The 138,547-nt window shown below is 31.2% G+C and overlaps 9 protein-coding genes, 2 long non-coding RNA genes and 3 pseudogenes across 19 annotated transcripts; 8 read left to right on the forward strand and 6 right to left on the reverse strand.

Annotated features, from left to right (window-relative positions):
* The first annotated feature begins 6,486 nt into the window (after positions 1-6,486).
* LOC140674224 (uncharacterized) lies at positions 6,487-15,791 on the forward strand (annotated as a pseudogene).
* LOC140673938 (uncharacterized) lies at positions 7,737-12,875 on the forward strand. 4 transcript variants are annotated; one of them, XM_072907198.1, is made up of 5 exons: positions 7,737-8,295; positions 8,573-10,809; positions 10,952-11,170; positions 11,768-12,205; positions 12,666-12,875. In XM_072907198.1, exon 2 carries the CDS (start codon positions 8,671-8,673, stop codon positions 10,534-10,536), a length of 1,866 nt encoding a protein of 621 aa, XP_072763299.1. In that variant the 5' UTR covers positions 7,737-8,295; positions 8,573-8,670; the 3' UTR covers positions 10,537-10,809; positions 10,952-11,170; positions 11,768-12,205; positions 12,666-12,875. The 4 variants fall into 4 exon arrangements, 3 of the variants coding, with proteins under 3 accessions (XP_072763299.1, XP_072763301.1, XP_072763300.1); XM_072907200.1 differs by having other exon boundaries at positions 11,825-12,205; XM_072907199.1 differs by having other exon boundaries at positions 12,750-12,874.
* A 3,591-nt stretch (positions 15,792-19,382) lies between the features above and the next one.
* LOC140673909 (uncharacterized) lies at positions 19,383-25,933 on the reverse strand (annotated as a pseudogene).
* A 1,861-nt stretch (positions 25,934-27,794) lies between these two features.
* On the reverse strand, positions 27,795-29,774 carry LOC140673861 (uncharacterized). The gene is made up of 2 exons (XR_012048115.1): positions 29,496-29,774; positions 27,795-29,409 (listed from the first exon to the last, which is right to left on the reverse strand). It is a non-coding gene; the product is annotated as an uncharacterized lncRNA (long non-coding RNA).
* Positions 29,775-29,952: 178 nt separating this feature from the next.
* Positions 29,953-31,407, forward strand: LOC140673876 (uncharacterized). Its single transcript, XR_012048116.1, has 3 exons — positions 29,953-30,416; positions 30,525-30,710; positions 31,223-31,407. It is a non-coding gene; the product is annotated as an uncharacterized lncRNA (long non-coding RNA).
* A 548-nt stretch (positions 31,408-31,955) lies between these two features.
* LOC140673826 (uncharacterized) lies at positions 31,956-35,345 on the forward strand (annotated as a pseudogene).
* A 12,113-nt stretch (positions 35,346-47,458) lies between these two features.
* On the forward strand, positions 47,459-52,318 carry LOC140673954 (uncharacterized). The gene is made up of 6 exons (XM_072907217.1): positions 47,459-48,027; positions 48,560-48,677; positions 48,801-49,154; positions 49,725-49,988; positions 50,212-50,456; positions 50,603-52,318. The coding sequence occupies exons 1-6, from the start codon at positions 47,924-47,926 to the stop codon at positions 51,315-51,317; spliced, it is 1,800 nt and encodes a 599-aa protein (XP_072763318.1). The 5' UTR covers positions 47,459-47,923; the 3' UTR covers positions 51,318-52,318.
* A 1,514-nt stretch (positions 52,319-53,832) lies between these two features.
* LOC140674134 (serine/threonine-protein kinase 11-interacting protein) lies at positions 53,833-65,424 on the forward strand. 2 transcript variants are annotated; one of them, XM_072907512.1, is made up of 19 exons: positions 53,833-53,955; positions 54,605-55,191; positions 55,731-56,027; positions 56,316-56,509; positions 56,620-56,920; positions 57,197-57,562; positions 57,640-57,718; positions 58,367-58,541; positions 59,349-59,481; positions 59,551-59,700; positions 60,711-60,788; positions 62,322-62,457; positions 62,654-62,772; positions 63,068-63,193; positions 63,415-63,599; positions 63,723-63,820; positions 64,436-64,638; positions 64,776-65,080; positions 65,181-65,424. In XM_072907512.1, exons 2-19 carry the CDS (start codon positions 54,714-54,716, stop codon positions 65,364-65,366), a joined length of 3,609 nt encoding a protein of 1,202 aa, XP_072763613.1. In that variant the 5' UTR covers positions 53,833-53,955; positions 54,605-54,713; the 3' UTR covers positions 65,367-65,424. The 2 variants fall into 2 exon arrangements, with proteins under 2 accessions (XP_072763613.1, XP_072763614.1); XM_072907513.1 differs by lacking the exon at positions 60,711-60,788.
* Positions 65,425-66,449: 1,025 nt separating this feature from the next.
* Positions 66,450-70,233, forward strand: LOC140674137 (carbonic anhydrase 2). 3 transcript variants are annotated; one of them, XM_072907517.1, is made up of 7 exons: positions 66,450-66,751; positions 67,584-67,678; positions 68,298-68,465; positions 68,531-68,687; positions 69,066-69,171; positions 69,396-69,623; positions 70,056-70,233. In XM_072907517.1, exons 2-7 carry the CDS (start codon positions 67,600-67,602, stop codon positions 70,227-70,229), a joined length of 912 nt encoding a protein of 303 aa, XP_072763618.1. In that variant the 5' UTR covers positions 66,450-66,751; positions 67,584-67,599; the 3' UTR covers positions 70,230-70,233. The 3 variants fall into 3 exon arrangements, with proteins under 3 accessions (XP_072763618.1, XP_072763620.1, XP_072763619.1); XM_072907519.1 differs by having other exon boundaries at positions 69,396-69,584; XM_072907518.1 differs by lacking the exon at positions 66,450-66,751 and adding an exon at positions 66,889-66,908.
* LOC140674139 (guided entry of tail-anchored proteins factor 1) lies at positions 70,224-72,447 on the reverse strand. Its single transcript, XM_072907521.1, has 4 exons — positions 72,016-72,447; positions 71,597-71,762; positions 71,235-71,302; positions 70,224-70,664 (listed from the first exon to the last, which is right to left on the reverse strand). The coding sequence occupies exons 1-4, from the start codon at positions 72,082-72,084 to the stop codon at positions 70,476-70,478; spliced, it is 492 nt and encodes a 163-aa protein (XP_072763622.1). The 5' UTR covers positions 72,085-72,447; the 3' UTR covers positions 70,224-70,475.
* Positions 72,448-80,892: 8,445 nt separating this feature from the next.
* Khc (kinesin heavy chain) lies at positions 80,893-91,560 on the reverse strand. Of its 3 annotated transcripts, none has more exons than XM_072907765.1 (14): positions 90,754-91,560; positions 89,681-89,822; positions 89,434-89,607; positions 89,089-89,357; positions 88,765-89,011; positions 88,436-88,672; positions 88,004-88,350; positions 87,707-87,916; positions 87,479-87,622; positions 87,111-87,395; positions 86,839-87,024; positions 86,570-86,773; positions 86,204-86,498; positions 80,893-85,120 (listed from the first exon to the last, which is right to left on the reverse strand). In XM_072907765.1, the coding sequence occupies exons 1-14, from the start codon at positions 90,910-90,912 to the stop codon at positions 85,044-85,046; spliced, it is 2,976 nt and encodes a 991-aa protein (XP_072763866.1). In that variant the 5' UTR covers positions 90,913-91,560; the 3' UTR covers positions 80,893-85,043. The 3 variants fall into 3 exon arrangements, with proteins under 3 accessions (XP_072763866.1, XP_072763867.1, XP_072763868.1); XM_072907766.1 differs by having other exon boundaries at positions 80,893-85,186; XM_072907767.1 differs by lacking the exon at positions 80,893-85,120 and adding an exon at positions 85,803-86,067.
* A 1,349-nt stretch (positions 91,561-92,909) lies between these two features.
* Tefu (Serine/threonine-protein kinase tefu) lies at positions 92,910-108,462 on the reverse strand. The gene is made up of 19 exons (XM_072907763.1): positions 108,162-108,462; positions 107,592-107,729; positions 107,053-107,458; positions 105,955-106,308; positions 105,162-105,552; positions 103,894-104,709; positions 103,472-103,667; positions 102,116-102,882; positions 100,826-101,127; positions 99,340-100,537; positions 99,056-99,266; positions 98,425-98,864; positions 97,752-98,348; positions 96,819-97,683; positions 95,960-96,721; positions 95,417-95,899; positions 95,025-95,308; positions 94,683-94,909; positions 92,910-94,172 (listed from the first exon to the last, which is right to left on the reverse strand). The coding sequence occupies exons 1-19, from the start codon at positions 108,231-108,233 to the stop codon at positions 93,994-93,996; spliced, it is 8,688 nt and encodes a 2,895-aa protein (XP_072763864.1). The 5' UTR covers positions 108,234-108,462; the 3' UTR covers positions 92,910-93,993.
* An 11,959-nt stretch (positions 108,463-120,421) lies between these two features.
* Tcs1 (Threonyl-carbamoyl synthesis 1) lies at positions 120,422-123,030 on the forward strand. The gene is made up of 2 exons (XM_072907520.1): positions 120,422-120,618; positions 121,820-123,030. The coding sequence occupies exons 1-2, from the start codon at positions 120,565-120,567 to the stop codon at positions 122,597-122,599; spliced, it is 834 nt and encodes a 277-aa protein (XP_072763621.1). The 5' UTR covers positions 120,422-120,564; the 3' UTR covers positions 122,600-123,030.
* A 376-nt stretch (positions 123,031-123,406) lies between these two features.
* Lili (LMBR1-like protein lilipod) lies at positions 123,407-135,892 on the reverse strand. Its single transcript, XM_072907514.1, has 9 exons — positions 135,592-135,892; positions 128,535-128,799; positions 127,138-127,241; positions 126,938-127,064; positions 126,771-126,839; positions 126,165-126,294; positions 125,717-126,080; positions 125,348-125,579; positions 123,407-124,678 (listed from the first exon to the last, which is right to left on the reverse strand). The coding sequence occupies exons 1-9, from the start codon at positions 135,649-135,651 to the stop codon at positions 124,419-124,421; spliced, it is 1,611 nt and encodes a 536-aa protein (XP_072763615.1). The 5' UTR covers positions 135,652-135,892; the 3' UTR covers positions 123,407-124,418.
* Between the last annotated feature and the right edge of the window lie 2,655 nt (positions 135,893-138,547).

A 138,547-nucleotide genomic window follows, 5' to 3' on the forward strand; every position in this document is an offset into this window, starting at 1 on the left:
AATACTAAACTAATCTGTAGATAATGTACTATCGAAAGATATAAGAGATTAAATTTGTTGCTTGATTTAAAATGTTGTGAATCGACAATACTTTGTTGCCGCGATTCTATATGATGCGCATTATTATTAAGTAAAAACTTTATCACTAGCATGACAGACAGTTTAATTTGCATATGTTTTATCACGAAATAATGAAAAAAATATTATTTAATATAACAGGAAACTGTTGGGAATGTTAATAATATTAATATTATATTCAAGTGCAAAGTACTCAATTCATTAATATTAATAGCCACTAATATTAATATTCAAGTGCAAAGTACAAAATGTAGCAATCATTTTATCAATAAAATGATTATAAAAACGATATAATCAATTTAGTGTTTATAAGAAATAGAAGTAATTGTAAAAACCTTTGACGTTTATAGCTAAATAAGCACATCCTGCATACTACATACTTTTTTTTATTATGAAAGAAATTTATAATTTTTTATTTATAAAACTCTTTAGTATGTAATTTTATTTTTATAATCAGATTAAAACCGTTCTTTATAATGCTGGAAAAGGATGATGAGTATTTTTTATAAATAAATGATTTCTATGAATATTAATAAAAGTTTGTATTGCTTTATACAATTTCCAAGTAAAAGTTAAATTGATATTATATTTTTAGTATTTAATAAAAAATTTATCAATATATATTATAATACTTATTAATATATTTTATTCATATATTTTATCAATATATTTATTAGTATAATTTATCGATATATTTTATAATATCAATATATGTATTACACGACACATGCAAAATCTTAATGATACACTTACATTTAAACAACAATGATTCAAAAATCAAAAAAAAACGTGACATGAAAAATATGATAGAAAATTTGAATTGTTACGCTGCATTTTTACATGAAAATATTAAAAAAACAGATTGTTTTTTTTAAAAATATCAGGTTTCCAATTTGTACGTGAACCATCATGTATATATTTTTCAGGCTTTTTTAAAAATATTTTTTTACTAAGATCGTGTCATTTAATTCCTTGCTTCATTGTGCCGTGCACGTAATCATGTATGTGCTTTATTATTTTATCTCCGCATATAGTCCGATATATCAACAACTATCTCTTTTTAAACATTTTTTAACTGGAATACAAATGATAAGTTAGCATTATAATATTTTATAATAAAACGTTGCGCACACGTGCGTTCGCATGCATGCACTCACGCACAGATATATACAGGGTGTCCTATTTCAATCAATTCACTGAAATATTTCAAAATCCGTAAGTTTAAATAAAAAATTTTTTGAATAAAAATTATATGGTTTCGAGGGGGCCATAAGATGATATCATTTGTTTGATCTTGGAAAGTTATTTGAAGGCCACGTGAAGGTCACCTGTAATAAAATGTAGTGAGTTCCATTAAAAAATTGAAGGTGATCTTCACGTGACCTCCAACTAACTCTTTAAGGCCAAACAAATGGTACCATCTTATGGCCCCTTCAAAACCATATAATTTTAATTTAAAAAAATTTTTTATTTAAACTTACGAATTTTGAGATATTTCAGTGGATTGATTGAAATGGGACACCCTATATATAATGTGCGTGCACACGTGCTTAACGTTTTATTATAAAATATTATATATACATATACATATATACAGAGTATTTCAAAAATTTTGAAACAGTCGAATATTTAAACAATGGATTTTAGAAATAAAATATTTCATATAAAATTTAAAAAAATGCATTTAATGATGACATGAGTTTTACCGTAGATGACGTTGCCAAGTTCAAGTAAAGGTCAACTTTATTTTTTTAAATAGAAACTTCTATTTTTTTTATCATACAGTTTTGTAGCTAACACTAAGATGTTTACAAAATAGTACAATATAGCTCAAACCTATTATTCTTTGAGTTATCAATTGACAAATTCCAAGTATCGCCAGCATTAACGTTATTCGTTAGCAAGATGTATTACGTGGAGGTTACACGGTCAAATTTACATTTTTGTTCTGTTTGCGTGTCTGTGTATGTTTGCAACTAATAGAAAAAAGAAAAAAATACATATGTAGGTGCAAAATCAATTATTGGACTTACCTAATGTACGATCGAAGTTTGAGATGTTGATACACGAAACTGCCTCAGTTGTATTCTAATTGAAAGAAAGTACCAAAAAAAATGTCTTTTAAATCTTATCGAAAAAAGAATGCATATTGATAAACATGTTATAAGTCAATTATATAGGATCTTTATTATCCATGGCTAAATTTTATCATATGTTTTTAATAATAGACGCATTTTCAAAGTTTGTTTAGTTGTGTGCCACGAAATTAACGCATACGATCGAAATTTTGACGTATAGAATACCTGTAGAAGCAAGCAATGATATTTTGTAATGCAAGATGGATCATTTGATTTAAGGGATTTCACCTAAAAAAATTTTAAGAAATATTGCAAAGAGGAAATTATAGAAAATTTATTAATTACAAGTCATGCGTGAGTCATATGTTTATTCCTTTACTGACAAAGTTGGTCTTTCCAAAACCTAATGATATAAATATCAGCAAAAGCTTGATGGCTCAGTAAATTTTAAGAAACTTTAAGATAACCCATCGAAATAATAGCACATTACTGTATTTTATTTATGTTTATAACATTTAGAAACATCCTGACATTACGGAAATGCTGAAAAAAATAGCTCTCATCAAGTTTCTCGTGACGAATTGACAGTTCAAGAAAACATTGTAAAAATATTAGGTTGATGTAAAAATAATTGCGGTATTTGTTATTTTAAACTTTGATGATTCTTTTGGAATATATTTTCATTTAACTATGTTCATGTAATATACCACTTAAAAACACGAAATTCATTCCATTGATTTATGTTGGTGAAGAAAACTCTTCTGTTTATTCTTGTTTATTTTAAATTGTCAAATTAAAAATGTAAAAAATACATTCAAACGATTTTATTGTATGAGTTCAAAATAACATAAAGCAAACGTATCTTTTTTCGCGTTGTATTAGGTGCAAAAATAATTTTGGTTTTTGATTTTCTAATTTAATGCAAATGTCAAACAAACGTTGAATGATCAACGTTTAGGCATTTTGCAATCTCTTAAGTTGTTTTGCATAGTTTTGGAATAGCATTAATAATAGCGATCAATTGGTTGCACATGAGTTTTCAAGATACATAATATGAAAAAAATCACGTATAATAAATAAAACTTTTTCTGTTTATAACTTTTTAACAAAGAACGAGCGACGCTTAAAATTCTTTGAAGAATACTTGGGACAGTTATATTACTTTTTACCTAATAATATGTATTATAATTATTTTGATATCTTGCTGATATAATGAACACTTGTATTGCACATTTTTTGTTTATCTGTCTGCAAAATTAGGTATAGTTTCTTATGATAATAATATTCTTGCTGCAGATTTGAAATCCAGATTGTTTAATGCGATTTCATTTCGTTACTCCGCTATTTCTTGCCTTCATTGAAAGTTTACTAATATTTCTTTATTTATTTTATGATTTCTATAAGAAAAGTTGATAAAAATTCAGAATAACAGAACTAGCTGCAATCATGTTGACTTTGACATATGTTATCAAAATCACTGTCCTAAGTATCCTCCAAAAAGTTTTAAGCTTGTTCTTTGTTATAAAGTTATAAACAAAAAAAAGTTTCATTTATTATACGCGATTTTCTCACATCATATACATATATTGAAAACTCATGTGCAACTTTATAACGATTTGAGAGAATACGAATAGGGAAGCAGCTTCGCCGGTGCATTTAAAAAACTAATTTAAATGAATTTTAATACTTAATATATCATAAATCTAACAAGTTTAAGCCATAAGTAACTCTTTATTCGATTTAGTACAATACATGTACACGGTGGTACTTATGTACGTCATTTCTTCCACTATGTTTGCGTGCTGTTTACCTTTTCATCCTTCTATCTCTGATCCTAACCTGAATAATTATCTTTGTCACTTTAAATACATGTTGGTACTTATCAATTTAATATAAAATAGGATCTATAGTGGAATAAATCAACCGAGTAATATGTAAATCAACTTTGGCTTGCAGTGGAGAATGTAATCGGTAATGCTAATCTACAGCCTAAGTTTATTAGAAAAATGTTTTAGGATCAAAATTTGAATAACCGCAATCACATGATTTTAGTTCATTTTGCTTATAACTCATGCCGAGATATCTGACATTCTTCTCCTACGAAGTCCCACCTATTCATTATATTAAATTAGTTCTAAATTATTATATTATATTATATTAGAATGTTTATGTTACCGCTATAAAATAAAAAAGAAAAATAATAATAAAAGAAAAATAAAAACAGAAAAAATAACAGCAGATTTATTTTACTGTAAGATAATAAGAATTTTTTTATAGAAATTTACTATAAAGCAAAATATTAATTAAATATGTTTGCAATAGAGAACATAGCTTAACGGTAGAAAATGAATATAAATATTAACAAGAGAAAAACTACGTGACGAGTGTGCGCGCCTAGTTCACAGACATCATTATATCTCGTTATTTTCTAATAAATTTGAAAAAAATTTTTCATTTTCATAGAATATTCATGACATAAAAAATTTATGCTAAACAAAAATTAAAAGCTAATTTTATGAATACTTTTAAATATAACTTTTTTTTTTAAATATGTATTTCATGCCAGGGGCATGTGTAACAAAAGGCAAGCAATTTCATTAAAATTCGTAACTGGAAGGATTCCTCACAAGTATTATCTGAGAGACTCGAGAAAAGTTCTCCTATTGTGCAAATAATCACGTTGCAATTGTATAGTGGGAGAACTTTTAGGTTTACAGAAAATTCCAGAATAAGAATGGGCAGAGAGTGTAGAAAACTGTAGTGTATATGACACGTGCTCCTGGTAATTGGAAAATACATAAGAATATAAGAGTCGCAGTAGATTTCGTCCGACTACAAACAGGGAATTAGTGCGACGCGAATAGCTTGATCTCATCTTCTTAAATTAAATTACTTTTTGTATTACTAAATTTTTAACTAATTTTTTTTAATAATGTGCTTACCTGAAGAAGTGATAGATATTATACTTGGCTACAATGATATCACCATTGAGGATATCATTAATTTCAGATGTGTGTGCAAGAAATTTCGACACGTAGCCAAATACAACAAGTTTATGGGAAAAAAGTTTCTTCAGAGGTAATTACTTGTTAATTAGTTAATTTTTGCAATTTGATTTTACTAATATATTAATTATACAATTAACTCTGCAAAATATATAATTTATGAAAATGAAATATATGAAAAGTGTAAAAACAAAACAAACAATATAAAAACATTAAGAAATGGATCAATAACAGTTAAATCACATAACGAGCGTGAGCAATTATTTTAAATAATTTTTTTATCAATTAATTTTAGTCTTCAAATAATTAAAAGAATAGTTAAAATTTGTATTTCCTGTGTAACAAGCAAAAAATTTTTAGAGATAACTCATAATCACTTTTCTGTTTCTTGACTTTTATTAGCCAGATTTAATAATAAAATTATTTAAATTTATTTATTATGTTGTAAAATAATTCAATAAATTAATGTTTTAGTAATACATAGAATAAAAAAGTTAATTTGTTATGTTTATAAAATACGGCTATAATGCTGTCTATTGTTTATAATTATATATTGTTATTGTGTAAATTTTAATTACAATTTAAATTGAACATTATATACCGCACATCTTATTTTGTATTAAAATAAAACAAGAAAGTCTATATTCTGATTAATTTTTTTCTGATTAATTTTATAACACAATTTGAACAATATAATTTTTTGAAAACTTACTACTAATACAATAGTTCAGTGTTTTTCTAAAACATACGATAATATTATTTATATCAATTTTAGATGGCCGACAGCGAGAAAATACTATAACAAGAAGCTTAAGGAAAATGAACAGACTTTCTGTTCTGACACTTTGTCTGAAGGAAATAAATGGAAAAACAAAAAAAGCTTAAACTTTATAGAAATAGGCATTAATTGTACGTTACGTCTCAAGACTAAAAAAATTAAAGGATATTATCCTAATGATATATCAAACGATTATACAACATATTGCGGTGTATTTTATGAGTTAGATAACGATATAGTGTCAAAAGTTTCGATATTGAAAGATAATAGAACTTTCTTTCTATATAGATGAGATTAAAAATTTACTCAATCAATTTTCACGGTAGGATTATAAAAAATAAAATACTATTAACTTTATTGGACTAACGTACATATTGCATAGTTAATATGTAAATTTTTCAGAAAACCTGTTTGCGAACAGCTAACAGAAAGATATATCAATATGCAATTCTTTGACCGTCTGAGGCAATATAAGCTGATGAAAAAAAGGATAAAATTAGAAATGCAACCTCACAAAGTGCAACTTTTAGAACGAATTGCTACTATTATGACGCAAAATTTCCAGTCTGAAAAGGATGTATTTTATTCGACCGTAACATCGTCCCTAGATAATATAACGTTAGAGGTACTGAAAAGTCTCAGAAACATCCTGACCATTTGATATTCTCGACGTCTACAGAAAAGTTTTCCTATTGGCAAAACAACAATATTGACGATAATCATTGGAACGAAGCGGAAGGAACACAGATTATGGATACACCCGAGGAATGTATATTTGGCAAATTAAACTTTCGTCTAAACAAATCGGAAAACACAGAGTGGAACACACAATTAAAGTACAAATGCATTGATAATGTAAGTAATATTGATTAGGATGTATCATAAAAATATTTCAAATTATCCTGTAAACATGTCCGTTGTAATCTTAAAAATACTTTTCCTTTAATTAATTTTTCACATTAGGTCTTAGAACATAAATATGGTCAAGAAATAATAATATATACAATATATCATAGCGTTGCCAGAAGACTTGGTCTACGTTGCGATATAATAATCGGATATCCCGATGAACGTATCTGTCTACTTTGGAAACCAAGATAGTAAGTATAATATTAAATATAAAATTTTTCGAATCTTTGTACATTTTTATTCTTATCATATACACACACGCACACATATATTATTTTTTATTGTTTGCAGTTTCACGAATAGTTCAGAAAATGTAAGATGTTTTAAAATAAATTCTAACAAATTTCCAGATTGTTTTATCAAGCAGCAACAATTTGTAGAATTTGAATGTAATAACAGTTACGAAGGTTGGCAATTACTCATGTATAATTTTTCATATTAATAATCATATTTTTTTCATATTAACTTTAATATTAATTAATAAATTGTAATATTTAGCAGAAAGACGCCCAGGTAGCACAGGTTCGTTTTATAAACGTTTTCTAAACGTATCCAATATTTTTTAACCGTCAAACACCAATAAGAAACGTTTCAACAGAAACATTTTTAAAACCATAGTTTAAGAAACGTATTTTTTACGTTTCTATAAGGCCTGATTGCATCAACATTATTTTGGCTTTAAACGAGACTTAAATATATATATATATATATATCTGTTTTTATTAATTTAGAAAGAAAAATAAAGATAGATACATGTTTAAGTCGCACTTAAATCCAAAATAATGTTGGTACAATATCGGGCCTAAATAGAATAAAAATTAATGTTTTAATTCAAAATTATATATATATATATATATATATATATATATATATGTGTGTGTGTGTATATATATACATATAATTTTGAATTAAAAAAATTAATGTATTTTTAATTTTAGATATTCATATTCATAGTCCGATTTTATATTGAAGACCGTCTTAATAATAATGTGTTGTAATTCAATCACAGAATCGTAATAACATATCTTAAGATATTATACTTAAAACGATCTTGAAATAAAAATAATGGACTATGAATATCGGAATGAATAGCGGGGTGATTCTCTCTCTCTCTTTCTCTCTCTCTCTTTCTCTCTTTCTCTTCCTCTTTCCATTGTCTTACTAACAAAAAGTATTAAGGTTATATTCCATTTATTTGGAATGATCGCAGAGTTATTGCATATATTTGCTGTTCAAACAAGAAAACTTTTATTGTGAATATTATACAAACGACTTGTGAATATTGCAAAAGTGAAACTAGTAGTGAAAGGATAGAAAAATACTAGTAATGTGTACTATAAAGTTAATCAATTCTCGTGCATAGATCATAACAAAGGTTAGGTTGATCAAAACGCCGGTCCGGCGAAAATATTGATATAAAGAATATCTCTTTTTTACGACGAATAAGGTAAGTTGTATATTGGTTTAATAATTTTATAGTTTACTGTTCTGTATATATGTATATATATGTATATTTATAACACAATATTAATACTAAAAAAAGATATGAGATTAGACGTCAAATATCACATCTACAAATAATATTTTACAATTAATAAGAAGATATCAATTTGTGTGAAATCATAATCTGATTAATCTAACATTTTTTATTGTATCAGTATATATTAAGAATCAAATTATATTGTGTTTTTCATTTCTTAATTAAATAGTTGTCATTTTTTCAGGAAAATATATATGTAAATATATCTTTGTCGCACATATAATACTTACATAAAATACTTGTTAAAAAACAAAAGAACAGAAAAAATATTCTTGTTTAAATATGGATAAAGAAAAAGAAGTTAAATTTCTTGGCAAAAAACAAACTAAAAGGAATATACAAAAACAAGTACATGAGTTATTAAATGAACTCAATTGGAATGAAACAAAATCGACAACACATTCAGTCATTGACTCACACTTAGAACTAAACTTAAATATAGATGAAGATTTAGGTTTTAGTTTAAATTTTAGAAATAATGAGACAAAATCATCAATGTCACATTCAATCATTGATTCGCATTTAGAACTAGGTTCAGATCAAGATTTAGATTTTGAAATATTTCCAGAATTATATATCACTGAAAAACATGATTTTTCAGAAAACGAAACATTATCTGATGATTTTCTGAATAAATTGAGAAACTGGGCCCTAACACATAATATTACATTATCAGCATTAGATGAATTATTGTCATTACTAAGACAATTTCATTATGATATATCTGTACCATTATCTGGAAGGTCTTTGTTATACACTCCAAAAACTACAAATTCAATTGATTTGCAAAGTGGAAAATTTACTTATTTTGGTATGCGTAAGCAGTTATATCTCCTATTAAAGGAAGAATCATGCTCAAAAATTATTGATTTAGATTTTAATATTGATGGGTTACCCTTGTTTAAAAGTAACAACATAGTTGTCTGGCCAATTCTTTGTAGATCATTAAGTTTAACTTCATTAAATAAACCATTTATTGTAGGTTTATTTACTGGCAAAGGAAAGCCAGAACCTCTTGATTGTTATTTACAAGATCTAATACACGAGCTTAATGATGATATATTAAAGAATAGTATTGAAATAGATCATAAATTATTTCAAATTAGAATCAGGTCTCTGATATGTGATGCTCCTGCACGAGCTTTTCTAAAATGTTGTGTAGGTCATAATTCTAGGCATGGGTGTGAAAAATGCGATATTGAAGGGAAATACATTAATAAAATGATTTTTCCATGTAAAAGTGGACAACTTAGAACAAAAGAAACTTTTACTAAACAAGTACAAGAGGAACATCATAAAGGAAGGTCTCCATTATTGAATTTAAACTTAGATTTAGTGAATCAATTTCCATTAGATCCCATGCATTTGGTATATTTAGGTATAATGAAAAAGTTGTTAATATTATGGGTATCAAAGGGAAAACCTTCATTTAAATTATCTGGAAAAGCTATTAATAATTTATCAGATAGATTAATTTTGTTGTCTTCTTATATAGTACATGAATTTCCTAGAAAATGTAGAGCTATATCGGACTTAAATCGTTGGAAAGCAAATGAGTTTAGATTATTCTTGTTATACGTGGGTCCAGTTTCTTTAATAAATATTTTGCCTAAACAACTTTACAATCATTTTTTAATGTTTCATGTTGGTATTACAATTCTGTGTAACGATAATCATATTTTTGAACATATTGACTTTGCAAAAGAAGTTTTGTATAATTTTGTAAAGTATTTTGAAAAATCCTATGGGAAAGAAGAAGTGACATATAATCTTCACAGTTTAATTCATTTAGTAACAGATGTAAGGAATCTTGGTAATTTAAACACAATTAATTGTTTTCCCTTTGAAAATTATTTGGGAAAATTAAAAAAACTTGTAAGATCATCTGCAAATCCTCATGCACAACTTTGTAGACGTATATCTGAATTATTTAATTATTCAAAGACTGAATTACCAATAACTAAATTAGAACCTAAGCAAAAACATTTTGAAGGACCTACACTTAGAGATAAAACTGACTTGATTTTACAATACAAGAAATTGAAAACACCGACATGCGTTTTGACGATTTTTTCACCTGACAATTGTGTTTCAATACAAGGAGATATTATTGTTCAGATTGTAAATATTCTGTGTTTGAAAGATTAATTTTATTCTATAATTTGTCGTCGATTCTTGAAAGTTTCTGAATTTTATGATTATCCATGTTCGTCCAAATTATTGAATATTTTTAAGGTGTCTCACATATCACCTGATATAGAAGAATTCCCTTTTATATCAGTAAAATATAAAAACATATTATTACCCGCATATGAAAAAGGAACTTACATTGTGTTTCCTCTTCTTCATGAATTGTAGTTAATGTATTCCTTTTATTTTATTGTATATAATTTTATATACGTATATTATTTATAGGTTTATGTGAGTATATATTATTTTATTTTGTAAAATTTAAAGTTAATTTTAAATGTCTGCAATATTAATTTTATATTGAAGAAAAAATTGTTGATGAAATGCAATAAGCACTTTCTGCTTATTCTGTTTAATGTTTTGTTTATTTCAGATTATAAAATGTATTCATTAATAGAATTTGCGATGAATTATGGACAAAAACCTGAAGTTGAAGTAGTCCCTAATATTTGGTTAGAAAAAGAGGAAGAAATATGGTATTGTTTGTAGCCTCAAAAAATTTCCACAAAACAAATCCGTAAGGCTATCGAAAAATGCTCTTTACCGGAAAAAAACTGGAAAAAATATAAATGTAGAATCTTGCATACATATGGTAAATTTTTGGTTTATGTTTTATAAAAGTTGTTTTGTTTTATAAAAAAGTAAAAATATTTATACACTTGCTTTATTTACAGTTATTTCCAAGATTTAACATATATTAGAAACTTAATTTATTATTTATTAGAGTATTTCTTATCTTTATAGTTTTCTTTTTTCACAATATATACCACATATCATTTTATTTATGTTTATAGTATAATTTTGTTATATACTGTCAGAGATTATTATATATTTAGCAATTACATATATATATATATATTGTTGCATCCGCGGAACGATTTTGAACGTTCCGTTCGTGCGCGACAACCGTTCCTCGTTCACATATCGTCAATCAATATATTTCTTCAAAAACGGATGTCACAACAATATACATATATTTATCTCAAATCTTTCTTAAAATATTTATAAATATAATTTTTATTTCAAATTAAGATAAATAATTTTTATTTGTTTTGTATTATAAACGCTTTCAATTTTTGAATTAATAATATTTAATTTTAAACTTTTTTAAAAATCTATAGTTGATTTTATTATTAGTTTCTTAATTTATTTTATTATTATTTTATAGTTTATTTTACTATTATTTTAGCTTCTTACAATGATGCGAGGAAAAGATTAATAGATGCTGAATTCACGTCTACTCTAGAAACTGATGTAGAATTGCATGAAGACCAACGGCCAAAAAGAAGATTAAAAAGACCTCAAATTTATTCAGATTCTTCAGAATCTGATAACAATGAAGAGGTATTATGCAATAAAATCCCATCTCTTCCTGCATTAAAAATAACATCAAAAAATAGTAATTTATCAAGATCTATGATCACTTCCTGCCAACCATCAACATCAACAGCTGACAGTTTTTCAAAACGTATATCTAATGGAATTAGTTTTTCAACGTCTTCAGTAAGAGCAATTAGTCCTCCGCAGAAAACATTGAGAACTACATTGACCAGTTCAGATGAAAGAGCAATTAGTCCGCAAAATACATTCAGAACTACATTGACCAGTTCAGAATTTCACAAATCAGGTAAAATGTTAATAAACTTTTCTGTGTACAAGACTATTACTCTAACATATTAATAATTTTTATAAGAAACGTATAACTTAATAATAATTTTGCTTTTGAAATATACTGCACAGAATATTCTGAATAATCTGCACTATCTATATAAAAATTACTTTTTAGAATAATTGTGCTTTAATTAATTATTATTTTGAACATTTGACTTATTATTTATTATGTTGCTTTCTATATATTGTTTAGTTCAGCATTTACTATTTACTATTTAACTTTTCTATATTCTATTACTTTTGTGTTTAAATCTTATATAGTTAAGAGTTACTCTTGTGGAATAAAAAACTAATTCAAGATTACACTTTTTCGTAATTATTTTGATGATGATGTACATCAACATCAATATAATTAGATATATATATATATATTTTTTAAAAGAAAAAATTTCTCTAACATAGCATGTTATTTTTAGATTTTTCTTACGTTGTTCTAACAAAATTAGTGAACTTAGAAACTTCTATGAACTTGCTTCTTCCAATGGTCAAACAACTTACAGCACATTTTCGACCATCGAGAATACCCCATGTGGAGGATGTTCCTGAAATACCAGTTGACACTGATGAAAGTTTGGAAAATATTGAAAGATTTTTAAAAACAAAACAAAATTTTGAATATTTACATGGTAAATATAACTCATTAAATCTCTTTTTATATTTTTGCATTCTGTTTATTTTCCTTTCTTTTTTTTAATCCATATTTTTTTTATTATATTAATGTGTTATTATTCTTTTAAAGGTACAGATTTTAGCTATATCAGGTGGTACAACGATTGCACAGATAACAAGAAGAACATTGGAAAAAATAATAACAAATAATTACGCTAAAAACTTTAATTGGGCAGGAAGAGTACCTAAAAAAGCCTTCAAAGTTTTAAAAGCGAAAGATTTAATCATAGGTTTGTCTTTTATCTTTGAAGCCAGCATTGATAACATTTAGCAAATATGTTTAATTATTACACACACACACACACACACACGCACACACACGCGCACGCACGCACGCACGCACGCACGCACGCACGCACGCACACACACACACACACACACACACACACACACACACACACGCGCGCGCGCGCGCGCGCACGCACGCACGCACGCACGCACGCACGCATGCACATAAATATATGTACATATATATACATATGTATGTGTGTGTGTGTGTGTGTGTGTGTGTATGTGTGTGTGATATTGTACAGTTATTATAAAACTATTATGTTTAATAATTATATATAAAATAATAATGTATAATAATTTATAAATTTTTTACAGCTACTGTCAGAAACATTGAACCAAACGCTGCAGTCAACAAAATTGAAAATTGTATCAAAGATTGGTTGAAGCTATCCTCTATGCGTATTACTTTAGCCGAAATTAAAGCAAGAAGAACTTTTCAACAAGAATAAAAATTTTAAGTTAAGATTTATTAGATTTTAAGATAACACAGTTCTGTGATTGAAACATAAGTACAAGAAAATAATTATATTCTTGGAATAATTAAAAAAAGTTAATTTTTTTTAAATTTTAATTTTGTTGTAATTTTTTTTATTTTTTAAGTTAAAATTAGGTTAACATTTATTAAATTTTAAAATAATTTTAAGATAAAATTGTTCTATGTTGAGATTTAAACATAATAAGTATACAAGACAAAAAAGTTATATTCCTGGAAAAATGTGTCAATTTTTTTTCATTTTATGTATGTGTTAATTTTTTTTTCATTCTTTGGTATAATTATTATATGTTTAAATGTTTTTTTTTTAAATAAGAACTTTATTTTAAAATACTTTATTATGATTTGTACTTTATATATTTTTGATTATAATCTTATTATAATATACAGGCAATATAAACTACTATATATGAACATATTGTATACATATATTTATTTTATAAAAGAAAAAAACAGTTTTTATGCGTGAAAAAGATTTGTTTTCTTATAAAATAATAATAAAATAATGCGTTCATACCCATACACACACACACACACACATATATATATATATATATACACATTATTTATATATATATATATATATTTTAATAAAATTGAACTAAATTTAATATATATATATATATAATAAATATGATTGTTTATTCACAGATTCAATAAAATAATGCATATATATATATATATATATATATATATATATATATATATATATATATGCATTATTTTATTGAATCCGTGAATAAACAAATTTTTTACAAATAAAGGAAAGAAAACGGTATTTTGACCGTTTCTTAAACGTTTTTTTTTGTTAGAAAATAACGTTTCCCTTAACGTTTCTTAAGTGGACATTTATACCAATTAAAAACGTTTTCGAAAGCCGGTTTTAAAACGTTTCGCAGAAACATTTGTGAAACGTTTTTAAAACGAACCTGTGCTACCTGGGACTGCACAATGCATAATTTTTTCATTTATAATTGAAACTTTATTTACATTTAAACTATTTTTTATTATATACATATAGATGGGTATAATACTCCAGCCATTGGTCCAATTGAATAATAAATATTAATGGGACTCATATTTTCCGATGGCGGAGCGCACACATTTTTTCAACTGGAATCTGAATTTAAAAGATTGGAGTACGAGCTTAAAAGAAGTTGGAGCACACTATACTGTACGTAAACACTACACACATGTCGCATATTAATAATAATAATAAGCAATCTTTCTGCTAATAATAAGGTTTTTCTCTTATACCACACACCATTATATAAAAATTATAATTATCTTTAATTTAAGTAGCTGTAATTTAACTTTCTACAAACATTTATTCAAGAATTACTTAACAAAATATCAATTAAAGCTTGAATTTACACTTTTTAGTTCACCGTAAAGATAAGAGAATTTAAAATGCCAAATACAAGGCCAAAAGAAATAAAATTTGCGGTTGGAATGATTGTAAAGCATAGTGATGAATCTACTGACTGTTCTGCAGGCGTGATTATTGGTTGGCACCGATATGAAGACAGAGATTCGGTTCAATTCTGCAGAGCAGATAAACGATTTCGTTCTAATATTTTACCATTAAAAATTTGCAGCAATACAATGGACAACAAACAAACACATTACTTAATTTTTACAGAAAATAATGAAATGTGTTACGTAAGAGAAGGTATGGATATTAGAAAGATGCGTTTTTATTTTAAGTTACATTTTCTTCACTTATCTCATCTTTTTGTATATACTGCAAAATAATATTTTATTTTAATTCACTTTGTTTTCTACTTTTTTAATTTAGACATTTTATTTATTTGAAGTATTATTGTTATTTATATTTAGTATTAATTATAATCGCATTTTTTATTATTTAATTTTATTTATCATTAATTGATTTTTTTTCTGCTTTTTATTTATTTCTATAGACGCTATAACTTTAACAACACCAAAATGAATAGAAAATAGGGAGGTAAGTCGTTATTTTGACAAATTTGGAGGCACTCATTACGTTCCAAACAAAATGCTGGAAAAACATTACCCGCATGATGCCGCTGTAACTGCCGTTGTATCTGGCACTGACTTTGGACTATAAATATATATATATAAATTATATGATGTAATAATTAAAATATGCAATGCTTTGATTAAAATCATTATAAATATATTATACAATCTTTTTAAATATTATATTATAAACTTTCATGTATTGGATAGTTCTTAAAAATAATTAAATTAAGAAAAATTTAAAAAGAGAGAAAATGAAATTTGGGATAAAAGAACATGTACAAATAAAAGAACGTGGTTACCATATACATATATACATTGTATCTGATCGTACATATATGCCTCTCGTATTATATTGTATATTTAATGCGTAATTATGTATATCGAGCAAGAAAAAATAAAATAAAAGAAAAAAAAAGGATATAATAGTACTTTATATAATAGTATTCTGAATTTATCATGAAATAATCGTTTCACAATTTTATTTATTGAATTGGTATTTGCAATCTAATTATGATTTTTTTTTCATATAAAAATTAACAATTCTTATTATTCTGAAGGGATAATATAATCAAAGCTTAAGCGACAGTTTGCGAAATTTCTTTGCCTTGGAAATAAAGTTTTTCTTTTACCCGTAATTACTCGTAATTATTCGTAAAGGATTAAGATTTTTATATAAAAATGTTCAATCACATAAAAAAAATATTTATTTTTATATTATATTTTAATGTAATATTATATAATATTACATATTTACCTTCCATACTAATCGAAAGTCATTTTCTAATTAATAGTATTTACCAAGTTATACTAAAATGTATAGATCTAATAAATAGAAAATGTGCTTTAACAGCTTTTTAGCGAAACTCCTCGATGTAAATTAAAACAAGTACCTCGTGTATAATGTGCTAAAAAGAATATTTTCCATAAGTTTGATTTGCATAAATTTTTGCAGAGATTTGAGCGCGAATTAAAAGTTTGGTATCATAAAAAGGTTTATGAATTATGATTTAAAAGCCTCTTTAGAATTGTTTAAAATTCCTGCATTTACATTTTTTTCTATATAACTAGTGTGAACACTATACATATAAGAAATATATACCATTTACCTAAAATAATATAAATTAAACAGAATTTTTTTTGTATGAGTTAAGAGACCAAGAAAGATATAAATACAAAGCACACTCGGAGAGATTTTCCTTCACGTAAAAGTCTTTTTTCTTGCCTCGATATAAATAATTGCAATAGGCGCTTTCGTTACTATCCCGGGTTCCAATTACACATGCGTCTAATTCATAATACTTTCGAAAATGATTTAATGATTTTGGACAGTAGAGTACTTTGTAATAATTAATATAATAATGATAATAATAATGAATACCATTTTTATCATATAACATATCGTGACAGACTCACACTCAGGCGTCACATGATAATTTACCATGATCCAAGAGTCTTTGCTAGACCACCAAATTTTCAATGTAGTCGTTGTGGACAACATTTTTTTTGTACTTTTCAGCTTATTCAAATCACACCCCGACTTGTCCGATATTGATTGAGAGAAGAGATGAATGAGAAATGAAGATAATGACGACTCACATTGTCATACAGACAAGAGTGCTTATATGAATGGAGACGAACAGGGAATGATAATCCCGCAAACATACAGATGTGACACATGTAACATAAATTATCCAAATTTTTCATACGCAAGACGTTCATAAAAAAAGCGTCGCAATTACGAACCGTATTAAATTAGCAAATCATTAATAATAGACGAATCATCTTCCCGAGATCAAATCAAAGTGATGATGACACAACGATGCGCGAAAACAGCCTTTTTTATGTCTCTTTCGTATCTTTTTTTTTCTCTATCCAAATAGTTAAAGAAACTTTATTTTTAAAAACATATTAATATTTTTAAAAATATTTCTATATTGTCAGAAAACACGGATATATAACTATTATATAACATGTAACTAATATGTAACTTCTTTTAATTTACATCGAATCGAGGGATAGCACTAATTGTAAAAAGCATTTGAAATACATTCCTTATTTATCAGATATATCTCAGTATTACTTGGTAAATACTACATGTCAGGTACTACATGAAGTAACTCTCGACTAGTATCAGAAGTAAATATATAATTTTTATACGATAATCTGGAAACTATATCTGAAAAATTTTCTTATGATCAGTTTTTGAACAGAACAAGTTCGATAATTACTATTTAAAATAATTAAATCTAATATACATAGTTAACTTGAATAACGCAATTTGGTTATATTACATTAGTTATATATATATATATATGTCCAGGGGCAGTTTTGACGACACTTTTTTTATTCAATATAAAAATATGCGCAACTGTCCAGAGAGTACCATGCAACAAGTCATTTTAAAATATTCGGTTTAATTTTCAAATAATATGAAAAAAAGTATAAAATGGCAGTTTTGACTACTTCTTTTATAGTTGGGTAGTTTCAATGACAATGTATATGAAATATATACTTTTTAGTGTTACAGAGGCAGTTTTGACGACTAAATATATAAATTGTAGCTATGTAAAGGCTGTTTTGACGACTGGTCGTTAAAAGTGCCTTATTATTGCTATAAACTATATATTTGTCCAGACGGTATAAAGTTGTTTTAACGACATTATATATATAAATATACAATGTCGTCAAAACAACCTTTTTACCATTGATATATAGTTTACATTAAAGGTTGCATTAAATCATTTTTATGGCTACATTAAATCATTTTTGACAACTGTATATATTTAGTGTTTTCTTTATTTAATATTATGAATTTCTGTTTTTAGATTTTGTTACATTCTAATTATCTTAATCTTAATGTAGAATCTTAATATAGAATAAGAAAAAAATTTGGGTATAAAATAAAATCCAATTACATTAAATGTTATTTATATGTTGTTTTTATTAAATAAAATTCTTTTTTCTTTCTTTTGTTAATCTAAGTAATACACGAATATTTTTACACGTTAACAAAAATTTATAATTATTGTGTAAATAAGTATGAATAAACATATAATTTACATGTTATTGGATTAAATTTGTTTATTTGTATTTGAAACTTTATCTGTATTTCAAAACTACCTTAATTACATATACGTATTTATTACACATCATTATATTACTTTAAAATTTTTTTAGATCACTATGAAATGTATATTTATATAAATCATATATATCGTATATAAATATCGTAAAATTGCTTTATCAGACTCAATTAGGTTTTATTCGCTTTAACATGCTTTAAAAAAGTGATATATATTCTGTTGTTCATATCATATACATTTAGAAATAATATAATATATATAATGAAAGAGATATACATATATATATGATATATACAATATATATATATATATATATATATATATATATATATATATATATATATATATATATATGTACAATATATATTTATAATATAAACAATATATAAAACTTAAAACGAAATAAAATAAAATGACTCAAGTTTATCTTCGATATATAAAATCTATTTAAAATAAAAAATAATAAATCAGCTCTATTTAACAAAAATAATACTTTTTCTTGTCTATAAAATACTTTTAAATACTTATAATCATAAATCTATGTGATTATTATAATTAAAGAAATATTTAAAAAATATTAAATTTGTACTGTTGAATCTTAATAAAATTATATCGCATTAATAATATAAAAAAATGGAATCCTTTCATCATAGCATATAATATTAGTATTGGAAGCAATACTTGTATTTCGTGAAAATAACATCGCACAATTTTAAATGATTACTTTTCTTAAATAAAAAATACTTTTGTTATAGTTAGAGAATAGCCAGAAAAGAGATATATAATTTTAAAACATATTTAATAAATTTATCACAAACCATAAAACATCATTTCTTAAGCAAAACGATAATAGTAAAATTTTTATACATATATTTATATATATATATATATATATATATATATATATATGTATATATGTATATGACAATAGCAGAATATACAACAAGAGCAATTTTTACGACAATAGTTTTAAAGATAATAGTTAAGTGGTTGTTCTTATTTGGTTATGTAACCAAGTTTTTATCTGGGCACTTGTACGAGTCTTTTAATACGGGATATTTGATTTTTATTTTGTTAATTTCACGTAAAGATGGCAATTTTTTATTTTTTATGAAAGTTTGGAATGAAGATAAAACTATTGTGCGCTCATCATTCGTCCATCTGACCTTATGAGTACTTTTTCTTGTAGAACCAAAAGGAGATACTAAAATAAAATGTTACATATGTTAGTTTAGTATATTTATTATAAAATATATTATTTAATAAAAAGTAACGTGTATACTTAAAATGATTTAAACTTACTTTTCCTTCTCTGTGTATTATTTACGTCATTCTTTCTTCTAGACATCTGTTTAGATCGCTTTATTTTTTTTGATGATAAAATATTTAAATCTGTATCATATTCATCATGTGATTCGGTCACATTTTCAATATCATAATTAATTTTCCTCTTAGAAGCCAAACGGTTTACTGAAATAATGATAAAATTCACATTATGTATAAAATGCTTATACATATAGAATATATCTCTAAATGAATGCGGGTTAAGATAATCACTAAATGATAGAAGAAAGAATTAAAAAAATATGACTTTAAAAAACGCTTAAAAAAAGTAACATTGGAAAATAAAAAAATATTTTTCTTTTGTATAATTGTAATATATATAGAAAACAATAGAAGTTTCTTTTTCTTATATTATATAATATCTGCTATTTAATAATTACTTTAAACAGTATAAAATCAGGTTATTTAAAGTCTTGTATATTTATTGTAAAACCTATTAAGGAATAATATATATTTGATATAGAAATTATTCAAACGTACCTTTCGTTTTTTCTATATTATCATTTATATGATTATCGATATCATTTTCTTTGTTAGACAGTTGTTTAGATTGTTTTGTTTTTGTTAATGATGAAGTATCAGAAGTATTTAAACTTAAATCTGAGATAATAGTCATGGTATCCTTATTTTCATTCTCACTCTCATCAACATCATCGCTTTCTGTTGTATCTTCTCCTTGTGCGTATTTGAGTAAACGTGATATAGCCAAATCTTTTGTTACAATTGACTGTCTATAGTGTGATTATTTATGTATCTTTTTGTGATGTCCCATGAAATCAGCTAGATCATTCACTTCATGTTCAGGCATATCTAATGAAATGCATACCGTAGCAATATGTTTCCGTAACATTGTACCTCGTAACGAAGTTGGCATTTTCGCGCCAGAAATTATAGAATATTTTCGCATTAATACACATGCTCTCAAATATTTGTATCTTCTTTTGTCATGTGAATATATACCAAAAATATAAGGATTATTTTCAGGAACGCCAGCATGTTTACGATACTTTACAATCATTTGCATACATTTTAAGACTTCTTCATGGAGTAACACAGGAACCGTTCTTCCTAATTTACCGCGTATTGTCATTCGTACATATTTAGATAAAGATTTATATAATTCAGGTGCTTCTTCTTTTGAAACTACCGCACAATTTTCCAAATTTTCAATTAAAACATGCTCTAGTTCACCAGCACGTCTTCTATTAAATATCATAATGGATAATAATGTTGTTTCAGTTAGCAAACGCCATGCTTGAATTGAGAAATCATTTGTTTGTAAAAATTCTAAAGCTTTTGTGCGTTCAATTTTGAGATAAGCATTAAATATCTTAATATCATTTATAGATGGTAATACAATATTTTTTTGCCTTTTTCGATGCCCTTGAGTTTCAAACACAATTTTATTTACAGTGACAGGATAATCCTCTTCAAATAATTTCAAAAAATTTTCTACTGCAGTTTGTTTGTTAAAATCTTGTTTCTTAATGCACATACTTCTTAAAATTTGTCCAACTTGTTTTATAAGTGTTCCCAAAGATGATGCAATGGATGGTATTTTATATGTCCAAGTTTTTTCGTCAAATTGTGCGAGTTTGTTGACTGCTTTAATGCATTGTTCATATTTTATTGAATCATATATTGAAGAGAAATCTATTATACTATTATCGAGAGCTCTCAAAACAATTAAAAATCGTCCAAGTAATCTCAATCGCGCTCTGATCATATCGTGCTGATGTTGGAGACGATACTTGTGACACATTTTATTACCATAACCAATTAATAGTTCATCATATCTAATAATTTGAGTTATACTGTCTTCCCTCATCACTGGAAATACTAATCTTCTTAATGGTGTATTTGCACTATAATGTATACGACAAGCCACAGTACGTCCCAATATTTTTACATTTCTTTGAAGATAATCTCTTTTTTGTGTACATGACGCAAAATGATGTCTTATATTATTTTCAGAAAAAAAATTTTTTTTTCTTTGCATTTTGCACAGGGAATAAAATTGCTCGCCTGTCTATTTAAATTTTTTCTCGGACGCCGGCATACAATTAAGTCTCCTTTATTTAAATAAAAATTTGTATTATATATGAAATTTCCTTTTCGTCTAAATAAATTAAAAATCTTTTTTCGTTCTGAAGTTACCTTAATAAATGATAAATACAAAATATATAATAAATTATGATTAAATTAAAAATAAATTATTCAAAATTTTATATATACTATATACAATATGTATATTAATATAATGTAATTACTAACATTTGAAAAGCATAAAAAATGATTTCGAATGTTATAGTTAGCAAATTTTTTATATATAACATTAGTATAAGGCTTTTATAGGATAAGATAGTTTATAAGGACATAATGTATTAGGAAAAAGAAATAAAGTCCCTTAGGAAGCTGGGGACTATAATAAGCATTTTTTTTAATATATAGAATTAGAGGAGAAATTTATTTATGTTTATCATATATATAATCATATAAAAATAATAATATAATATCTATCAGCTTTATAACAAACTTTCATTGAATTTAGTGTGAAAAACATTTTCAGATAAATATTAGTTTATAAAAATTAAATATAATATGCTTTGATTTGGGCAAATGCAAAAATTCCAATAATACTTTAATAGTATGTTTTCAAGTTAGACATGAAAATCTTAATGTAAAGAAATAATGCATTAATTGTTTAATAGTTTCATTTTTTATAAAATTTCGAATAATTCAATTAGAAATTTACTTTAAAGCATAATTTTAAAAATATAAAGTATTAAAATTTCGAAAGTAATGATAAATTATGAGAAAAAAATGTCTATCATTTCTACATTGAAATTTTCAATTTCATTTTACTTTTAAAAGATTCTAAATGTTGGTAACTTTGTATATAACATATAAAACTTACCCTTAGGTAAAAAACGAAATTTTTTCACATCTTCAGTTTTATGCACTGATTCCAAGTGCCTTGCAAATTGGGTTTGAAATTTTTTACAATATGGACACATATTTCGTTTTAATTTAGGATTGTCAGAAGTTTCCACATACATATTTCTATCATCACATACTTTTGATGAGAATGATGATGTTAAACTTAATGTATTGTCTACAGTTTTATTTTTACTCATATTAATCGTATATTTGTTTGTACTTTCATCTTCATCTTCATCTTTATCTGTGTTTTCAAGTATAGAACAATCTGACAAATGAAAACTATCATCGGAATTATTTTTAGATATAATAGATATATTAGATTCAGTATTATTATCATTGATTTCACACTCCAAACCTAACTGACTTTCTGTGAGTGTAGATTGCGCAATTGGAACGAATGTATTATTTGAAATATTATTGAAAATATTTGCATTTAAAGAAATATTATTATTGATGGCACCATATGTATTATTTAGCTGCAGATTGTTGTATGTAATATCAATGTTCTCTGTGCGCATTGGAAGTAATCTCTTTTTTACTAGTATATTAACATTTTGTATGTCTAAAATCCTCAGAGTTTTTTTAAGATTTTTAAATTTCTCAATATTTCCATTTTCACATATTTTAAAAGTAGAGTTAAATTCATCACAACTTTGAACGTTCTGTTTTACATCAGAAAGCTTACTGGCTAAATCAATATTTAACGCATTAGAATTGACAGTTTAGTAAAGAATCTATAAAACAAAATTTATTAAAATAAAATAGACATTTTTATTGCGAATAATTTAAGTTGCAAAAGCTGTAAATGTATTGTAATGCAAAGTAAGTGAAAAAGTTGTATAAAGAAAATTATTATATTTATTCCAGAATTTTATTGCATAATGTTATAATCTGATTATTAATTATGTGTATCATGACTTACCGCTCATCTCATTGTTGTTACTAAAAATTGATACATTAAGATTTTCATCAATAAAAGGAGCATCTTTAGGCAAATGTCTCAGTATCTTTAATATTATCTATATTATATATATTATCACAATTTGTCAAATTAAAATCAGACTTTGTATTGTACTGTTCAATATCATATTTACTGTTTGACGGAATGCAAGTGTCTTCTGCTATGTCAAATATCATATATGATGTATCAATATTTAACGCAGCATTATAATTGTCAGTTGGCGGAGAATCTGTAAAATCAAATTTAGGAAAATGAAATCAAGACATTTTATTACAATTTGTTACAAAAGCTATAAATATATTGTATGCAGCATGCAAAGTAAAAAAGCTGCATGCAGAATATTTATTTTTAAAGAATTTAAAAAATGAAATTTATAGAAATAAGGTACAGACATTTTTATTGGGTACAATTATATTACGAAAGCTATATTTATTATCATACAAGTATGTAAAAAAGCTGCATGTAGAATAGTTATTGCGTATTATAATCTGATTATAAATTATTTGTATCATAGACTTACCATTCATCTCGTTGTTATCACTCACAACTGGTGTAGTAAGATTTTTATCAACAGAATGAGCATCTTCATCAGTCAAACATGCACCGTCTCTAATATTGTCAATATTATTTGTATTATCACAATTTGTCAAATTAAAATCAGACTTTGTATTGCATTGTTCCATATCACATTTATTGCTTGACGGAATGCAAGCGCCTTCTGCCAATTCAAATATTACATTTGGTGTATCAATATTTAACGCAGCATTGTAATTGACAGTTGGTGGAGAATCTGTAAAATCAAATTTAGGAAAATGAAATCAAGACATTTTATTGCAATTTATGTTGCAAAAGCTATAAATATATTTTACACTTTTATGTTAATTTAGTATATATTATAATACCTGATGTTAACAAAGTTAATTTTACTTTCGGATTTTTCTTGTTTATCTGCAATCTGTTGCAAACTGAATTTGCTTTCTAAATAACATATAAAAAAATTTTAAATACATATTTACTTATTTAAAATTACAATATCTTGCATTTTTTTATTATAAAGATATAAGTACAAATATAAATTGTCTTACGACAATTTAAATGTTCTTAATATTTTCCTTTATTTTAAAGATTATGAATTTATTTTTTATCGTACTTACTATCAGTTGCGATAATGTATGATTTTTTAATATTTTTTTCCTTTGTCTGCCTTTTATTATAAACAATATAATATTCATTAACACATATTAGATTATACATTTTGATTAGCAGTTCAACGTCCGTTAATTCTAATATTAGTAATCTCGTCTGTCCTATTAAAACAACACTAGCAAAATTAATAACAACAGCAAAAATAACGACAACGAACAAAATAAGACATCTTTTTCTTTTCCCTTTTATAGCAATGAATTGGTTCGTGATGTCAGCGATCCCAGTTTAAAACTGATTCAGTTATTGTTTATAGATTTAGTAAGGCCACGCACGGGGGAAATTAAACGGAAATGTTATTTTTGCGGAGAAAATACGGAATAGTTATGTTAGAGCTTTAAACAGAGAAAAAAATGTTATAAGGGTGGGAGGGGGAGCATTGACTTGTACGATCTGAATAAAATCGTTATGTTTAAAGAAATCCTAAGACCGGGTCTACAATAGATGTAGTAAGCCTTAAGCCGTAAGAAATTAACCAATTACAATTGACTTTAGAGAAGAATAATGAATATGATTGGTTCATTTCTTACGGCTTAAGTCTTACTACAGCTATTGTAGACCCGAGCTAAAAGGACGGCTGAACTTTGACGGATTAGCGCCCTTAACCTTCTTCTTCTTCTTAGTTGTGTGGAATTGGCTCCAGTCGAACGGAGGATACGTGATTCGAACAGCCAATCAGCGCGGATCTCAATCGTTACTCTCGACGAAATAAACGAATCCTTTTTCGTACTGCTTACTACTTACTCTGAACTCTATACTGCTTGCTGCCATTGTAGACGACGCATAAGAGTTATTACGTACAAATTGACATAAGCTGTATATGCATAGCATAAAACCGCTGGACCAATAAGCATCGAGTATTAAATTGCCATATTGATTAATGCTTGATGCTTATTGGTCCAGCCGTCCTATGCTATGCATATGCAGCTTATGTCCATTTGTGTGTGATAGCCATAACAGTGGGCTGTCTCTTTTTGCAGAGTGAGTTGACTTTTCTCGCCACGTGTAATACTTACACGAATTAGTCGATATTTTTTAATTAATTTCTCGTTAATTATTACAAAGATCGCAAAATAGTAGAGGACTTTTCTATTCGGTTTGACTTGCTCTATCTGCCTATGAGAGGTGGGGTGATTATTACCGGACACCCTGTATATAGAAATTACTATTGATCAGTTAAGGCACAATTTCACGCAGCGAGTAAAAGCTGGCGTTTTATCCCCACTCCACCGCGTACGCAAAACAGCGTTAAAAAGCTGTTCGCTATCGCCTCTGTCCTTTTCATGGAGCGAATAAAAGCTGGCGTTTTAACAAACAATGCATAAGATTTAAATTAAATATTGATACACATTTACATATCAAATAAATGTACAAAAAGTGCTTATATTATTTTTCAAATCTTATGCATTGTCTGTAATGTATATGATAAGCTGTAGGTCGGTTATTTAGTTTCAACAAGGATATTAAAAATATCAATTTGACTTACAGTAAAGGACACATAAAAGTAAATCGATTCCTCTTGCTATTGAGCATGATTAAGGTTTTAAGAAATTGGATCAGTAACAAAAATATCACTTTTATAAGTGATATTTTTTACAGACAATGCATAAGATTTGAAATCTACGGTACACAATGCTTGTTTTCGTGCTGGAATGTATTCCAGCACTATAACTGATCAATAGTAATTTCTATATACAGTCGGACCTCTTATCCTACGACATTTTCGGTCCGGAATCTTCTCCTTAAACCTCTGATCCTACGACAAAAATTTGAGAGTGGGGGTATAATTCCCTTTTCGCGGTCGTAGCATAAAAGGATTTTTTGTCGTAGGATAACAGGTTTCGTAGCATAAGAGGGTCGTAGGATAAGAAGTTCGACTGTAAAAGAATTGTCAAATCGTCATGATGCTGGAATGTAATGAAGCATGAAAACAAGTATCGTGTGCCATAGGCTTTAAATATAAGATTGGACTATGGCCTAAGTTAGAATAGGCCTGTTCTTTTTAATGAACCAGAACTTCTTGTAACATTCAGTTTTCCTTCTTTTTTTCCCAAGGTTGAGATTTATTCCTTATGAAATATAAATACAAAAATGCCATAACATATAGAAATTACATTAAAATTGAAACACAATGTCATTCAAGTATAATCTATATTGGACAAACTGATTTCAATTTTTTTAAATTATATACATATATACATTTTTTACTTCAATATAATTAAAACAGAAATAATTTATATATAATATATTCATATTTTTGAGAAGATAATATATATATATATATTATTTACAAATGACAGGAAATACTACAGGATATTATAGAATCAAAATATGGCTTAAAACAGCAATTCTTTTTAACTTTCATGCAATCAAATGACTGATTTGTAAAATAGAAAGCTTTTTTTTACTATAAGATAATTAATAAAAAAGAATTATATAATGATAAGATTAAAAATCTAATCAAACGATAATAAAATATTTTTTCTTACAAAAAAAATTTTGATAACAAGTGACAATAGAAAAAGGACAAAATAAAACACGCCAATAAGATATTTTCCTCTAATAACTTTTTATTAAATAGTAACAGTTAATCTTTTTAAGTTCATTCAGTGACCTTCATTCATGACCTTGAAAACATATATCAAGGCCAAAATCATTATAGCCACCTTCTAAAAATGTACTAAATATAATAAACTAAATAATTATGTTTAATTCAGATATATTGTTTAATATTCATTTATAACATTAAAAACAAGAAAAAATTCTGCATAGATATGAATATTTCCTTGTAATTATTTCAGTATAATTTTATTTAAATTTAGAAAACTTAGAAAAACACTGTGACAACATTCTACAAAATTCTAATAACGAAAGCAGTAATACTAAACTCACGTTTAAAAGAATGCTATATCTTGTTAATAAAATTATATCAACTATTATAATTCGATTTTAATCAAATTAGCTAATAATAAATTAAAAAGTACTTATGAAAAAAATATTTTAAATAGTAATTATTTAATTTCAACAACAATATTAAATAAAGATATCAATTTGACTTACAGTAAAGGACACATAAATGTAAATCGATTCCTTTTGCTATTGAGCATAATTAAGCTTTTAAGAAATTGGATCAGTAACAAAAATATCACTTTTAATATTCTTATTCTCGTTGTATCTTCGACTATAATTAAAAAACTGTAATTCGTTTTTATATTTCATTTATGATACAGATATATTGTGAGCAAATGTTTAAAGAATACCAACAGTCCTGCTTGTTTTCGCAATGTTTTACAATTTAAAATATGCTATTATAAATAAACAGAATAAACAATCAGAAAAATAAATAAAGTGTAAATTAAATATTGATACACATTTACATATCAAATAAATGTACAAAAAGTGCTTATATTACTTTTACTAAAATATTTATTATTAGTACTTATCTTATAATAAAAACACATCAGAATAGTCTACGAAACTGATTTCTTTATTTAAAATTAAGTAATAATTAAGAATAATTAATAATGGTAATAATAGATGGCAATAAACAACAAAAAAGCTAAACGACAAAATGACAAAAGCTATATATATCAAGGCCAAAACGACAAGAGCAATAACAATTAATAATAATAATAAAAATAGAAAAAGTAATTCTTATTACTAAATGTTCTTACATTTACCATAGCTTTTTCTATTCGCCTATGTTTCTACATACTGGACATCGTACTTTCAATTGTTGTTCATTTTCATCATGTAAGCTTTGTAAGGCACAATCAAGGCAAAATATGTGTCCGCAATTTCCAGCACCAAAATTTTTAACAATCAAATTTTCTATACATATAATGCAGCTCATTGGTTTTAAATCCTTTCCTAATTTGATATGTAATAATTTACATTTTGACCTGTCGCAAGTATTAATTTTAAAATCGCCACATATATAAGATTGTTGCATAGTTCGACCAGCTTCTCTTTTAATATGCTCTGTCATTGTTCCTGTCATTCCATAACGAAGTTGTTCCACGCTAGTACAATGTAAAAATTGGCATCTTTCGTTGCGACATGTAGTATTTTGATATTGGAAACAATATTTATATCTATGTAAAAAACTGCAATTTAAATCAAAACAGCAATTATTTTTAAATTTTACGCAATCTTGAACGATTGGCTTCCTAAAATAAAAAGCATTTGTCACAGTGAGACATAATAATTAATTAAAAAGAATTATATAATTGTAAAGTATTTGGAAACCTCTAACCTTGCACCGTAATAAGACATATCTTCTTATGAAATATTAATAACAAATGGTAATGAATGACAATGAAGCCAAGATAATGACAAAAACAATAATATTAACATTTAGAGCAATAATGTTAATGACAATAACACTTATGTTAAGGATGATAACATTCACTGAAAGTTATACTAGATACTAGTGTGACTCGACATTGAAGGTAACGTATCGCAACGGTCTCTAGAAATTTTCTATCCTGAAGCCAATTAACACCCTAAAAAAATCGTCTGACAAATCGTCGTATGACAAATGTAATAGTAGCCTTAAGGGTGATTCCACAATAGCTATCGTAAGCCGGATGTCGGAAGAGTTGCCCAATCATATTCGATTATTCTTCTCTAAAGTCAACTGTGATTGGTCAACTCTTTCGACATCCGACTTACGACAGCTATTGTGGAATCACCCTAATGACTCATTGTAGAATCGGCATTACCGTGTTCTGCAAAAACCATAACCTGTTGTTTACTGTGTTGCTTATTTTGCTTTTGTCGTCTTTTATTTGCTTATTTTGTTTATAAATTTCGCATTCACTGTGTTTTGCTAGTATTCTTTACTTTTATATTGTTAACATGGTTTGTCGTGATTTTATGCTTCGTGTTTGTCGAAGAAATCCATGCAAAATACCACATGAAGTAGAAAAGTGTACTAACACTACTTGCAATAATAATAATTTGTGTAAAAGAGTACATCTTTCGGACGATGAAATCGTCGAAATTAATCAAAATATACGTCCGTTTCGTGAAACTATTTATCAAGAAATGAAACGATTAGCATATGTGCTAAGAGAAACTTTTCCCAAAGATTTGAGAGTCACGACCTGTACCGTAAATATGTTGGGCGAATGTCTATGGTCGTGTTTTGCCTGTCAAACAGCTTCTAGAAATAGTAAGCTTTTACATAATATTTATTTATTTTTTTATATACATATATAAATATCATTTTTTTACATACATATATAAATATCATGATAAATTAATCGAGGATGTCTTTCAGTTGCAGAAACTGCACCAGTTTGCAGTAAGTGTTATATCCTGTTAACAGAATATAACAGGAACGCCTTAAAATGTGGACATGTATATTGTTCTTATTGCATAGATCGTCTTCCAATAAATGTGGATGGACCGCTTCCTCTTTCGAAGTGTAACCAATGTTATCAGTGGGCAGTACAGTTTTGACTATGTATGTAAATAAATATTTTTAACTGCTTTTAAAAATTGAAATAAATTCAGCCAATGTAAGTTGTAAAAATGTATTTATAAAGTAATTGAGAATTGTTTTAAACTTGAAAATCTGATTGTATTAATAATTTTTTCTAATTATTTTTAGAATTCATAAAGTTATAGACAGATCCTCTTTTTTAGTTTAATCCATATCATGGAAAAAGAAATGATATTCTAAATATACTTTTATAATATATACATTTATATAATTTAACAAATGTAATGTAATATAATTTAATATATTTAATGAATATAATGTAGTTAATTCTCATCACAAAATCTACACAAATATATTAGAACAAAAATGCATTTCATTGGCATATATTCTGCATTGGCTAAATGTCAATTTTTTAAAAATTATATACATATATTTTTAATTTTATTATAATTATAGAAAGCCCAACTTATATATTATACATATGTTTAACAAAGATACATACACATATATATATACCTACATATTGTTTACAGATTAAATAAGGAAGAGGAAGAAGATTTAATGAAGGATTATTTAATTAAAAAAATTTTTAAGTTAGTTTTTTTATTTTTGTATTTTATTATTATTATATTTTGTATTGTTCAATTAATATATATTACTATATGTATTGATTACGAAGCTTATGTGATAAAAATAAACAGCAATTTTAAATACCATGTCCAATATGTAGAAGTGTAAGCGAATATAAAAAGCTATGTTAAGTGTTCTTAATATTTTTTCTGTGTTTATTATTATTATTAATTTTTATTGCTCTTGTCGTTTTGTTGTTTAGCTTTTTTGTCGTTTATTGCCATCTATTATTGCCGTTATTAATTATTCTTAATAATTATTTAATTCTAAATAAAGAAATAAGTTTGTAGATCATTGTGATATATTTTTTTGATTATAAAATAAGTACTAATAATAAATATTTTAGTAAAAGTAATGAGCATTTTTTGTACGTTTGTTTGATATGTAAATGTTTATCAATATTTAATTTACACTTTATTCAATTTTCTGATATTTTATTTTGTTCAATTTATAATTGCATGTGTAAAACATTGCGGAAGAAACAGAACTGTTGGTATTTTTTAAAGATTTGTACGTAATTGCTCCTTAAATATTAATTTGAGATCATTATTAAATTACGGTCAAACAATAAGATCATGACTGCGTTCTAATTGGTCGATTCGCTTATGACTTGCGATTAAACCTGGTTTTTACAGTAGCTGTCGTAAGTCGGATACCGGAAAAGTTTACCAATCATAGTTGATTTTAGAGAAGAATATTTGAATACGATTGTTTAAGCAACTACTGCTTAAATTCTCGACTGTGATTGGTCGATTCGGTTATGGCTTAAGGCTTATGGCCTAAATTTTTTTGTGTGTTTCCGGCTTAACACGTTCGCGACGGGATGTACCACCGGTGGTAGCAGCCATTGTAGCCATTGGCCATTCGTGCCATTGGCTGCGATTGTAGTGGCCAATTCAATTGGCTGCAGAAGCGGCAACTTTCGCTGACCCAAAACTAGCATCGAAATTTCGCTGCGCTACCGAATTATTCGCTGGAATACCGAACTTTTTCTATCAGTGTATACATTCAAAATTACGTGTCAATAATTATTCGATATTTCTCATTTTTTGTAAGTCTGTTTAATTTCGATTAATATTTCATTATCTCAGTCGTATTGAAATTAAGTAAAGTCCTAAAAATGACTGACTATACTCCCAATCAAATTGTTGATATGATAATGGTTTTAGGAGAATGTAATAACAATTATCGTGCTGCAGCAAGGCGTTATGCTGAACGCTTTCCAGATAGAAGACACCCTAGTGATATGACAATACGCAGTTTAACTGGAAAAGCTCGTGATGGACATCTTACTCGCCAACGTAGGCGCCACGAGTACAACGAAAATGATCTTCGTGTTGTAACTATTCTTGCAGCTGTTTATTTTGACCCTCATATCAATAGTCGCCAAGTTGAAAAAGAAATTGGTATACCAAGAAGAACATTTTTAAGAATCATAAAAGTTCTTAGATATCATGCTTATCACATAACGTTAGTGCAAGAATTAAAGCAACGTATTCAACTGCGTATTGAATTTTGCTAATGGGCTTTGCAGATGATAGAAAATAATTCAGGTTTTTTCAGGTTTGTGCTTTTCTCAGATGAGGCTACATTTTATAGTGACGGACAACTGAATAGGCACAATTGCCATTATTGGTCAGACGAGAATCCTCACTGGCATCGATCTGTAGACCATCAAAATCGTTGGAGCCTTATGGTATGGTGTGGGATTGTAAATGGATCCTTACTTTTTTTGAGCGAAATGTTGATAGAGAAAGCTACTTGGAGTTGATAAGAGATCGGTTGCCAGAATTATTGGAAAATGTTGATTTTGAAACAAGACGAAGAATGTGGTTTCAGCACGATGGTGCAGCACCACATTTCGCACGAATCGTACAGGACTTTTTAAATGAAAATTATAATGAGAGATGGATCGGACGAGGAGGTCCAGTTAACTGGCCTCCTTGCTCACCTGATCTCACCTCCAGATTTTTATTTGTGGGGCTATTTAAAGAATGTTATTTTTCAACAACGACCCACAACTAGAGCTGACATGCAAAACCGCATTCGTCGAACATGCGCAGCAATTCCCAGGCTGACTTTGGAAAACACCGTACGCCATTTTCAAAGGCGTTTAACTTTGTGCCTTGAAGCAAATGGAGGCAACTTCGAACATTTGCTTTGTGGTTAAAGTTATAATCGTAACGATAGTGAGAGGCAAGGAAACTCACTTTAATCAAGCACCCCAAAGAAAACAGAACTTACTACGTCCACGTCGTTGTTTCCGGGTAACGCTAAAAGTAAGGTTAACTCATTTAAAGCAACAGCTACTAAGAGCTTGTGGAATAAGAAACACTAAATGGCCTTTTTATGTTATGAAAAATCTTAAAACGTTAAATTTTTCATTTTTTCTTGATTCGATATTAAAGTTTCCCGTTAATAAAACCACTCTGTCATTTGAATGACCTTGAAAAATGACGTCAAGGTCAACATTGTTGAGGTTGTTGTCACATTCCAGTTCGATCTTTCTTATAAGGGTACCTTCACAACGTTTATTCCGCCAGAAAATTTAAATAAACAGCTACCAGGCAGTTATTTAGCATTTGACCTTAAATTGACCTTCTCAAGGTCACGAAAACAAACTTCAACATATCATTTCAGACGTAAAATTTTCCGCTCTTTTAGAATCCGGTGTCAAAAATAGGGGTTCCCATTTAAAAAAACCACTCTGACCTTCAAATAATCTTGAAAAATAGTCTCAAGGTCAAAGCTAAGGAGCCTTTTTATGCTGACGCTCGACGCTCATTTTCAGCGTCAAAAGACATCACCAAATATAAAAATATGAATTCGTCAATTTTGATCACGCGATCTGTTTTAACACCAAAAATGGGTATCGAGCGTCAACATGAAAAGGCACCTTTAGAATTCAGTGGGACCCGTATGCAGCGTTCTCGCCCCCCTTCCGTCTCTCTCTCTCTCTCTCTCTCTCTCTTATTTTCTCTCTATTCACGAACAATAATTGTAATAAAATGAGCTATTTTTACTGTACAAAAAATTTATTTACGGTTATATCAACGATTTGACAATTGGTAAGCTGTCAAACGAGTACCGTTTCGCTCGTACCGCGCACTTCACACCAGCTCGCGTTTCACGAGATGATGATCTCGCAAATCGAGACGACCAATCACGATCGAAATAAAGCGGCAACAATGCAAACGCGATTAGCGGCCAACTTTATCCTTTCATGCAAAATTTATAATAGGGATTATTATATATAGATATTTATCTTTTAATAATATATTTCTCTCTCTTTCCGTATTAATTTATCTTAATAATAGCATCTACAATATTTTATAAATGCATTTATTTCAGGACATAATATTATGCTGCTATCTTACAATATAACTTGTCATTTCTTAATTATTTTTATAATTTCTTACATAAATTTCATACTCTATTGATATTTTAAAACTTTACACTCCTACACGCTTGTTTTTCTTTTTTCATAGTGCTAAGCTACAATATTTTCAAAATTGAAGCAGAATGAAAAAGATACATGAAGAGTTAAAATGTCATGCTCATGTAATCGACATAAGGATATACAAGGATTATAAACCCCGGCTCATTATAAGGGTAAGAACATAAGTCAAATATAAGAATCTTTACATACGAATGTTAATAATTAGTATAATTTTATTATATTACCTTAATTTATATGCATTAATTCCAATATATACATATATAGAATACAGAATTTTCTTTCTCTGTAACTGTATGCCATACATCTGAAAAATTTAATTTAATTTAATATTAGATATAATATTTATTTGCACATAATACAAAATTATCACATCTGTGCATTCTCTGATAATTAAATTTTATATTTATCACATTAAATGTAAAGTGTTAACAATCTGAACAGGGTCAAATGGAACTGCAAGAAGTAGCTAATAATGTTTGGAAACCTAAAGCAGGACTTATGTATTATTGGAAGGAAACATGGGAAAAGAAACCAACTGCTTTCATCTCAAAATTTCTTAGCGGTCAAGATTAATTTATTTTGCTATTAATTCATAAAATGCATCTTTATGACTGCATTAGAGAAATATGCAATTGTAATAATTTATGTATATGTATTTAACATGCACAATTTTGTACAATTTACGATCATCAAGACGATTATGATCGCGATATCTAAAAAAATAGCGGAAATACCGATATAGCGTTACTCTAAAACTAAAAACAGCCGTATTTCCGAATCGGTTGAGGTACAAACGATTTGAAAAAAGATACAAACAGGTACAAACGATTCTCTATCGAACCCCGTTGGCCGTTTCGCGATATTTAAAAAAATAGCGGAAATACGAGTTTCGTGTTAATTTCAAAACTCGAAAATCGCTGTATTTCCGAACCGCTTGAGGTACAAACGATTTGAAAAGAGGTACAAACAGGTACCAACGATTCTCTATCGAATGGCATTAATGAAATTAAAATATTTTAAAGTCGAGCGCTGGCCATTTTTTGATTATTTTTTATTTCCGAACCGGTTGAGGTACAAACGAAATAAAGTGTGGTACAAACGACGTACAAACGAACTATATTATTAATTTTTTTTTTTCATAAAGTCGGGCGCCAGGTTCACATCGGTTATATCACATCTTGTTTAGCATAATATTCATAAGCATATATTTGCTGAAAATTAAATTATGCTGAACATTAAATTATTAATGTTTATTAATCGATCAATTTATGATCGATTTCACAAATTGTATAAAAATGCGGTTATGAGAAAAAAAAGAATAATGAAAATTATCTATGTCGTAGCGAGGCAAGCTTTTTCTGCGATTTGGCACTGTAACAGGGCTTTTTTGGTTGGCTATTCGTTAGATGCATATAATAATGCTATATGCTTTTTATTGTTGAAGATAAATTGCCAGATGGGGCTCAATGTCCTTATTCAAATTACTTTTCGTGATATGCGGATGCAAATCATTCAAGAGTTCCCACCTTCCTGTTGAGCGACGACAATGCGCGACGAAATGATTGGTTGAAAACGTCACCACTCCAGTTAATCTAAGAAAGTAATTGTAGTAATTAACAATATATATAAAGTAAATTCATTTAATTGAAACTGCTTGTAGGAGAGAAGTTATCAACATTGATGTTAATTTGATTCAATATTTTGAATATATATTATTCTTTTTAGTGGTCATAAACAGATATTTATCTAATTTTAACAATTTTTCATACTGGACTAAATCGATAAATAAAAAACATATAATCCGAATAACTTTTGTAATTTTACAATAAAATATTTTATTAAAGAAAAGATAATATGCAATAACTTATCTTATATCAATACACTTATCTAAAGCGTAGTCTATACAATGAGACTTTAAGACTTAAGAAATTAACCAATCATATTCATGATTCTTTTCTAAACTCAATTGTAATTGATTAATTTCTTAAGTCTTACATCTTAAAGTCTCATTGTAGACTACGCTTAACAAAAACAAAAAACCAACTAACCTGTATGTAACCCATGATTTTTCTTCAATTTCAAGTCTGATGGTTGCTGGTAATTGTGTCAATTTACATTGCAGTCCGTTCTTTGTGATACCCAAGAGTGTACATGGACGAATATCCAAATCAATAAAAATGTGAAAATTTAATTTTTTCTGTAATAATAATTTTCCGTTGCACTGTTGACATTTCACATTGTAGATGCATGGTCGAAATTCTAATGCTTCTTTTAAAGCCCCAAAACCTTTCATTCGAATTTTTTTATGATTTGGATTTAAACACGGTATTGAAAAAGAACGACCACTGCATCCAAAACACTTTTCAGTGACATATACACTGGGAGAGGAATCAAGAATTTTTTTCACAACATTTACAATACTGTCTAAGGCATCCATAGAATACGATAATATCCGATTGGTCGTACGTATTTCTGGAATGCAGGGATACTTCAAATGTTTCAAAAGCATTGCTCTCTTTAGATAAATCTCCTTTGTGAGTCCGGTATTAATCAGGGTCCAAGTAAATTGCAATGTAGCATTAGATGATTTTTCTAAGATGTATGTGTATTTCAGATTATCCAAAGCACTCATGATAATATGTATAAACGAATCAAAAGCACATGTGGATTTTAAAAAAACTTTAACTCCATCTATCTTTAATGGCAATTTGCAAATCCCACCATTCAATAGAAAAGGTTTTTTCATATTTACAATAAGATTCCTTTGAAGAATTTCTGGATATAGTTCTAAATAATACTTGGCTTTCTTTTTTTTTATTTTCAGATCCTTGTCGCAACTTTGTGGAATTTCTGAAAATGTCGGGACACATTCATTTGTTTCAAGTACTGATTGTACATTCAAATTTAATTCAACTTGATCCATCAGATTTATAGTGACTTGCTGTAATCTGCTGTAATGTGCTGCAATCTTGCTGTATATTCAATTCTGAATTTTTACAATACAAATGATCGGATAATGATTCTATACTGGATTGGATACCACTATTTTCCATGCAATGTATTTGTGTACTCGATAAAATTCTATCTATCTTGGAAGATTCTGTCGATTCATCTGCCGAATAAACACCATAGCCGATATCTTCATTTAATGCTTTTCCGCGCCAATTCTTTTGTGTCATCAAATCTGAATCATTCATATTAAGAACAACTTCACTCTCAACTAATGGATTTTGGTTGCAGTCAGGAATACTAAGTTCAGTCTGTTTGAAAATAGCAGTGTTAGTTGTAATGAGATTTTTTGTTTGTATATCGTTTAATGCACGAGTTTTTTGATTGAAGATAATTACTTCTGAAGAAAAAAGTTGACCAAGTATATCGCGAATATGAAGTTTAATAAACTTATCAACACGAAGTAGTGGCGGTGTATTTTTGAGAACTCTTGTTTTAAGATCATTAAAATATTCTTCTACACAGCTTGAGCTAGCATGTAGAGTGTCGTAAGGAATAGTCGCACTGGTCCAAAGATTCTTTGGCTAAATTAAAAAGTTGCTCAATGAAATCAGGCAAATAAAATGGGTTCAAATTATTTCCAATATGTAAGATCATTGTGGCTTGTTCCCTTCGTTGCTGCAACCATGCTAATAGGGAATTCACTTGGACAAATTCGTTCGAATTGGGTTCTGATTGATATGGCTCGTCTTCTTCAAATTTGTTTATGTCAAATCCATCATCATTAAATTTTTCTTTTATATCTTCAAAATTTATTTCTATATAATGATGAGAAATAAATTCTTCTAATTTCTTCCTCGCGTCTCTTGGAGTCTGTACTCCACAGATGTCTATTTGAGAATCTTCATGAGATTGAAGCCCTACTACACAAGTGAGAATAAATATTCGTTCAAATTCAGAAATTGACTGTGAATCAACCATAAGAAATACACACCGGACAAAAAACTAATACATTTTTGCTGTACTGTCTCAAAATATTTCCAGCGACAAATAATATGAGTCAAGTGTGCAATATCAATTCTTATCAACGTCTGCGGTTTGTTAATTGGCTGATGAATGTTAGCGGCAATCGCAAAACATGTCTCAATATATGATTTTATTGTACAGTTATTAAATGCAAAGCACAAACCAGAAATTAAAGCTCTTGAATCACTGACTGCCACTTTTGGTTTGGGTGCACCTGCACGAATCCATTGCCTAAGCCAGTATGTTATGAACTCAGTGCTATGAGTTTCAGACAGCATTTGATGCACAGGTAATATCGTATTCTCAAAATTAACTACAATAGAATAAAGAAATATGTGTCCACTTTTTTGACCGTTACTGCGAACTAATTTTTTCACAAGGCTACCAGTTGAACTCAAAATAATTGTAGTTTCATCCCGCATAAGTAGACAATATTCTTTATACGCGTCTATTTCAGCTGGTGAGCTATAAAAAACAAAGAACGGCATTAAACCTATTGCATGTATTAAACCTGCATATTTTTCGGTTAATGAGAAATTTTCTATTGTTTGTATGACATCTATTCCATCTTCTTGCTGAACGCTCAAATCCGCTTTGTTTCTTTCTTTTTTTGCATTTCTTAAGACTGCATCGTTGGTATAAAAGGAGGAACAATATCACCATCTTTCATGTATAGCTGTACCTGCTGCCTTTGCCAATTTTTGCAGCCTTTAGTTTTTAAATCATCTTGTACTTTTGATCGTAGTCTACCATTTAATGGTCTCTTCACTGTTTCATGGAAAATGTTTCGCACGTCACAAGTTTTAACTCGAAGATGCAAACCATTGTCATTGATATGTTTTTCGCCATACATATCGATTTTGTTACCGCATATTTTGCTTTTACATGATCCTTGTATTTTCAAACTGTATAAACTTTCATCTGGTGTCAAATGTACATCCGCTCTCTTGAATACAAAGGCACAGGGAAATTTGTGTTGTTTCCACAGAGCAATATTTATGATATTTGTCCATACACCTTTAGTTAAAATATATTTCTTTCGCCTCCCATACTGAACTGGGACATTCGGCTTTATTGCATCCCATTCCTCTTTTTCCAAATTCAAATCAAATTCCAATAATGGTGCCAAACATGTATTATTGTTGAAGTCCATTGAGTCTGTTTCATCACTGATTGCAGAATCATTGTTAGAATCATCAATGTATTTGGTATCACAAACATCCTTGCTTTTGCTATTAACAACGATTCCTAATTCATCTCTTGCTTTAGTAAGAATACCTCGTCGATCTTCTCGAACAGCTACATAGACATTATATGCAGTCCACTTGCCATTCTATACTCATATCTATCCACACTTTTAACGAATATGGTGGGAGATCATTTGTGGTGAAATGTGTAGCAAAATTTTTAATCACACGGACAGCATCATCCACAGAAACCTTTGCTACATGAGGCATATTGCAATAGCAAATGGTCCTGCAATAAATTAGTCTGTTATTAATATTACTAATATTGGCTTCATATTACTAATAATTAAGTACGAAGCGCAGATTTTATAAACAAAATAATAATGGCCTAGACTAACTACAATAGAGTAATAAATAATGACAATATACACTGTTTTTCTTGTAAATACTACAAAAAATAAAAATTAATAAATATTTATAAATATTATTTTTTCAATCCAGACACACATACCTTCATTTATTTTAACTATCCAAGTGTAATATTTCAATCACAAAGATGACACTCGAAGCTGTTCTATGAAATATGTGATGAAAGAAACAGACAGATACCACGATATTTTCTCTGTAAATATAATCAAATTCAAATATAATAGATATTGAGTACATATTACTTATTAATAATATATCGTATTGTCAAATGTATATAACTAAAACAATAATATATCAATGTAAAAATAAAATGTAAATTAAAAGAATCATTACCTTCTATATGAATCGAGTTATTGACTTCTCAAGTTATTGATAATTTTCCATTAATATGCTGTTCACTTTTATTTCACAGGTTACGAACATAGAATATCCATCTGTCCTATCTATGATAATATATGACAAAGGACACGCGAATAATGCGCACAAACACATCCGTTTCTGTCCATTCCCGTCCAAGGCCGGTAACGGACTTTTTTACAGATACACATATCACAGTATATACTGTAGTGCAACCATAGATATCGGAAGATATATCTATGAGCGCAACTCTCCCGATTTTGTGTTGGCCAAAATGGAATGCGCATGCGCGAAATAAGGGCATTAATCCAGTAACGCCATCTAAATTTCTCTCTCACTCACTCTTCATTATTTCATTCTCTCTCTCTTTTTATTCCCGACTGCTGCCAAAACCTAAATATAAAAAATAAAAGAAACATAAAAATAAAATATTAAAAAAATGTTAGTTACATTAAAAAAAAATTATATATATATTATAATACTCGTAATATTAAAAAAAAAAACAAAAAGCCAAAAGACAAAATTTTAATATTTTATTTTTATGTTTCTTCTATCTTTTATATTTAGGTTTTGGCAGCAGTCGGGAGTAAAAAGAGAGAGAGAATAAAATAATGAAGAGTGAGTGAGAAAGAAGTTTAAATGGCGTTACTGGATCAACTCCCTTATTTCGCGCATGCGCACTCCGTTTTGGCCAACACTGACATCAAAGATGCCAACAAGGAGTTGCGCTACTGTATATACTGTGATAGCGCTAAGTAGTGTCTCCCTGAACGTAATTTATATAATTATATATCTATATAATATGCATTTTTTAAAATTCTTTTATATTATTTATTATTACGCTATTATTTTACAAATTCTTTTTATTCTTTTTCAAATTCTTTAATTCAAAGCTACCCACATAGCAAAAGATAATCCGAGGTATGTCCATCGGATGTATTTCTAAGGATTTTCAGATATCCAAAGTTCATCCGTTTAAACCCGAGGATGTATTTGGGATATACTGAGGATATCAAAATATCCGCTCATTAGATATCTGTATGAAATCCAAAAATGGATATCCTTAGGATATTCTTATATAATAGATAATTATCCTAAGGATATCCTTAGGATATTCTTATATAACAGATAATTATCCTAAGGATAATTAATAATAAAATTCGATCCCAACAATGTCCACTGGATGTTTTTAAATGCCTTTTTGCTATCCTATAGGTTAATCAATATGCACTAATAATGAATTCAATTGGATACATTAGTGCGCACTGAGTGCACATAAAGGTACCCAGACAATACAGTCGACTAAAATTATTACTAAAACTGGGTATATTTTTGTCAAAAACATCTTTTAGTCGAAGCGTTTAGTCAACGGAAAATTGACTTAAAGCTGTCTTATGATCCGAATTCAGTCGCTTATAACCCATGTAGCACATGTTCGTTTTATAAACGTTTTCTAAACGTATCCAATATTTTTTAACCGTCAAGCACCAACAAGAAACGTTTCAACAGAAACATTTTTAAAATCATGCTTTAAGAAACGTATATTTTACGTTTCTATAAATAGAACAAAAATTAATGTTTTAATTCAAAATTATATATATACACATTATTAAGACTGTACTTATTAAGACGATCCCCAGATAGCACAGAAAACTAAAAGATGTCTTAAAGATGTCTTCTAAAAGTCATAATTACGTTAAGTCGACGAAAAGATGACTTTTTGATCATCTTTTCGACAAAACAAAAAAGATCTATTTTATAATATACTAATATAATATAATTTTATAATATTTTATAATATTTTATAATAGTGTTCTTTTGTTTGCCGCTACGTGGCGTGTTCAGACTTAACTCGTATTCAAGTTTTCATAACATGTATATAAAACCTAAAAAAACAGGTACTAAAAGTATAATTTAAATTATGTCTTTTTTGTCAGTTTGACTTCTGATGTAATCTCGAGAAGAGATTCAGAACATGAAAATAGATGGATTATATCCATATTTGCATTATTTTATTGAATCTGTGGATAAACAAATTTTTTACAAATAAAGGAAAAAAATCGTATTTTGACAGTTTCTTAAACGTTTTTTTTGTTAGAAAATGACGTTTCCTTAACGTTTTTTAAGTGGACATTTTAACCAATCAGAAACGTTTTTAAAAGCCGGTTTTAAAACGTTTCGCAGAAACATTTGTGAAACGTTTTTGAAACGAATATGTGCTACTTGGGAAGCCTATCCATATGTTGACTAAAAGATATGACTATTGTAGATATCTTTCAGTCATCTTTATAGCTTCTTTTTAGTCATTTCTAATGTTTTTTTACGTCTTAATTATAGGTTATTTTTATAGGTTACATTTCATATTTTATATCTCTTATTGGGATTATACCAGAAATTAAATTGATAAAAAAATATACTTTACATTTCATATTTAGTTGTACCTGTTATTCTTTGTAGTCTTTATATATTACATGTTATGAAAATTTGAATACGAGTTATAGTCTGAGCACGCCACGTAGCGGCAAACAAAGGAACGCGTATATTATAAAATAGATCTTTTTTGTCTTGTCGAAAAGATGATTAAAAAGATGATCAAAAAGACATCTTTTCGTCGACTAAAATTAATTATGACTTTTAGAAGACATCTTTTAGACATCTTTCAAAAGATGAATTTTTTGTGGGCAGAAAGATATCCTTTTAGACATTTTTAGCCTTGTCAAAAAGATGACTTAAAAAAAACATCCTCTCGTCATCTTTTAGTATTATGTGCTGTCTGGGGTATTATCACACACAATTTCACAATGATAAGTAATTATAAAAGTAAAATAATAAATAGTAAGAGAGCTATTATTTTATCATTATGTACATTCAACAACAATAATAATAGCTTTTACTAAATAATTATGTTACTTTTATATAATTGCTTTTGTGTTATTATAAAATTGTTGTGTGTAATAAACCTTTATATGTATGCATTCAGTGCACTAGTGCATCCAATCGAATTCGCTATAATTGAATATATATATGTATATGTATAATAGCGGATAAAGCATATTTTAAGTGCCTACCTAAAATATCTTGGAAAACATACACATTATTCGACAAATATATGTGATAAAAGTTAATTGTTTCATTTTAAGTGAATATATTTATTAGGCATTTAAAATGAGTCACCAGATATAAAAGAAAAATGATCAACTTAATAAAGATTCTAAAAATAAAAGTTGACAAAAAATAAAATATTAAAATAAAATATATTTTATTTTTTATTATAGATATAAAATAAAGTTGAAAAATAAATAAATAAGTAAATAAAATAAGTATATATATATATATATATGTATATATATATATATATGACAATTAGAAATATCCTCAGGTAATCCTTAGGTAAATTTAGTTTCAATTAGAGTACATATTTAAAATAATTCCGATCAAATAAGGATATTCTACAAAGATCTTATGCTATATGAGATTAGATATCCACAAAATGTCCAATACTGGACATTCTATGGATATCTAAATATTGTCCAGTGATGGATGTCTCAAATTGGATATACTATGGATGTTCATTTTATGTCCATGGATATATGGATGTAAAATGGATATAAAATGAACATCCACAGGACATTCTGTGCTATGTGGGTATATATGTACACATTACATATAATATAAATAATAATTATATAAATTCACTTATTATTATTAACGTTTATATTAATTATTAACTTTTGTAATATGATTAAAACAGCTATAACTATTATAGTAATTAATTGTAAAAGCTACATTAAACTTTTTAAAGTAATGTATATTTATGTATATTAAATTTTATATTACATACCTGAAAAAGCTTATCATCTCATCTTTTTCATGATTTTTATAACGAGTGCTATTACACAAAACAATAAACTGAAATATTTAATTTTATTCGCAATTTACTCCTTTAAATCACAAGCACAAACTATATGAATTCATTTTTATAAAAATTTTCACGAATTTACACTAGGAAAAAAGATTCATGATCAATACCTATAATCATAGACTTAGTAGAATAGAGCTCCGTAAAGTTAGCCGAACCACTTTGATTTTTTTATAATTAAAATTAACTAATTGTTTGGTCATGGTTTGTTCATGATTGGTCATCTAATTAAAACGTTTGGTCATTTATCGTTTTTTTTAAATTAAATAATTAAAATTTCGAACTAAAGTTAGCCGAACATTTTTATTTTTCGTCCAATCGAGTTAAACAAGAGCTTATTCGATGCAGAATCGTTAGGTCATCACGAATAAATTCTTTACAACGTTTGGTCATCCATAGTTTATCCGAAAAATGAAAAAAATCATGTGCGGTGAAATGACGACGGGCGACGTATAGTGACATGGACGTGCGCTACGGTCACGCGCGCATGCATTTTAGTAACTTACACAAAATTTCAAATAAATCCTTTTTAATTTTAATAAATACTTTTTATGTTGCTATGCAAGTTGCAAACCCATGTGGAATCGTATATGCATTGCAAAGTACATGCTTAGATGGGAATGCATAGGGGGACGGGGCGAAGCCCCGTTCCCATAAAAGAATATAACAAAACTTGAGAGCGAAGAAACTACCAAGGCTGACAGTACTGTGTGGAAGTTTCAATGCTATTTGACTGAAGTGCTGTTAGGCAAATGGCTCAATGAATCGTGCATCGATGCATTCAGTATTTATTTTGTAAGATTATGAATAAAAAATTATAAATATAGTATAAGAGTTCGGACATAGGTTGAATTAAAATTTTACATTGAAACTTCCCGTCGTCATTTTACCGCACATGATTTTTTTCATTTTTCGGATAAACTATGGATGACCAAACGTTGTAAAGAATTTATTCGTGATGACCTAACGATTCGCATCGAATAAGCTCTTGTTTAACTCGATTGGACGAAAAATAAAAATGTTCGACTAACTTTAGTTCGAAATTTTTATTATTTAATTTAAAAAAAAACGATAAATGACCAAACGTTTTAATTGGATGACCAATCATGAACAAACGATGACCAAACGATTAGTTAATTTTAATTATAAAAAAATCATAGTGGTTCGGCTAACTTTACGGAGCTGTAGAATAGACTGCTCATGAAGGTAGTGGGGGTATCCATCACTGAGAAAAGGACAGTTGTCATTAATACAAAGAGTAAAAAGAAACAGGAGGGAATGTATCGATGGTGGGGGCTAACCAAATCGCTAACAAAAGCCACCATCTTGAGTGTCTACTTTTTTGACGCTTATTAGCATCGTCTGCTGCTGTTGTCAGAGAGACACATGTGCGTATTATTTTGCACAATTATTAATTCTAAAAAAAATAGTGAAATAAAATTATGGTGCATTGTTAGGCCTGTGGCATAACATCAGCACGAAATTATGGGATAACATTTCATCGGTTAATAATTGTTATCAATATAATAACAATTTAATGTTTTATTTAGATATACTATTTAAAGAACAGTAAACAATGTGTTAAAATTTCAATATTATTAATATATATTATTTTATTTGTTGCATTTTAAAATTATATATTTCAATTTAATCTTATTGAGTTGATTTTATTAAAAATATTAAGTATATTTCATATTTATATTTAAAACTTTGTTTTTCCAGCATCTCCAAAAAGCCATTCAATTTTGGCGCCCATAAGCAGCCATTTTGAGTGTCCACTTTTATGCTGGTATATATAGGCATTTCCATCCATTTAGCTCGAGCCATATGCTTCTTCCTGTTTCTTTTTATTCTTTGGATATTAACGACAGTTAATGGCTGCGTTCAGCAGAGAAAGCAAATCAGTGAGCGCTTAGTGATTCTTTATTGTGATTGGTTTCTGCACTTAAATCCATCAAAGGTCTAAATGCAAGAACCAATCACAATAAAGAATCACTAAGCGCTCACTGATTTGCTTTCTCTGCTGAACGCAGCCATTCTTTTCTCAGTGATGAATACCCCCAGTACTGTTTTTCCACCTCATAAGCAGTCTATTCTATTAAGTCTATGCCTATAATGTAAGAAGAATTTTTATTGGCTGTGATCCGATATTCACTGTCAGTACAGAAATTTATGTTAAGGGTGATTCCACAATAGCTGTCGTAAGTCGGATGTCGGAAGAGTTGACCAATCACAGTTGACTTTAGAGAAGAATAACCGAATATTATTGGGCAACTCTTCCGACATCCGATTTACGACAGCTATTGTGGAACCAGCCTACGACTCCATATATGCGATAAGCTCCGGTAAACGCATGCGGCGACCAATCAGGAGCCAGGCGCTTGCCAGATTCGACTTGCGCCTAGCTCCTGATTGGTCGCCGCATGCGTTTATCGGAGCTCACCGCATACAGTCGGACCTCTTATCTTACATTTTCGGTTCGGAATCTTCCCCTTAAATTTTCTGATCCTACGACAAAAATTTGAGAATGGGGGTATAATTGCCCTTTCGCGGTCGTAACATGAGAGGATTTTTTGTCGTAGGATAAGAGGTCCGACTGTATATGGAATCTTAGCATTAGCATTATACTATAGTATACGTGACATAAACTATAGATTTTCAGGAAAGGATTCAATAGTGCACAATGCTAATTGGCCAGTGAACATTAGGATCTTCTGATTGGCTAACCGTGCTGGTTACCCTAGGCATCGGTCAATATGTATGGTTATGTGCTATCGGGATTTGTGCTAACGGAATTCTCCCGATTTTCAATACTGCAGTCAATATCGGAAATGCAGCCATTCTTATTACATCATGATAATACCTCTCTGGACATTGGCACCAACACGTGCTATACGCAGTGTGATAACTGGACGGATTAGGATAATAATAATTTGTTAGCAGAGAGATATCGATGTGTGACGATCGGTGAAACTCGCGAAGGCGGCGGAGGAGGAGGAGGCAGAGGCGGTGGTCTCGCGTCGACGTTCGATTTGAACCAAGTATAAATGATAGGGACGGGGGTTGTCTTTCAGGTTATGACGTACTTGCATTTCGTAAGTTTGGGCGGGAGACGCGGCATACAGTTAATGGCAGTAATAAAATATATATACATACATATATATATGTGTATGGCTTGTCCATCCACGGATTTTTAGAAGAGCGTCAACGCCGCGTCGTATTCGTTTTGTCGTATTTTTTTTTTAACCTTAGCAGTCTCTTATCGACGGATACTGATATGACGGGACCTGATCCTGAACCCTTTGCGTTCGATAGCGTATCTGTGCTTACTCCGGCGCTTTTAATCCTCGTTACGTGTCTCACAGTCTTCCACAGGCTAAAGTGAGTTGTCAAGATACTTGTATATATTTTTACGTACAGGGTGTTCCTAAATCCTAAAGTCCTCTATTTTGCGAAACAATTATAAGGAAACACATTTAAGACATAAAACATATATTTTATTTTATATATATATATATATATATATATATATATATATATATATAAGTAAAAATATGTAGAATAATTAAATTAGGTTTATCAAATAAGTATTTTAATATATATTTTTTTTAATACATATACATATATAAAAATATATATATTTTTTAAATATGTTTATAAAATATATATATATATATGTATATATACATAATGTTAAATCAGGTATTACTCATGTTTAACAATGCTTGATATCTTCTACAGTATAAAGCAATTAAATTTTGATAAATATATATGAATTTGTAACAATAAAATATACTATTATACTGGTATAACAATTTTTAAAAATATTCTATTTTATCAAAATAGGAATGTCCTGTATGTATTTATATCGTTTTTCAAGATATGCCTAATATTTCAATTGTATATCTTGTAGAGCAAGATGGCCTGTAATTGTGAACTGCTGGTTCTGCAACGAGAACTCAAAGATTTGGAGGCAGCAGCTGAATTGGTGGTTATGCCCTTGGTGCGAACAATACAATGGTTTTTCCAAGGTAAAAGAAAAAAAAAGTTTTAAACCTGTACCTCCAATTTCCATCTTATTCACATATTCGTGTAGTAGAAAATTTTCTTATTTCTTCTTTACAATATTGCTATGTAAAATGTACTTATTTCAGAATGGTGATTATATGTACAATATCCCAGAACAATATGCAACACTGAAGATGTCTCAAAGGTACTGCAAACTGGTTGAACAGAATGATTTGCGCGATATTTCCAAGGGACATCTCTGCACAAATTGTAACAAACAAGAAAGTCTGAAATTGTTGGAATTATCCAATTTTGAAGCAAAGAGTGAGAAACGCTACAATGACGAGCTGAAAAGCTTTAAAGAATATCTAGAGAAGAGACATCCACTGTGCGATAATTGTAAATTGACAGTACAAAATGTATTGAGTAAGCAGACACTATGGCTCACTCGTTACAAAATGTTATTCTTCAGGCGAAAACCAATCGCGATGCTTGTCAGTGTAAGTATAGATTTTTATAAAGTACCTTTAAAAACTGCAATATTTGTAAAATCTACATCAAAAATATTTATAATAATTATTTGAATATTGTATAACTATTTATCAAAATAATTTATAAATATTTTTGTAATCTTAAATTGAACAGATCATAAAGATTTAAATATCCCAACAAATATTTGAGAAATATTTAGAAAAATATTACAAATATTTATTTTTTTATTTATTATAGTATTACGAGTATTATATGAAAAATATATTGTAAATATAATCTATATTTTAATAATATATTGAATATAGATTTTTTTCTCTTAACGTGTATAAATATATATACATATATATATATATATATATATATATATATATATATATATATATATATATATATATCAATGTATATAATGTATAAAATATTTTTATATTTCAAAAAAATATAATAAAAATATTTATGAATATTTATCATAAATATGTACTGCCTGGGTACCTTAATTACAAAAGTTGTACACATAATTAGACACTATTATAGACACGTGCAATCGTTGCAATGAATAATCTTTGTTAGTTCTTTTGCAGAATGCGAGAAAATCGGAGGCAATTTTCCGAATTATCTCTATGATCCTGATTCCGATTATTGTGTTCAATCATGACTCTGTATGGTTGCCAATTGGTGGATTATTTTTTCATTTATGTGCTTGTTGGGCAAGTTCAACAAAGAAAAAGAGAATTGACATATTAATGATATTTTTATGGTTCTGCATTGTTATTCTTGTGCATGTCAAAAATTCAATTTTCCAAAATGTTTGGCTTACGACAGAGCACACTGTACAGTATTACATGGTGAGCTAAATGTCTTAAAATCTTAAAATATCTTTTGGCATTTATTAAATACTTTTACACGAATATTTCGAATATTTTATATATATATATATATATATATATATACATATATATATATATATGTATATATTTATATATTATTTTATTAGATTTTATATTTTTTTATTAGACTAGATATTTTTCTTTAAAATATTTTTTATACGAATATTGTTCTTTTTTTCAGGTAAAAGTATGCGCGTTTATTATAGGTTTCTTGAGTCTAAAACCTATTTCGAATAAAAATACATTAATTGGTTCAGTTGCGTTGAAGAAGCTGCGTTCGCAGGCCGTTGTCGCGTCTCAGTCTACATTACAGAATTACAGTGAAAGCAAAAATAACATTTCTAACGGAACGAGCAACACTGTTGAATCATTTGTCTATGCAACAGACGAAGTATCTTCTACTGAAATCAAATCGCATTCAGCAATGCAAGTATTTTATGTTGACTCTTTTTTTTTTTTTTAACGAAACACTTCTGGTCATCTTATATCTCATAATATTTATTATTAATGCACAATATTAATTATTTTACACTTTATTTTATTATTATATATGTATTTTTATTTATCTTTAGATTGAGACAAAAGTTATCTACTGTTATAAACAGCAGCAACCTAGATAATCACCTAAACTTCATCTCTCAAAATAAGAGTAGTCCGCTGGATGGCTGTTGCTTGAACAACAGTTTAAGCACCCTCTTCCTAAGTGAAGGATCAACAAGGTACAGCAGGAGTACTGCGAAAGCGATGCCGGCGATCTTTGAGCGGAGAGTATACAACGGGATGAGCTCTGAGAATCTGTTCAGAAAGTCCGGGTCCAACAGGAGGTACGTTCTGTCACCGCCGAAGCTCAGGTCGGTGACACAGACCTCGTGGGTGGCCGGTGGTTACTGGCAGGTGGATGCCAGTATGATGACCGCGACGCCGCCGACGCTCTCGCGATCGTCCAGTCAGAGCTCAGGCTTCGGTTCGGCCGGTTCCTCCAACTTCGCCCCCTCCCGCGAGCCGTCAGTACACGAGCTCGATCGCTGCTCTGTCGTGTCAGACGCCACTCGATGGTCGTATCAGCTCCCATCACGTGCGAATCAGTCGTCGCGAGCCGAGGAACAGGAAAGTTGCGTTCGCGAGACAAATGTTGGCAGTCGGAGCGACTTGACGTCGGCATTTGCAGGTCATCAAATAACGTCGACGACGACGACGGTCGTCGCGAACTCCGGCTGGTTCTCCGCGCTGCTCTGCGGCTCGCTGATATTGAACATGATAGTGTTGTGCGCTACGTTATTACGTTAAGGAGTCGCCGGGTTGGTTGTGTGTTCACCGTAATTTTACGATTGCTATATAACTATTAATTGTGATTTCTGGCGTTGATTTAACGCCTCAAGTACTCGCCAAATCGAATCATCCGGTCAGTCTGACTTGAGAGATGTCTTCCTTTCATTTCTCTTTTCGAAGATTCAATCTCTCTAATCTGATACTAGATCAGTTTAATGATCACAAGTATTTTAAGATGAAATACAATTACACTACTGCTAATTAGAAGAGAACGAGCGCAATTTTTTGCGCGTAAAGTTACACTGTTACACTGACGTCATACACTGCCGATGTACTTGCTACAGATACTTGCTCCAACATATCCGCCAGTCTTCACTCGATCCTGCAAATACATGTGTATAAATATCTGAATATTCTTGTTAAGGTTGAAATATGCAGGAGATATTGCTCATCTCATTTTTTTCAATATTTTTATTCTTTCTCATTCCAAGACGAAATATATTCAAAATATATTTTTCTCATTTATATATTGATGTATATATTTTAAATAGAGTACGTATGTAGCAACGTTTTTTTCTCATCATAAATATATTTGTATAAATATAATTGTAAAAAAAATTAGTGAAGGAAAAGATGCGATGTGTAAATATTTTCTCTTGTGAGCTGTAATTACTACTTTAGTGAGAGATGTACCTAAATATTGATCTTTAAAGGTAAAGAAGTAAGGATATTTGTTTAAGCGTTAAAGATTTCCTGTTTTCTATACGTACTTGTTATTTATCGACAAAACTGATCGTGCATGCACTGCCAAAAAAAAAAAAAACATCGTACACAAAAAGAGAAAAAAAAAGAAAACGCGCTCCACCGACAGGCACATGTGAAACATCTGTCTGTCTTTCTTAGCCAATGAAAAATTGTTGTAACAATGTTACTTATATTCCGATTATTGTACGTTTTGATATGTACGATATTGTACAATTGTATCGAGACGAAAATAAAGCAGTAAATCTTTTATAATAGTTTTTGTGGAAGATTTGTCTTTAGAAAATAATTCTGTCAGAATCCCTGACAAGATATCCTTATAAGCGCATAATATATAATATTTAAGGTATATTCTTAGAATATTATATCTTCTAAAAATATACCTTGAATATATCTTAAATATTATGTAATATTATGTGCTTATAGGGATGCAGAAGAAAAAAAAGAGACGATTTTACCAAAGAAAATATAATATGTGCTTAAGATATTTCTATTTCTCGTAAAAAGTTAGCACTTTTTTGGCTAATTCAAATATTACCAATATTGATATTTTGTTTTCAAATATATACTTAAATTATTGTAGAAATAAAAACTCATAGCTCATGACACTCTGCAGTTGGAGAAAAATATATACATAAAAATTTAAAAAATGAAAAAGTATAAAATAAGAAAAAATATTTCGCTATTACAGTAATTTTTTAAATAATTTCCAATACGTTAATTGAATATTATTTCTAAATGCAGAATTTGCGAAATATACCGATCACATTATAAATTGTTATAATTTATATTTCAAAACTATAAGAAAATTACAGCATTTGGATTAAAAATTCATAAAAAAAATACGTAAGTAATATGGAATACTAAATCTATAGAAATGCATGTTCAATTTTCTTAATATTTAGTATGATACATACACTATTTTAATTTGTGATACATAAAGTATTTTTATTTATGATACACATTTGTGATATTAAAGCATTTTAATTTGTAATACACTTGGGATATATACAGTATTCTAATTTGTTTTCTAGTAAAAAAAAAGTATTTTCATTATTATTAATTTTAATTTAATATTTTGTATATTTATTATTTTCATATTTATTTGATTTTGTCAATCTTTATATATGAATATTAAAGATTAAAGAAAACGTAAGCAATTTCTTTATATATATATATATTATTTTAATGTTTTATTTAAAAAGATTATAAATTTTTAGTTTTTCTAAAACGTTTACTTTTTGTGTTGCTGAAATATAACGGCCTTGTTTACATCGACATACTTTGATACGCGTACTAAATATTACTGGTCAATCATAGCCATTCCATTCTTTAGAAGACTGGCTATAATTGGCTAATATAGTACTTAGTACGCGTATCAAGTGCTCGGTGTAAACTAAGCTAATGTTTATATCAATGGTCAGGTTAATGTGATTCAAATATGAGCGGGAGTTGCCCAGATCTAGAGGACTAATGAAAAGTGGATCATATCATATGGCGTGACTTTTATTGGAGGGTTTCTAGAATTTCTAGAAAACAAGCTTTGTTATTGGCTTAGTTTACACCGATATACTTTATACGCAAACTAAATACTACTGGCCAATCACAGCCATTCCATTCTTTAAAAGACTGGCCATGATTGGCTAGTGTAGTACTTAGTACGCGTATCTAGTGCTCGGTGTAAACTAAACTATTGAATATCGGACAAAATATAAAATATTTTTATCACAGACTTCTATCTATGATTTTTATGCATACTGGCATACTGGCAACACTGCATATGGGCGAATCTCGAAAGAGAACTGGAAAGAGAGAAGAAGAATACATGAATATTTATAGATTTATTTGTTATATCGATATTTGTATTTTACTAGAAAGTTTTAATTATAACATGGTATGCATGAAAATATATTTAATTATTATTGTTATTATCGTTAAGTTGATTAAACTTTTTTTAATTTTATTAACATAGTATAAAGTGTTTAATTTTATCCGTTCAATTTAGATTATTTTGATAAAGATACACTTTTTTTATGTCTTTTTAAATTAAATTTAAAGTTTGACAAATAAATATCTTTCGATACGAGAATAAATAGAAAGTAATTCTGAAGATTTTATTTTTAAGGTTAGGAAATCTCATATAAATATCATATAATAAACATATACTTATGTCACTTCAATTTATATATAAATTTATTTACACACGCACACACATATATATATATATATATATATAATATGTAAAATTATCTTAGTTAATCAATTACACAGATATGTGTCTTTGCAACTGTAACTTTAATTCTAATTGAAATATAACTAATTTAAAATTTTTATTTTTTCTGATTTTGAAATTTTATTTTTTATATGAAAAAAATGCTATTAATTAAGTATATTTTTATCAAAATATAAAAGTAGTGTTGGTTAAAAACTAAACGCTTTTCTACATTTTTTTTCTGGAAATTTTTTTTTCCTTTAAATTCATATACTAGATACCAAAACCGATGAATATTTTATACTAATTTGACATATTATTTCTATTTCAGTTTAACATAAAATATTATTAGAAAATATTAGAAAAGTATATATTTTAATATGTGATTGTGACAAATAATACAATCTATTTAAAATAATAAAAAAATCTATTTAATAATAATGGACAAGAGCAATACAATGTTAAACCAGCCACAGGATACAGTTAATATGCAGGAGATCATGGAATTGGTGAAACTTCTTCGCCAGAATGGCGACGAGATCTTGAGTGCCTCGAGCAAGCTTTCGCTATCGACAAAACTATTGCATAGTCTCAATGAAGCGTTTTCATTAATTGCATTAGAATCTGAAGATCTGGATTCTTCATTTCAAGTGTGCAACAGTTCTAAAGTAGATATATTTCGTGATATAAAATTTCTACATGATTTTGTGCAAAAAACCATAAGTTTGAAAGTGACACATTGTTCTCCTGACGACGTCAAAATTATTATTGACATCTCCAAGTTTAGACATCTAAAGTATTTGGAGCTCAGAAAGGTATCCATTGAATTACTGAAAGGTTTACAAAGTGTCAGGGGCCAGTTGGAAAGCATAGTGTGCGCTGGTAGAAAAGGAGTATCTACAATCTATCAATTATTAGGTTTGTTTAAGTATATAAAGTAAAATATTTGAAAAAAAAATCAAGTAACAGTAAATAGACAATTATTCGGTTTCACGGGACAAATCAATATTAGTTGAAGATAAATAGATTGGTTTTGAAGATACATGATTAACATCAATAAGCTAATGCTTGTTGGTACAGTATCTTTTTAAATCAATCATGATATAAAAACAACATGTTACATAAACAGCAATGCTGTACGAATTTATAAAGTAATACATAATATAGAGTTAGACTGTGGAACCAGTGCTTATCTGTATATTTATATATTATATACTTGTGTGTGTATACATATATACACGATTATTATATAATATGTTCTTATATAATATTAGTATATAATATATAATTATATAATATTACTATACAATATATATTATATATTATTACATAATAGATATAATATATAGATCATATAATAGATTATTATACAATATATTATATATATATATATATATACACATGATTATTTTTAAATATTATCTAGGATATCCTATCTCTATATTTTTTTATTACAGCCGCATGTGGAGGTGATGCTGGTATTGGGTTTGTATGGGCATCTTTAAGACATTTAATACTGCCTCATAATGCTCTTAAATGCTTGGATGAATCATTAGAATTGGCTCCTTGGCTTCAAATATTGGACTTAAATCATAATATAATAACTAATGCAAAAGAAATATCCTGCTTATCAGACTTGAAATATGTTAATCTGGGCTATAATAAACTGGAAGAAGTACCTGTATTTAATAAAGCAGCTTTACATTCATTACAAATATTAGTATTGAAGAATAACTACATAGACAATCTTAATGGTTAGTTATTATTACATTAATGACATAATACTTAAAAATTTTATTTTTCAATAATCATTTGTGATACTTTATTAATAAAATATAATAATTTAAATATAATTCTTTCTGAATATATACATGTATTTTCTATACATTTGTGAATTAAAATATTACAGCAAAGAAATTGAAATAGTTTTCCGAAAAATTAATTTATAAAAATATATGACTTTATCTGGAGCAGTAATTTACACATAATATTATCTATGAATTTAATGAATTATTTATTGTTAATATCAATTTGTATAACAGGTCTTCAAGGTTTAGAATGTTTGACAGAATTAGATTTATCATTTAATTGTTTAACGGAACATTCGGTCCTTTGGCCGCTCCAAAAGATGCCTACTTTGTTGTGGCTGTCTTTGGAAGGAAATCCTTTATCGTACCATCCAAAACATCGGTTACTGTCCATAAAACATTTGCATCCTAGTCTGTCAGATAGCAAGGTATTTGCATGATAATAAGTACATTGAAAATTTATAAAATACCAGAACCAGTGTACTGATACTATAATTATTAATTATAATATAACATGAGTCTGAGTAAACTCTGACAGTTTGTTTTAGATAGTCTACTGCTTTCAAAGTCGGAAAAGGCGTTTGTGGCAGAAAATCGAGTTTTTGCGATACACGCGAATCAATCCATATCTCTGACTAGCTCCATGTCTACGTGCGTCGATACATATGAATTCAATGAAAGCGGATCAAATCAGCGAATAACATCATCCGAGAACTCAGAAAGAAGCGTACTAAAAAGTAAAAAAAAACCGAATATGAGAGAAGCGATTATCGATGAAATTGATCAGGAAAAGGGAGAATTTAAGAAACTGCCCGATGTGGTTGCCTCTACTCATTTGGGTAATTGAACTAAGATATAGACATTTTTATTAATATATTATTAATAATATATTAATAAAAATATAAAATAATATATTTTTATTAATTTTCATAATTTTATATTAATATTATTTTTATTAATTTTTATTAATACAATAGAATATATAATTTTAATGATATGATAAAATTATTGTGTGATAAAGATTGAGACACTATTACAATAATTAATGGAATAAAAGAAGTTATGGATAGCATTATATTATTTGTAACACTATATTAATTTATTCATTTTTTTAGAATCATCAAAGGATCATTTAGAGACAAAAAAGCGCATCTTAGATTTGCGAGAGAAGTTTGGTGAGATCAATTGGCTGAGCAGTCACGCGGGAACTTCAGTCCAGGATATTATGGGTCTTCGTTCTGAACAATTTCCAACATCGCAAATGTTTCAGATTGTGGTTGACATTAATACAGCATCGTCTCTTCACGACAATCTAATTCACACTATATTTAATGAAAAATTTTCCACGGATCCAGAATCACAAGAAATTGCAAAATATATAGATGACAAAGACACTTCTCAGAATGAAGAAATCATAGACGAAATACACACCCTGGAAACACATACAGTTGATTCTACGAATGCATATGATCCTAATGAAGGTAAAAGTTGCACGAAATATACAAAACAGTATTTTCAATGACGCAATAAATCTTAAATTCTTTTTTTTTATCTTTAGAAGTTGGAGATTTATATACTGTTCAGAAAAGAAAAAATGATGGTGAGATGGAGACTATATTTTTAATGATAACCCCTGAGTAAGTATGTACACAGCAGAATTGTACCTATATTTTAAGGTTGCACCATTTTAATTATTTGTAAGAAAAATTGCAAATTATAGTTTCGTTATTGCAATTGAATTCTTGAATAATCAATGTTTGGTTGCGCTTTGTTTGACTTATACTTTGTAATCGTTTAATTGACCAATCAAGATGAAAGAGACCAAAAATTTCTTTGCTCTGATTAATCAAATGTTTTGAAACTTTTGTAGTAAATTACACATCATTATATATATATATAAAGATGAGGAAAGAGTATGGAAATCTAAAAAATCTCGAAAAATTTTATTAAAAAGTATCATAACAAACTTTAAAATACCTCAGGAAATTCTTAATTAAAACAAGTTTTATTATACTGTTTTGGAAAGCTCTCAAGATAAATTATAAGAATATGCAATTAAAAATCGAGTTTCTCCCCTCCCCCCATTTAAGAAATTTAAGGTAACCTTTACATGACCTTCAGGCGACTATTGAATGACATCATCTTATGTTCCTCTCTAAATCATACAACTTTTATCTAAAACATTTTTCTGTAAAACTTATATTTTTCGAGATTTTTCAGGGTTTCCATATCCTCATCCTGTATATAATATTATTATGAAATGAAATTTTATTTTGCTTTTGTAGAAATATTAAAGAAAAGGAAACAATTACTGGAAAAGTAAAGTTTCATTGGTCGATAAGTTCAGTTTTGTCTTGCGTCTTAGGCAAGAGCGATCCACCCACGATCGATATTATTTTTGATACTACTAGAAAAGATAGAGAAAATAGGCGATACTTTGCAGAATTGGAAGATGCAAAGGTATTGAAAAACATATAAATACTATTTATATTTTATAGGATGGGGCAGTTAAAGTGTTACAAGGTATTTTCTCTGAAAATATTTGACATCATACAAAAAAATGTTGTAGACAAAACTTATAGATTTTTTTAGATGTAAAAATACATTGGTAATCTTGAATTTTAACTAAAGTAATTTTTCAAGGTCATGGAGAGATCAATCTAGTTTTTCTTATTAAGTTAGTTTTATTTATAAACCAAAAAACCAAAATTAGTTTTACTTATAAACCATCTTTATTTCTTTATATAAATTTCTTTAATTTGATATAATTTTAATATATAATAAACTAAAATAGATTCAGCTGCTTATTTCAAATTCATATTGTTTATTAAAAACAACTATGCATTTTCTTTAGATCAATTGATTCCTCTCATTGTTTTATATATAAAAGTATTAAGGTAAGATAGTCGAAAAATGAATATTTTACGAGATATTTTATAATTTATGTAAATAATTATATCAAATTAAAGTATAAAATATCACGTAAACTATTCAGTTTTTGGTCATTTTACTTTTATAACTTTTTACGTCAAATATTTCGAGAAATCGATTTATATAAAAAAATTACAGTGGTTCTATTAAAAAAAAAAAAAAACTAAGTTGAAAACTTTCAACATTCAAGATTATCAATCACTTTTTTTCTCTCTCTCAAAACCCTTTAAATTTTACCTGAAACATTTTTTTGTACGACGTCAAGTTTTTGGAGGAAATGTCAAATGTTCCACTCTGTGTACAATCGACAGCTAAAAACGACATTGCTGTTTTCAGAAAATCACGGCATTCATCAATGAGCAGATTGAAATGCGGCCGATACCGCTTCAGGTTTTTAAATGTATGAAATGCTCAACACAATTCTCGCAGGATATGGAATACGTCATGCTTGCCGTTAAGTCGACGACGGGTTTGTATTATAACCAGTTAACGGTGCATCGTTGAACATCATTATCAAAGAATCATGCTTTTTTTTTAGGTACGAAACAACTCAAGTGCCCCACTTGTGACAGCAGTTTGGTCATCGAAATAGAGAATCCATCTGATATGGACAATCAGATTGTTAAAAATCAATCAGAACATTCTGCAAGAATCCACTTGCAGCATTCTGAATCATTCTCAAGTATCGGTGAGGTTCTTTATAATTATAGCATGTAGTGTCCTTTATGTAAGAATGAATTAATGAAAATCGTGCACGAGCTGTACAGTCCTTGACATCTATTATATTGAAGAAATTTGATATATATTGACGCCGTACAAAAAAATGTTTCAGGCAAAATTTATAGAGTTTTGAGGAAAAAGAAAAACTGATAATCTTAAATTTTATAATTAATGTCATTTTTCAAAGTCAACGTCAACCTAGTTTTTTTTTTCATGGACCACCCTAATTTTTATGCCTAAATCTGATTTCTCGCAATATTCGGCGTAAAAAGTTATAAGGATAGGGTGGTCAAAAATTGAATGCTTAAGAGATATTTTATTCTTTATACTTTCATTTGACATAATTTTATATAACTGAAATATCTAGTAGAATATTCATTTTTCAATGATCTTATCTTGATATAAAATAATAATAGGAATTAAGTAATGTAAAGAAAATGTATGTTTTTACGACAAAATATGTAACTGCACGTTGCAAATTGATAATTTTAATTTAATTAAACAATGATTAAAAGTATTTACAGATTGTTATATGAAAAACAATTATGAAAAAACTGATAAAATTTTAGTTAATGTATAGAGTTTTATGAATATACATTTGAATCATTTAATGAAAATCTTACAGTAATAGATTTTTGCTTTACTTCTTTTGCATTAAAAAGAACTTTGTATATTCTCATAACTCTCAGAACATATTTTGATTTTGAAATTTAATTATGAATCACACTGTATGACTCGTGCAAAGCATTTAATCTAATGTTTTGAAGTTGGCCCAATAATTAACTTGACTTTAATAAGAATTAAATATTTAAATAATCGAATGATTGCGAATGCAATGGTGATTCTAATGATAGTTTATTGTGTATGTTAATATGTGTGATACATATACATGTACGACCAACGCATATGATACACGCGCGCGCGTTTGTATCTTACTACATTTAATATGGGAACTATAACATACTAATACCGGTGCAGGTGGAATGGAGGGTGGAGCTAAATCCGTCACCACTTCTCTGGTGCACTCCGACTCTCATATCCAAGCTCAAATCTGTTGTAAGCTTCAGTCACAATAATTATGTTATAGCATTCTCTACTTCTTCTTTTTTTCTCTCTCTCTCTCTCTCTTTCTCTTTCTTTTTTTATTTTTTTACTTTCTCTTCTGCCCTGTGAGAACAATTTTGCAACTTAAAGAAAAGCCCGGCGACCTGACAAGGAAACTCCGCAAATCCGAATATTCTGATTTTGATGAAACTATATATGCAAGATGAGAGAAAAAAGTATGGGAACTATGAAAGATCTCGAAAAATATTCACGGAAAAATGTTTCAGACAAAAGTTGCATGGTTTCAAGAGGGACATAAGATGATGACATTGATTTGACCTTGAATAATCGCTTGAAGGTCACGTGAAGATCACCTTCAATTTCCTAAATGAGACACTCTATTTTTAATTGCATATTCTTGTAGCTTACCTCGAGAGCTTTCCGAAACAATATAATAAAACTTCTTTTGGTTAAGAATTTTTTGAGATATTTTAAAGTTGTCATAATACTTTTTAATATAAACTATGAAATAAATGAAAAAAAATGAATAGATCTTGTCTTAGATAGCAGGATTCTTTCAATCTTGTCTTAGATTTTTTTCTCTAAAACATATTTTTCGAGATTTTTTTAGGATTTCCATACTTTTTCCTCACCCTGTATTTACATAAGCGACGCAGAGAACGGTAAAAATAAAGGGTAAAACCTCTCATATGTAGAACAGCTTCTTGCTTTTCTCGCTATATATAGGATCTTGAGAATTATTCGAAATATCCTAAATAATGTTTTATACAAAAGTTTAATTTAACCATATTAACAAAATTTTGAAAAAATTAAATTTGAAAATCAATAGGTTTATAAACAAATAGACGAGAGAAGTATTAGTGTGGAGCTGAATATTTTTTCTCGTCTACATCTTTTTAGGAGGGTAAAGAGGGGTTATAGAATTCTCAAAAATGAGAATCTATTTCTTGGTAAAATACACCCCAAGTAAAATATGTGCCCTGCGCACGATTCAAATTTCGCGAAAGAATTAATTTCTAAAGAAATTTTCGCATCAACATCCGTATGGCTCTCATTGCCAAGTTACGTGTTTGTAAATTTGAAAAATAAAAATTGTTTTTGGGGAGCAACTTAAAATTTCTAAATTCATCTCCATTTATTCCTCCCTCCCATATGTGTGTGTGTAAAGTTTCATCAACATCAGGATTTTCTGATTTGCGAGGTTCTCTTGTGAATCAAAGCCATTTTTTTAATTAAAAAAAATTATACTTGAAAAATTTAAATTTAAAAATTTGGAAACATACAATATTATTCTTCTTTATTTTAGCATTTCTCTCTTCGATGCTACAAGCACCTAATTTCTAATCTTTACTTTTAGAAGTGTAATGTGTGATGTTTTATTTGAAGACAAACTATACATCTTTGATTTTCAAAATCTATTTAATTCATATATATCTTTGTTTTTTCTTTCTAAATTTCTAGAAGATGTAAAAACGACGTAACATTACTAATATGTTTTTATGAATTAATCTTTATTGTTGTCAGGTTCAGCGACAAGTTTAGAAGAATCAAGAGAGTCCACACCATCTGCAAATGCTTTGACGAAGAAATACGAGAGTGACATAGAGATACTGAGTAATCCGAGTCAGAGCAGCATTGAAGTTTTGGACGAAACGCTGAAGTTAGTGTAGTTGTATTAATGATACTTAACATTTATGATCATTCTTTTGTTATGTAAACATAATATAAGAAATGAGAGTTATAAATAGGACTATATAATAACATTACATAACAAAAGAACAAACAGATATGGTGTCATCGTCTACTTGTCATCGTATATTTAAATTAATATTTCATTGTGGTATTCATTGATGCAGGGCAAATGTCACACCAAGCCGGAAACAGGAAGAAAGGCGTACTGCGATCGCTCCTTCTTTAATAACAATTCCAGATGCGACACCAGTGATGGCAGGCTTGACGGAAAGCAGTTCTTCGGGTTTGTAATCTGTCCCTACACCTTTTATTACATATAATCATGTATGATTAATATGTCAATATAAAGTGTATTTTTTCATTAATATAATTAATATAATTACGACTCGTATTTAGATTTTTTTACGAAAGTTAAATAAAGTTATTTGTTGAAGAAGAAAATTAAATATATTGTTATGTATTAAAATTATAAAAAATTAAATATACTGTTTATTTTATTTTATTTAACTTTGCATCATGGCAAATAATGTTAATTTTTGTTTTAATATAGTAGTTTGTAAAGCCAGTTTTATTTACAGGTTCCTTGACAGACAGCATATGCACAGCATATGAAAATAAAATGGTCAAATTAACAACTGATACAAAATCCCATAGCAGTGAAAAGGAAATAGCTCCTGTAACAAACTTGACATCAATGCTGGGAGGTAAAATCAATGTGAATCCATAGTGTCATTGTGTAATATTATTAAATTATAATATTATTAAAAATATACTTGATCATATGAATAAAATAATCTAACAAATGTTTTGCTATTAAGTTTTAACTTGATTTTTGTCAACATAATCCTTTCGAATCATTTGTCATACTATGTTATAATGTTTAATATTAATATTTTTATAGTGTATTGTTATATATCATTTTTAGGTTTACTTCAAAGCATCAAGATTGGTAGCAATAAAATATTGAGAGGCGAAGAGGCTTCGAGCTTTTTCGGCAGCGACGTGCAATACTCGTATACTGACTTTAGTAGTATAGATCACAGAATTAAACTGCATATAATTTTAAATATATTCGAGCATGAGAACGAAGAGGTGGTGTTTCTTCTCAAGGTGTGCTTAGCTTGATATAATTTTGTTTTTAATTTAATTAATTACGTATAGCAAAAACCCAAGTCAACAAATTGAATAGAATCATATATTTAATTATATTTTATTTTTGTTTCTGACATATAGGCACAGATTTTGATGCACTCTATACAAGAAGCATTTTCTGGATGCTTAGTATTATCTACGTCTAAAGTTTATGTTCTCAGAATTGATGGACCAGAAGGGTAAGTGCTGCTTAATATAAATTTTCTCTCCAAAATTTTATGTGAATATTTTAGAGATAGGATGTTTTCAATGAAATGAATGTATAGTGTATATACAAACAGTGAGGGAAAAGTATGGAAAACTTGAAAAATTTCGAAAAATATAAGTTTTACACAAAAAGAATCTAAGGCAAGATCCATTCATTTTTTTTTTTTTTTTTTTTTATTTTTTTTTTTCTTCAATTATTTCATATTTCATATTAAAAAGTATCATGACAAACTTTAAAATATCTAAGGAAATTCTTAGATAAAAGAAGTTTTATTATAGTATTGTAGAAAACTCTTAAAGTAAGCTACAAGAATATGCAATTAAAAATAGTGTGTTCCACTCAAGAAATTGAAGGTGACCTTTACGTGACTATTCAAGCGACTATTCAAGGTCAAATCAATGACACCATCTTATATCCCTCTCGAAACCATACAACTTTTGTCTGAAATAATTTTCTGTAAAACTTATATTGTTGAGATTTTTTAGACAAACAAAATTTAGATAGGCGAGTTTTTTAATTCATCTATTGATCAATCGATGAATTAAGAAACTGGCCTAATTATGAATAAAGCAAAAAAATACGATAGGGAGGATCCACAGCGTTGGCTTCAGAAAGAAGTCAGTTGGACAACGGACAGATTAAGATCCTTTGTATCGCTGCCATTTAAGCAAGGTGTTTTGATCGAATTACAACAGCCTGGCAAAAGCAGCGAAGAGCTTTCCCCTATTACAGTGCTTTGTATTATGCAAGACTTCCAAAGAACATCAAACTTTTTATTTTATATCACAGGTATAAAATGTCTTTCAACAATGATAAATATAGCGTAACTAAATTTACTAAATTTTTACATACATCTCAGAATCAGAACGTCAAGTATGAGCGATAATAAATTTTAAATTGTACTCATGATGTTTTTCTGTTTACAGATCTGCAATTGCCTCCGAGTTGCGAAGTGGAATTTTCAGTTCCAGAGTATTTTAGCATTTTAATGCACGATTTACTAACGAGTAGTGACAACTATAAGACCGGAGACGTCGTACGATTGCTAGCGATATTTTCCTCTGCAGTTTTAAAATATCAAAATGTTATCATCAAGCTTAAACTATCCGGATTAATATTGACCAATGCAATATTAATGCTACTGGAGGACAATATTCAATGGCTTATACCAGGCAACAATCAAGCGCCTTTGATTGCTAGAGAACAAACTATGAGTAATCTGATTGCAATAGTCAGTAATTTTCGACAATTTTTATTTATTATTTAAAAAAGATGATGCCAATAAAGTATTAACAAGTATATTTGATAATGGACTAATAATATAATTTTAGGAACATTGTGACAATTCGTTGACCTTAAATTTTTTGGACGAGATCGCGGGACTCGAGGAAAGTTGGAACTTGGAATTTGTTTCTCTTAGTGCCGTTGAAGCTGTAATCAGTTCTATACAACCTTCGTGGGAAGAGTTATTCTCGATACCTCTGCAAGTAACTACTACAAGCACGAGAGTTGCTTGAGGAGTACAGGATAATGTGGAGGAAGCTTAAGTAATACAGATCAAATCTTTTATTAGCTTTTTAGTTTAGTTAATGGTTTCAATTATATTTTTGTATACAATCAAACCCTTCTCCCCCTCTAATCTTGACATATCAAAATCAAATTTTTTATTCTTATATATATTTGCCCAATTATTTTTTTGACACACATGCAAAATAAAAATGTTATTTTGATTACGTACATAATAATATTTTTGTATTATATATGTGTGAGCAAATGGCAAATATAAAGAAATAAGACAACACAGGAATAGATGTTAAAAAAAATTAATAAAAATGAGAGTTAAAAGCACTAAGGCTAAAGAATATATAATGTCTTTCTTCTAGATATTAATTTATTAAATTAAGTTGTATAATTAAAAGTAAAATTTAAAAAGTGATTATATGTACATATATATATACTTTTTAAAAAAACTTTTTTATTTTAAAAGGCTAATCTAACAGTACTCTTGTACTTATATCTGAATATTTTATATTGAATTTAGCATTTTTGATTTAATTAAAGAAATTGCAGAGATATTTTGGAGTACTGTAAAATGTAGAAAAATGATGGATAATAAGAGATTATTGACAGAATGAATTTTCAATAGTGCTACAAGAACTGCAATTATTATCTGTAAATATTTCTGATTGAATTTTATCTCTTTCCACGCTGACTTTCTAGCCAAAATTTTATTAAAATAATCACAAATTTTTGCACATAATCTTATTCGCACACATTATATGACTCTGTGTTACATATTCAGTAATTTTAATTACATCTGATTGTAAATATTCAACTACTGTGATATGTATATATTTTGAGTTCTACAATAAAAGCCAAGACTCAGGTATATTTACTATAGATATTTATATCGCGAGAATATTGTAATTTATATTTTGTAACAACATAAATATATAAATATAATCTTACAGCATAATTTTCATCTAAATTTTCTCTCTCTCTCTCTCTCTCTCTCTCTCTCTCCCGCTCTCCTTTCTTTCTCTATCTCTATGTTATTAATTCTGTCATTATCTTCTTTCCAAAAGAAGAGAATGAAATGTCCCATTTCAGCTTCTTATGTAACAAAAGAAGCATCTTGCTATTTTTGTATTATAAGCCACATCTGTAACTCGAAAGATCACATATGCAACTGATAATGATATGCACTATTGTAAATGATGGCTTGATAAATATTCATTCCCCCAAGATCCTATACAGCGCCAACAACTTTTCAGTCATCTATGTGATTCCTTCTATGTTATTATATTTTTCGTATCCATCTAAAAGTGTCAAATATAAATATATCTAAAGTATATCTTAATATTTGGAAGATATAATTTAACCCGAGAAGATTGTAAAGAAGGTAATAAATACAATAACAAAAGTAGAATTAATTAGAAAGCTGTTATTTGAGCATAAGAAAGAAGATTGTATTTATGAATCAATAATTATAATTATTGTATATCACATACAAGGTGTTCTGGTAAAGATGGGCAATCTCTCGTGGGCATGTAGAGCAGGTAAAAATAACCCCATAAATTCCTATAAAATTTTTTACTAAAATGCATCATTTCTACCGAGATATTTGTCTCTAAAGTTTAAATTTGAGAATCATTTTTCTTAACTAACTTTTACATTACTTTATAGCTCTTAATAATGTATGAGAACTTTTTTTTTATTATTAAATGGAGATCTTTAAAATAGTGTGATAGATTCTTTGACCTCTTATCATCTCTGAGAGCCAGAATTGCATCACCTGTAAGTCTTTTAACTTACAAAATTATAAAGCCGGTGAGTTTTTTATTTTTAAATTATGTTTTTAAATTCGAAAAACATAATTTAAAAATAAAAAAGTCTACCGGTTTTAAAGTTTTGTAAGTTAAAAGATCACCTTACAGGTGATCCGATTCGGTCCTCCGAGATGATATAAAAAATCATCTATCACACTATTTTAAAGATTTTCATTTAATAAAAAGTTCTTATACATTATTAAGCTCTATAAAGTAATGTAAAAGTTATTTAAGAAAAATTATTTTCAAATTTAAACTTTAGAGACAAATATCTCGGTAGAAATGTATTTTAAAAAAAATTTTATAGAAACTTATGGGGTTATTTTTATCCGCTCTACATGCCGCCGAAAGACTGTTTACCCTTAACAGGACACCCTGTGTATTGGAATATTATGATTTTTATAGAAAGAATAATTCAGGAATGTATACCCTAGTTATAATGACATGGCTCACTTTCGTCATTATACCGAATGTCAATGGTTTCGGATACAGTAAAAAAGGTAAAATTTTTAATTTTTATTATATACTTATATATTTTTGCAAATTAATCCAAGCTTATAAAAATGTTATACAAAAAATTATTTAAAAAATTTTTTCTTTTCTTTTTTCTCTCTTTCCTACTTCAGAAGATAAAAACTAATGAAATAAGAAAAAAAGATATACATAGAATTTTGAATCTTCATTGTATTTTATAAATTAAAGTTCAAACTTATTAAATATCATACAAAAGATTATAAAAATTTTTTTTTCTTTTTTCTCATTTTAAAAGACAAAATTAATAATTCTGAAACATAAAAGAATATAAGAAAACATACATGTAAAAAGTAAATATAATTTCTATTAATCTTTATTATATTTTGCAAATATTAATCCAAACTTAATATTATACCAAAAATTAGAGGAAAATTTTTTTTCACTTTAGGAGATAAAATCAATTCTAAAATAAAAAAATAACACTATTGTGATTTATTAAATAGAGCTTCGTAAATAAAAAAATCATAAATTCTCGCAAGAAATACAGGATTCAAAAATTATAATTACTCGCCAAATAATATATAACATTGAACTATAAATACCGATAAAAACAAAATTATATTATATTTATAATTGTTATTTTAGAACAACATTTATGGCCGCAAAAGTACAAATTGTGCACAGGAAAACTGCAATCACCAATAGCTATATCCACATCTAAGGCAATACCTTTACCACTTCCAGCGCTCGAAATGATCGGTTATCATGATTTTCTTCCAATGCCGCTAACACTTGTAAACAATGGACAAACAAGTAAGTATTCTTGACTTATAAAGTTTTAAAATTATCATTTTCTAAAAGTAGGTTTTTTTTTTTAGTTAAGCTTATTGTAAATAAGAATGTAACATATGGGAGATTACCATATATATTCGGTGCTATATTAAAGCAAAACCAGCAATATGAAATGGAGCAATTGCACTTTCATTGGGGCACAAAAAATAATAAAGGATCTGAACATGTGTTAAATGGCATAAGGTAATATTATCGTATATTAGTACGCTATATCTCTTGATTGTAAATATCTTAATTAAAAAAAAAAAAAATAAAATTAAAAAATTAAATATAAAAAAAGTAAAATTTAAAAAATTGGAAACATTATTTAATTAATGTTAAAAATTAAAATTAAGAAATTGATATTTTTATAAAAACAACAACGATGAAAATAGGAGTAATAATTTTTGGTAAATCGTATTCATAACCGGAAATATATTGTTGTACTTAGAAATAGAATAAATTATTAATATTGTTTATTATTCTAAATTATGTTTATTATTATATATTATATTATTATAATTTTTTTTTAAAAGCCTATATATATTTTTAAAATGTATATTAAATAATCAATATGTATAGATATCCAATGGAAATGCATATTGTGCATCGTAATATGGCATACTCGAATTTTTCGCACGCACTACAATATGAAGATGGTGTAGTCGTAATAGCTGTTTTCTTTCAGGTGAGAGATTTATAACAAAAGTTTAAAAAAAAAACTTGCTCTATAATAATATAAAGTTTGCAAAATATTCTTTTCTAATAAGTATTTATACTTTTAAGAAATTTTATATATATATATATATATATATATATATATATGTATAATCTTCATAAAAAATCTTATAAAAATTATTCTGAGATTTATCAAACAGAAAAAATGATTATATATGTAACATATACTTTCAGTTGCAAGATGAACAGAACGAACTTCTTCAATCTCTTGTAAGCAAGCTATCAGATGTGCAATGGGCACACTTAAAACTATCAGTTAACATATCTATAACTCTGGCATCCCTGATGCCATTGAATACTGATATTTATTATATATATAAAGGATCTCTTACTACACCGCCTTGCAGTGAAGCAATCACCTGGGTAATCTTTGCCACTCCAGTCCCAATATCTTTCCGTCAAGTATATATTATTTATATTGTATATTTTAATTGCTTTGATCATAAAGATATGCATTATTTTCTGTATTTATATAAAAATAATTTGCACAATCTTAAAAATTTATGAGTTTATTAATTCACAAAACTTTTCTTTACTTTTGATTATTTTAAAATTATTTTTATAATTAAGACTAAACGTAAGCAGGAACAAATATAAGTTTTATCTGTGATTACTTTTTTCAAGAATAAAACAATACACAATTAAATAACTTTAAGGATGAAATAAAAATAGTATAAAAATGTAGTATATATTATACAGTAAGAAATATAAAAAAAATATATAGCGAAATTTTTTATTGCTGAAAGTGAAATTTATACAATAATTACAACTTATGCATATCTTTAATGTATTTTTTCATTATGAAAAATTATATACAAAATCTATAAATTACAGATGAGTATGTTTCGAACACTTTCGAATGGCGAAGAAATATTGGGCGATAATTTTAGACGTCTGCAAGATATTGGTCAACGTAAGATATATGTTAGAAGATTGTACCCGTGGCTCTCGGTCAAACAGGATAATTCACGATGGAATTTCTCGAATTTAAGTTGGTTTTGGTCATAATATACAGTCGTGATAAATTAATAATTTTCTCTTATCCACTAGATTTGTGACAATAAGAATTGTAAAGTTTATTGCTACAAAGGATTTTTTTATATAGAAAAATATCTCTTTTATTCAAATTTTTAAATTATTCATCAATAATTTATAACATTATAAATATTGCTTGAGTTTTATTTTGATATTATTTATAGGCTAATAAAGATAAATATTTAACAAAATATATATAAATTATTTGCAAGGAATTCTTCACACATAGAGCTTTATACATGCAGATACTCCTAATCGGACAATCATAATCCAAGCTAACAAAGAAATAGCATTTTCATGTTGACATGGCCAGCTCAGGAAATCTTGTATTGGCCATAATATACCTTCTGATAAGATAATCACAGGTTCTTTTTTATATATATACAAAAGTAATAAGATTAATATACCCTGAAAACATTAAAACTTGATAAAAGTCATGAAAAAAGTAACTTTGAATAGAGATCCTGATCCTTTATTGTAAAAGTATTAGATTACAATATTAGATTGTAATATAAGGAATAAAAGTTAATAATCGATTAATATGTATGATCTATGGATTAACTAATTATAAGTAAATTATCAGGTTTAATTTTACCAGAATAATAGATTTTAATTAAATTATATATCGTTTATTTATTTATAATATATATATATATAAAATTAGAAACAGATATAATTTAATATAAAATGTACTTAATATGACTAATCATGTATGAAAAAAATGAATTTATTTAAAATATATATATATATTAAATAAATATTTTACTACATATACTTGCTGAAAAAAGTAATAATGAGTTATTAAATAAAATGAATGATTTGGAAAAGAAAATAAAGTCCTAATGAGTTTGCTCAGTATGCCACAATACAGTTGCAAAAATTGGTAAAGTTTCTTAGAGTTTGATGTCATAAGCTAATAAAGAATACAATGAAAGATCAGAATCTTAAGAACTTTAGGGAAGCAAATGATCTACATACATTCAGTACACGAAAACTATAAATTAACAATATTTGCAGTTTCAGTCTCCAACTCAGTCGTTGATTCACTATAAAAAAAATATATAGAAATATTGTAAATATATAAATACATATTTTTATCTATTATACTAACATTTTATGTATAGTTTATTTATATAAATGAGTTTTTTTATATATTTTTATTTTATAAACAAATATTTTAATAATTCTGCTAAGGATCTGTTTTTTTATTTTATATATTATTACATATCAAACTAATTGTTTTTATAATAAATTGAGTCTTGTAATCTAATAATTCATATAGATTAGTAAATAATTTCCTATATTTATAATAAGAAATAGAAATATAAAGAAACTCTTACCATTTTCTTTCAATATATTTTCCAATTGATTATATTTACGTTGGAGCTTGGCATACTTGACAAACTCATTCATTATGGAAAGTCCTGCCATTTCCTCTTTTAAACTGTTCAACTCATTACGCAATTCAATGTCATATCTCCTTTGTGCAAATACATGTGGAAAAATCTATATTTTATACAATAGAATTTTGAACTATATAGAGCAGCTTCATACAGTCAAATATATATATAATTAAAATACTTAGATCTATAAAAAAAAATAAATAGGAATATTTTTGTACATTTTAATATAAATATTTCAAGAATTTACATATAAAAGGTGATTAATTACTTTCTTGTTTATAAAATTTTAATAATAAAATATAAATTTATTTATATATAGATTCCAAAAATTGAACGTAGATTTCGAAAATACTTACAAATTTAATCAAAAAGGGCGCAATATTATCCAAAATGCAACTCAAAGTAGTGACCACAAGTAAATTCATGTTGAATAATTAACAGTAATAAAAGCACTGAGCTCTATAAATGAGTGAGTTTCTGCTTTCTTCTTTTATGGCATTAGTTCAAATTTGAATCATGCTCCAGAAAATTGTTTTATAATATTTCTGGAGCTTAATACTGTTTTTTTTCCTCACTCATGAATGAACTTTTTCTACAGAAAACCGGGAACAAAATTAAAAAGATCGAGAGAAGTGATAGACGACAGGCAAATTCTGGCGTCAGAACTATATAGAACTATAAGTTCTATGGAGGACGACTATAGCCAGTTAAGGCTATCACACACAAATTGCATAAGCTGCAAGAACTATCGACTATCGCACACAAAATGCATAAGCTACATGTGCATAGCGTAGATCGTATAAACCAATGAGCATTGAGCATTAAGTCGTCATATTGATTTTTATAATATTATTATTGGTCCATACAATCTTATGCTATGCATATGCAGCTTACGCAATTTGTGTGTAATGGGCCTTAAGTTCTTATCAGACTACGAATTGAAAATTACAAATTAAAATTTGACTAATCAGAATAAGAGGAACTAAAACTGCTTTGTCCTGATTGGTCAAATTTCAATTTTCAATGCGTAGTCTCAAAGGCCGATCTACAATAGTCTATAATACGTGAGAGCATAGACTTAATAGAATAGACTGTTTGTGAGGTGGAAAAACGGTAGTGGGGGGTATCCATCACTGGAAAAGGATAACTGTTGATACAGTCGGACCTCTTATCCTACGACATTTTCGGTCCAGAATCTATACATGTAATACTACTATATTGCTAACGGAAGTCGAGAAACTGTAGCCAACATTACGGTGCGGACGATACTTCGTGTCTCGCTCTAGCAAGGAATATTGTGCAATGTGCGCATGTGCTGATATATATATATATATATATATATATATATATGTGCCTATTCATATCTCTCGAACAAGCCGCATATAATAAGCCACGCCTCTATAGACGTCACACATGCGTAGCACGGCAGAAATTCCTGATATACTTGTCTCTTTTCAGCGTATCTTTTTTCTCTTTTCCTCTTATGGGTGTTAGCAATATAGTAGTATTACATATATGCCAGAATCTTCCCCTTAAACCTCTGATTCTACGACAAAAATTTGAGAGTGGGGATATAATTCCCCTTTCGCGGTTGTAGCATGAGAGAATTTTTTGTCGTAGGATAAGAGGTTTCGTAGCATAAGAAGGTCGTAGGATAAGAGGTTCGACTGTAATATGAGTTTCTATCTATTTCTAGTGGACGTGAATTACGTAGCAAAGCATGCGCACTGCATGGAACTCACTCACATCAACACACGCATACTATGAAAACACGCCCTGACACTGTTATTGGTCGCTATGCTTCTCTCACTACTCTGCGTTAGAAAGAAAGAGAGAGAGAGAGAGAGAGAGAGAGAGAGAGTGCGTGTGTGCGTGTGATTGCAAGAGAGCGAAATAGGTATATATACATAAAAAATATTGGAGGACCATCATTATCTAACCTATCGTACTGGCTGGAGTCATTTAAAAATCGTCACGATATTTAACTACACCCTGTGACAAGACGTCAGTATAAAAAAGTGGATCAACAATTGCTTGATTGGTTGCTAGAGCAGATAATAAAAAAAGATAAAATTTTACCCAAGATGCTTAGAGATAAAACCAATGAACCTCTGGACGAATTTTGTGGACCATCAATATATATTGCAAAAGCAGTCTGGCTGCATAGATTTAAGAAATGTCATGAGATTCTAACAAAACCTAATATTTTGCAAAATTTCGATAAAAAAAATGATGCGACCAATGTATCTGATTTGGATAAATAACTACCAAGGTAGCACTGTTCGTTTTATAAACGTTTTCTAAACGTATCTAATACGAAAAGATACGTTTAGAAAACGTTATGAAACGTTTATTAAACGAACATGTGCTACTTGGGTACTTCATTGGTTAATAAAACGGAAGAAGTCTAAACGGAAGGGAGCTACAATTTCACACGTAATGCTTATAGATAAAACACGAAAACTTATAGACAAGTTTAGTAGACCATTAACAAAGAAGGAAGAAGAAAGTTGGGTATGGAGAATTGGGACACCTTATCATATTGAATCAGATTTTCAAGACATGGATGAGATTTCGCAAAATGGCATTCAAAGAAATGATGAGGCCAATCAATCAGATGCCAAAAAGTTTATTCAAGAATTCAGTCAGCGATTAGAGAAGGAAAATATTAATAGAGATAATATTTATAGTATAGTCAAACCAGATCTTATATGGAAAACTCTTCTTCATCTCTTGCTAGAACATGCAGACAAAAAAAAAATTGTAGAGAAACAAATTAATGTTACAAAATTACAAGAGAACCCTTCAGTTATTATACTTTGCACAAATGTTACTGGCAGTCACAGACCACAACATTTTATCTATAATCATAAAAATGAGAATGAAAATCAAGGAGTGTCAGAACATCGTGAGACATTGCTTGTGGCCCATAAATTAAAAGAAAATATCTCAACGGAAGAATCGGAAGAAAAGGATTTCTCATATTGGTACAATAATCGGTTTAAGACAAGTGTGAGAGAACATCAATTAGAAAAAAATATAACGGGGAAAGTGCTTTTACTGTTGCCAATTGCGTGCAACATATCTTCTCGGAAAAAAATATTAATACGAAATGACGATTTCGAAATAGTATTCCTTCCGACAAACACAGCCTCATTTTTTGAACCACTGCATCCAGATATTATTGAAGAAGTCAATCGAATTTTTTATGATTATATGTTGGAACGTGTACGCAATATTTCTTATGAAGATAAAGAGTTTAACAGAGAATACAATTATCGTTATTGGGTATCTACGATCTGGAAGGCGTGGAAACTTCTTAGCTCTAAAGAAAAATTATGGAAAAGATTTTTAAAACAAGGTCATCAAACACAAGAAGATTCTTCGACATTAACCGTTAGTTCACAGGAGTTAAGTAATATAGTTTCTGACGAAATTCCTGTAATGCATACGTCCGTTGAAGGCACAGGAAATATTAAAAATAAACCAAAAATAAATGATCCAACTTAAAGCTCGAATAAATCAAACATAGTAATTGAAAGTACATTGTGCAGCAACACCAATTCAAATGAAGTTTTAGAAATGCTCAACAATTATGAAAAAGAAGAAAAATGTCAACAATAACAGAAAAATAATAGAAGCAATGAGAAGATTATAGAAAGAAAAATGTTCTTTGAAGATTTTTAAACATGATGTATGATGTAACGGAATAAAAATGTATTTATCCAGAGAATCTATCAAAATACCTCTACTTTTACGAAATAATTAATGCGGAAAAAGACGACTTGGAACAACAAGGAAGCACTAAATACGCAGGACATCAAAAGTGGTGAAGAAAAGTTCACCAGAGATTTAAACTAGAAATTGGAAACATTTAAAAATTATATTTATATTATGCGGAAAGAGACTCAAAATAAATTTGTTGTTTTGCAAATTTTTCTTTTATTAATAACAATTAAGTTTTTATTATATTATTAATTTTACACGTGTAAAATAAAATATGAATATTTTAAACGTAGAGTTTAAGAAGCTTTTATAAATACTTGTCTTTGCATTATTTAAAAATACCGGCATCAAGTAAACAATAATTTTTTATTCTACTTGTAAATAATTTTCAAATAGTAATATAATATAAAATTATTATTAGTTATATAAATTTAATAAATAGTAATATATTTTTTTTAACTAAAACTTTTTATAACTAATGATTTGAAATTTATAATAGTCTCTATCTGCTAAAAAAGATAATTCGAAAGAAAAAAGCTTTTAAAAGATATTAAACTCAAATTTTTTTTCTCTGATGTTTAAAAAATTAAATATATATTTTAATTGACAAAGTTAGAATTTGAATGTCTTTTTAATATTAACAATTTGGCTACTGTCTGAAATGAGAATATGCAGACAAGATTACATACTAGTTGTATATTTAAGCAAAAAAATTCAAATTTCTCGAGCTATTTTCAAGACGGATAAGTACTAAATTCATCAAATTGATATGCAAGCGAATGATATATTCATTTTAAAGAAAAAAATGCTTTTTATTCAAGATGATAATTTCCAATGGAAATTCTATAAAAAAAAGACGCAAGGAATGTCGATCGTGTTGCAATATAAAATTAACGATCATCTTATTAGTAAACAATAACTGTCGCACTATGAAATATTATAAAATATCGTACAAAAGCTGTATCTGTCAAACTCTCGGATAAATAAAGGATTAAATTAAGGAAAACTATCTCTCAAAATTAAAGTTAAATAATGTCATACGCGCAAGCTAAGTCTTATAAAAATTGAAATTCAAAAAATTATTTCTCTAAAAAATTAACTACACTATGTAGGAGACGTAATCGTAATGTGAAGCAAACCGTTAAAATTGATGGAGGTGACTTATATTTATAATCAAAGACCGTTGCATACTATACATATCTCGAATCTCGCAATTGCTATCTCCCAGCAACGTACACTTGGAGCACTTTTTCCCCTCTCTTTTCACCTTCCATCGTGTTGGCATCTGGCATCTTAGACTTCTATACTATAACTAGACCGTTAACTTCCTTATATATTAGACCTAAAAAGTGACCCCGAAAAATATGTACATACAACATTAGTAGGATAGAGAAAAGGAGGGGATAGATATATAATATGGCTACTATAGAAAACTCATGTGTGAGTGACATTGCTTTAAATTCAACCAATCAGCGTGACTGTCATCCTACTAATGATGACGCATACACATAAGTTTTGTACATACTTTTCGGTGTTATGTATTTTGCCGGAGTTAGCAGTCTAGTTATATATAAAAGCTATATATAAAAGTCTGTGGTTGGCATCATAAAGTATCGATGCACAATAGTTCCGTAAAGTTAGCCGAACCACTTTGATTTTTTTATAATTAAAATTAACTAATCGTTTGGTCATCCAATTAAAACGTTTGGTCATTTATCGTTTTTTTTTAATTAAATAATTAAAATTTCGAACTAAAGTTAGCCGAACATTTTTATTTTTCGTCCAATCGAGTTAAACAAGAGCTTATTCGATGCAGAATCATTAGGTCATCACGAATAAATTCTTTACAACGTTTGGTCATCCATAGTTTATCCGAAAAATGAAAAAAATCATGTGCGGTAAAATGACGATGGGAAGTTTCAATGTAAAATTTTAATTCAACCTATGTCCGAACTCTTATACTATATTTATAATTTTTTATTCATAATCTTACAAAATAAATACTGAATGCATCGATGCACGATTCATTGAGCCATTTGCCTAACAGCGCTTCAGTCAAAAGCATTTGCTTAGGAAAATAGCATTGAAACTTCCACACAGTACTGTCAGCCTTGGTAGTTTCTACGCTCTCAAGTTTTGTTATATTTTTTTATGGGGACGGGGCTCGCCCCGTCCTCCTATGCATTTCCATCTAAGCATGTACTTTGCAATGCATATACGATTCCACATGGGTTTGCAACTTGCATAGCAACATAAAAAGTATTTATTAAAATTATAAAGGATTTATTTAAAATTTTGTGTAAGTTACTAAAACGCATGCGCGCGTGACTGCAGCGCACGTCCATGTCACTATACGTCGCCCGTCGTCATTTTACCCACAGACATCTATAGATGTCTGTGATTTTATCGCACATGATTTTTTTCATTTTTCGAATAAACTATGGATGACCAAACGTTGTAAAGAATTTATTCATGATGACCTAACGATTCTGCATCGAATAAGCTCTTGTTTAACTCGATTGGACGAAAAATAAAAATGTTCGGCTAACTTTAGTTCGAAATTTTAATTATTTAATTAAAAAAAAACGATAAATGACCAAACGTTTTAATTGGATGACCAATCATAAACAAACGATGACCAAACGATTAGTTAATTTTAATTATAAAAAAATCAAAGTGGTTCGGTTAGGTTAGGTTAACCTAACCTAACCGAACCACTTTGATTTTTTTATAGGTTCGGCTAACTTTACGGAGCTATGCACAATGATGTAGTCTAGGGGAGTTGTTGCTAAAGAAAAATAAAAGAAAACGAAAGAGTATTATTTTGTTGAATACACAGTTGCTCGCACTAACAACTGCTGTTTGGCTCCGTTATTGGCCTTTATTGACTTAAAGTCTTATTTTGTGTAGATCTTAAGAATCTCTTCCTGAACTTGTAACGCAGTTATTTATTAAACTAGATACTTATATATATATATATATGTATATATATATATATATATATATATATATATATATATATATATTTAGATACTTATCTTATACGAATATATCTTTGATAAACAATTCCTTTCAAAAATTTTTACTTTAATTGTGGGCTTTAAATCTAACAAATAATTTTGTTAAAATAATTTAATATTAATATATATGTATAATTTATAATGTGTTATTATTTTTAGCCGAGTCACGCTGACGGTAAACTGACAAGACAATTCGAGAGATATCTTTCGCCGAGCTATATATAAATTAAACTCAACATGTTTCTACGTTATGAGTTAAACATAATTTTATAATTAATTCTCTCTTTATTTAATATAAAACATTTGCTTATTTCAGTTATATTCAAAATATACTATAAAACATATATTTTATTATATAGTAAATTGTTAAATATAGTATTATATAGTATATTTCGTTAAATATACTATTTTATAGTATATTTCGTAATAATTTGTAAATTTTTTTATTAAGTTAATTTGCAAATTGCGGCAAAATTGACTGTGAGTAAATACTGTTTTATGTATAAATAAAAATTATGTAAATAAGTTCGTATTTGATATTGTTTTCAATAATTTTGACGATTTAATAATTGTTTAATTGAGCGGAATTTCTGGATGATGAAATTTACTTCGAAACTGCATGTACTTCTTTGTATTTTGCGTTTTGTGAGGATTTTGGACTTTACCGTTTCGATAAATTCTGATAATATTTATTTCGAAAGCAAGCTAAAAAATATCTATTGTGTTGACGTCATCGATATAAAAAAATTTTCTATAGGTGTGACTTTATGTAATATTGCGTTTTAAATTAAGAATGCATTAAAAAATTATACTTTGAAAAAATGAAATTATGTAAGTAAAACTAGTTTTTAATGAAAAAACAAAAATTGAACTATTTATATAAAATATTAAAAAATTTTAAGTATATTATTAATTTTAACATATTGCGCCAAAATAATTAAGAAGTAATAATTAATAATTTTGTTATTACAAACTAATTATTATTATTATTATATTATTTTAATTACCCTATTAAAAAATAGATACACATATATTAGATTTATTAAAAAATTTAATTACACTAATTGTTCCTCGATTAAATTTGTATTATATTAGTATATATGTTTTCTATTACTTTTCGATTACTATTCGATTTGTGCTATAATGTTTATATTATATTATTAAAATATTTGTGCTTTTCTGTTTGTGTAAAAAACAGACATTTCGGAATGATCAAAAATTCATTAGTTTGCGTGCTAAAACACACAATAAAATACACAACTATTTTTCTTAAATATTTTTTTTTTAATTATGAATATTTATATTATATATATATATATATATATATATATATATATATATATATTTATATATATATATATTTATATATGTATATATATAAAAGATTAAATTATGTAATTGTTTATATTTTAAGACAAATTAATACTAATAATGTAATATTATTAAATATTCTACAGATTTCCTTTACGAGATAAAAAGAGACTCGCAAAATAGATGTCTATCAGACATTTAGAAAATCTAAATATAATTGTAAACATGGTTATTATATTTTAAATAAAATATGTCTTTTTATTTATGAATTATTTTCTTGATATTCTATCACATAATTATGATATTGATTACTTGTATTATACATTATTTTATTGTCATTTTAGTTCATTAAAGCGTACTCAATGAGCGTACTTTATTTCCATCATGTATAAGATGAGAAAAAAAGACAGGTCCCCGTTTCATGTTATCTTTGTCTAGACCGCACTGGCGGCCTGGTGCGCGTTCAATGGTCCTCTGATGTAGCGTAATCGATCACGTGATGGTCAGCCATGTTGTAGGGTGTATGAGCGCTTAATTTGAACAAGGTAATGTCTTGCGTAATTTTAAATCAAATAAATTACGAAAATGCAGATTTATTTCCTGTTTTCAATGTGTATTTCAGAAATGTATAAAATTATAAAACAGTATATAAAAAACATAATAGTTGGAAGTTAACAATTGATTGAATATAGGATCACAATAGACAATATAGAAAACACTGAAAAATAACTTAGAAAACTGAGCGATTAAAAACCAAACGCGAATGTTAGTGCGTTGATTTCGCAGAAAATAATTTTTCTGCGAAATTGATAAGTGCACATATTTTTCTTGGTGTATTTACCAAAATTTAAATTCTCATTTTTGAAAATCTTATAAATCCCTCCCAAGAAAAAAATGTGCCCTGTGCGCTCGCTCAGTTTTCTAGGTTGTTTGTTTGTAAACATTAAAGAGCCTTATTTTCTCAGAAATTTATTAAATAAAAATTGTCTCTTTTTCTTGATAATTTTTTTTTCAAAATCCTTGACGATATGCAGAAGGAAAAGAAGAAATGATCACAAAAGCGAAAATATAACACATAGATCGAGAAAGAGATGATATATTTCTATTTCTCTGAAAAAGTTGAATTATCCGTGTAGGATGATTAAATTTAGGAGACTTCACCCATAATGACATGTGTATGTATAATATACTTTATTGTGTTACCTTATAAATATATTTCTTTCGGAGATTACTTCGCTGAGAGACAAAGTACGACGGTGCGATAATAAATAAATAGGTGAATACAATCGTTAATGTCATTTTTTCTTCGTTCTTTTTTCTTTTCAATGTAAGCATTTTCGTCTCTCGATAATCGAATATTAATCGTATAATATCTTAAAATTACATTCTTTAATCCGAGGAGAGAATATTGTATTACAATTTATATATAGTACCTTGTAGCTACAGCCTCTCTTCTACAACCCTGCATACAAATCTACTACCATTTAGGGCCGGTTTTTCAAACGTCGATTAACTTTAATCTCGGTTCAAATTATATCTTCGTCTCTTTCTCTTGAACTTATCTGAATGAGACAAAGATATAATTTAAACAGAGGTTAAAGTTAATCGACGTTGGAAAAACGGACTCTTATTAGAGTCTAAGAAAATGTTTAGAATTGCATCTATGCATTTTTTTTGTTTTCTATCTCATTATTTGCTACTCGCTTCTGTTTCAGATGAGGTAGATCTGAACTCGATCTATTGCGATGTGGGAACAAAATAATATATCGCGTGTAACGATTTACACGAAATTCTGTCTTTTGAAAAATCTGTGCTGTTGAATCTAAAAAATCTAGTCTCTGATAAGAGGGAATCTCGCGAACCCAAAAATTCTGATTTTGACAAAACTTTACACAAATTTAAGAGGAAATGGGTAAAACGATGAGTTTAGAAATTTTCAGGTTCTGCTCAAAAATAATTCTAAGGAGTGAAACTACTTCTCACATGTAGAGTCACTTTTCACATGTAAAGAGGCTTTTTGTCTTTCTCTTATATATCAATATACAATCATACAAAAGTTTCATGATAATAAGAACACCTTTATTTAACTATAATAATAAAATGTTGAAAAAATAATTTTTCAATTTCAATTTTTTTTCAAAATTTTATGAATAGTGAAATAGAGGTAATTTTACCATAAAATTTTTGTATAAAACATTTTTTGATCTCTCAAATAATCTTCGAGATATATTGAAGAAAAAACAAAAAAAAACCTCTCTATTTATATATGAAAATGTGATTCACCTATTGACCTATTATAATGGTTTTAATAGTTTCTGGTCAGCAACTGAAAATTTCTAAATTTATTTATATGTTCCTTCCCCTACGCATTTGCAAAGTTTTATGAAAATCAAAATTTTCAACTAATCCAATTCCTCACGAGTGTAAACTTTTTCTGTTTGCGAGGCTGTAAATTGTCTCTCACAACGAAATGATAAATGCGACTATTTAGATTTCTTTTCTTTTTTTTTTTAAATTTTAATTTGTTGCGCTCACTCTTGTGGTCGAAACAGAAAGAAACAGGTTGTAGATCGACCTCCTCTTCAACAGGGGCTGACTGCGTGTGCACATAAAATTGTTACAACTCGCCTACTTGACTTTGCGGTGTAAATAAGTGCCAGTGTTTCGAACGCCCAAGATATTAGGAAAATATAATAATAACGCTAATAGCTTTTATCGTATCTTCTCCGCGCTCGTCAAATCAAGTCGGCCGATCTCCCAGTGGCTCGTACATAATCGCACATTACATTGTAATAACGGAATCGTGATTATTATCGCAAGGATCTCGACGGCGGTGATATTTATACACAAATTCTTCAGACTTATAAGCGATAGAACGAAGAAAATGAGCGACATAAGAGTGGGAGACTCGAGAAATCACGATGTGTATCAAAGCCGGACAATTTTATTATCATTAATTAATTAATTAATTAACTTTACTGATAAAGAATTGATAAAAGATTAATGTTAACGACCATTTTATTATTAATTAATTAATTAATTAATTTTAACAGCGGAGGAGAAATGAGAGATGAAAGAGACGAAGATGGGAGGCAAACAGCATGATAAGCCATTATCGTCACATTAGTTCTTTCAATTTAGGAAAATACGTTTATCAGCATCTAAAGAGGACCCGCCTTAAAGAGGAGAGATATTAACATTATAATAAATGTGTGTATTATCATATCTGTGATAAATACAACCTTATGCACGAAGAAACCCTCCTTTTCACCTCCGCTTTGTTCGTCTCGCCGCAAAAATTAACGTGAACGGCGTTACAAGAGCGCGGTTTACACATGTATTACATACACATATATATTGTATATATGTGTATGTATCAATATAATATATCGTATAATATTTACATATAGATCCGACACAAAAATATTTAATTCAACGATAATTGCACTCGCACAATTCATCACATACATACACACACTTTGTTGTCTTCTTGCTTACGTATTATAGCAAAAGAAAAAACGCAGCTCCTTTTCTCGATACAGTTACATATCACAAAAGTTAAGGAGAGATAAAAAGAAGGGGGAAGGGGGATGGGGCATGCGGAGAGGGGAGAGGAGCAGGAAGTATCGAATATATATATATATATATATAATCTCTCGTGTAAAATTAAAAAACCCATCCGTTCCTTCTCTAAAGTGAGGATTTCTTTTAAGATTTCTTAATATAATAAACGCAAGATTCTCTGTAAAATGTCGCGTAAGAGAAGAAAAAATGAACGAGTACGCGAAAGAGGTCATATTCCTCTTATGATTTTTGTATCTTATCTTGATTAAATTAACAACGATACTGTCGAGTATTCCGCGTGTGTGCGATTTTAGAAACCTTGAAAAAAAAAAAAAAACAGATTTACGAGTGACATCACAAGTTTTACGCGTAAACGGGAAACATGTACATACATAGAAGATAACACGAGAATTAAATTAAGTTTAAAAGAGGGGAAAAAAAAAAAAAAAAAAAAAACGGGTGAAATTTCGATAGAGCTATTTTTTTCTTCAGAAACGTTATAACAAAAAAATATCTTTACAGGTTTCGGTTCTCTCTCGCAATAACTGTCTCGGATAATTCGGAAATGAAGAGGAGAAAAGAACGATCTTCAAGGCTTCTCTCGACGCTATGTGCGCTTCGCTTTTAATCGTTATCGCAAGGGGTATCTTTCACGAAATTATAAAAATAGTCGGGGCAAAGTAAATGATGGTTTAGCTTCTTCCTGTCCTTCTGATAAGCTCCTTCATAAATTTCTCTCGCTCTAATAACGCATGCACACGCATCCACACTGGCTCTGAAACGGGAACGCTCTGGAGAAGCAATTCTACACTTGACACGCTTGGTCAAGCGTGCCCTCCGGCGAGAGAGCCTTGCATTCTTATCACTTTTATGCAAAGAGAAAGAGAGAGAGAGAGAGAGAGAGAGAGAGAGAGAGAGAGAGAGAGAGAGGGAGAGAGAGAGGGAGGGAGGGAGAAAAGCTTCTTACGATTACAATACTCGCGTGTAAGCCATAATTACATTTACAGTTTCGAAGCCGCATGTCCGGTCGTCTTTTCTTAATCAGATGGATTTTGAATTAAAGGCGTCTTAAGTATTCTTTGCCTCTTTCAAGATCTCGAAGATTGAGACACGATTTTTCAAATGGTATTCAATATTTTTTTCTTTCCTTTTTTTTTGTTGAGAGAGAGAGAGAGAGAGAGACTCGGGCTGAGTTTTAAGCGATTCAAGATAGAAACACACTGTGATCGAAGTAAAAAGTATTTCGGGAAAGACTCCTTCGCGGACTCGTTCAATTGAGACACTCACTTCATAATCATAATAATCATCATCATCATTGTCATCATCATACACACATATGACATTTTAAATTAAATAATTTATAAAAATTATTACTATTTACACATCGACAGGACATGCAGCGCTCACGTTATATACAGGGTGTTCGATAATCATCTCACGTATGCAGATGATATCGAGTAGGAAAGTCTCATCTAGTAATTTTGTAATTTTTATAATTATTGAGAAATTAATTTGAAAAAAATCACAAAACGATATAGAATTTTTCTACTCGCTCTTCCTGCATTATATGGATATTACCGGACTTCCTGTGTATATATATAACTTAATACATTCTTATATATATATATATATATATATACCTAAGCACATGCTTGCTTCGAGAAAAAAAGAAAATTAAAAGAACTGGCGGTGCTCTCCTTGCGGATAATATAGTACTATTGCCCTTATTTTTTTATAATATATAGTAATAGTAAATGTAACATTTATGCATATCCATTATACATAAGAGCCGCTGGAATTCTTTTGTTTTCGTCGATGAAAGCGTTCTTGCATTCGTTTTCTGTAAAAGTGAAGGGTATTTTGGCATTATGCGATCACGATCATCACTGTACGCTGTTACCCATATCTGTGTGTGTGTATGTGATCAGGAACATGGAAAAAAACAGAGAGGAAAACAAATAAATATCTCCAAAAGTAACATTCAATTATTCAGAATTTCATATTTTCGCGCGAGCCCAAGAAATTATAAAACTATTCACGGTTAAAAAATGATATCGCGATTTTGAGAGAGAAAGTTTCTCAATAAATAAACAATAACACGCCTTGCAAAAGAATCGATAATGTAGGAAGAAAAGAAACACGTCATGAAATTTGTTCGTTTTTATCCGTTTCTATCTTATCAGGGTGTCTACTCAAATCTTGTAAAAAAAATTCCCCAGGATCTTCTCTAGATATTTTTACTCAAAATTCCAAATGAAAAGAATATATTAAAGATTTTTTGGTGCAACTTTATTTAAAATAAATCTCTTTATTGCATGCTTTTTCCAACGTTTTTCACTTATACAAAGAAAAAACATAGAATCTCTCAAGTTTCAAGTGTTAAATTGTTTTTTGTAAATGTACTAAAAAAAATTGAACAATATTTACAAGCTAAGCATTTTTTTCACTTGCAATATAAAATTTTCATTTTTTTTACACTACAAATTACAAGAAAGAACACCATACATATATATTTTATATTAAAATATACATATTTCAAATACACAATTCTCTTGGCCTATAAACTGTACAATATGAGAACAAAATAAAATTAGAGACTTTTCTTTTAAGTTTCCCGAGTTCCAATAAAATTCTTTAAGAGTTCCCTGGTATTTTTCAGGTACAAAAAATCTTCGAAAATTTTATATTTTCCATATTTTTCCCAAGAAGTAGACACCCCGTTTGTCTTTAATGAACGTAAAACCGAATAAATAACCGTGCAATAAGATAATTTTTAATTAAATAAACCTAAAAAGAAGAAAAACAAGATGATTATATATACATATATAAACCGTGAAAAGTTACGGAAAAAAAAAAAAAAGAGAAATTGCAGACGATTTTAACTGACGCGATTCTTATGGCGGGGGAATTATTTATTCCTTACCACGATTGCCGGTCCTGATGGCGTTGACGTTGCTCAAATGATGTTGACCGGCGCGAATCGGCTTCGCGATCTGCGCGCTTGGTCCGCGACGCGCGAGATTCTTTTGCCTGACCGCCTCCTTGATTCGGTCCACCTCGTACTGGTAGCGCTTACGATCCCGCATCGCGCCCTCCTTGGCATCGCGCAGCGCCGTCTCCAGGGCTTTGATACGCTCCATCGTCGCCCGCAATCGCTTCTCTAATTTAGGCAGTTCGCAGCGAAGATCGGCATTGTCCCTGACGAGTTGTTTGTGCACCTAAAATAGCACGTGTATTGATAAAGAAAAAAAAAATACATGAATTTGTCATGAATTAACAACCGGCGTACCTTCGTCAGTTGGTCCAGATTGTTCTCCAAGAAGGATATCTTTTGTTTCTGCGCGAGAGACCCGCCGTCGTCCTCGTTATCTTCAGCGCTGATAGTCTTCTTTATTCTAGTTTGCAGATCCTGGACGAACAATTTGCGCAGATTGTGCAAGGTCTGCAGTTCTTTGGCTACCGTATCCTCCAATCCTTTGAGATCTTTTCTTGCCTGTGATCATGAAAATTCATTTTACACAACGGATTCACTCAAATTTTTTCAATTCGAAAACGTACTTGCTCTCGGCGCTCGTTCAGCAGAACGAGTTCCTGCAGCTTGACGGACTTGTTAGCCTCCTCTTGTTTTAACCGTTCATAATCTGCCTGCATCTGCTGGTGCGCCAGGGTAAACTTCTGGTTCAGGTCCTTAAGCTCGCTGATCAGCTCCTGCTTCTCGGACAGCTCGTCTCGAAGGGCGGCAACCTTGAATAAAAATTAGAAAAAGGCGTGTTTGAAAAGGCCGAATTGTCACATTTAATCTAAAAGTCGCTCCACTGATAAACAATAACCTGTTTTTGATGCGCATCCCTCAGCTGATCCATCTGCTCTTCCAAGGCCACTCGCATCTTCGTCGCCGCCTCCTTCTCCTCGGCCTTCTCCTTGTTGGTGACCGCCTGCACCTGTTCGGCAGCCTTCAGCTTAGCGCATTCCTCGCGCAACGCGTCCACGTCCTCCTCCAAAGCTCGCTTGCGCGCGTCGGCCTCCTTCATCGATTCCGTCAGCGTCTGCATACGCGCTTCGTGCTGCGAGATCAACAACCGACTCTCGGCCAAATCCTTCTCGTATTCGGAGACCTATTCAGAACATTTGCATGAAACGAAGAAGGATTAATCGAAGAAAAGAGACTGATGCGACTACCTGAAGCGCCGCCACTCACCTTCTTGTTACAGTCCACTTGAAAGCTCTCCAATCCCTGACACCGTTGCACCAAGTTCTTCACCTCGGACTTCATCTTGCTGATAAACAGCCGTGCCACCGTGAACTCTTCTTCGAGTTTACCGTTGCTCTCCGGTGGAGCAATCTTGAATTTGAAATAAAATAATTAACAAAAGCACGAAATGAATAACGAAAAATACAACACTATTCAATATATTTATATCCTTACTTTTAGATTTTCATTTGATTCGCCGCCGATTGCGACTCCAATTTCGCCCAAGTCTTTCAAGAAATTTGCCAGCATCTCCGCGATGCGTTTCCTTTGATGAGCCGACATGTCGCGCAACTGTTGCAGTTCGGACGCGGTGTTGTTAAGAGCCACTTGTTTAGCCAGCAATTCTTCCGTCATGGACTCCTGTTCCTTGTTCTTCAGCTCGACCTAAGATTTGAATAAATGAATAAAAGTCTGTGAGCTTCTTTTTAAAATAGAACTCTTTTCCCTCATTTCACAAAAATATGTAGTTACCTCTTGCGATTTTTGATCGTAATTGACAGCGAGCTCTTCCAGTGCTTGCAGCACCTCCTTTACTTCCTCCTTAGCACTCTCGTTCTCCTGCTGTATTCGGTTCATCTCCTGCTGCAGCTGCTCGTAATCTCGCCTCGCGCTAGCGATAAGTTCCTCTTGTTCATCCATCTGTTCCTTAAGTTTCTCGACGTACTGCGACTGCTGATTGATTTCCTCGTCCTTATCATCCAGCTGTTGATAGAGTCTCTCGCGTTCCTCCTCGAGCTTCTGTCTCTCCTCGTTCGAGAGGGAACCAATCATGAGACCGCCGCCGGGAGTGGCGGGCATCGGACTATCATCCAGTTTGCCTGCAAGACAAAGAATCAAAGAGAAAAATTTATGTAATTTATGTAAAAATGATTAATTATCTAATCTATCTAGCATCATCATTACCTTCCACGGAGACGTTGATTGGCGTAGTAACATCCGGTGCTTCGACAAGGCTGACTTGCTCCTCGGGCTTGACAGTCTCGCCCTGTCGCCAACGTGACAGTTCCGCCTCCAGTTTGTCCACCTTGCCTTTCCATCTGGCCACCTTCTCTTTCTCACGCTCGTAGCGACGTTTCCATTCTTCGGCCGTCAACTCTTCGTTCACGCATACAACGTTCTTGATTGTCTTGGCGCGTTTACCTGTTCAACAACAAATACGTTCACCACAAAATATGCCGACCGTCATATGTTGTCTTCGTTCGCGTGACACAAAAAGAGAGCTATAAAATTACCAAAATCTAATGTCGACTTTGTTTCCGATTCGTTGAAGCTAGCGGGAGAGCAACATATGATGATTGTGGTCCTAGCGTTACCACCCAACGATTCTTGCAGAATTCTCGTTAGTTTGGAGTCGCGATAAGGAATGTGAGTCTTATTGCCGTCAGCCAAGGCCGAAATTACATTACCCAGCGCAGAGAGAGATTTGTTGATGTTCTTTGCCTCGTCAAGTACCGTTCCTTCCGCACCGGTTTTAGAAACCTATAACACAATACAATAATGGGATAGAACTACGTAATACCCATAAGACAAGCGTACAAGCTTAAACGCGAGCTCACCTTTTCCGAACCAGCCAAATCGACGAGATATAACTTGCCGGAGAGCTTCTTCTGATTCTCCAGATTCTCCTGTTTGACATTTATAAGGAAAACGGAATGGGAACGCGAACTGTGCTCGTTCATATTGGTCACGGCGATGTGCCGGTTTGACTTGCCTTCCTCTATCACCTCAAACACCTCCTCGGGACTAGAAACGAACCGTTCGGTCGCGCCCTTCACAAACGGCACCCGATTCTTATCCTCGTGTACGCTCAAGTTAACCTTGGATACTGCGTGAATTGCAAATATTGCAATTGTCAAAAATATACACAATAAACACGAATAAACGTAGGATCCGACACATACCATCGAGAAGATCCCTGATTTTATCCATATAAATCTCAAAGTATGATACTTTTATATGGAATTCCAAGTTTTCCTCCATGCCATAGATGTGATTGAAGATGTCATTAACGATTCTCGGGATGATACCCTGCTTGTTGGGATCGCCAATGACTCCTTCCATCGTGTGCGTTTTACCTGTAGAATATTTTATATTTTACCCACAGTCCATATAATAATTGCCTTCGACTAGTCGCGAGGACCTCCTTACCTGACGACGTTTGACCGTATGCGAAAATCGTTCCATTATACCCTGCCAAAACGTCCGTGACGATGGACTTTGCCGCTTCATTGTAAACCTTGTCTTGCGTAGCATTCGGCTTGAATACTTTATCAAAGAGATATACTTTGCCCTGGAATCAAAATATATGTATATATTTACATTACGATAGAGAAATTTATTTATTATAAAAACACCAAGTACAACATACAACAAAGACTCTTTTATCAGCAAAATTGTCAAATGTAAAACTTTACACTTATCTATTTATTACAAACAATAATGTAATGAAGAAGTTGTTAAAATATTACTCAATATTACTCAATTCTGGAGAGATAAAAACTTCATTGATCTAACAATTATTACAACATGTTTCACATTCTTGAAAAACTTATTCTGTATTTTTTTTTTTATAACATTTACAAGTATTTCAAATTATTGCAAAATATTGTGATAGGTGACAGAATAATATAATCTTCAATACTTTAAATAATTTGGAAAGCTAGAGTATCGCTTGTTTCACTGCTATTCTTGCATACAATCTCTATTAAATAATAAAAACAAATATAAAAATTGAGTAGCAAAAATAAATAAAATTAGCAATACTCAATATTGGATAAATATTTTTAATTACTATCGCATGGAGTAACAATAGTAACCGAATAAGATACGACATCATACAAAATAAATTGCATTGCACATTAGATGTATAGATTTATATCATAAAATTGAAATAAAATTTCCAATAATTCAAGCTATTACAAAAAAAAAAAAAAAATACTAAAATTTAATATTAAATAAAATATTAAAAATACTAAAAAATATTAAATATAAAATATTTTAAAAAATTACAACTTTATATTATAAATAAAATCTTAATACACTATAGATATCCAGTATCCTTAAAAAAGCCATGAATCATGTAATGTGTATATATATATATATATATATATATATATATATATATATATATACATAAAAGGAGGGGGGAAGGATTTTTCGAGATGGTCAGGCGTCGTCTTTCGAGGACGATCGTCCACGTCAGAAAACTCGGTCCCACGTACCCCAATGGAGATGCAGTTCTCGTCGTTCCCGGCTGGAAATTTGACGACGAACTTGGAGCCGGCCTTCTCCTCGGAGTCATTGAGCGGCCGGAACCTGCAGACCACCTTGATGCTGTCCTCGGCGGCGATCTCTCGCTCCCTCGGCGTCTCCATTGCCATCGCGAGAGAGGAGTCGACGACGACGACGACGACGAGAGCGTGTACGCACGCGTGTGCGTGTAGTTAACACTCGAGAGAAGTGTTTTATTATCAGCCTCCTCTCCTCCTCTCCTCTCCACCTCTGCTCTTCTCAGGCTGCTCTCAGCTGTTCTCGACTACTCTTAGGCTACTCTCAGCTGCTTTCAAGCTACTCAGACCTTATCCTTCAACTTCGTAGGCGACGACGACGACGGGATGGGCGCCCGTACCGCATGAAGGGAGCGCGCCGTCTCTCTCTCTCTCTCTCTCTCTCTCTCTCTCTCTCTCTTTCTCTTTCCTCCCTTTCCCCTCTCACTCTCTCAGAGAGAACAGGCAGGCAGTCCCGTCTGTCACTTGTTCTCGCTGGCAGCAAGATGGCGGCTGATAAGTGGTTGGCCGACTGACTGACCTGCTCGATCCTATCCCGCTGGCCTTCTCTCTCGCTCGTTCTGTTTCGTTTACTTCTTTCTTTCACACTCTCTTGACGGCTCGAGGGCTAGTCAACTCGTTCTTTTCGAGGAGGAGGCCGAGAGAAGGAAAACCAACAACCAGCGACGATCGTGACCCGGCCTATGGCCGTCTAGGTACCTTCGGAGAAACTCGGCGAGCGATCAGATCGCGCACAATCGATGATGAGCTGAGGGATGTGTGTGTGTATACACACACTCCTACATCTATATATCTACTATGAATGGGAGTCAGCGCGCGCTCTTTTTCCGCGGAAACGAAAATTGAATAGGAATAGCGCTCACGAGAATGGACTTTGCCGTCTCATCCGGGTTAATAATCTGTCTTGCGGGCGAAATTTTTACACATCATCGCCCTGACAATTTTATTCTAGAAGAATCCCCGGTAAAAAATTTCTCATATATAATTATATATAACAATATAAAAGTATATAGAAATATATAAAATTCTGTATAAGTTATGTATAGTACGCATAATTTTGTATTGTTGACTGACATCTAGCCAACATTAATATAAAATTATATATAACTATACAATAAGTGATATATATAATTATACATAACTTATATAAAATTTTATATATTTCTATATAATTTTATATGGTCATATATCATATATGATTATACATAAATTTTTTACCGGGTCACCTCTGCCTCGATGCTGGATAGATTATATAAATATTGTAAATAAGGAAATTTATAATTCCGTCATAAATTAATGATCATGCCCCAGTAAAAGCTAGATATTCCTAAAATATTGCATTCGTATTTCAAAAGTTCTATATATATTTATGGAATAGTAGAGAAATTTCAAAAATTGAGAGGGAAAGAGGGATTTCGAAAAATCTGATTATGTAGTTTTATAATACATTAAAAGCCATAAAACTTTTATTGAAAACGTTTTTTAGATCTCTTATCGTTTCGACGATATTTGCTCAGAAATATAAAAATTGATTTTTCTCAAGAGGGTGTTTCGTCACCTCCTTAACGACTAAAAAAAGTACGTATAAAAAGAATACGTGACTCCTATTTTGATCTGGACTACACAACATGTTTAAAGCGCATTAAAATCGGAGGACACTTCCATATCTTTCTTTGTCAGAAGTAGACAAAAAATTAAAAACTTTACAATATATATATATAATTTATATTATATTAATCCATCAAATATTTCTGAATAGAATTTTTTTACTTACATTTATTAAATATATATATTTTTTTATCAAAGAGATACATTTATCTCCTTTTTTCCTGGAGTTGTGATTTATAGAATTGATTTAAAAAATATAAAGTATCATCAAATAGGCAAGTAAGAGCCAACATAGCTCAAAAGCATGAAATAAAGATATTTAATTAAAGGTTTATTTAAGGAATTTAATTTATGTATTTTGGTCTCTCTTCGAGTCTTCTTCTCGAAAAACATCAACAAAAAGAAAGAAATTTATTAGAGATTATTCAGGGTGTCTATATTCAAATTATTTAATACAGATAACAAATTTCCTGAATATTCTTTAAGCTATTTGTTAAAAATTCCAGATAAAAAAAAATATTTTAAAGATTTTTGGTGCGACTTTCTTTCTAAAATAAGCTTTTTGTGTTTTCTAATGTTTTTCATTCGTACGAAAGAAGAACATAAAGCCTCTTAGTTTCAAGTGTTAGATTTGTATATAATAATGTACTATGAAAAAAAATTGAACAACTTTATAGATAAGCATTTTATAAATAAAGATATATTTATAATGTTTTAAACACATAATTATGTGTTTGCTTACAAATTGTTTACAAAAGAGAAGAGAAAAATCTGAAGACAAAATTTTTTTTTAATTTCCTGAGTCAATAAAATTCCATGAGAATTCTCTAATTTTTACAAAAGAAATCCTTGAGAATTCTAAATTTTCATTGTTTTTTCAAGACAATCTTTGATAGACATTCTACTATTAGATACTTGTCGCAATTTATTTTTTTATCAATTTTTACTATAAATTATAACTCTTGCACACTTTTATATACTTTCACTTTGTTCAGAATGTAAAATCATATAAAAATTTCAGGTGGCGTAATACAGCTTATATCAATATTAGATTATGTTTGTGAATCTATTCATCAAGAATTGTAAAATAGCATATGACCAATTAGCAACAAAAACCTTTCTTAATCATTTAAATGGTGCTATTTGTCGTACAAATACACTGATTGGTTGTTGAAGGAATTTTTAGAATTACAAAAATTTTCTGCCAATCAATGCCTTCGAGAATATTTTTATTTGTCAAGTGAAATGTTGTTCAAAGGCTATTCTACTCTGACGATTTTCGAAACAAAACCAAACCCTAAATCACGATATTTCGATTTGCTTTGATTTCTTAAAATCATTGCAACAGATCCCGAAACACAGTCACCGTAGATATGCAACTTTTAATTAATTAACTTTATTAATTAAAAAATTTATTTAAAAAACTTCAACTATAACTTTAATTAACTTTTTAATATTTTAATGAATGTAAAAAAAGATAGAATTCAAATATTTTATATTATATATTAAAACAAAGTTAAAAACTTTTATCTTAGAAAACTTATATGAAAACATCTTTCTTGAGATTTACAAATATGGCTGCCAGCCACAATAGACCCGACATAAATTTGCGGGGTCTCGCGCCTCCTGTAGAAGTCTTTCGACCTGCCCCGGAACGCTGGAAACCAAACCGTCCTCTGTTCCCCGTAATTTTTGTTCGATCCTCAAAAGAGCTCTCTTGGCGAGCTTGTTGGTCTCTACAGATGCTAAAAAGCAAAAGAAGATAATAAATTGAGACACATTGCAATTTATGTATCCGCTGATTTAAATGTATTTTGAAAGAGGATAAAAATTATACATATAGAAGAGTGTTCACGAACGATAGGTCAAAGAGATTTTCTCTGAAACGTCATACAAAAAAAAATGTTTTAAACAATTTATGAGATTTTGAAGAAAAAAAGGTGACAATCGTGAATTTTAACTTAAGGGGATACCGATGTACCGACCGAGTTCTAACCTAACAAAACAATATATTTACTTAATATAAAAGTTGCAATTTATATACATAAAATAAAATAGGTTCTCTCCTCTCAGAATTGCATGAAAGAATATTTGGGAACTTTTAGAAATGAGCTTAGAAGCCTAGAAAAAAAGTATTCCTTTAAAAACAAATGTGCTGCACATCCCCCAAGACACAATCTTAGTTGAGGAGTTCGGAATTTCCTAATTATGTTTAATAGACCAGCATTTTTTCTCGCTCGCTTAATTTTCTTTACCTCGCCCGCTGTTTTCCGAGTAACCTCTTACGACGTCGCTCTGCATCTTGCAGGCCTTCTCCGGGGTGATGGCCCACGTAAAGAGCGGATCGTACAATAGGACTTGAAGGAGGGTGATGATAATTTGTCTCTGATCGCGCAGCATCGTCATGGTCACTTCACAGCTGCGTCTCATGGTGCCTTCGATACCGGAAGCACCCATGGCAACCTCGATGTCTCTAGTTAGTCTATAACAGAGTGATGATTCAATAACGACAATCGAATGAAGATAATTAAAGAAGATTAAATGTGCGAAATGATAATAAGATATAAACTAATGATTTCTTCGGGTTTCCTCTATACCTGAAAGGAATGGTCTCGGGAAGGGGCAGAACCTTGCCTTGCTCGAAAGCCACGCCAAAGTCGATGTGCACCACTTCAGCGGTGTGCTCGTCGATGAGAATATTACTCAAGTGCCTATCACCAAGGCCCAGAATGTAACCCGCGATGGACGTAGTGGCGACGCTGCGCGTATACGTGAGCGTCCTCTCAACCCAGGTCTCGGGCGATCGATACTTCTCCTCGAAGAAGTGGTGGAACGCCGGCCGCATACGTTTGCAACACTCGAGGAAAACCTTTAGCTTCATCTGGATAATCAGCACAAAAGGCAATTTTAAAAACAGAATCTTCGAGAATTTTAATTAGAATCAAGCAAAAAATCTTAATTAACCAATCCAAAACTGGACATTACTTGCCTCGTTCGACCCTTGAGCGACGTTTTTCATTTTGTTCCTGGCCGCTTCAGCTGTCAGGTCACGCGGATAATACCTCTTGTGTATACCGACCGTGTCTGGACCACCTATTAAGGTCGTCGTGATTGGCACCGTGTTATCGCACCACTCCAACACGCCTGACCTCTGTGTCAGCGGCACTACTTTGTACGTTCTGATACGCAGATTCCGTCGTTTGGTCTCCTTGCACGTACGCAACAGTGTGTTCATCACAGAGAACACCTGTTGCATCACCGCGTCCTGCCGTAGGTCGTCTTTGCCCTTGACCAACTGTCGGCGTTGCACGCCGTCGGTACCGACGCAGATGATCTTCTTCGGCGCGTTCACGCCGCCGACAAACTCGCAAGTCTCCTGATACGCCTTCACGCCGACCACGTTGTCATAATTACCTGACGGTCTGACAACTAAGCTCAAGGTTGGTAGAAGAACATTGTCCAAGTTCTTGATCTAGAAAGGAATCAGATTTTGAAAATCGCAATTTATACGAATGTCTTCTCTTAAAAGTACCTTGGATATCAACTGATCTCGTGGTATCGGATAACATTTTCCGGTACAGCACTTGCCCTTGGGTTGCCAGTAAGCGAGACTCAACAGCGCTCGCGATAGACTCTCCATTTCTTGAACGATATCGCGCACGGATGACTCGGCCAATCGCTTGAGGAGCTTCTTGGCTCCCAGCACGCGACGTTCTTCTTTCGTGACCGTGGATCCCGGATCGCTGTGTAGATTTTTCAGCGCCAACACCACAGGTAACGTGTGATACGGATGTTGCAGAGCGCAGCGCTCGAGGATCTTGAAAATTCGCGTGGAAAAACTCCGCTGGTGCTTGAGATCGTTACTCACGTGAGCGGCCAATTGTGGCACCAGTGGCACAAACTTGAAAGACGGCACGTTATCCAGCTCGTCCAGCAGTTCTTCGTTCACCTCGTTATCGAGCATGTTATCCATCCAGAGTGCAACCAGCCGGAAGATGAGCAGATTGTGCTCCTCGCTGCTACACAACGTCTTCAGGTAATATTTTAGAGCTTGTGTGAGATAGTTGCGCCTCTCCTGCTCGATGTTTTTTAACTCGGCCGCGTCGTTCGTCGATTGCTTCTGGTTGATTATCACGGCACGTTTGATATCCTGATTCTTCATCTGCGCCTGGTCTAAAACCTGAGTTTTTAGATCACTGCTGCGAGCGTATTCTTTCAATGACTCGTATATCGGAGAGTTCATGTACGCGCTGATCTGCTCATACTGCGCGTCGGCAAAGCGCGCCAGTGCAACCTGAGAAAGATGATGATGAAAGGTGTGCATATACATATGTTATATAAAACTCGTAAGTTAATATCAATTATTTTTTTATAGACCTTTGTTCTCTTACCTGTGTGTCGTATAAATCTCTAACGACATCAGGCGTCTGCTCATCGATAGTCTTGCTGGTTTCGATAGACTCCAGATAATATTTTTGGATTACCGCCTGTGGATTCTCTGACTTGGTCTCGGCCAACCAGTCGCCATACACTCGCAGAGCTTTGGCTCTTAGGCTCGGCTTCGGATCTCTCTTTTCGATCAGATTGCGCAACAGACGCCGCGCAATGACCTGGTCGTGTTTCATCCACGCCAGGAGCGATTCCTGGTAGAGACATTGGTTCTCCAAATCTCTAGAGAGGTTTCGCTGAGTCGCTAGCGTGCCCAGTGCTCGAGCGGCCACTTGAAAGTCACCCTGACCCACCGCAACCTCCGCCAGGTCCAGACAAGTGGCAAAGAACGTCTCACGTATGTTCGTGTCCGTCCACAGAGATTCGCGGATGCGGAACATGACGATTCGCTGCCATAAGATCGGCTCCACGTAGTCGAACTGACCTGTCAGGCTGATCTCGTGTTTATTCCAGCGTTGCAATACCTCTGAATATCCCTCCTGCGGCGAGTCAGCCGCTGAATTCAGCTGCTCGATTTCGCGCAACAGCCGCAGTTGTGACAGTTTCTCGTTGAGGATTCGGCTGCTCTCTAGACTGATTACTCGCAGTCCGCGGATCACGTTTACGCGGGCGCGCTCGATCGCCCGTTCCGTCCCTCTTCGGTCGTTTTCGTGGAGGCACTTTAGCGCGTCATAATGATGCACGTGAAACGCGTTCTCCAGGGACTCCAGTCGCAAGTGTTGCGGTTGAAAATCGTTGTGACTAGTAGTGGCAACAGAGTCGTCGACCAGCAAGTTCCACTTGCCAAGTCTCCAGGCGCACTCGTAACTGTTACATATTTGCGGAATATATAATCGCATGCCCTCTTTCATCCAAATTTTTAGATATAATCTCACCTAAACTTTTCATCTAAGCAGTCACCCAGGAACCGCCATTGGAGAAACTGTAGTCCCGAGCGATGTAGTGCGTTCGCCATCTCCATCCTGGCGTTCGTCAACGACGAGTGATTGCCGCTGTGCGACAGCTCGATGTCTTGTGCGAGCATGACCTTGTCCCAGCAGTTGGTGCGAGCGTAATACTGTATCCGAGAGTCTTGATCGAGCAGATGCGACGATCCGGCACCACTCGTGGCGTCCGGGTCACTGATGTTCAGGTAGGTGTCCAGCATGATGTCTTGCAACACTCGACCTACCATCGGCTGGCGTTCGTAGATGTAATCGATCCTTGGATCGCTGCTGAAATCCGGATAATCCGACGAGACAGACTCGCAGGCAAACTGCGCGAACAACAGGGCCGTGTAGTACGCGGAGCACTTGTGCGCAGCTCTTGCCAAGTTGACGTAGTCGAGTGTCAAGGTCACGCCATCCGGTAGCTGCGCCCGCACGTGATTCACCACGTCCAGCATGCGGCGTACAATCTTTTGGTCGCAGCCGCTGCCTCTCGGCGTCGACGACGTGACAGTCTCCGCCTCGTGGTTGATCGCAAAGTGTTGCCTGGCAATTTTAATTGGATTTAGTTGGTCAATTTTAATCGATATTGAATTTTAGTTTACGCCGCTAGCGATAATACCTGAAGAACTGATTGACGCAGTCGCACATGGCTCCAATAAAGCTGCTGTTTCGATGAATAACAAGATAGACGATCCTCGGTAGGATCAGTTCACAGAACTTGACGCTGAGTCGACAGACCGGCAGGTAGCTCTCTAGATAAGAGTCGGCAAAGCACTCGGCGATGCCGCAGGTTAACTTGACGATCCAGTCGGTGTAATTCTCGTTGTCCTGAATGGTCCACAGCGGGTTTTCTGGATTCATGACGCTGCGAAATCTCGCGGCGTCCACGCAAAAGGACACCTGTGTCACGCAACGTCCACGAGCGAACGGTCGGATGTAATCGATCTTCAGAGGCGCGGACTCTTCGAGGATATTCGACAAGTCCTTCGTGTATTCGGAGTTCGACAGTTTACGACCAAAGGAGGTCGACAGCACCGCGTAGAGGGCATCGGCACTAACCTTGAATTGTAATTTATCTGTTAGCCTAATCCATCTTTGCTTCTTCAAAAAGGAGAAAGATTATATATAAACTCTGAAAAGAAAGAATTGACAAAACATTTGCGTCTGACGTTTCATCACAATCTCCTAAATATCTAATTGCAAGCTTAAGATAACATGGAATGGTAGCTTCAACATGAAGATATAAAAACCTTGCGAAGTTCCACCGAGTTCTCCACGAGGAAATTCATCAGCATCGCGACCGACCGATAGGTCAGGATCTCTATCGCGTAGTTTGCTTCCTGAACGAGACTTCCTGTTGGTCGCAAGGCCACAGTGGAATCCGTCGGGCCCAATTCGCCAAGACACTTGGTGGCTTCTATCGATACGTGCGGATTAGACGATTCCGTTAGCTTGGCCAATCTGAGATAGAAAATCAGTTAGCACGCTAAAGAGAAAAAACGAATAATAATTCGAGTGTGAAACGCCTGCTTACTTGAATATCAGTCGATGCAGAATACTGGAACCATCCTCGGGATACGGTTTCTCCAGCTTTCGATGTAATTCTCTCAGCTCCCTCTTCCTGGTCGACAGTTGCTGAGTGAGGTTCGCGAGATCCTCCAGTGTGCACTCGTCGTTTTCCTCACTTATGGCATCTAAGAAACGCCCCAGCTCGTCCTCGAGGCGCAGCACGCTTGCGTTCTTTTTCGATCTGATGGCATTGCGAGCCTCTCTCGCTTCCCGGAAAATCTCGTTGTTCGGAAATGAGCTGAGCTTCGCGATAGCTTCCCGTAGAACATCTCTTCGCTCCACCACGAGGAACCTGAGTAGATTCGCGGCGACTCGATTGACGCTGCTCGTGCTCGACTGTGCCAAGCCGACCAGATCTGCTACGACGAATCTGAGGACGTCCCGCACCTCCACGGCTCTTGCAGGTAGCGCCCGTCTTAGGAATAACTCCAGAAACTTGCAGCACGCCGCGATGAATAACCCATCGTTATTTCCTCTGGTCATATGCAGTAGACTGTAGCACACGTCCCGGATCAAGAATGCGGCCATCTCGTCGAAGATGGGTTCCGCCAGGTCGCGTGTCAGCCACGAGCAGAAGTACGAGTATTGATACAGTCGTTTGAGCTTCTCCTCGAGAGAACGCGACGAGTGTACAGCGCTCGCGAGACACAACAGCATCCTCTGCAGCGTTGCCGGTTGCTGCTCGACCAGCGTACGCGTCAAGGTCTCCCCCAACGCCAGATAACCAGAAGACTGTAGGTGATCAAGGCACAGATCTAATGTAGTTCGCATGAAATGCGGCGGATCTGTCGCCGGGAAGCACACGTTCGTGATGGAGAGAACGCGCTGCAAGTCGTCCTCGTCGTGCAGCCTCTGTATCAGTTCCACCAGAACGTCCTGCAGGCGGGAGTAAAATAATCGGCCAAAATTGCGCGTACCCGCGAACTCGTCCGTGTTCTTCGTTAGCTTCTGCATCGTCTGTTTAGCCTCACCGTTAGACAAGATAACGCGCGACAACAGCCAGGCAAAGCAAGACGGAAAAACGTCCTCGAAGACTTTGTCAAAGGCCATACCGGCGCAATTGGCGCATAAGGATACGGCCTCGGTGAGGCCCGAAGTACGCAGCACGATCGGAACTAAGTGATTGATGTTCTTTCTAAAGAATTCATCCACAGTCTCGCATCCTGTTGACATAATAATAGACATAATAATAGTCTTCAATTAAATCGAATTTGAATCAAAAATTAATAATCTACGTCTTTAATTATAACATCATATCAAATGTGAAATACCGAAAAATTTTAGTCAGGAATATGATTAAATAGTCAAGAATATGATTTAATAGTCGGGGATATGATTTTACAGTCAGGAATAGGGCTAAAATTTGATAATTAAATTGATCAGTAAATAAAACAAAAATTTTTCACACTACTGTTACTATACATTAGCGTTGCAAGTTAATCTGTCTTTACCCACTAGGATCCACGGAAACCTCTGCAACGGGTACTGCGCGTCCTTGAGCCATGATGTCAGCAGGTAGTTTAAGTTATCCTCGACGAGTGAGACGTGCGTTGTTGTGTGTTGCGCTGCTGCCGAGAGGACCTTTTCCACAGTCCGTATGTCTACGTTTTTCTCTATCGTAAGTCGTAGCATAGCAAACAAGGCACGACCCTGAAGAACACCACTGGCGCAAGTAACAGAGGCCAGTGCGTTCAATGCACTAGCCGTTCGGGTTTCTCTCTCATCCTGTTGTTGACTCTCCTCCAGACTGTTGCTATTTCACGTAAAATTATGAACAGATTAAAACTTAACTACTTAATAGTAACTCTATTAATTTTAAACAATTTAATTTTTAATTAACTAGATTATATATTAAATTTATCTTAATTTAAAGGCAATCTTTTCATCTAATTTGTTTCAGCATCAGATATACTTTATATACAGGGTATTTTACTTTAATTTCCCCAGACAAATATCTCAAAAAATATACGGAAGATACGGAAGAACATTTCAAATAAATTGTTTGGCTCAAAGAATGACATAAGATGGGGCCATTGATTTAACCTTGAACAATTGTTTGTAGGTCACCTTCAATTTCTTAAATTTCTTAAGTGGTACCTTCTACTTTTTATTACATATTCTTGTAGTTCTTATTGAGGCCTTTTCAAAACACTATAATTTTATCCATTTCGCGTCAGCCGTTTCCAAGTTATCGAGGTTTTTATTTTAAAATATGTTGTTTGTAAGTCGGTCAAACACGTAATTTGTTCATTATTTAGCTTTAAGCCTATTACATTTTTTTGTTTACTAGATCGTAAACTACAATATATGAAAAAAACGGTTGATTTTCCGATATCCAATTTTATAAAATTGGATTTTATATATAAAATTTTATCTCGGTAAAATCAGCTTATTTCTTTATATGTTATAGCTTATGACTTTGTTAAACAAAAAATGTAATAGGTTCAATACTAGATAATGAACAATTTACCTGTTTGACTGGCTTACAGTCACCTACATTGTACTAAAACAAAATTATAATGTTTTAAAAAGGTCTCGAGAAGAATTACAAAAATATGCAAAAAATAGAAAATTTCATAAAAAAGTATGTGACCTTCAAACGATTATCCAAGGTCAAATCAATAGTATCTCATACCCTCCTTCGAGCTAAACAACTTTTACCTAGAGATTTTTCCACATTTCTCGAGATATTTGCCTGGAGAAATTAAATTAAAATACTACTTATATTTTAATGTTCATACTTTTGTGGATCAGAACTTGATTGTTGAGCCTCATCTAGAAGATTGAATGCTGTCTTCTCCACTTTGATGTATATTTGCTCCTTCCATTTGTGAGCGATGTTCTTGAGGGATAGAAGCTCCTGAATACATCGCACAGCTTGCGAACGCAGCACAAAGAGCGCATCGCCGAAGTAGTCGAAAACGCTGTCCAGCAACGTCACGACTTCGTCGTCGGAATCACCGTCCTGATTCCACGAGAAGCTCGGGTCAATACCCACGCACTTGCAGACGCATTTCATGTAATCCGCGTGCATGAGAACGCCATAGTTTCGCTTGCACATGCGTTTGTGGAACTGCATGAGCGTGTAAACGATTGTTTTCGACGAATAATTGTACTCGGTCGCGAATTCAAGGAAGTATGGCAGTAGGTTCAGCAGTCGACGCGTCAATTCCTCATCCCGGTGATCCTTCTGGTAGATCTCCAGCACGAGGTCCAACGGCGCGTCCGCGTACTCACGGTGAATCTCATCTCGATCACGGGCTGCAAGCGACTCCAGGATCGTCAACGATATCCAATAGTCGACGCAATTCGTGAAGTCCTGTTGCGTGATGAGCAAGTTGCGCATCGTCTTTGTCTGCAGCGGGGATTTGCCGCGATTCGCGTCAACGTGCAGTGCGCAGAAGGAGGCCAGGGCTTCGACAACCTGAAGACGGATCGCGTCCTCAGGTCGGAGATTCGTCGAAGACAACGATTTCGACGTTTCCAAACCGGAACACTTGCGTCTGTTCTGAAAAGTAAAGTCGTTCAAGGATTAAAATTGATATCTTTATTATATACACAGTATTTTATATTATCTAGATAAAATTATTTAGATAATCATTTTATGAAGCAATTTTCTTATCTCATCTTTATCTAGATCTTTATTTAATAATGAAATGTGTTTATCTACATCTTTATCTTAGATGAAAAAATGTCTTAAATTATTTAAGATGATAGTTGTATCCAGAATAATTCACAATTAGTCGTCAGTAAACCTTTTGTAATTCTTTAATATATTTGGTTCTTATATTTAGATTCAACAAAGGCTAAAGGCAACCTCTAATCATATTAAAAAAATCATTAAATATTTACTAAACACCGAGTTAAATTATAATTATATATAACGATTATAGATAACAATTATTTTATTTTTTCCTTAATTATTTTCCCAAAGCAATATTATCTTAAAGAGATAATTATCTAGATAAGATAATTGCTTTATAATTTCATCTATTATCTAATTTAAATAAATCGTTTTTATCTTATCTAAAATAAAATTTTATATTTAAGATGAATTCTATTATCTTATCTTATCTAGATGATTACAACGTAGATACCTGAAAAGTATCATGTTCCTTATAATCACTGCTTCGACGACTGTTATCGAGATTCAGAAGATCGAAAATATTTCTCAACATATCCACGGTAGACGAAGAGATGATTATCCTCGCGATGTCTGCGTCATAGGTTGTCCTATAGAGCACATTCAATGCTCTGGTCATGCTCAACAAGTACGTATACTTGCATGCATACCTATAAATAAATATTTAATAACGTAAGACATTTCAAAGTGAAAATAAATCTTAATAAAAGCTCAAATTTTTAATGCATAATTAATTACAATATAATTATTATTAATATACTATTAAAATTAAAAAGTAGAAATGTTTAAGATTCGAATCTTTTCGATGATTTTGAAAGAAAAAGAGGAAAGAGATGACCAACTGTTTCATTTAAAATTTCAATACACTTTTCGCACCTGCTCCAGTCGATTCTCGCGAGAACTTCGAAACTACTCTTCAGATGCTTCTCCATCGCGTCGATCAATGGCTCAATGGTGTCCTCCTTCGAAATAATACCCAGCTGCTTCAGAGTGGACAGCGATCTGGCTAGGAGCGCAACCTTCATCAATACAACATGCACTTCAATTGTATTTGTCGTCTCGTCGTTGGAGTCTTCACTTTGAAGAACATCGTGCAAGCCTTTCTTCAGAAAATTGAACGCTTCCTGTACGCAGAAGATGGGACTTCCGTCCGTGACCGCCAGCCTAAAATCTTGTTTGTCGCGCTCGTCCTTCGATTTCGCAGAAAACTTTAGCTTGAATGTCAAAGACGCGTGACAGAGTCGTGAAAGGTCCGTGGAATAGATGTCCCGGTGCGACATAAAAACGGGTTCGCGCGGTTCCTCGCGCTTTCGCGACTTCCTGATACTTTGCCGGCAACGGGAGCTCAGAACGAGATCCACTAACAGGGCGCAGATGTTCTCGATGGTTTCATTGGACAATCGTGTCACTAGCTTTTGCCACGGCGCGTTTAGCAGCCACTCTAGAAGACGCGTTCTGTCGCAGATCGGCGTGGTCGTTGGCGATGGATTCAATACCGACGTAAACGCGTCCTCTGGCAAAGAGACGCGTTCGCACAACTGTCGTAGCGTGTGTACGCTGTTCGGTGACCAGCGGATCGCCCTTGTTAGATACAACCTGAGAAGGGCGTTTGCATTGGGCATCTTGTTGTGCATTATAAAACAGCGGATCAGTGAGTGACCCGACTCTTCATTCTGATTTGCTCCCAGAGACCTGCAACAATAATCCTAATATAATTGTACATGTATAAAATTGACATTAAAAGACAAATTTTTGCAAAAAATAATTAAAATCATTATCAATGTTAGTTTTAATTAAAATTTTTCAACTTTTTAATTTTTAATTCATTTACATATGCACCTCACAATCAGTACATATAACATATTTATATATGTATTTGAAAATATGTAATACGTTTACATAATTAATATTTTATTAATATTTAATAATATTAAATATTATATTAAATTATATATTATAATATATAATATATAATAAATTATATATAATAAAAAATAATTCAATATAATAAATTAATATAAATTATATTAAATATTATATTAAATAATTAAATAATACTTATATAAATATTATTAATAAAATATTATATTTTAATTAAAATTCTTCAATTTTGCAATCCTTAATTAATTTGTATATTTATGCACCTAAGCAGCATGTCCCAGATCTTACTCCAGTGAATCATGGTATCCTGCACTTCCTTTTCGTTAGATACTTCGTTCTCCATGAGAACAATAGCGAGATTGTACAACTTGTCCATGATGAGCTCGTCTCGAGACTGAGCGAGTTCCGTCAAGCGTTGCAGCAAGGGCGCGAAATCTTGTGGCTTCAAGCACTGTGGATATTTCTTTAGTGTTTCCTCAAGGATCCTCAACAAGGGCCACACTTCTTCAGGACTGCTGTCTGTCACTAAATTGACGACGTTTTCCATCCTATTTATTACTCGTCTACGTTTGGCCGGTTGAGAATAGATGTCGTCGAGAAAATTTGTGTCAATAGTGCCAGTATTCACTGAGTTATCCATTACTTGCTTCATGACTGCAAAAAACACACATCTTATTTAAATTTAATATTTAATATTATTATATAATAAATATATAATTTATTATATTTTATTTAAAAATTAATATTATATTTTATTAGTATTCAAAATTTAAATCTTCAGATAACAGAAAAACTATATGATTGTTGATATAATTTAAAATTTCATAAGTTTATATAATTATAAAATAATTGATTATTTCATTAAAATTAAGTCATTATACAGTAGTGTATCTTGCAAGGCAATTCTTCTTTCTTATGCAATACAGGTCAGGAATATACATTGTTACTCCTTTCAAAAAATCCTAACATTCAGATTATATTCTATTTCTAGATTAAGTGATTAAAAACAAAGTATCTCTATATTATTATAGTGTATTATAAATTATAAAACGATACCTTCGCTAGCAAATTCGATAAAACTACGCCACTGCACGTCCAATTTGCAATTTTCCTGAACAAGCTGGCACATGCTATGCAGCAAATCTTTCCACTTGTTCCAGTTGTAGGCGTATGCGCCGTCGTCGTACCCTATACCATCCGGATGATGAATTTGCAGAAAGATTAATAGCAATTTGTACTTTCCCTCGGAGCCATTTAAACGTAGGATGTTCATCGATATGCTTTCGCTGAATTTGCAAAGTGTGAGCCTTGATTCCGTCGCGATTTGCCTGCATACACTGCTGCTAAGTCTGTAGAAGGACTCCGTCAACTGTTCGTCGTTATTTGCTTTGACATTTTCAAAAGCGTTCTCTAGAAAACACAAAGTAATTGTTAATCTTATATTACCTCTAAAGAGTCTAATTTATTTTAAAGGGTAAACAAAATAGATTTTTCATGTTTTGAAAAAAGAAAACATAATGTTTGAATATGAAGAAAGTATAATGTTTGAAGAATATGTCTTTCCAATTTTATTGAAAAATTCGCTACATTGATAGAGAAAATTATAAGATTTTGAATAAGATAGCACGTGTGTCTTCAAATGGACTTGCAATACTCTTTAAACACATTTTTCTCAAAACACTTTTCAAAATTAGTGTGGCAGATATCTTGAAAATTCTTGAACTAAATAACTTTATTTTTCTAATGAGAAACATTTTTTTTTTTTTTTTTTAAGAACCTAATTATAATTTAAAAAATTAATTTTTTGACCTTCAAAAAATAAATAATTCAACAAAATAGAAATTAATTTTATATATAAAATGACACTACTTTTTTAAATAAAATTAGATTCCCAAAAAATACCCCAAAAATATCCTGAAACTAGACTGAATTTTTTTATGCCAAAATTATTTTAGATTTATTACAGATATCCAGAAATAAGATTTAAAAATATTGACATACTTTTTAAATATCAATAAAAACATATTGATTAATTTTTAATATTCTTCAAAAAAAATTCCTAGAAAAACAATTTTTTATACTGCTAAAGTAGACTTAAATAATCTGGGAAATTTAATTTTGCCTAAAAGATAATTTAACAAAATATTAACATACCCAGAAAAAGCAGTAAATTCTTCACATGAGAAACTAGATTTGTGTGAAAGAAAGAATGATCTACAATCATTTGTAGTGCGTCTAACACAATGTGCTTCTTGAGATGTGCCTTTTTGTACAGCTTGCTGCAAACTGTCAGTAATTCTCTCCATTGTTCTGCTGTGATGTTGTTATGATTCGCACTCTTCGGCAATACATATTTCACCAGTATTGCCAGATATGTGTCCTGATAGTGTACATAGATTTTAGAATCCAATATTTGCAGAATCATAGAGACCATGTTGTTGCCATTTAGAAGTTCAGTAGATCTTTCGTTAGATCGACGAATTGTATCAATCACTAAACCACATAGCGCTTGTCTCTCATTGTTTTTGGTAGTTGTTTCTTTACTGGGCTTCTCCGCTTCCTTTATTATTTTTTTATTTAAACATGAAAAAATTTACAATAATTTAAAATAATAAATAAAATAATAATTAAAAATTTAAAATAATAAATAATAATACATAGTGAAAGAAAAATTTTGACACAATTTTTCTTACATCAAGAATTAGTTTGTGAGCTGTGAGCATAATGTGAGACCAATTAGCATTCCCTGGAACTTTTCTTTCCGTATTTTCATATATTTCATCAAGAGCATCGTCATTCCGATACAAATCCAATAGTCCAGAGACACATTTCTGGAAAATGGTAAAAACAGATTTTAGAAAGTGCTGAGAGAGAAAATATAAGAATCTTGATAAACAGGTTGCATATTAAACATACAATCCAATTTGAATCTTTGATTAAATTTCACTTATAGTTAGTTTTTTGTAAAATCTGATGTAATTTTTTTAAGCAAAGACAAGTTGAATTGGAGCATGATATAAATATATATCAAAATTTAAAAAATTAAATAACTTGTTTTAAGCAAAAAATTGGAAAAAATTAAAATAAAATTAAAATAATTTTGACATTTAATTTTTTCTATACGTCGACTATATTTAATTTCATAAAATAATGTATAAAAATGAATTTCTATGATATCGTAGTATAAAGTAGATATAATACAATTAAGTGACACAGTTATTAATTTCTTTTAATAACTGATAACAAGTGACGCATAGTGTTACCTTTTTGTCGCTCAATCTCGAACTATTGGCTAGATTCAAAACACCGCAGATTCTCTCCGATATTCGCGACATTTTTGCGTTTTCCTCGACGTTCCAGCAGAATTGACAGACGTCGAGTTTAATGTCTAAACTACAAAAAAATATATTTATATAACCGCATCTAAACTTATGGCACAAACGTCGCACAAAAATCACACGGCATTTGATAATCCCGTAAAATGCCGCCAAATGCTGTAGAACAGATTAGATATATATATACGTTAATTAAAATAATCGTCGATTATCGGTAGAAACTAGATAGTCAAACGTTTAAGAAATTATTATTCGTAGAGACTAGAGACTTCCAACAAGAATCGCGCCATATGACATCTACTTTTGATTGGTTCTCTAAATCTGGGCAATTCCCGTTCATATTTAAATCACCTAATCATGAATGTAAACATTATATTTCAAATAAAAAATAAACGTTTCAAAAGAACTAAAAGTATTATAATTTTTTTAAATAAAATATCAGACTAATATATATAATAATAAATTGTTTACATTACATCTTTAGTAGTTGTATATAAATATTATTAACAAAATAAAATTAATATGAAAAGAATAAATATATAAAATATTAATTAAAATACTTTTTTTATTAGAAAACAAATTAGAATATTGCATGTATCACAAATGTATTATAAATTAAAATACTTTATATATCACAAAAATTAAAATATTATAAAAACAAAAATATTTTTGTATCACAAGTAAAAATACTTTATGTATCACAAATTATAATATATTGTATGTATCATATACTAAACATTAAGAAAATTAAATATGCATTGCCGTAGATTTGCTATCAATATTGCTTGCATAAAATCTTTTTTTTTAGTATAAATTTGTAATCTAAACGCTGCAAATCTTATTATAATTTTGAAATATAAATTATGACAATTTATAATATGCGATCAGCATTTAATTTCGCAAATTCTGCATTTAGAAATAATATCCAATTCATGTTTTGGAAATTATTTAAAAAATTACTATGATAACGAAATATTTTTTCTAATTTTATAAATACTTTTTCCTATTTTCTAAATTTTTATGTATAAATTTTTTTCCAGCCCTTGAACGTCATCAGTAATTACCATTAACCATACGTCACACATGATACATAAGCGTGTCACTAATCCATTACAATTATTTTCAAACTGATGAAATACGAAATGAAAGTTTCAATTTTTATTTTATAAGATGTTTATATTTTATATATTATAGATAAGATAAGATCTTCGCGAAACTGGTGAGCGTCGAAAACGAGAGAGAGAGAGAGAGAGAGAGAGAGAGAGAACGAGTAAGGAATAAACGAGATGAACAACATCAAAGCGTTCCGAAGTCTTGTTCGTGAGAATTCCTTTATCCAACGTTTTTCGTATCATATATCGAGTGCGTTCCATATGAACGCTCACGCGCTGTAAGCGCTCACGCTTATGAGCGCTATTTTCAATCGTTCCGTTTGCTGCTTAAGCGCTTAAAATTGCAAACGGAAAGTTGTTCCTTTTGGGTGCATAAGCATTGTGAGCATGTCAAAATGGCGGAAAAACAGATTGTTCTTTTGTGTTCACTAATTGTAATAATGTTCGAAATATTATTTGATGACAATGGAGATTCTTTAAAACTTAATACAGAAGTAGAAAACATTTTTTTAATTCTTAATAAGTATCGCGAGAAAACTGCAATATTACGCCTAAAGAATTACGTAGAAAAGATTTTACCATCATATACCGATGTACAATTTAAATCACATTTTAGTTATTAATCATATATTAATCACATTACAATTTAAATCTATTTTTCTATTCATCATGCGATACCACGAGTGCGTTTCATATGAACGCTCACGCGCTGTAAGCGCTCACGCTTTTGTTGCTCTACCTCGATGGAATAAGCATTTGTGAGCACAAGTTATGACGTCACAGTGACGTTATTAATACGTTATAAACGCTTATAACTCCAAATGGAACAGCGTAAGCAATGCTTATAAGCGCTTTAAGCGTGTAAGCGTCCAAAAGGAACGCACCCATTATTTCACTATAGAAAATAACATTTTTTAATTTTTCATTTTATCGATTTAAAAATAATTTTAATGAATTAATAAGATTTTTATGATTAAAATGACATCAAACACGACATAAATCGGATAATATTTAATTAGAAAGATAATCGTAATTATGACAAAGCCAAAACGATATATTATCGGTTCTCGGATGACTGTCCATCTCATCTAAATAGTTCGGACATAAACCATAGGATGGACACGAATCATATATCGTTACTAATTCATGTCTACTTTCTCAGGGAGCGCATCAGAACAATATGCCCTAAAGTTACTAGATATAATCTAGTGACTTTAATATGCTCGTTAAAGCGACGTGGCCGCTCTCAGGTTTCTCTTTGCTAAAACGCACTTATTTTTTGTGTCGTATATCGTATAGTGTACGAGAGGCTACACAAGGTAGGAGACTTACATGCAACGGACAACCGACAGATGGCAATTATTATTCTTTGAGGAATAAATAGAAGGGAATAAGAAGTTAGAACTGATGATTAATTAATTAAATTAAGTAACTTCTTAAATTAACAACAGATGTTATTGGTTAGAAGAGAAGAGGTTAAATTGATTGAACAATTAATTAGCTTCTTAAAAGATAACGGACGTTTTATCGGTTATTAATATTATAAGACAAGGACAAAAGGATAATTTTCTAATATGATAATTATTCTTAAAAGTGAGTCGATGTGTAATGACTCATGTATGGCATTTTGTTAGTTCAGGGAAGTGAAAATGCAGAGTACATTAAATATTTATTTATAAATATTTGAATTGATATTTGACGAGAACGACATCCACTCGTGAATGAAGTGGTCACCCTAAAAATAGAAGAAATATTAAATTAGGTGAAAAGTAGATAGGAATAGTTGTAAACAGAGACACTTTTTATTTCTAATAAAAATACCTGATAAGAGTCATTTATTCTCTGTATTAGACGTTAATGTCGAACGTAGTGAATATCTAAAATAGAATTAAAATAAAAATTAGTTACTAACTAGGTTATGTACAAGTGTGTCTTAAAACTGACTGGTCAATATTTTTCTAAAAATATACTTACTATGGAAGTCAATCATTGACCAGATACAAGGGACATTTTTCTCAATTGTGCGGGTTGTGCGTGGGTAAATCGGAAACCATCTGTGCAAACAAAACATTAAAATTAGTGATTAATCGGACTAGAACTACTGGACGCACGTACTGATATCGTTCACGCATCAAAGATAATTTGTATCTACGATCGTGCATGTCCGGTCTCGATTGTTTCCTACGGAAACAATTTTGATGACCCGGAGGATGCGTGGAGATCCTTGCCAATAAGTGAACGCCTTTGTACGGTACATATTCCATACTGTCTTGTTTGCATCTTGTATATCACTTCCTTCTGAGGAAACAACACACCGGCAACACCGTTGGGAAGCACTAAACTGGATGGAGACTCTGTAATAATAATACAGAAATAAATAAATGTTCAAGTTTATATAACAGACTATTATAATAATCTTGTTTGAGATCTCTTGGGAGAAAAAAAAAATATATAGATTGTATTCACCAATGAAAAGAGACCTCAAAATCGACGGAAGTTCGACTTTTGGTGGCTGCGCCGTAGATCTGCGAATTTCAACGAGCATACGCGTTGAGTGTGGTGGCATCTCACTCCGGTCTAGTGGGCCTCCCCCACCCCCCTCGTGGTCGAATTTTTATTTTCGATGGACATAAAATTTTGTGTATTTGGAGCTCATGTGCGTTGATGATATCTAATTTTGCAATTTTTGCGAATGAACAGACGCTGTTTAGTTATTACGACTACCGGAGGTTTGACTTTAGTGGCTGCGCAGAAGTTTTGAAGACCTTGTGAATGCGCATTGGGGGCGATTGCGTCTGGCGGGCCTCCTCTACTCTCTCCTGGAGTTAAATTTTGATTCTCGTGGCGCATTAGATTTTGGACGTTTGGTGCACGTGCGTGTTGATTTTTCGATCTTTTGCGAATAAATAGACGTTAATTATTAATCTATAAGTACTGTAATTATTTTTAGGCTTGTTTTGCTTTCAAAAAAGCTACAAATATCACTAGTTGGTTTATTTTTGATACATAAATAATCGCGGATAATTTATTGATAGTTTTCTTTTACCGTGATTAGTTTTGTAGCTTTATTGCAACATCTAGGAAGTACAACTATTAATAAGTAATTATGTTAGAAGAAACAGAATATGACCCCTATCGGGACGACTATGAAGAACTGCTTGAAGTCTACGATAAGAAGTATGGAACTACTTGCCTGAAGTTCTGTAAAATAAAAGAAAAAAGATCTGGGAGACCTGTTATTTACGAAAATCTAATAAAATATGACCCTGACATCTTTGCCACCTCGGTAAGACTTTGGGAGGATGAACTAGACGATCTGGTTCCCAAACTAAAAACGATCAACAAAAGAGATAAGGCATGGATCATAAATAGGTATAAAATAATGGCAGATGTTTCGGACACATTGCATGTCTTGTGCGATAAATATAAAAAGTTAAGTGAAAGGAAGTCCGAATCTGCCGGAATAGAGGAAGGCTCGGTCACTAAGAATGACATTAAGGAAACCATGCACGGCATGAAGGATGAAATGGTGGAATTTACTAAGGCTGTCAGAACTATAATGGATGAACACCGGAAGGAATGTGAAATACGGAATATGCAACAAATGGAAATAAGGCATAAATATGAGGAAGAAATTCAGTGCCTCAAAAAGGAAATCAGTGAGTTGAAGAATACTGTTCTAGAAAGAAAGGAAAGAGTACTTACAGACTATGTGAGAACATCCTCTGCTGTGATGCCCTATCCCGTAGAGGAGGAAGTCGGTCCTCCGATTCTGGCAACGGAATGGCCGCAATTAAAATCCGGCAAGAAGAATGACAAAGATTTGAATTCGAGCAAGTCGAAATTGATGAACCAACCACAAGAAGATCGCAAATGGTATTCGGTAAAAGTCAAGAAGAAGAGGGAAATTTCAAAGACTGACGAAGGAACTTCAAGCGAGTCAAAGATCAATACCGAGCGTGCTTTTCAAGAGGAAAATGGAAACAGGTAAGAGTTATCCAATAGTGGATCTTTCACCTGATTTAGCGCGATTGAAAAAGAAGGCTCGACTTTTTAAGACGGCGGCAATCTTAATTAAGGTAAATCCAGAGAAATCCACTTATGCGGATGCTCTGCGGCGTGCTCGTGAAAAGATAAAACTGGAGGACTTAGGCATAGAAAACACTAAAATTAAAGTGGCCGCCAACGGTAGAAGAATTATTGAAATCCCTGGATGTAATAACGCTAGTAAGGCTGATACTCTAAAGGAGGAAATTTCGCGGGTGCTTGGAGACTCTGCTAGAGTGACCAGACCTCAACTACGGGCTGAAATTATGGTTACCGGATTCGACGACTTCCTCACAGAAGTTGACCTTGCAGATGCTTTGGCTGAAAGAGGTGGCTGTGCTAAGGATGAAATCAAAGTAAGCAATATTAAAAGAAAGAGGATGGGACCGTTCAAGGCTTGGGTGAGCTGTCCGGTCCCTGTGGCCATCAAGGTGGCCAAAGATGGTGAGCTAAGAATTGGGTGGATTATAGCCAAGGTGAAATTAATTGATCGACCAGTACAGTGTTTTAAGTGTTGGGGCTTTGGCCATGTTAGCAATAAGTGTTCTTCCGCAGTAAACAGAAAAGAGTGCTGTTTTAAATGTGGTGAAACGGGACATGCTGTCAAAAGCTGTAAGACAGAAGCGCAATGTGTGCTATGTAAGAAGAGGGGTGTGGACTTTGCACACCGTATGGGAGCATTTACCTGCAGATCCAGGCAAATAGCTCATTAAGTGAAGGAACAACCTTGGACGTTAAACAACAAAGAAGATGTTTACCACAGCGAAGTCTCAACCTCGAACTTGTAATGAGGATTCTACGCGGAGAGTTAATTTAAGAGGATCTACAGGACATCTGCATATCTTCTAGCGTCAAAACATGAAAGCATCTATTGCTATTAGTTGGAAGTCGATACTTAATTTTGTTGGAATGATGGACGCCTGATAGGCTCAAATCCATCTGATCGTGGTTGTGCGAAAGCGTTCCGGACAATAGGATGCGTTGCAGGAATTACCCTGCACCCCGGGGGGAGGTTTTAGTGGGTAGGGCCTGCCGAACACTTTGGTGTTGACTGGCAGGAGGAGTCCTACACTACCCCCTGACGGCCAGGGGGTGTGCCTAATGCATTTCCTCCCCCCTCCGCATGGTAAAAAAAAAAAAAAAAAAAAAAAAAAAAAAATGAATATACATATATCCTACTCTTTCACAGAATTTTGCCCAGATTGTCTTATGGCGAGCCTTTTATTAGAGGCTTATTAGAGGATCTTTACCTAAAGATGTGTTAAAAAATCTTACCTATAGGATAAAATAACTTTTAATTGACCAATCAGAGCGCCGGATGTGGCACGCTTCTTCGTGTCAAACCCAGAGGCCCCTTCCGTATTCACCGATTTTTGCCGAGAATCCCTCTGGCTGAAGGGATACGAATCGTAGATTGTATACTAGGTAGGTCCGTTGTTCAACCGAAGAGGTCGGAGCCTTCGGGTATGGGGGTGTGACCCCGTAATCTTCTCGGGACAACCACGCTCTCGAGCAGCGTTCGCGTCGCGTTAGAGGAAATTAGGTAGGACTCCATTTACCCTATTACGCCCACCTATCCCACCATTCCCTTCGCCCGACAGGGTCAGAAGCGTTCATCCAGGTCGGGATGCAAATGGACAGGCCTCTCCGTGGTCCCCGTGGGCACGACGGATAAGATAGCGGGGTGAAGGAGTCGGATAGTGGCGAATGCCAGCCGGCGGAGTTTATGTCACCCTAAGGAAGGAAGGATGGGCTTATTTGTCGTGGCCAAACTGTCCATCCTGCACACACGAACCAGCAGGCGCTACTGGATTTTTCCATCGCCCGTCTCGGGGCGGTTCCGATAGACAGTGGATGTAAAAATGTGGCGTATGCCTGAAAGGGCGAGGTAGCACGGGCCTTTCCCACTCGTGGGAACGGCTCACACATTAACTGACCAATCAGAGCAAAAGGAGCAAAGATTTCTTTATCTTGATTGATCAATTAAAAACTACTTTACCCTATGAATAGAAATTTTTAACACATTCCAGTATGTAGTATAAGCTTTATGCATAGACATAGGCTGATATTCATAGTCCGACCTTATATTTAAGGTCGTCTTAAGTAAGGTTTTAAAATTCTATTCGGCCATCTGATTGGCTGAACGTAATCTTAAGTCGACTAAAAACATGTCTTAAGATGATCTTATATATAAGAATGGACTATGAATACCGGCCTATGAATACCTAGAGTCCTAAATAATAGAGGAACGTTAACTGTGTCCGTCTTTTTGATTAGTGTGGTATCTAATATGGCGACTGCAGCGGCATATTTATATTTCGTCTGCAATAAAGTCTTAAGAGGTCAAAAATATATCTAAATATTTTGTGTTATATATTTTATATATGCGCCCAGTAGTAAACATATTTGTATTTTAACCTTTTTATTTAAGTATCTTACTTTTATCATAATTTATTTTATATTTATTTTATCTTTTTATTTTATATTTATTTTGTTTTTTATTTTTTTATTTAATATTTTTTTATTAGAGCTTGATAAGTCATAAAATCACTGTTGTACTGTTTTTGGAGATTCTCCAAGTTTTTTTCCACAATTTTAGTACGAACCTTGAGGCGATGTATTTCATCCGCATTAAATAATGGAATAGAGTTGGAATTAAAATTTATGTTCTGTAAAAGAGATTAACATTAGGTGTCAGTTAGAATGAATATTTACATATGATTTAACAATCAAACGTGCTACTCCAAAAATTGCGGTTTTGATAATTTAAAACCTAAAACAAATAGCACCTTAATTTTAAAATCATGATGTATATATTATATTTTATTCTTTTATTTTTTATATAAAAATTCATGCAAAATTAGTGTACATACTAAACTGCAATATATAATACAAAATGTACGTCAAAAACACACTGAACAATGGCCTTGTTTACACCGACATACTTTGATATGCGTACTAAATACTACTGGCCAATCATAGCCATTCCATTCTTTAGAAGACTGGCCATGATTGGTTAGTATAGTACTTAGTACGCGTATCAAGTACTCGATATAAACAAGGCCATTGGCTGCGTTCAGCAGAAATAGCAAATCAGTGAGCGCTTAGTAATTCTTTATTGTGATTGGTTTCTGCATTTAGATCCAACGAAGATTTAACTGCAAGAACCAATCACAATAAAGAATCACTAAGCGCTCACTGATTTGCTTTCTCTGCTGAACGCAGCCATTAAGGTACCGTCACATGCAACGAACTTACGTGAGCGTAACTTGCGCTAAACCGTGTCAGCCAATCAAATCGTCTCAGCTATCATACATAAATCCGCCAGTTATTTACGCTATTAGGGTGCCATCACATGCAGCGTAACTTGCGTAAGCGTAACCTACGTATTCTAGTAATTTAAGAGTCGGCAGGCGACACGGTGGAGACCTCATGCGGAGACTTCAAAACTACAAATTCTTTTCGACGATATTTCGGCTATAAATTAAGAAAGAATCATATTTAACAATGATATTCTTATTTAGGAGGATTGCTCGCAGCCCACTAAAGAGCGATTCTTTGAAAAAAAGGCTTAAAATAAAATTTCATAAAGTTGACATGAATAAGATATACTGATCGTGAATGAAGTGTATAGACCAGGTGCACCGATTGTAATTATTATAAATTTTTTAAAAGCCAAAATGAAAAATCCGGCTCTTTAACGGGGTAATAAACTTTGCAAGGAATGTAGCAAAAAAAGTTTTATAAAGTTTTATAAAGAAATATAACTTCTTCGAGGCAAAATATTACCGAATAGAATATTGTATCTGTACCTAAAGTGCAAGTGCAGCTAATTGTAAGAAATTGAGTTGGCAGCACCGCTTGCTAAGGAGAGACAATGAAAGACAATAATGTCGTCTTCGTCTCTCTTGAAATGCAATGATTTTGTACGTATACAGACATACACCAATACATTAAATAAGAATTCATTTCTCAATGTTGGTGACAGTGACGCTGGAATTTTCTGGTCGGCCCCGCCGACCCTTAACAGAAGTGTTACGCTATTCTGAAAGTCCTCATTTACATGGCGCGTATTTTGTTAAATTTGCTTAAAGCGTAACTAGTAACTCTATAAAACTACCCAATAACAGATCAGGCCTTCTGTTATACAATAGAACAAAAATATTAAATAAATTCTTGATTAGTTGTGGATATTTAGACGTATTGCTAAATACGCGTTATGGGGATTAGATACTTTGTATATAAAAATGTGTGCAGTTATATGTATGATGTAAATAAATCAGACTTTTGCTAAAATTTTTTCGTTTTTTCTCTTCTAATAATAATACATTTATTTACTCAGTTTTGCTTCTAAATAAGGTAATGACATTTATTCATTAACATTATGTATATATATATCAATTAATATTTAATAAAATATAAAAAATATATTAATATTTATATTATTTATCTTATTAATATTATTATAATATTAATAAAATTTAATAAAATTACATTTTAATCTTTATTAGGCTGTAAATAAATTTGGAGAGCTCAAATTATTTTGAGTGTTATTGTTGATCGACCAAACTGGTTAAAATAAGCTTTATTGAGTGTTTAATAGGCTTAACATTCGACGACATTTCGACCTTTGGTTTAAGTCTTTTTCAAGTCTTTCACGACATAATAATTCAAGAAGTTAAAACTCTTTCATGCTACATCACACCTCTACGTCAGCACGAAGACTCAAATTATTTTGTCATACTGCAAGCAACGTACCGAATTATGTCCCCAAGAAGATTCTTTTCGGAAACTTTATAGAATTTTGTTATAAGAATTTGTACCTTACTCGAATTTGAGCTATTTTTTTAATATCTATTAATATTGATTGCTGGATAATCTTAGGTATATTTTATTTAGATATATACTAAACATACGCATCACAAATTTACGTGAAAAATTGGATTTGGCGTATTATTAAGGGTGCGATCTCATGGATTGATATTTTGCGCGTACGCGTATCGCGTAACTAATCGTATCTTTCTATTTTTTTAGATTGTTCAACAGAAATATTAAACATCGTAATTGATTGGTTACGCGATACGCGTTACGTGCAAAATATTAATCCATGGGATCGCACCCTGACTCTAATTTAAAGTAGTCGCATCATGTACACACAGACGAGTATGATGGCGACGATGGCAAGATAGGGGTAAAGTCAAAGGAAAGGTCCCGTTAGCACACATCCCGATAGCACACAACCATACATATTGACCGATGCCTAGGGTAACCAGCACGGTTAGCCAATCAGAAGATTCTAATGTTCATTGGCCAATTAGCATTGTGCGTTATCGGATCCCGTCCAAGTCAAAGGCCGGTATTCATAATCTGTCCTTTATTCAAGCTCGTCTTAAGTAAGGTCTTAAAATTCTATTCGGTCATCTGATTGGCTAAACGTAGTCTTAAGTCGATTAAAAACATGTCTTAAGATGATCTTATATATAAGAACGGACTATAAATACCAGCCAAAAAGTAAAAAAATTCTACTCTTTGGGTAAAATTGGCGTTTCTCTATTATTTAGGACTATGGCTGGTATTTATAGTCCGGTCTTATATTTAAGGTCGTCTTAAGATCTCGTTCAACCAATAAAATGATGCTATGCGGCTACTTCATTAGTTGAACGGGATCTTAAGATCGGTATTCATAGTCAGATCTTATATTTAAGATTCTCTTAAGATCCCGTTCAACCAATAAAGTAGCCACGTAGCATCATTTTATTGGTTAAACGAGATCTTAAGGCAACCTTAAATATAAGATCGGACTATGAATACCGGCCTAAGGTCATTCATAGTTGTTTCTCAAATCTTAAGACTTTAGAATTTTTTAAGCCGGGTCTACAATAGATGTAGTAAGCCTTAAGTCGTAAGAAATGAACCAATCATATTCATTATTCTTCTCTAAAGTCAATTGTAATTGGTTAATTTCTTACAGCTTAAGGCTTACTACATCTATTGTAGACCCGGCCTAATGCGATCACTTCATTGGTTGAGCTATTCTATTTAACCAATGAAATGATCGCATTAAACCGGGTTTATAGTCCGTTCTTATATTCAAGCTCGTCTTAAGTAAAGTTTTAAAATACTATGCGGCCATCTGATTGGCTGAACGTAGTCTTAAGTCGACTAAAAACATGTTTTAAGCGTAGTCTACAATCATAGTATAACTAGTAGGGGCACTTCGAGCTTTTTCGGGGTTTGCGTCGATCCGTTCTGCGCATCCGCCATGTTTTTGGGAGGAACCAATCAGACAATTATTGTATATGTGGTAGTGTGAAATCTGTGAGAGTGCATCACAGAGGTAACAATATTATATATTTGTTAATAAAACTATAAATTATTTTTATTTCTTTTATTTTTTACATAATTTTGTAACTTTTTCTTAATTTTTTAAAATTTATAAAATTTTTATACATTCCTTTCACGGCATAAATGTAACGCAGATTCTTTGAACGATTGATACGCCACTGAATATTAGTCCAAAAACATGGCGAAATACCACGTGATCAAAGGCAAAAAGATTAAAGTGCCGACAAAGAGTGCCCCTACTAGTTATACTATGATCGGACTATGAATATCGACCTCAGTCTATTCTTATTTATATTTTCTATCATCTTATGTAAATAATTTCATATAAATATCTTATATAAACAATTATCATCAATGCTTGCATTATAATATGTAAAGTGTATAAAGATCACTACTAGATATTGAATGATGCTATACCGTTGTGTGCACGACTTAAAAAATTCAAAACAAGATCCACTGATGTGAAAGAGCACGTGGTATCGTGTTTCCAGAAACATCCATCGAAAAGAAGAGGACTCGCTGTCGTTCAATAATATGGTGCATATATTCTGCCCATATTGCGCCAATCTTCTCCGGTTTCAAGAAGACCCGACCGGCAATCGGTTTGCTTGTCGCACATGTCCTTACATTTATAAGATAAAAAACGTTAGTGTCACGCGTACTTACTTTAATGAGAAGCTTGCGCAGACGGTGGTCGTCAACAAGGAGACCGCGTGGATGGGCGTGGAAACCACGGATGAGCGTTGCCCCAAGTGTTCGCATCCACGAGCCTATTTCAGGCAACTACAAACCAGGTCTGCCGACGAGGGTATGACACTCTTCTACAGATGTTGCGATCATTCCTGTGGTCACACATGGCGAGTCAATACGTAAATCAACAGGTAACGGATATTATATAGGAATCATTTTGATTCTATCGGCATTTTAATGATAGAATATTCTAAAGATCTTAATAGAAAAAACTATTTGAAGTTTATTTTTGCTATATTTTACATAATTATTTTCCACAGATATCGAGGAATATATAATAATATATAATAAATACATTATAGAATATATGTATATTTATATTCTATATATTATGAATATATTATAAAAGCCTTTGAGAAAAATCTACAAAAATTTAGATATTTTTTGTCGTAGTATAATTTATTGTTCTTTGTTAGATATTTTTGTATATTCTATAATACGTTATAAATATACTGTAGAATATACTAAAATAGACAAAAATATATATATATATATATAAAATATAAATTTTTATATATTTATTATGTATATAGTAGTAGTAGTAGTAGTATATTATGGCAGGTGGGGACTAGTACAGTCCCTGCTGTTGTCACCTAGCTCTCTATTAGTGCCATTGTGACCCCCGTTATTTGATAGTGTCAATAATTTGAGTCCCAGCATTTTCTGCCAGGCTTTGTGGATCATTGACACCCCCACTATTTTGTGAAAACCCTTTCTGTTCCCTCTAGCATATTATGTATATAAATTTTTGTAGATTTTTTCAAGCGCTTTTCCAAATAGCATAGAATATTTATAAAATATATGCAAAATATTTATAATATTTGAATATTTTATAAATATTTATCAAAATATTTTATAAATATTTTTGTAATCTTAAATTGAGCAAATCAAAGATTTATCATAAATATTCCAGGAAATATTTGATAAATATTTATATAAAATATAAAATATTATTACAAATATTTAGTTTTGTACTTATATTATATAAAATATTTAGCCCTGTATTCTCTAAAAATTTTCTTACATAAGGCGTGCAAGGTTCTTTTTGCTCTTTCTTTCTTGTTCTAGTGTTACATAGTATTACAGAACATTTTTAGAGAATAGACCTCTCAATCTATATTTTAGTAATATATAGAATATTAGTAATATATTGAATATTTTAGTAATATATTGTTTTTATTTCTTTTAATATATATAAAATATTTATATAAAATTTCCAAAAATAAATAGAATATTTATGAATATTTATCATAAATATTGTGTGCTCTCTAGGTTGAAGCAACTAAAATGTGACTTATAAGTGTTAACAGTCTTCTCTTTTTCTTTCCGCAGAATCAAACAGCCCAAAGCATTCGCGGTATCATGAGTCCTAGGTCAATGGGTCCTACGAAGGTCAACATGAACAATGCTAAGAGCGAACTGAAGCTGCTTGGACCGCAGGAAAAGCACTGGTTCTGCGGTGGCGACCGGAGTGTCGCGATGGCGGCGGAATTGCTGCAACAGGGCAAGGTGATCGCGATTCCGACGGACACGATATACGGCCTCGCCAGTTTGGCCGTTAGCTCGCTCGCCGTTCAACGACTGTACGGGATCAAACGACGGGACGGCAGCAAGCCACTGGCGATTTGTCTGAGCAACGTCAAGGAGGTCGGCACGTGGGGTGTTTTGGACGACGTGCCGTCCGGTATGCTGGAGCAGCTACTTCCGGGACCGTACACGATCTGTCTACGACGCACGTCCGTTCTCCCGCAGACCTTTAATCCGGGCCTGGAAACTGTGGGAATTCGCGTGCCCGACAGCAAGTTCGTCCGTAGCGTCGCCCAGATCGTCGGTCCGTTGGCACTCACCAGCGCCAACATCAGTAGCCAGCCGAGCAGCCTACACCCGGACGAGTTCCGCGACTTGTGGCCCGAGCTCGACGGCATCTTCCACGAGCAGTCCAACTCTTCCAAGCAGCTCGATCGCCGTCGAGTCGGCTCCACCGTGGTGGATCTATCGAGGCCGGGCTATTATAGAATTGTGCGTCAAGGTATCGCAGCGAATATCATCGTTGGCACGTTGAACAAGTATGGATTGAAGAAAATTACAGACAATGTGTGTGCGACCGCGTGATTAATTTCTTAACTGTGTAAACTGTAGTATTATTGGGTATTATATTTAATTATAGTATAATTTTTATAGAAAATAAAATAAGAAAAAATGTATTTGTGTGGTTATTTCTAGCACAGCTTAAGAAGCTACATCTTCTTAGATGGAAAAATCATATGATTTGAAAATTCGATTGAAATTTTATGTTATTAGTTTATTAGAGCAGTCGCCTGGCAAGCAAAAGACTCGAGTTCGGTTCAGCGACTTCACACCAACATTTTTCTCGCCTACGTCTCTTTAGTGGGATAAAGAGGATTTATTAAAATTCTTAAATATAGAGAATTAATAAACATTAGTCTTGGCAAATATATCAAGTAAAGTTCGTGCCCGGTGCACCAATCAGTTTCGCAGAAAAAATTGTTTTCTGTGAAATCGACGCGCAACTATGTTATGATTTTGTTTTCCATAATGAACAAAATTGTGTGTGTATTTTAAATAATTCTTTTTATTTCATCATAAATATTTCAAAAATTCTGCAGTTGATTGTGATGTGTAGGTCTCGTCCTGAGAAAATGCTTTTTTAAGATTTTATTGTAATTTATTTTCAATCTAAGAATATTTTATACTCCTCTGCCTCACATAAGATGTCATTAAATAATTCTAAACTTTCACTTCAATTTATTTAATAATAATTTCTTAGGATTTTATTTTTAAAGTAGTCATTAAAATATATTTATTATTTAAATAGAAAATTTATTTTCCTCTATCTATCTGACTGTGTAATTATAAAATGAGGACGTTTAAAGGCAAATAAACGTTCATCGGTGAAAATTCTTCCTGTGGAAGATAGATTCTTGCTGGTATGTAAATCTCTGTTAGCACTCTGTGCATACACAACATACATGCGTATACATATCTTGGATCGAGTGTATCCTTCTTGCAATCCTTATATTCACTTAGTGAATTAATTCATTCAATTACGCATATACAAACGCAGACACGCTCGATGCTGGATCCTCTCCTGTCATGAGGGAACCAGGCAAATATACTCTTAAAAATAGTATCAGTGTAATAAATAAATATTCAGCGCTACGCATATTACGATGATCGCCCCGTTGTCCTTATCAGACTATGTCCTTAACTGGCCTCGCGTGTCTTAATTACAAATGATCACTAGGCAGAATGAGAACGTTCGCTTAATCGTTTTTAAGCGATAAACTTTTTAGGTTCTCGCGAAAGTTGCATTGGCTCTTTTGCTGTTAATCGATTTTTCGATAAATAATGTGAGGACATGCATGTGTGAAAGTGTCTGGGGATTAAAAGAAGAAAAAAGGGATTGTATCGAGACCACCAGAGAAGCAAAAATAATTCGCCGGTGATTTCAATGTAATCCCAGATATTTCTCAAAATTTAATTTCTTGAAAAGCCAATCCCAGACACTCACATATGTATTAAACACTATTTATTGTATTAAAAATTTTTAAGAATTTAAAAGAAACAAAAAGTTTCGAATCTCTCTCTCTCTCTCAAAATACAAGAATGTAGAAAATCTCGATGTAATCAAGAATCTAGCAAATATGTAAGAATCTCCAACAGCCTAAAAATTCAAGTACGTGGAAGGATTAGTATATTCTAGTATAGACTAGTACATTCAAAGTTTCCTAAATTTGAGAAGCAAATCTCTTGCGATTCGAAGCTTGAAAACTTTTTGTAAGACGCAACAGTTCAAGAATTTAAAAGCCAGGAGAACTTTCGCAAGATCCCGATACTTTCTCTCCTTCTTCTCCCTCCCTCTTCCTCTCTCTCTGTACTTATTAATTATATAATAATATAATAAATCAGTCTAATCTTCCTTTGTAGAAAACATCCCTGATGACGGTGAGTTCTTCTTCGTGTCGGTGATAACGCTCGTAGTCCTGAAGATACCTAGCAAGCTGCTCCTCAGACGAGTATAGATTTCTTTACGCACGGTCGCGGTAAACTTAGTGGCCAGGCAACCGATTGCCGCCGTGGCGAATATCAGGTTGTAGAGGAGCACAAGCTTGAAATTACCGAGCCACTCGATGCGTCCAAAGTCACCCAGTAAATCGAAGTTTGTCATTCCTGAGAAAACCAAACAAGAAATGAGGTATGTACATACATAAAGTTTTATATTATTCGATTGGCTCCTTAATTGGCGAAAAAATCTTTCTTGAATCCTTCTCACGCAATGGTTTATAACTTACTAAATACAAGACAGCATACAATATTTATAAAAATATACGAAATTTTTTATATTATAAAAAATATTTATATATAAAAATATATTTATATTTATAAAGATATATCTTTATAATAATTATGTAAATATTTTATAAATATTTATCGAAATATTTCATAAATGTTTTTGTAATCTTAAATTGAACAGATCATAAAAGATTTATCATAAATATCCCAATAAATATTTGAGAGATTTACAAAATATTATTACAAATATTTATTTTTGCGTACTTATTATAAATATTATATAAAATTATATAAAATATTTAATCTATATTTTAATACATTGAATACAATTCTATGATTTTTTTTTCTCTTAATGTATATAAAATATTTATATAATTAATATATTTATAATTTATAAAATATAATTTATATTTCAAAAAAATAAATAATAAAAATATTTATAACTATTTATCATAAATATCATGTGCTGTCTGAGTAATACGAGATGATGAGAAATTCTCTCGAGACACACATACAATGAAATCACATCGGTGGCTCTCATGTTACCTAGTATTCGCGATAATAGCGGTAATGCCGAACTCAGCACGAGCAAGAGAGCGCAGTTCGCGATGAGATGGGTGAGCGGCGTTGAACGAAGTCTAGGTTGAACTCTTCTTACGCCCGGTAAAGCGTATAGGCCAATCGCGCTGGTCACGGCCAGGTAAAGGATCACTGCCACCTCAATTGTCGCGCCAACAGGTCCGAGCTTAGACAGGGAGCTGATGCCGAGCGTAAATTGCTATTGAAATAAAAAAACAGAATTCAATTAGGCTTACAATTAGAATAAATTTGTTCTTCGAAATGAATATAATGAATAAAATAGAAATGCATTAATTACACGTGTTATCCAAAAAAAAAAAAAATCTGTGTACGAACCCTCGTGCTCAACGGTAGCGCTTTGATTCCTATCAGCAGTTCCAATGTATTTTGCACCGCCAACAGAGCCGTGGCGGTGGATAATACGAGCAGCGCCAGCATCGCCACCGGATAAAGCAACGTGCGCCGAACCCACCAGGTCCTCCGTTGTTGATCCAGCAGTTGCCGTCGATTCCGGATGTCGTCCAACCGTTGAGAGAGACCCTTCTGCAGAGCACCGTTCCTCAGACACAGCAGACCCGGACTCGCGCTAAATAGCGGTTCGTCCTCCTCCTCTTCTTGCGCCGACGAGTTGCAAATCGCCGACGATGACATCGGTACCGGCGATACATACGACTTTCCCGTCGCTTTCACATGCTGCAATCTGAACGGACATGCTGTTACACATGCTACTGTTATCACAAAAATTATAAATTTAAACGCGTAATCTATGAAAGAAAGCGCTCACCTTCTGCGAATACAATCCTCTTCTAATCTATACGCAAAGAACTCCTCGTCCAGATTCTTTAGAAACTGGGGTTTAACGAGAAACGACCCCACCACGCCGAACAGTCGTACAAATCCCACCGGAGTGCATACTAACAGAGAACATAATCAACGGATTTTAGAGAATTCTCGAAAAATATTAATATATTTCCCAGACAGCATACGGATATTTATGATAAATATTCATAAATATTTTTACTATACCTACTTATTTTTTTGAAATATTATATAAATATTTTGTACATATTTTACATACTTTAAGAGAAAAAAAAATCAAAACATGTGCTTGACATATTATCAAAATATAGATTAAATATCTGCAGTAATATTGTGTGTAAATATTTCTCTAATATTTGCTGGGATATTTATGATGAATCTTTATAATCTGTTTAGTCTAAGATTATAAAAATATTTTGATAAATATTTATGGAATGTCCAAAGAATTATAGTAAATATTTATTATATTTTATAAATATTGTTGTCTGGGTTATAAAATATCACAGAGGTAGATCTCTCCCTTCGTTATGTGGCTACAGTAGCGTCAGTTGAAAATACTCGCGATACTTACACAATAACATCACTACACCGACGAACGAGACACAGGAGTACAGGAAAGGTAAATAGTAACTCCATAAATCTATAAAGAGATCGGATTTTATTAAATCGAATGCATTCTTAAATTGAATGTTATTTTTCCTTCGCATCTTCGATAGTTAGATTTACGTAGATACTTACTGAGCAACGTGTGTAAACTCGAGTTTTGATAATCCAACAGGGACGATAGGACGTAAGTCATTCCTAGTACAAGAGTGCCCAGAAGACAGAGAACTGTCACTGTCTCGTATACTCTCGCCATCACGCCCTACGAGATTAGAAATATTTATAAAAGAAAAACATAGACTTGTTATTACAAGTGTTTTAAGATTCTGTCCTACCTTCTTATGACCTTCGAAACCCTCCGACTCCGTAAAGAGGTAGGCGAAGGGCAGAAACACGAAGAGCGATAGGTTTGAGAACAAAAACACGTGGTTCCATAGACCTGCCGATGATGAATGTGTCTTGTTACACAAAACCAGGTTTACACAGAGATACAAACAAATATTAAGTAGAATAATTTATTGCTCTATATACAGGGTGTCCCATTTTAATTCCTCCAGTCGTATATCTCGAAAACCAAGCCTGGGAGAGAAAAATGTTTCAGGCAAAAGTTGTATGGTTTCGAGGGAGCCATAAGATGGTACCATTGGTCTGACCTTGAAGAGTCATTTGAAGAGTCACGTGAAGGTCACCTCAATTTTTTTAAATGGCACCTCCCTCCTATTTTTTGTTACATATTCTTGTAGCTGACTTCGAGAGCTTTCCAAAACACTATGATAAAATGTTTTTTCATGAAACACTTTTCGAGTTATAAGGCTTCAAAGTTGTCACATAGTTATCTTTGAGAAAAAATCTGAATTTGCAACTAGCAGTTACACATTTTTACTTTAATATAATTATGTGTTTTAATTATGCCAATTGATTTGTCTCGTTATTCTGTGCATAAAAGTATTAGGGTAAGATAATCGAAAAATGAATATTTTACGAGATATCTTGTATTTTATGTCAAAATACTGCAACTTTGAAGCCTTATAACTCGAAAAGTGTTTAATAAAAAAACATTTTATTAGAGTGTTTTGGAAAGCTCTCAAGATAAGCTACAAGAATATGCAAAAATATATAGGGTGTTCCATTTAAGAAATTCAAAATGACCTTCACGTGACCTTCATGTGATTCTTCAAGGTCAAACTGATGGCACCATCTTATGTCCCCCTAGAAACCATACAACTTTTGTCTGAAACATTTTTTCGAATTTTCCATATTTTTCGAGATATTTCACTGGAGGAATTAAAATGGGACACCTTGTATATACATATATAATAAATTATACTTGTAGTATATAACTTTATAATTTATTATTTATATATAATAACAATAAATTATAAATTATTATATTATTATATATAATAATAATAAATAATTATTATACATAATAAATAATAAATTATTATTTTATTTATTATTTAGAGTAATTTATTACTCTATTTCTTTCTCTATATAATAAAGATATTATTTCTATATTCTCTATATGATAATTTATTACTCTACATAATAAATTGTATTTATAATTTTATTATTTATTATTTATATTTATATATAATAATAATAAATAATTATTTTCCACATAATAAATTATTATTTGTTATTTAGAATAATTTATTACTCTACTTCTTTCTCTAATAAAGTCTTGTAAATCTTTTTCTGCATTTTTAGTTCTAATCGTGCTAGTTCTCACCTTGAATAAGGGAGCTGTTAAGCCACTTGACGTAGTAGCTGTTCGGGTAGAGAATGAGCACCTCGTTGCTGGCGATAGACACCGGAAGTAGGAGGGTCGCGCCGACGGAGACCGCCAGGGCGACCGTGCACAGCCAGAGGCTGATCCTATACACGGTGGCTTCATCTTCGTCCACCGATAAATAATCGTCCCGATCCCGGCGTCTGAATCGCGCGATCAGCGCGTAACTCGAGATGTACAACAGGAGGAAAAGAAGCAGAAATATCTGCAAAGGACACATTATTACAATCATGTTAACAATATGTTAATAATACGCGCGCGCGCGCGCGCGCGCGTGTGTGTGTGTGTGTGTGCATGTAATATGTTATGTGCAATATTAAAATCCCATAAAATACTGAAATATACATATGTTAATTAATATTACATATATATATTTGTATATCCGCATATTCAAAATTTTAATACTATATATATTAAATATAAAATATATAAAATATATAAAATATATATATTATATATATTTTAAACATCTTTTTAAATATATATATATATGTTTATATATTTACATTATTGATAACTAAAAATTATTTTATTAATTTATTGATATTAATTTTTTCATTTATTTAAATATTTTAAATATATGATATAGAATTATATGATATATTAAATAAATTATTTAAATATATATATATATATATTATTCAATATCAAGATGGATCTTATTATAAATTGCACATATGCTCCGTCTTTGGTAGCCAAATGCAAAGATTTTAATTATTTTAAGTCATAGAAAAATAAATTAAAACGGAAAAACATTATCTAGATATCCTTGATTCGCTATTGATACTTGGCGCTTGATAAAATTCCGTTACAATGACGTTACGTAAATAATACTGAATACCATTAACACCGATTAGAGGAATGCTTACAACGTAGAAAAAAATATAAAAGTGCATCGGTAAACGAAACCTTATGCACAAGTACGCGAATTAAATTTGTCCCTCTGTCGTTTTTTCTTCTATTGTATTTCTCTTTAAATATCATTCCAGGAAATCCGATTAATCATCATAATTACTAATAATATTAATAAGTGGGAAAAAAAAAATATTGATTCCTCAATTTTTGTTTTCCTCAAGGGAAATACTTCTGATTTCACTTAATATTTTAATTTTTATTGGTTCACCTTTTTTTGCGAGATATTGGAAACTTTAATTTTTGATTTTTTACATTTTTGCATCAAACAATGTAATGTGACTTCGTATATTAATATATAATAATACATTTTATAAAATTGTGTGTGTGTGTGTGTGTGTGTGTATGCGTGTTCATAACAGTTATTCATTTTATAGTCATAAATATTCTTTATTGCTGCATATTATAGTTTATATTTTATTTAGTTCACCTTTTTTATGATGAAATATTGAAAACTTTGACTTTTCAATCTTTTTACATTTTTCCAAAAAGTATTTTCTTTTACTGTTCTGGATTTAATATATCTATGCCTATATTTTTGCATCAAATAATGTAATGTACATATATGACTTTGTATATTAATATAATATATTTTACATAATTAATATATATGTATATTCATAATAGTTTTTCATTTCATAGTTATAAATATTTTTATATAATCATACATATTTTTTTATTGTAGTTTATTGCAATATATTTTATAATTTATTAAATATTTATGACTGTAAAATATATTTATAATTATAAAAAAAATTATATATAATAAAAGTTGTGTATAATAAAAAATTTTTATGAATATCATAATTTTTTATTATATTTATAAACATTTTTTTTATATTTATAAACATTTTATAGGATATAAAGATTTTCTATTAATATACTATATTAATATATACAGGGTGTCCCATTTTAATTTCTCCAGTCATATATCTTGAAAACCAAGCCTAGGAGAGAAAAATGTTTCAGGCAAAAGTTGTATGGTTTCGAGGGGGCCATAAGATGGTACCATTGCTCTGACCTTGAAGAGTCATTTGAAGGTCACGTGCAGGTCACCTCAATTTTTTTAAATGACGCCTCCTATTTTTTGTTACATATTCTTGTAGCTGACTTCAAGAGCTTTCCAAAACACTATGATAAAATGTTTTTCCATTAAACACTTTTCGAGTTATAAGGCTTCAAAGTTGCAATATTTTGACATAAAATACAAGATATCTCGTAAAATATTTATTTGTCGATTATCTTACCCTAATACTTTTATGCGCAGAATAATGAGACGAATCAATTGATGTAAAAAGAAACACATAGTTATCTTTAAGAAAAAATCTGAATTTGCAACTAGCAGTTACACATTTTTACTTTAATATAATTATGTGTTTTAACTATGCTAATTGATTTGTCTCGTTATTCTGTGCATAAAAGTATTAGGGTAAGATAATCGAAAAATGAATATTTTACGAGATATCTTGTATTTTATGTCAAAATATTGCAACTTTGAAGTCTTATAACTCGAAAAGTGTTTAATGAAAAAAACATTTTATCATAGTGTTTTGGAAAGCTCTCAAGATAAACTACAAGAACATGCAAAAATATATAGGGTGTTTCATTTAAGAAATTCAAAATGACCTTCACGTGACCTTCATGCGACTCTTCAAGGTCAAACTGATGGCACCATCTTATGTCCCCCTAGAAACCATACAACTTTTGTCTGAAACATTTTTTCGAATTTTCCATATTTTTCGAGATATTTCACTGGAGGAATTAAAATGGGACACCCTGTATATATTATAGTTTATATATGTATATATTAATTCGTTGTATGACTGATGCAATAAAGAATGTACGAAGTTTTTCCACGAGGTCATACTTGGGTACGAATGATAAATGAGACGATAAACGACTCGCAACTCCCACGCAACTGAATTGTTTCGATCTATCAACTTGGTGTTGCGCGTTTAATTTATTTTAATCTGCTTATATCCTGATCGATAGCCTCACTACCTTGGTTTATTTATTCATCCACTAATTCGTTTGTATGTACATATACATATATTCGTTTAGCTTACTTCCGCGCGCGCATATACATTGTTTATCAACGCTATATTAATACGAGATATACATTGTAATTGACGTATTAATTCGCCCGGGGACGGATGTGTAATAACGGAGCGCGTATAATTAAGAAGAAATAGAACACTAATGCGTGACATTTTCGGTGTCGTGGTTGGCAAAAGCTTCTCACCGAGAGCTGAGAATAGGACGGATGAAAGCGGGACAAAGTCGAGCTTTCGCGAGAACAATGCACCTACAAACAAACTCCGCCCGTATAATATTTATATTTATTTTATGACAAAAACAATGCACACACACACACACACACACACATATATATATGTATATATATGTATGTATATATAGAATGTTCAAAAATTCGCGAATGGAAATACTATAGCAGGAAAGAATTTTGAAATTTGTGATTTTTATTCCTAAATAGTTGTTTTTGTTGATATATATGATATATGTTAGAGAGAAAGAAAGAGATTAGATAAATTATATTATTTATTAATAATATAATTTAATAAAATACATTTAGATATAATATCGATTGGATATAATATTATATAGATTAAGTAAATATAATAATATTATAATAATTGAAATCTGCTTAATCACAGAATACATTTACACTTTGATTAATCTCATTGTCAAAACTACTACTGCTTGGAGTAACAAAAATTGCAATTATTTTTATTATATTAATTTTTCAAGAACTTGCCTGTTGTGGTATTTTGATTCGTAAATTTCGGGACACCCTGTGTTTAATATATAACATTAATTTTTTTTGTTATACTTAAATTTTATGATAAATTGAAAATTTAAAAAGGCATAATATACAAAAATTTATTCCTCAATCTGTAAAAATTTAATTTTAAAATAGTATAATATTATAAAAAGCAGACATTTTCTCGAAATAATATAGATTATTTTTATAGAAACTAATCGATTAGCTTTTTATCATCAGAAAGAGTTATTTCTCATTCACAGACAAAGAAGCAAATAAAAATAATAATAATACTTACAGTTTTCTTTTTTTTTTTACTCACAAAATAAGGACATTGAGCTCCATCCAAGTGGCAAGAAGAGATAAAAAAGAAGATGCATGTACAGTTGATTACCGTTATCACTCGTGTCATTTTTGATCATTGACCCCGATCGCAGAGTCTACCGAGCGTCACGTTTCGCGATTCCGAGAATTTTTTCTATCTCTATTCGCACTTCTCGTATCATTACCGATCAAACGGGATTTTCTTACGCGTGCGTTTTCTTCTTCTTTCTCTTTACTTTTACCGCTCGTGTTCTTCTAAGTCACTCTACCGGTGACTGCCATCCGCGTTTCTGATTAGTCCCTAGCTTTTGCATATTTTATTTTATTTTATTCAAATATTCATATATTATATTAAGTTTTATCACGATTTTCGTTTTAGTAATAATAATAAATAATATAATAAATTCTATAACAAAATATATAATAAATATAATATAATATATAATATCATAATAATTTAATTATAATAATATGATATAATATAAATTCTTCCAATTCGTCCTGTTCTTTTTTTTTGCTTCAAAGACATGATGATTGCACTTTTTAAACTTAATTAAAAATAAAGCAATTAAATCACAATGCTCTTTACTTTTATTTCGACTACAATTGCACATCTAATCATAATTATAATTGCAGTACCCCATTATAAAAAGAGAGCTAGCAAAATCGCAACAATTAAATCCCCCTTTTCCGGTAGTGATCGTCCATTTAAATCGAAAGCGGAAGCTTTCTAAAGGCGTGGTTTCCGATAATTTTAGAGTCACTCAATCATCCGTATAAAATACTTATCTAAATTTATATATAATTATCTATTTAATACAATAGAAATATTTTTAAAATTTTACAATCATTCTGCAAGTTGACAGGATGTCTACTCAAATTTTACAAAAAAACTTTCTTGAAAATTCTTTAATTTTCCAAGCTGTTTTATTCAAAATTCTAGATGAGGAGAATATTTATTACAAATTTTTAAATTATATTATTAACTTTCATTTTTCACTTACATTAACATTTTCATTTTCTTATCACTAAAAATTCTAATAAAAAATATCTACTGTATTTATTCAATATTTTGTTCAAACATCGCATGTACAAATAAATAAAAAAAAAATAAAAGCAAAATTGTCAAAGGGAGAATTTTTTAACTTTTCTGAGTCCCGAAAAATTTTAGAGAATCCCCCAATTTTTCCAAATACAAAAAGAAATTTCTAAGAGTTCCAGGTTTTCTAGGTTTTTTCAAGGAGTCCTGTTTGATCAACTTAAAACTTGATCAAAATAATCCTCAGACTTTTTTTTTCCTTCTCTTTTAAGTCGCATATTTTCTACTTCTCGTCCGGTTCTTCGTCGCGAGAAATTCGCAAAACGAAGATGTCGAAGACGACGATAAAAATGAACACGCTTCCTACACGTGTTTCGAGAGCCACGACTGCGTCCGCGAAACGCATGTGCATTCACTTGGGTGAATGCACTTGCGCGAGGCGTCGTACGTGATGTTTGAAATTTCTCCGGAGCGTTTCCGAGTTTTCTTACGACAAAAACGCAAACAAATTCTAACGAAATTAAAGCCGTGTATTTGGTTCGAAAATTCGCGGAGTCATTCATGGATTGTCATTTTCATGAAGAGAGATTATTTTTCCACCGTAAATTTGCAATTTTCAAATTTTTCTAAAAGAATCTTCAAAATTAAAGGATGTCTACTCGAATCATGTTAAAAAATTCCCTGAAAAGTCCCTGATATTCCAGGAATTTTTATTCAAAATTTCACGTAAAGAAAATATTTTAAGACAACCTACTATATAAAATAAGTTTCTTTATTGTATGTGTTTTATTTATACGAAGGAAAAACACAGAGATTCTTAAGTTTCGAGTGTTAGGTTTGCAAATAAAGTAAGATTAATACTTTTCACTTGAATAACATTTTCATTTTTTATCACTAAAAATTACAATAAAGACTGTAATATGTACATATTCAATATTTGTTAAGAAATATAATATAAACAGATATAATATATATTGATATTTCGGACTAATAATAATTCGCTTGGCTGGCAAACTGTTTACAGTATAGGAACTCTTCGATAATGCATAATTATAAAAGAAAGAATTTTATTAAAAATTCGTCGAGTCTCATTAAAATTCCACGAGAATTCTCTAATTAAAAAAAATCTCTAACAATTATAGGTTTTCCAGAGAACAGACATCCTAAGTTAGAAAATTTAAATAAATTTAAATTGTAAATAAATAACAATTTTATAATAATAAATTTAAATTAATTTCGAGTATTTACAAAACGTACCTCGCAGAAATAGAGAGACAAAGGGAAAAGAGAGGAACTTTAGGTTTCAAAATACTGCATCAAACTTCGTTTTTAAAATAAGATCAAGATTTTAATTTCACACACACACATCAAAGCGTAAAATGCAACGTAGATTCTCCGATCGAAAACGAGAAGAATGTTGACATAAATAAACAAACGTGACAGCCTCGTTTGTCGAGAGCCACATCGACACTAACAGCAAATTTGCTGAACAAATGTTAAACAAGCTCATCGCTCATCGTCAGCGCGATAAGGCTTATTTTCACAATTGGACAATTATAGCAGTGAGCTCGATAGTGTTGAAAATTCTCTCCTTTCCTCAGCCACGTTTTTCTAATGTTCACCCTTGAGTGCGAGGGCGGATATCAAACTTACACCCAACGAATTGTATATATGTAATTTCGGTAATTCGTTGTTAAAAAAAGAGAAAATAAAGGGACGATAATCTAAAATTTTCTTTGCGGAAAGATTGGTCAAAGAAGACCTAGGTTATCAATCACATGATGCACACGCTGTGTTCCAAGAATTTCGTTGAGGAGTGTACATACGAAGGACATTCGCGATTTTTATCTGAAGATTTTCTGCGACCACAGAAGGTTTATATTCTTCTTTTACGAGCACAGAAAAACGTAACTCACTATATTCATTGTCAGTATACTCACTATATTCTCCCGCACGGTGTTATGAAACAATTGTTCCCTGAGGTCAGCATCATCTTCCATCTTCACCTGTTTATCAGCGGATAGTCTCGGTCGGCAGCCAACGGCAGCGACAACATTTTACCGTCTCGCACGGTATCGCGGCAACATACCCCGGGGAAACGTCAACGCCGTCAGGGTGTATCACGCTTGCTCGTTCGTGACGTGTCGCTACGTGACGTTGGTGTTTACGAATACGCGATAGACATGACTTCCTATCGCCAACCGACCAACTGTCACCGCGGCCGCTAACGTACTGATTAAATTTCGCCCAACGAATTCCGGATATAATTTACAAGTGGAGTTTTCATCATCTCGCACCAGTGGGCACTAGCGACACTGCGAGAATAAAGCTCACCCTCTCTGTCGTAAAAAAAATCTATGACGAGAATTTATTTGCTAGACAAAATTAGCTTAGTTTACACCGAGCATTTGATACGCGTACTAAGTACTATACTAGCCAATTATGGCCAGTCTTCTAAAGAATGGAATGCCTATGATTGGCCAGTAATATTTAGTACGCGTATCAAAGTATGTCGGTGTAAACAAGGCCATTGTTACATTGGTGTATGTCAATTGGACACAATACTTATTGGCCAATTTAAAATAAAACTCTTTGATTGGTCAATCGTGCTGATTACCCTAGGCATCGGTTGATATGAGAGTGGTAGTGTTCAATTGTACTGTGTCCAAATAAGCTCCTTCTAATTGTTACTAACTAGGATTATGAAATTAGCTCAAAAGATAGCCAATCATAATTAATTTTTCTAACTTTTAACAATTGCAATTAATTGTTGATTATTGTTAACCTGATTTTAACATTTGTTGATGTTAAAATCACACTTTGGCAGAAAAGCAGGTAAATGTGAAGATGAACGGTCCTCCTCACAGATTTTATTGAAAATTTTTTTGGTAATAGATTTTGGCTCAAAACGAACAAATCTGGTAGAAAAATAGCTTTTCTGCCAAAGTGTGAATCAGCCTTAAAAAAATTTGGAATTTTACCGCACATAATTTTTTTCATTTTTCGGATAAACTATGGATCTCCAAACATTGTAAAGAATTTATTCACCTAACGATTCTGCATCGAATAAACTCGTTTAATTCGATTGGACGAAAAATAAAAATGTTTAGCTAACTTTACATCGAAATTTTAATTATTTAATTAAAAAAAACGATGAATCTCCAAACGTTTTAATTAGACTTCCAATCATCTCTGAACAATTTCCAAACGAGTAGTTAATTTTAATTATAAAAAAATCAAAGTGGTTTGGCTAACTTTATGGAGCTGCACTGTGAAGACTCCTATCGGCCGGCTGCGAACTACGGATTCGTTTTGTCGTATTACAGCTAAAATTGAGAAAAAATCGCAATAAAATTATGATATTTTTAATCAGCAACATTGTCTGCAGGTTCCTAAAGAGCGATTTTTTTGGAAAAAAAGGTCGAAATAAAATTTCCAAAAATGTGCTGCTGACCGCGGATCAGATATAAGCTGCTCCTTGAATTCGAATTCAATTTATTATAAATTTTTAAGAGTCAAATTGCAAAATCCGGCTATTTAGGAATCCGGCTATTTAGGAATCCTCCAATTTTTATAAAGAATATATTAAAAAAAAATTCATAAAGAAATATAACTTTTTCGAGGCTAAATACGAAAAATTTAAATACGGCTAGCTGTACCTAAAATACAGCTAACGAATCGAGGTTGGTAGCTCCGTTTGCTAAGGAGAGACAATAGGCGCGTTCCGATATTCGCTGCTAGTATTGAAAATCTATAGTGTACGTGACGTAAATTATAGATTTTCAGTACTGGCAGTGTATCGGAACGCAACCAATGAAAGACAATAACGTCGTCTTTGTCTCTCTTGAAATTTAATGATGTACGTATACAGATATACACCAATACATTGAATAAGAATTCATATCTCAATGTTGGTGACAGTGACGCTGCAATTTTCTCGTCGGTCCGGTAGACAGCTCCGTAAAGTTAGCCGAACCACTTTGATTTTTTTTAATTAAAATTAACTAATCGTTTGGTCATCGTTTGTTCATGATTGGTCATCCAATTAAAACGTTTGGTCATTTATCGTTTTTTTTTAATTAAATAATTAAAATTTCGAACTAAAGTTAGCCGAACATTTTTATTTTTCGTCCAATCGAGTTAAACAAGAGCTTATTCGATGCAGAATCGTTAGGTCATCATGAATAAATTCTTTACAACGTTTGGTCATCCATAGTTTATTCGAAAAATGAAAAAAATCATGTGCGATAAAATCACAGACATCTATAGATGTCTGTGGGTAAAATGACGACGGGCGACGTATAGTGACATGGACGTGCGCTGCGGTCACGCGCGCATGCGTTTTAGTAACTTACACAAAATTTTAAATAAATCCTTTATAATTTTAATAAATACTTTTTATGTTGCTATGCAAGTTGCAAACCCATGTGGAATCGTATATGCATTGCAAAGTACATGCTTAGATGGAAATGCATAGGAGGACGGGGCGAGCCCCGTCCCCATAAAAAAATATAACAAAACTTGAGAGCGTAGAAACTACCAAGGCTGACAGTACTGTGTGGAAGTTTCAATGCTATTTTCCTAAGCAAATGCTTTTGACTGAAGCGCTGTTAGGCAAATGGCTCAATGAATCGTGCATCGATGCATTCAGTATTTATTTTGTAAGATTATGAATAAAAAATTATAAATATAGTATAAGAGTTCGGACATAGGTTGAATTAAAATTTTACATTGAAACTTCCCATCGTCATTTTACCGCACATGATTTTTTTCATTTTTCGGATAAACTATGGATGACCAAACGTTGTAAAGAATTTATTCGTGATGACCTAATGATTCTGCATCGAATAAGCTCTTGTTTAACTCGATTGGACGAAAAATAAAAATGTTCGGCTA

This window comes from Anoplolepis gracilipes, chromosome 15 (assembly GCF_047496725.1).
Source record: "Anoplolepis gracilipes chromosome 15, ASM4749672v1, whole genome shotgun sequence".
Taxonomy (NCBI): domain Eukaryota; kingdom Metazoa; phylum Arthropoda; class Insecta; order Hymenoptera; family Formicidae; genus Anoplolepis; species Anoplolepis gracilipes.

Coding starts and splice junctions, on each gene's coding strand:
- LOC140673938 (XM_072907198.1), top strand. CDS start 8,671: ATGGATAAAGAAAAAGAAGTTAAATTTCTTGGCAAAAAACAAACTAAA.
- LOC140673954 (XM_072907217.1), top strand. CDS start 47,924: ATGACGGGACCTGATCCTGAACCCTTTGCGTTCGATAGCGTATCTGTG. Junction 48,678..48,800: donor AATACAATGGTTTTTCCAAG/GTAAAAGAAAAA, acceptor TACTTATTTCAG/AATGGTGATTATATGTACAA. Junction 49,989..50,211: donor ACACTGTACAGTATTACATG/GTGAGCTAAATG, acceptor TCTTTTTTTCAG/GTAAAAGTATGCGCGTTTAT.
- LOC140674134 (XM_072907512.1), top strand. CDS start 54,714: ATGGACAAGAGCAATACAATGTTAAACCAGCCACAGGATACAGTTAAT. Junction 55,192..55,730: donor TACAATCTATCAATTATTAG/GTTTGTTTAAGT, acceptor TTTTTATTACAG/CCGCATGTGGAGGTGATGCT. Junction 58,542..59,348: donor CAGAATTGGAAGATGCAAAG/GTATTGAAAAAC, acceptor TGCTGTTTTCAG/AAAATCACGGCATTCATCAA.
- LOC140674137 (XM_072907517.1), top strand. CDS start 67,600: ATGTATACCCTAGTTATAATGACATGGCTCACTTTCGTCATTATACCG. Junction 68,688..69,065: donor CATGTGTTAAATGGCATAAG/GTAATATTATCG, acceptor CAATATGTATAG/ATATCCAATGGAAATGCATA. Junction 69,624..70,055: donor TCCCAATATCTTTCCGTCAA/GTATATATTATT, acceptor TATAAATTACAG/ATGAGTATGTTTCGAACACT.
- LOC140674139 (XM_072907521.1), bottom strand. CDS start 72,084: ATGAATTTACTTGTGGTCACTACTTTGAGTTGCATTTTGGATAATATT. Junction 71,763..72,015: donor CGCCCTTTTTGATTAAATTT/GTAAGTATTTTC, acceptor TATAAAATATAG/ATTTTTCCACATGTATTTGC. Junction 71,303..71,596: donor AAATATATTGAAAGAAAATG/GTAAGAGTTTCT, acceptor TTTTTTTTATAG/TGAATCAACGACTGAGTTGG.
- Khc (XM_072907765.1), bottom strand. CDS start 90,912: ATGGCAATGGAGACGCCGAGGGAGCGAGAGATCGCCGCCGAGGACAGC. Junction 89,823..90,753: donor AGAACTGCATCTCCATTGGG/GTACGTGGGACC, acceptor TTTTGATTCCAG/GGCAAAGTATATCTCTTTGA. Junction 87,396..87,478: donor AAGTGGACTGTAACAAGAAG/GTGAGTGGCGGC, acceptor TGTTCTGAATAG/GTCTCCGAATACGAGAAGGA.
- Tefu (XM_072907763.1), bottom strand. CDS start 108,233: ATGTCGCGAATATCGGAGAGAATCTGCGGTGTTTTGAATCTAGCCAAT. Junction 104,710..105,161: donor ATCTGGGACATGCTGCTTAG/GTGCATAAATAT, acceptor TTATTGTTGCAG/GTCTCTGGGAGCAAATCAGA. Junction 95,900..95,959: donor GAGATCAGTTGATATCCAAG/GTACTTTTAAGA, acceptor ATTCCTTTCTAG/ATCAAGAACTTGGACAATGT.
- Tcs1 (XM_072907520.1), top strand. CDS start 120,565: ATGTTGCGATCATTCCTGTGGTCACACATGGCGAGTCAATACGTAAAT. Junction 120,619..121,819: donor GTCAATACGTAAATCAACAG/GTAACGGATATT, acceptor TTCTTTCCGCAG/AATCAAACAGCCCAAAGCAT.
- Lili (XM_072907514.1), bottom strand. CDS start 135,651: ATGGAAGATGATGCTGACCTCAGGGAACAATTGTTTCATAACACCGTG. Junction 126,840..126,937: donor GAGTTTACACACGTTGCTCA/GTAAGTATCTAC, acceptor ATCTCTTTATAG/ATTTATGGAGTTACTATTTA. Junction 124,679..125,347: donor GCTATTATCGCGAATACTAG/GTAACATGAGAG, acceptor TGGTTTTCTCAG/GAATGACAAACTTCGATTTA.